This window comes from Lutra lutra, chromosome 11 (genome assembly GCF_902655055.1).
Source record: "Lutra lutra chromosome 11, mLutLut1.2, whole genome shotgun sequence".
In the NCBI taxonomy this organism is placed as follows: Eukaryota; Metazoa; Chordata; class Mammalia; order Carnivora; family Mustelidae; genus Lutra; species Lutra lutra.
This window is the reverse complement of record NC_062288.1, coordinates 57,563,535-57,707,713: the sequence shown is the minus strand read 5'-3', so window position 1 is coordinate 57,707,713 and position 144,179 is coordinate 57,563,535. Positions and strand designations below refer to the sequence as shown.

At 39.7% G+C, this 144,179-nt stretch overlaps 3 protein-coding genes and 1 long non-coding RNA gene across 8 annotated transcripts; 3 read left to right on the top strand and 1 right to left on the bottom strand.

The window, feature by feature from the left end:
- Positions 1-54,820: 54,820 nt before the first annotated feature.
- On the top strand, positions 54,821-57,074 carry NPVF (neuropeptide VF precursor). The gene is made up of 2 exons (XM_047695069.1): positions 54,821-54,958; positions 56,691-57,074. Exons 1-2 carry the CDS (start codon positions 54,821-54,823, stop codon positions 57,072-57,074), a joined length of 522 nt encoding a protein of 173 aa, XP_047551025.1.
- A 20,949-nt stretch (positions 57,075-78,023) lies between these two features.
- Positions 78,024-129,658, bottom strand: LOC125080892 (uncharacterized). Of its 3 annotated transcripts, none has more exons than XR_007121528.1 (4): positions 129,454-129,658; positions 100,397-100,548; positions 79,683-80,118; positions 78,024-78,173 (listed from the first exon to the last, which is right to left on the bottom strand). It is a non-coding gene; the product is annotated as an uncharacterized LOC125080892 (long non-coding RNA). The 3 variants fall into 3 exon arrangements; XR_007121529.1 differs by having other exon boundaries at positions 79,683-80,113; XR_007121530.1 differs by lacking the exons at positions 100,397-100,548; positions 129,454-129,658 and adding exons at positions 83,445-83,734; positions 83,822-83,982.
- C11H7orf31 (chromosome 11 C7orf31 homolog) lies at positions 84,024-120,968 on the top strand. The gene is made up of 10 exons (XM_047695067.1): positions 84,024-84,183; positions 84,851-85,008; positions 94,671-94,844; positions 103,840-103,911; positions 106,202-106,231; positions 109,446-109,627; positions 112,071-112,159; positions 116,381-116,555; positions 116,877-116,968; positions 119,907-120,968. The coding sequence occupies exons 2-10, from the start codon at positions 84,875-84,877 to the stop codon at positions 120,726-120,728; spliced, it is 1,770 nt and encodes a 589-aa protein (XP_047551023.1). The 5' UTR covers positions 84,024-84,183; positions 84,851-84,874; the 3' UTR covers positions 120,729-120,968.
- A 65-nt stretch (positions 129,659-129,723) lies between the features above and the next one.
- Positions 129,724-132,307, top strand: LOC125080891 (cytochrome c). 3 transcript variants are annotated; one of them, XM_047695071.1, is made up of 3 exons: positions 129,724-129,877; positions 130,982-131,158; positions 131,282-132,307. In XM_047695071.1, the coding sequence occupies exons 2-3, from the start codon at positions 130,990-130,992 to the stop codon at positions 131,428-131,430; spliced, it is 318 nt and encodes a 105-aa protein (XP_047551027.1). In that variant the 5' UTR covers positions 129,724-129,877; positions 130,982-130,989; the 3' UTR covers positions 131,431-132,307. The 3 variants fall into 3 exon arrangements, with proteins under 3 accessions (XP_047551027.1, XP_047551026.1, XP_047551028.1); XM_047695070.1 differs by having other exon boundaries at positions 129,753-129,909; XM_047695072.1 differs by having other exon boundaries at positions 129,852-129,984.
- Positions 132,308-144,179: the final 11,872 nt, after the last annotated feature.

Below are 144,179 nucleotides of genomic sequence, written 5' to 3'. Positions count from 1 at the left end.
GCTGGATAAACTACAATAATTTAACAGGGAAAAAAAAAAAAGCCAAACTCAAAGACAGAAAGGGAAATCTCTAGTTACCAAAAAAACCCACAAAGGAACTCATTGCATATGAGCAAATGTATCAGAATCCCAAGGGATAGCAGACTTGGCTGCAAGTGCTAACAGCAAGGTACTATAGTCATCCAATCCCCATAAAAATCAGAGATGAGGCCTTGGACCCCTAGGAAATGTGATGCTAGAACACAGACTCCTCCATAAACCCTGCCCTCTGCCCTCTTTGTATGAGGGAAATGGGAGGCTTTCCAAGGGGGCTGGAGGAAAAGCAAAGAGGCATCAGGTGTGCGGTGGGTCCTCAAGCTCTCGTCTGTACCACATGTAGATATGGAGTCCAAATGAATACTATCAATGTGGTGTTGGGATCTCAAACTGACCACCTACTATGAAAATTTGTCTTGGACAAGTGAAAATCTTGGGACACCCAGCCACAGTAAATATAAAACTTCTCTGTAACGATATTCCCACCAAACACAGCACAAATGACTCATACAGACCAAAAATAATCCCAGCTGAGAATGAGCCCACAAGCAAAAATTAACACTGTATGAGAACAGAATTCGCTACAAGGGGACATTATCAGGTACCTGGAGCAATAGATTAGCATGCCACAGAAAACAAGATAATAGCACCATTCCAAAAAGATGACAGTTTTATTTAAACCTCAAAGCAATTTACTAGATAGGAAAACTGAGGCTAATGGGTGATTACAGGCAAGGAAACTGAAATTCGGAGTCTCAGGCTAATAAAGACTGAGAGCTTCAGTCCAGTGCCAGGGTTTTCTCTACTGCATCACAGTATCTCTGTTCTTAAAAAATGCCGGCGAGTTGGATCATTTCTTTGATTCATGTAAAACAGAAGAGAAAGAAGCCATTTTCTTAGATTGGGAAGGGAGAACTCTGATTCAGTTCATTTGCTCGTAAGCATTTTTTAATGCAAAAAAAAAAAGTAACGAAGTAGGAAGGGATCATTGTGTACTCAAAAATACTTATTGGAGGGCGCCTGGGTGGCTCAGTGGGTTAAGCCGCTGCCTTCAGCTCAGGTCATGATCTCAGGGTCCTGGGATCGAGTCCCACATCGGGCTCTCTGCTCAGCAAGAAGCCTGCTTCCCTCTCTCTCTCTGCCTGCCTCTCCGTCTACTTGTGATCTCTCTCTGTCAAATAAATAAATAAAATCTTTAAAAAAAAAAAAATACTTATTGGAGACAAAAGGAGGTGACAATGTAAGAATTTTGAGGCAGTTGGACACAATGGGAGGTGACAGGTAAATATCCATTTGAATGTTTAGATAACAAGGATTTATATCTTAGCAGTTTGCTTTATTTTCATGACAGGATGTCAGGTAATCACTAGAACATGCACCAAGATGAGCTTTTACTTTTACTCCAAGAGCATCTTCATGGTGTTCCTTAAAAGCTATTTTAAGTAGCGGCTCTAACCTGCAAACCCTTACACAGGGCGCTGAGGAAGTGGTGGACAGCTCAGGCACTGCAGCAAAGCCATAACTTCTCATCTTTTACCCCTTCACTAAATTACAATTAAATTCCATCATTCAAAACTGCCTGATCTTGGGCCAGATGCATATATCACAAGAAGGCATTAAAACCTGACCTTTTATATCCCCAATAAGAAATGTCATGAGTCCATCACAGAATCATAACTCCCTCTTGAATTAGAGCTAAGAAAGATCTGAACTTCAAAGGGGAACTCTCTGATTACAGGCAAATCTGAGGACTTTTCTAGTAACCTCTCAAAATCCTGAATTTTAAAGAAAAAAAAAATGAGACAGCTTTTGTGTTTCAGAGCAAAAGAAATAATGAATGAGTACACAGTAGGGTGCAGAAGAAATGTTACACACAGAAAGTGAAAAAGGAGCACGCCGACACATCTCTTTGAAGCCAGTTCTAAGGTTAATGGAAACTTGAAAATCAGTAACATTTCAGCAGAGGCCCTAAAACCCAAAACAATTATCCACTGGCTCTTTTGCTGGCTAAGATTTACATCTAGTGGCCTCATCAGTGTAGACACCACAGAGACTGCAAAGAGTACTGTGGGGCTTGGTGACTTCAGAGCTTGCTCTTGGAATATTTATCATTTCTGCTCAGTGAATAGCTAGTCCTTTGCCAGTGGGAAGACAGCCTTATCAGTCTTGGTACTTTCAAAAAGGTTTTCATTCCACAGCACACTGTGGAGCACCTACTGTCCCTCTGATGGTCATCCATGCCGATGAAAGTAGAAAGTAGGTATTTAGACCTTTGTAAAGAAGGATCATTTAAATGAGAAAATAAAAATTTAATTGAATAGAAAGAAATGGAGAAATGGAGACAGGAAGCAACCCACCAGAGACAAAGATTCAAGAGCAACAGTGGCTCAGCCCTGTCACGGTGGTGGTGGGGGTGGGGGGTTGGGGGTTGTGGGCTAGCTATGGGGCAATTCTAATAGAAGAACAAAGATGGAGGCCACATAAAATCACCTCCACGTCCACCACACAGAAGCATTCTTGGTGTCCAAGGATAGGCAATAACAAAGGAGGATGGCTTTCCTGACATTATCTATGCTTTCATTTAATAAATATTTATTGAGCTCTCACTGTGTATACATACATGTCAGAGACATATCATAAGTATAAAGAGGAAGAAAAGAGATGATAAAATATACAAATGTAGAAAACATAGGTAAAATAAAATATAGTAATTCAAAAGAAGAAGAAGAAAATATGCCAATTGTGGGACTATGTAGCTTCATGAAGAAAATAATATTTGAGCTAAGAAAAGGTAAGATTTGGACATACAGATACACTAGTGGGAAGTACAGTATTCTTCTCTCTACCACAAACAAGAGGCCAAGTGAATTATTGGGCTAGATGTGCTTCTCAATCTTCTTTGCCTCTATGAATCACCTGGTGAGAATTTTTTAAATATCAAGCTGGGGCCCTACCCCCAGATATTTTGATTTAATGACTCTAAGTTGAGACACAGACATGTAGTTTTGCTTTTCTGAACACTCCCTAGGTGATTCTAATGTACAGCTATGATTGAGAATCCTGAGTTTGAACAGAGCAGACATGGAGACTAGAATGTGCTTTGGAAGTTTGTACCAAAACTTTATAAGAATCCCAGCCCCCAATGTGCCATGACTCATGGATTGACACAACTCCCCACAGATAAGATAGAAAGAGAGATCAGAATACAATGTTGACTTCAACATAGTCACAGTCCCATGGGAGCTTCTATTTTTCAGATGAAGAGGCAATGGCATAGGAACTTGATGGACACTGGGGTAGTACTCTGGGAGACTCTCTGCCAGAACAGCTCACACTTGGAGGAAATGGGTGAGGAACTGACCACATGGAATCACAAGCAGGCAAGCTCAAAGAGTGTGCATAATGCTACTTTTGGATATGGGTTTGAGAACAGAACCAGGAACACCTGAAGGTCTCAACATTGTGATAGCCTCTCTGACAATTTAATAAAGCAAGCACTGGCTTTTCTCCATGAGAAGGCACCTTTCAAAGTATGCATTTTAGAGGATACGGTGTTGCAAACTTAGGTGAGCCAAGTGTTTGCAATGGGCAGCATGGAGTCTTATAAGGGTGAGGCTTATGATTGTCTGGAGCACTGGGTGTTGTTCATAAACAATGAATCTTGGAGCACTGTATCAAAACCTAATGATGTATTTTATGGTGACTAACATAACACGACAAAAATTTAAAAATGATTGTCTGAAAGGGTAAAAATGGATTCACATAGCTTTAGAGTAGCCTCCTACTATAGGTAATTAGAGTAACTCATCTATTGTCATACAGTAAGCCACTAAAAAAAAAATGCGGTGACTCAAAACAATTTATTGTTCTCAGGACACCTGGGTGGCACAGTTAGGTAACCATCCAACTCTTGATTTCGGCTCAGGTTATGATCTCAGGGTTGTGAGACTGAGCCATGTGTCAGGCTCTGCACTCAGCATAGAGTCTGCTTGATATTCTCTCCCTCTCCCTCTGCCCCTCTAGCTCATGCTCCCTCACTCTGTCTCTCTGTCTCTCTGTCTCTCTCTCCCTCTCTCTCAAATATAAATAAATCTTTAAACCACATTTCTTTTCCACTCCTAGTTTTATGGGTTGCCTAACTCAGCTCCCTGGATTTTCCCTGATTCTCTCATGCAGTTGTGGTTGGACAGTGGCTGGAGTTGTCTAAAAGCACTGGACTGGACATCCAAAGTGGTGCACTCACATCATTGTTTAATACTGGCCACCAGCTGGGAGCTGAGCTAGGGCAATTGACTGGAATGCCTACATGAGCCTCCTTATGTGACGTGGGTTTCTCAAAGTATGATGACTGGTTTCTAAGAGACAGAAAGTAGAAGCTGCCAGTTTTCCAAAGTCTGAGTCCAGAAACTGGCAAATTTCACTTTCACCACATTCTGTTGATCAAAGCAGTCCCAGAGTCTGTGACTTTTTGAGGAGAGGGGACACAGACCCCACGTCTCAAGAGAAGAATGTCAAAAATTTATAGCCACCTTTAATCTTCCACAACTTATGAAAAGATTAGTCCTTCTTATTCTCAACACCCTATATTTGAGCTTTAAATAGATGTTTCATCACAGTTCTTTGATAGCAACTCCCATAGCAAATAAAAAAGAGCTATACTATGTACAGTACAAACATAAAAGAGTAATATTGTGCTATGCTTCACTGCAAGCTTATCACCCATAAGTCTGGATGGGCTTTTTTCCCCAGCAGTCACAGTGAGTTAGTACTATACATCTCTTCTCTCTGCCTGGTACCTTTGCTGACCAAAAGCATACATTTGCAAAGACAGGGTGAGAAGGATAATCTGTGGACCAGGACACAGATCAGGGCCAATACCAGGGTCAAATCCATAGCCTGGGCCTTATGGTAGTTCTAGAATTTTTTTCACAAATTGTGACTGTTGGAATTCTGCCAACGTCAGCCCCACAGTCCATAATGATCCAGAGCTGGAGAGCTTCTGAATCGCTAAATGTTTGCGGGGCTCAGAAATCAATATCTAATCACACTTAGCTGGAGCCCAATATTCTGTACACTCAGCAGTGTACATTTTTGGTTGCTGGGTATATAAAAGTTAACATGGGAAGTGGAACATTTGTTGGAATGAGCTGCATTAAAAATATTGCCACTGTGGTGCAAATCACAGTTAATGACATTTATCGAGTGCTCATTCTGCAAGGGTCACTCTACCGGGAGTTTTAAGATGATACAAAGGAAATAGAAGACACTCTTTTTGACCTCAGAAGCTAATGCTACTTTTTTTCTCAGCCCTTCATTTGGAACATAACAGCTAGATTACTTCTCAAAATCTCTGTCGGCTTTAAAATCCTGTTCACAATAGTGGGAATATTAGCTATACCAGGTTTCCTGGTGGGCCATTCCAAGGAGGCCTGTTATTATTTTTTTAAGATGTATTTATTTATTATTTTAGTTGGGGAGGGGCAAAAAGGAGAGATAGAGAGAATCTCAAGCAGACTCCCCACTGAGCATGGACACCCCTCCGAAAAGCGTGCCGCCCAATGTAGTGCCAGATCCCAGGACCCTGCAATCATGACCTGAGCTAAACTGAAAGTCAGATGCCCAACTCACTGAGCCACCCAGCACCCCTCAACAAGGCCTTTTCGTAAGCTCTTACAGAGCCCCAGGTGTGACCAAGTCCCTACTGTCCTTTCTCTGTCCCTAAGCTGCAAAATTCACACAGAATTCATAGCCTAATCCCTAATGAAATGTCTAGTGGCAGCAGTGACATCGTTTCCCTTTTTCATTGGTGGGCTCTCCTATCACCTAAGAAAGAAATTTGTGTAACACTTCCTAGATCGGGCTTCTCAAACACTAATGTGCATACAAATCCCACCCAGGGATCTTGTTACAATGCAGATTCCAATTCAGTGGGTCTCTGAGATTCTGTATTTCTAATAAGCTCCCAGGAAATATTGGTGCTACCAGACCCTAGACCATACTTTGAGTAGCAAGGATAGAGGTACCACAGCCTTACCTGTTTTAGGCAGTGTTCAAAGGAAGAAAGACAAAACAAAGGTCAAGTCCGCTATCTTTTCCTCTCTTTCTCTCTCTCTCTTTCTCCCCCCTTGCTCAAGCAATAGAGAATACATGCCTATCAGTCCTCAAGAAAAGTCTGGGGAACCTCAAAATTTTCCAACTTGAATACACAACCTAAGCTCCAAATGTGACCTCAGGTTTAAAACATCAGTTCAGTTTTTAGGCAAATAGAAAACACTGAAACCTGAGTTTAAAAGTGTTGAACCTGTCCTTGTAGTATGAATATCACGAATCACTTCAAATTAGTTGTCTTTTTTGACACCAAAAAAAGGAGATACATGTAGGCTTCCTTATCTAGGTCCACAAAATTGTTTCTTGACTGGGACTATTAAGACAGAAAGTTAAGGTTTGGATTTTGTAATTTATTTTAGTTTGAATTATCTAGAGTTGCCCTGAGTAACAACTTATACTATTGTTGCTTTATCTTTTTCCCCAACTCTTTGATACTCTTTGCCCACATATCATGTTCAGTCACCCTGTCTTTCAAGGTCTATAAAATTGGCTCAACCTTCTGTTCTCTGAAGAATGAAGAACTCTCCGGAATGCCTGCCCAAGTCCTTTTTGTGTTCCTGAAGGAACTTATATTCTATGGTCATTTCTAGTTTGAGTTTTCTGCTTCTACTGAAAATTTCTTAAGATTTCACTTATTTGTGAAAGGGAGAGACAGAAAGCTGGGGAAGGAGCAGAGGGAAAGGGACAAGCAGACTCCATGATGAGTGCAGAGCCTGACATGGGGCTCCATCTCAGGACCGCAATATGATGACCTGAGCCGAAACCAAGAGTCAGCTGCTTAACTGACTGAGCCACTCAGTGCCCCTGCTTCTACTGAATTTTTATTCTGTTTTGCACTTTTTAGGTGTTGGCATTTTCTTCCTAGATTGTCCCCAAACCAGCTCCTTCCCGCCTTCATCTTAAGCAAGGTGCATATATTAAAATCTTGTGTTTTGAAAGCCTTTACGGAAGGTCATAAGTGGAGGATGGTATCCTGCACTGCAAATAAGTCTGCAGGTCATATTATCCATCACTATTCCTGAAAGTTCCATCAGCCACACTCCAGTATATCTCTGCACCTCTTGTCTTCTTGCTGATTATGCCTTTTCCCCCTTCCTTCCCGTTTCTCTCTAAATACCACTTCTCTCCCTCCCTGCCCCTCAACAGTCCGATTTTATGTTCACACCCAGCTTATCGAGAGCAATTTGGCTCTCTCATTATCTATTCCCAAACTATTGCCAGACTCACTTTCATATTCCCAAAACTCATCAAAGTGCTCTCCTGTCTGAAAGAACCATTAGCAGATTGCCATATTTTCTTTAAGGGGCTTTAATTCTTTAGAGGCATATGGAATTTAAAACAGCATTTTTTTTTTCATTAATACACATGATCTCACTTCCCCTAGTAACTCTGAGGTAGGAAAGGCAAGCATTAGCATGGTCATTTTAGACCAAAAAATAACAAAAAACAAACAAACCAAAAAACCTCAAAAACCCAGAAAAATGATATAACTTATGCATAGTCCCCTAGTTGGGGCAGAACCAGGGTTGAGACTAGGCCTCCTGGCATCTACTATATTCTCCCTTCTAAGTTGTTTTTCTGCTGGATGAGACCAAATATGACACTTTACAGACTTGAAGGAGCCCTTAACTTTCTGGGGCCCAAACTAGATAAATCCGAATTTTATTACTTGACACAAGCTACTTGATGAGAGCTTCACAAGGCCTTTGGTTTGCAGTGTTCATTGGCAGCCCCACATGCAACCACTTCTACACAGAGGCCACGAATCAGTGTTTTCTCCCCCAAATTTTTAAGGGTGCCTTCAGGACTGTCCTTGAGGCAGGGAACAAGAAAGTTGACTTTGTTTTCAATACCTACTCGTTTCCACCATTTTAAAGTCACTGTTAGCAAGCAGCTTGAAGAGCATTATAGATTATAAATATAAGCTTCAGGTACAACCACAGCAATATGAAACCATTAAATTATTGGAATTATTTATTCACCTTCTCAACATTTAAACCTTCTGAACTGTTAATAAACCACAAAGACCTGAGAATCCCAAGATGGCAGTACAGGATGGGGCTGGGGAGTGTAGTCAGTTTAGGCAACATGTTAATGAGGCAAGTCCAGTCTTTAGGTACTAATTTGTTTATTCTCATTCTACAGCTGCTTTCACACAGAAGTCCCAGAGCAGATCTGTAGTTGAAACAAAAAGGAGGTGAGTCTACATGAGAAAGTAAGTGTGGTTACTACAAGGGCTGTACTACTCTTAGTAAGCTTACAACAAAAACACACCACTCAGTTGCATTGTAATGCTGTAGAGATTACACATCCACACACCCAATTTTGGAAATTACATCCTGAAACTTCACCCATTTTTTTCCTCTAAATAAATTCGTACTGAGAAAGAGAAAAGCAGCCCTTAATGTGCAAGGAGCTGACCTAGTATGATTAGCTGAGCCTTGACATTGTCCTGTTGTACACATGCAATTTCACAGAAAATCAACAAGGGCCACTCTGTGACCACAGTGGAACAAATAAAAAATACAGCCACTTAATAATCATATATAAACAGAAACAAAGCATCAACATTGTCTAAGCCACAAAATACCAAAAGTCCCAGCTAATAAGTAATTGCTGCTTCTTTCCCAATTGCAGCTTCCTTCCCAATTGGTAACATTTACTGAGACAGCCATAAAATTGTCCTTAATTTCAGAGAGCACCCAATCCAAAATGAATTCCTGCTTCCTTGGATCCTCCCCAAATTACTCAACCAAACTCAATTCAGATAGTAAGTCCTTTCTAATGCACTCTTACTGTGACATGCCATGGTTCCCCATAGTGTACATTCTCCTTCACTGGGATGAGTAAGCATTTGTTCAAGTACAGATATGCTCCTGGAGGTATTTGACTGCAGAGCATTGACAGGAAGTATAGATGGATTTGGAATGATAGTGAGAAACATGGGACCATGAATGTCTTACCTTTGGCAAAATGGGGTACAAATAATGGTGTGGCACAGTTAGAAAAGTGGTCACGTGGCCATATTCTTTCAGGCCACCATTTTGTGACTTCATGGAAACTTGACTAATGCCACCGATACCAATCTATATGAATCTATGTAAACATCAGCTGTGTGGTTGAAACCCACTCCCACTTCTTAAAAAGTGGATGTTCTCTCCAGTCCACATTGGATTTCTTCCTATAATTTCCTTACCTTGCATGCTACGATGTGCCTTTATACCCAAGACCTCCACATTTCCTCCAGTTTTCATTTTGAATACAAAATAAGAGGCAGACTCTCATTTGAAGATCCCAGCCTGACTACAGCACCACCTGTCCTTGATTTTTTTTCAACCAATTAAGCATTTAAATTGTTTCTCCTCTAAATTGACTTTGCCTTTATTATTTTTTTCTTACCCTTTTTCTTTTCCATGGCCATCAACCATATCCAGTAAACAACTGTTTAATAAGGCAGGGAAACAAAAGTGAGATTGTAAGGAAGTGGAAATGAGAGGGGATAGGGTGGAGTAGCTAAGGAGAACTGCAACCTGCAAACAGACCTGGGATTTACCTTGCGTAAGGCGATCTTCGGTCACTTCACCTCTCTGGACTTCAGTTTCCTCCTCCATAAAATGCGATGAAGATGAGGTCTAAAACTTCTACAAGGTAAAATTGGAACCATCCTCTCCTTGCCCACCATCACTCCTTCCTCAACCAGAAGACAAAGAAGACCCTTATTCATTCTACAGCTCCCCCTTCACTTGGAGAACCAAATACACTCTTCCTGGCTTCCATCAAGATGTCCTTTCTCTTGAATCTTTAATCCTTTTCCCCCCATTAACTTCTTCTCTTTTTCTACCCAAGGCTCTATTACCAACTGAATCTCAAGAAGCACTAACCACTGATGTCTATGGCTTTTTTCACCACAATCCAATTAGCAGTAGTTTGCCCACTGATCCACATTCCTTCCTTTGGAGCTAATCTTTTTTCAACCACTCCAATTTTCAAGTGATTTGGAAAATAGGTATGAGAGCTCTGGAATCAACACAGACTCAAGATAACATTTTGTTTTTAAATGGGCATGTGTCAGAAAAAATTCTTAACACAACAGCATCATGAGTTACAGTAATCAATAGATAGTTATATTTAATAATTCATTTGAAACAGATCATATCTCTATTTTTCCATGAGATTAGTCAGGAGATTTCATGGAAACCTTTATAGAACACATGAGTGTATGAATATCATTTCTTATTTAATTGGCATTTATGCAAATGGGCTATTTTTTTTCAACCAACTATAGATTTATTTTCCTTGGCTTATGGTTTTATTCATCTATGGCTGATTTTGTTAGACTAGAAAAATATATGAGAAGTTAGTTCTCCTCTTAAAAAGGACTAGACAGAATTTGAAGGTCTGTGCCAGGGGAAGATACCAGAAAGACGGGAAATACAAAGTTTTGACTATCTCTGCCTCAGAATAGAGGCAGGGAAACTAGATTTGTCTCTTCTGTTCCCATACCTATCAGTCTCTGAGTCTTCTTTCGTGTCAAGCCTCAGGACTAAGGAATAGACATTAACAGAACTGGCCAAAAGTGTAGCAGCTTTCAAAGTGCTTTTAGTGAATAATCTGATTTTATCATCATCACCCTGGGAAGTCAGAAGAGGCAGACAAGCAATTCCCTTTTCTCTCTCCACAGTCTCTCATATCATATATATGGTATCTTCCTCACCTTCATTCATGTATGCCAAAAACATTTATTGTGCTCTTATCCCATGCCAACAACAGGAAGGTTGAATTAGGGCTCATTTTCTTTGGGGAAAAATAGTAAGCAATCTCTGACTGGAAAGGAGAAGAGAGGTAGGTGAGCCTCTTCTTTGTTTAATACCAGCTTCCTTATTGCACCAACAAATTCCTATAGGGAAAAATAAAGCAACCATCCCTATATTTCTACGATTAGAGAAAGAGATGTTTGGAAAGTTTTCTTTAGTGTTTTCCATGCAGACTTCTTGATGGGATCCCACACACAAAAAAAGCATTATTTCTTAATAATAGCTACCATCTGAAATGGGCTTTTCCATTTACTAAGTGACTCATTTGTGTTGGCCTATTTCTCCTCCTTTGGTCATAATTCTATAACAAAAATGTCTCTTTTAATTCTTACAAAGACAAAACTAAAGGAGCAGTGTTACAGATTTAATTGGCTCCTCCTAAAATTCATATGTTCAAGTCCTAACCACCAGCATCTCAGAAGATGATCTTATTTGGAAATAAGGTCACTGCAGATGTAACTAGTTAAGTTGAGGTCATCCTGGAGTAGGGTGAGCCCTGATCCAATATGATGAGTGTTCTTGTGAAAAGGAGGGATTTGGACACAGACACACACAAAGGGAAAACATTATGTGAACACAAAGTTAAGGATCAGAGTGATGCTTCTACATGCCAAGAAACACCAAATATTACCAGCAAACTACTAGAAGCTAGGAGAAAGGCATGGAATAGATTCTCCCTCACAGCCCTCAGACCAGAACAATCCTGCCAAATACCTTGATTTCAGATATCCAGCCTTCAGAAATGTGAGACAATAAGTTTTTGTTGTTTAAGCTACCCAGTTTGTGGTACTTGTCACAACAGCCCCAGCAAACTAATACAAACAGCTTTACCACAATCTCTGAGGGGCACTGGGCACTATCAGCATTGGTGTCACGCCAATAGAGAGGACACAAAGAAGAGTCAGTGTCCCCTCACAACTGTGCCACAAACCAAATTAAGCTGTGGCACCTCACAGGCTTCCTGTCATCAGCAGTGGTGCTCAGGGTCATAACCAAAGGAAACCACAGAACTGGCTGGCACAATGGGATGTTTGTGGGATCCTGAAGAATCCCATAAGGAGGACATCAGAGTAGAATGAAAAAGGAAAAGCTGAGGTTTCCATTTGTGTAGGAATGCATGTGAGAGCCCCCTACCCCACACAACCCCCATGAACACATTAGGGGCCATTACTTATCAGGAGGCACAATTCCCCTATGAAAAAGGAGAGCAAAAGTCACTGAAATAACCAGTTTAAACTGATCAACATTTTCATTAAGAAAATGACCCATAACTTTGAGTTCTCTACTGGGATTACTCTGTTCATCTTAGAAAAGCAGCATGCTCTCACTTTCCATATCATTAAGGTAGAGTTGTTAACCAGAATCATTTTGTGTCTGAAGAGCACAGCAGTTTGGCAGGATTACACAGAGAATGAAAGGAAATAGGTTCAGAAGACATTAACAACTTCAGTCAGCTATGTTGACTACCAGTCAAGTACAGCTTATACAACTATTTCAAGAAGAAAAACGTAAAGTAAAATGAGGAAAGAAAGAAAAAAAACGATGAAGCAAGATTATGATGCAAAATTTTCAATCAGTCCTTTCCAATTTTCTATGCACCCTAAATAAAACGTACGTTTAATTGTTTAAAAATGCAAGACCTTGTTCTTTTACGGAATCTATTAGAGCAGGGCCATGCAAAGGGGTGTCAGGAAAGTGCAAAGGGAAGCAATGGATTGGATAACTAACTTGTCAATGAAAATAAACAATATATATAATATTGGGCCCCCCAAACCAGTTTGTGCTCAGATAGTAACACAGAGAACTGAAGAATGTTAGTGACAACAGGCACAAGGAGACTTGGTGGTTTTAAAAGAAAATACTATCTATAAATATTATTAAAAGTATATTTCAGGGTGTAAATTAATTATATCATTTTTAAAGGATATTTAAAATTATGTAATTATGACTATATAATTACTATAACCAACTTAAAAATAAGTATCGTAGATATTTTTAACAATGCAAAATTGACAACTGTTAATAAATTCTAGGTGGTAGAATATCTAGGTTAGTTATGTTATTCTTTGCCCTTTTGGTTTTTTTTTTTAAAGAGTGATTGGTTGATTGCTTGATTGATTGACTGATTTAAAAGAGATCCTGAGATCATGACCTGAGCTGAATCCAAGAGAGAGATGCTTAACTGACTGCACCACGCAGATGCCTCTGCCCTCTTCTGTTTTTGAAAATACCTCAAGAAAAAATTTTTTTTATGGAACTCGTATCCAACAACCTGTTCGTTTGTAGATCTGACATTTACTAGTTATGAATTTAGGCAAATGTTTTACTCTCTCCGAATTGTTTCCTCATCCACAAAGTGAGTTCATGATAATAGAAGAATAGTTTCAAGGATTAGAAGTGATGTGTATAAAGAGGTGATGGCAGACAGTAGGCATCCCCAAAATGAAAACTATACTTATTCCTGAATCTCCTCTCTAATATCCCCGTTATGTAATTATTTAGTCCAGCCATGAGAACTTTGAGTTCTGACAAAGAAACCCTACCTCCCAGGCCACCGTGTTATATTTTTTAATTCCTCATTGTTAGAAAGTCCACCAAATGTCTCCTTGTAACTGTCAACCATGGTTCTAGCTGGGGCTACAAAAGCCTTCCACTCAGCATTATTTCAGATTTTAATTCAGATAAGGAGCTTTCATTCCACTCCATCTCCCTACCATCTTCAAAGTTTCTCTTTTACAGGGTTAAAATATCTCAATCTCTGTATCCTCCCATATGAGACTTAATTTCGAGTTCCTGCACCATGGTGAGGAGTTTCCTCCTATAGTAAGTTTCCATTGACCTTTATCTCTTTAAATTGCAATGCCTGGAGTTGAGATTGGAGCTATACTTTTCTCCCTAGCCCTTATCCTTGCTCTAGATTATGGATGGGCAAATATTTTCTGTAAAGGGCCAGATAGTAAATATTTTCAGCTTTACCAGCCATAGAGCCTCCATGCAATTACTCAACTCTGCCATTGTAGCACAAAAGCAACTGTAGTCCTATGTCAAAGAAAGGACATGGCTATGTACCAATAAGACCTTTTTTTTTTCTTTTTTTCAAAAACAGATGGCAGTCTATATTTGACCAATAGGTCATAATTTGCTGACCTCTGGTTTAGATTATATTCTCCTGTAAAAAAAGACTCCCACTGGATTTTTTTCAATGGCTGCACCACACTATTGTGTCTTTTGTCTTTCCCATTGAGCTATATCTTTTTTTTTTTTAAGATTTTTTTTTTTTTAATTTGACAGAGAGATCACAAGCAGGCAGAGAAGCAGGCAGAGAGAGAGGAGGAAGCAGGCTCCCTGAGAGAGCAGAGAGCCCGATGCGGGGCTCGATCCCAGGACTCCGAGATCATGACCTGAGCCGAAGGCAGCGGCTTAACCCACTGAGCCACCCAGGCGCCCCCCATTGAGCTATATCTTAAATAATAGAGCATTAATTTGAGTGCCTTTCTGAGTGCAAAGAAGGATACAGATACATGACCAGAGTTTAGCCAACCTCCCTCTTGGTACATGCAGCAAAGAGAAACATGTTGGAACAATGAAGAATGGCTCCTTGTTACCAGTTCCTGCAGATACAGCAGCGATCAGCTCACCACATATCTACACAAGTGCCTCCACAACTGAGCTTAGCATGGAAGGAAGTTGCTGTCCCTCATGATGAAAGATTTCTACAGATAATGCAGTGAATTTGGAGGTCCCAAGTGGAGAACTTTTCCTCCATCTATGTTACATTTCATTTTGATAGATTCAGCTCACCTCTCCAACTAGTTGAGTACTTTTCAGATAATCATCTTATTATCTAATGTGTGGAGTCACATCTGTTCTCTCCTTTGTTTATAAATTATTTTCTCCTTTATTCATAAGATGTTTGCATAATTATTTATGTGGCAGCAATGAATTAGCTGCTAATGAGGCACAAAAAGTCATGTAATTCCTTTCAACAGTAGTTCATAATTCAATCCAATATTTTTTTTTATTTACTCAGACTCAAGAATGCCCTTAATTAAGATTTGCTATAATTTCCTGCCTTGACAATTCAGTGTCTATAGTGTCACCAGCCTATCATTGGCATAGAATTGAAAAGAACACTGGATTTTGAGTCAAAACTCAAATATTAGTCCCATTTCTGTTATTTTTTTTTAATTTGAGCACTTGAAAAGGTTTAATTAAGTTCTCTTCATCTTTACTCTTCATGCATAAAATGAAGAAATAGTACTCTCCCTGACTACTTTATAAGTTTATTTAATTGTCAAACATGGACATGGATTTCAAGATTATTTTCTCTAAACATGTAATGTGTTTATTATATACAAAGATGTTCGCAATATACTATTACCTGAAAGAGTGCCTAACAAACCAGTATTGCCTTATCATCCAAATTTTTCTGGAAGGAACCACACCAAAATGTTAATAGTGGTCATCTCTGTGGGGTAGAAATATGAGTAATATTTGTTTTGCTCTTTTTTGTTTACATGTAATTTCTACATTTTCTACAATAAGCAAGTAATACTTGTGTAATAATGAAAGATCAAAATTTAAAATAATTGCTTATTGAATTATAAAATAATACACGTTAATTCTAGAATATTGGGCAAATACAGAAGACAAGAAAAGATGAAATATTTACATGTGCTTACTGCGGTATTACTATAAACCTGTCAAGAGGAGTTGTAATAAACCATCTCTGAGGTTGAGTTCCCACATTCTGTGGTTCTTAGTACTCCTAAAGGTATCCTAGAAAGTAGCTGAATAACTATATGCACCAGGCAACATCTTTGGTATATAAATCACCGTAGCAACTGAAATAAGGAATTAAAATTGCTATGGCCCATGCACTTAGAGGTGCAAAGCTATTTTGGTTGCACTGTGAAAGCCTATGTTGTGATGCTGTTAAAAAAGCAACAAATAAAGAGTTTGCTTGTTTTGAGAACTCAATTTTAAATGATTGGAAACAAATAAATTTTCTCTAAAAGAATATGTTGAAAAAACAGAGTAAACAAGACTTTGAATTCCTTTAAAAAGAAATAAATTTAAGGTGAACTTTGGAAAGGTCAGATCTTACATTCTACACTGGAATTCTTTCAAATGCCTTTCAGTTCTAAAGCACAAAGTCTAGCTATTCCATCAAAGTGACTTTAAATCAGATCCTACACTTTAAATACGAGGAAAAACACTAAGGCTAATTTAGAATATTGGGAGCTTATATATGGTACCAACCAATTTCCTCTTCCTCTTGTATTACCACTAAATGGAAAAGAGAAAATAATGATTGACTTTTTACAAAGCAAGTGCATTTTTTTTCATTCTCCCTAAATCTAAAGCCACAAATAAAAAGCCTGTGGGTAGAACCATATAGTGATTATAAATGCAGATAGTATCCCAGCAATGTTTTTTCATTCTTTTCCAAAGGCTTTTAACAGTGGCTAAACCTGTTAACTAAAATTAACCCAGAAGGAGAAAATATTTACAAATTACATATTCTATTAAAAAAAAAACTTGCATCTAGGATGCATAAGAACTCTTATAACTCAATAATACAAAGATAAATAACCCAATTTTTAACTGGGCAAAGGATCTGAATAGACATTTCTTCAAAGAAGATATATGAATGGCTAATAAGCACATGAAAAGATGCTCAGTATGACTGGCCACCATGGAAATACAAATCAAAACTACAGTGAGATACCACTTTATACACACTAGGATGGTTATAATAAAAAACACAGAAAATAATGTGTTAGCATGGATATGGTGTAATTGGAGCCTGCCTTCACTGCTGGTTGGAATGTAAAATGGTGCTGCCACGTTGAAAAACAACTTGATAGTTCCTCAAAAGTTTAAACATAGAGTTATCATATGACCCAGCAATTCCCCTCCTAGGCATATACCCAAGAAAAAAGAGAACATTTGTCTACACAAAAATTTGTATGCTGTTCATAACACCATTACTCAAAAAAGCCAAAAACTATAAGGAACCCAAATGTCTATCAAGTGATGAATGGATAAATAAAATGTATAGTCATACAATGGAATATTATTTGGCCATAATAAAGGAATGAAGTACTGATAGATGTGACAACATGGATGAACCTTGGAAACATTATGCTAAGTGAAAGAAGCCAGTCACAAAAACCACATAAGATTCTACTTATAGAGAATGTCCAGGATAAGCTAATCTATAGAGACAGAAAGTAGATTAGTGGTTGCCTAGGGTTGAGGGAAAAGGTAACTTGGGGAAAACAGGTGACTGCTTAAAGAACAGATTTTTTTTTGGAGTGAAAATGTTCTAAAATTGATTGTGGTGATGACATACAACTCTGGAAAATACTAAAAACCATTGGCTTGTACATTTTACTTGGGTGAATTATATGATGTGTGAATTATATCTCAATATAGCTAGAATAAAAAATGATTGATCAATAAGTAGATGATAGATATTAGACAGACCCAGGTAATAGCTACTGAAGGCCAGTTTCCAGAGCTGGTTGGGTCTCGGAATTGGCTTAAGGAGGATGGTTAAGCCACTCCCAATACTGGTGTCTTTCTCTTCCTCTACCTCAAGATCACCCAATCAGTGAAAAAAAACTTGTTTAAGACTTCTTCCACAGTTCGGCTATTGTGGACATTGCTGCTATGAACATTGGGGTACATGGGCCCCTTCTTTTCACCACAATTGTATCTTTGGGGTAAATACCCAGTAGTGAAATTGCTGGTCATAGGGTAGCTCAATTTTTAACTTTTTGGGGAATCTCCATACTGTTTTCCAGTGTGGTTGTACCAACTTGCATTCCCACTAACAGTGTAGGAGGATTCTCCTTTCTCCGCATCCACCCCAACATTTGTTGTTTCCTACCTTGTTAATTTCTGCCATTCTAACTGATGTAAGGTGGCATCTCAATGTGGTTTTGATTTGAATTTCCCTGATGGCTAATGATATTGAACATTTTTTCATGTGTCTGTTAGCCATTCATATGTCTTCTTTGGAGAAGTGTCTATTCATGTCTTCTGCACATTTTTTGACTTGTTTATTTGCTTTTCAGGTGTTGAGTTTGCTAAGATGCCCTTCAACAGACTCAAGGTTGTAAAATCGAGCCCTACACTGGACTCTTCACTGGGCATGGAGTCTGCTTGGGATTCTCTCTCCCCCTCTCCCCCTCTCTCTCCCCTCTCCCTCACTCATTCTCTCAAAGAAAAAAATGTGTGTGTGTGTGTGTGTGTGTGTGTGTGTATTGAACACTTACTTAAGAGATAGATGCTGCCTAAAAATTGTCTAATTTCTATTACCTACCTTTATTTGTGCTCTCTATACAAAAGTTTCACCCCAATTACCAACTATGGAGTCTTTAGGACCCATTCACTGAGGAGTTGGCATCTTCTCAATCCCATTCCAGTCTGGGAGATTTAAGATAACCTCACTCCTATCCCCAGGGAAATGCTTGTTTGAGAAAGAAAAACATCATTTGGATCTAAAATTAAGTATTTTGCTTATTCAAACACTGTGCTATAAATCCATCAATGTTAATAAAGAAGCCACAGTTATGATTTAGGAATCTCAAACAAAGACTAAGGCTAAGGTCATAAGTAAGATTAACAAACATTCTGTTCTGTCATACATGGCAGATTTTCTCTGTTGCATCTCCCTGTAAAGAGATTTGGATTCCCCTTATGACAAACTATCTTACTACAGAACTTATCTTTATTCACCTGAAATATAAACCTCTATATTTACATGAACATTCATATCGAAATTTGTGTCTACTGCTATAGTCATAGCTTAGGAATTGCTATGTAGTACCCATTTCATATGTTACTGAACTTCTTGGTTTATTACTAAATTACTATTATTATAGTAGCAGCAGTAATTTCCCACCTAGTCTTAAACCCCTTTTCTTTTCACTACTGTAAAAACTACAACATATCTTACGGTTTTTGAGATGGCTGTTTTAAAACTGTCATCTCCCTGCTAAGTCATTTTATTACAAGCTTGAATCAAAAGTGGTTCTGACATTTCTAAGGCTAAAACAAGACATGGAGCTTTATTTGTTTTCCTACTTCAAGGGCCTTCAGCTCCTCTTCACTGCAGACCCCCATGTCTGTGAACACACCCTATGCTCTTTCCTTCTGTTGCTAGAGATTGGAGGGAGTTGTCCCTGCCCTGATGTCAAAAAGATATTTGCTAAGTCTCTTAGCCCCCTTCCCCAGAGGACTCGCTAACCCTGGAAAGTAAAAACAGTGGGTTGACCCAGAGCATAAGGGGCACCCTTTTCCCATAATCTACAAAGACTTAAATTAGGCAGGATATGAGGCCCAAACCTGCATCTTGGTTCCTTCCACATTCCTTTCTGCAAGCAGGAATAAGCCAAGGGTGTGAGTCCACAGTGCATATCTCTTTAAGCTGCAAGGACAAGGAAGGTAGACAAAGAAAACATGGACACTGGTCCCTGGAATAAGCCCTGGTCAGAAAACCACTGTGGCCACTTGGGTGAAAGACAGAAGAGAGGACGTCACACCCATGAACTGATGTCTTTTCAAAAATTAACTTCACCATCAGTGAATGTGGCCTAATCAATATCCTGGAATCTGACCAAAGAAGTTAGCATGTCTTCTACTTTGGGCAAAGGAAGAAACATAAGACATAAGGGAGCCCACCCTCCCCTAGAGGCCCATGACTTGGAATACTCAACCTCTGAAATCTTCAAATCCAATAAATCACTCCTGAAACCCCTCCATTTTTACTTCAACCGTTCTTGTCTCTTCACCTGATCTACTCCAGAACCCCCAAGTGCTGCGTCCTCACTCCCCAAACAGGTTGCTGAGCCATGCTGGAGGAGATCATAACAATGTAGATACCGCAACTCAGAGACACTCTGCACCTAATTCTCTTACATCTTCTGAATAACACTCTTCCATCCCACACAGATGTTTTTCCAGATCTCCAGCACTCTTCTGATGCTTCTTCCTTCCTTTCCACCCACCCCCTCTTCCCTAGCAGATGTGCTTGACTGTCTCTATACAGAGAAAATGTGTTTGTGAAGGCAGGAAGTTGATGTTCTTGTATCTGAACCAATTCTATTTCCTTCCCTTTAGTCTTATAGAAAAAGATGTTCTTTCTTTCCCAACCATTAAGCAATGTCCATATTGTCCCTGAGTAGAATCTACATGTGTCTTGGGAATACTGCTGGAAATAGAAGTCTTAATCTCAGTGAGTTTGATTCACATTTCTCTTAATATGAGGAAAGTTGTCTTTCAAATATTTTTGTGTACATTGAATCCTCTTTGCCTGTTTTTTCCATGTCTCTTTCTTTCATTCTTTTTTTTAAAAAAGATTTTATTTATTGATTTATTTGACAGAGAGAGATCGAGAGAGAGAGCACAAGCAGAGGGAGTGGCAGGCAGAGGGAGAGAGAGAAACAGGCTCCCCACTAAGCAGGGAGCCTGATGAGAACCCTCGGATCCTGAGCCAAAGGCAGATGCTTAACCCACTGAGCCACCCAGGTACCCTCTTTTACTTTACTTTTAATTTTTCTTCTTAGTTAATCCTCTCTGTCCTTCACTCTGTTTTAGAGTATCTATTCTCACTGCTTTTTTTCCAATTTTGCCATCATTTCTGTGATGATTTTACTACTTTCTTACATTCCTTTCATGAGCTTTTCCCATTTACATTTTATCTTCTCCTATGTTTCACTGTCTCTTCCCTGGACTCTCACACCTCTGTTTGTAGCTCTTGTTTCATAAAATTATTGGTTATTTCTAAAATTCATTCAATATATTTGATTGCAACATTCATCTACTCCAAAGCAACATATTTTTTCATGAGTATCCTTTGCTTAACATTTTTTCCCATTCCTTCTGCCTTTTCTTCCTTTTTTCTACAGTATTTATATATATATATATACACACACATATATACTCACTTCATGGTCCCTCATTACTGGAAGACATACACTTTTCTGGACCAACTATTTGCAGGTATATGTTGGGAAAGGGCTTGTGGCACATTCCAATCCGGCTGAAATTTCCTCATTACAAGGTTCTGCGAGTGGTGGTGTTTGGCAGCAACAGCAGCTTCCTCTTCTCCCCTGATGCCATGAAGATGGTCCATTTCCTCTATACAGACTTCCTGCATGATTTATTTGGCTCTGCCTCTGATTCTTAGGAGCAAACAGAGTCCAGGACCATTCCTGACCCCTATCTATGCATCTGGTTGCGATGAGGATTTGGGGTTTTGCACCTCAGGGGATACCCATTTCACCTTTGCTGGTTCTTTGAGATCTGCAATCTCTATATCCTCTCTCTCCATTCTCATAAATTCCCCTCTCTTCCATTACCATTGCTTTGGGAATTTACAGTTCCTTAGTTACACCAGAACTGGAGTTTGGGAATTTGTGTTTTTGTTTCTCATGCTCATTTTTATTTTAGGATGATTTCTAGAAAAAGCTAGAGAAAATGCCAAATTTATGTTGTAATACAGCAAAAATCTGTCTCTTTGTATTTCTCCAGAACATTGTTTCACATGTATTTTTAAGTTCATCTATTTTTTTTCCCTCAAATGTAGTGGAAGAAAATAAAAAGCCTCCCTTTATGTCCCTTATCTATCACTGAATCTCCCTCTTGTCATTCACCAAAAATTTATTAAATGCCTATCATAGATGGGGCATTGTACTCAGTGCTAGAATTATAATGTTGACCAAGACTTGCATTGCTCCTGCTCTCTCTGAGCTTACAGTCAAGGAAAGAGAACTGAGAATGAAATCAGCAATATAAACACGGTATGTCACTATTCCTACTTTTCCACCTTCCATTGGCTTTTCAGCCTGTGCAGTCAAGCTCTCGCCTCTCCAACATGCTGATCTTTTTTATTCAGGCCAAGGCTCTAGGGAAATTTTCACTGACCAATCCAATGATTATCTATCAGTCTTCATCTTGCCTTTCTTTTTCACAGCACAGTTTCCTATTCCATTCTCATTAAAATATACTCTGCCCCCAAATTTCTGTGACCTCCCCACCTTCCTCATTTGCCTTGGAACTCTGTGTCCACTGACAGTTTTTCCTGCTCCTCATTGAATGTTGGTGTTTTCTGGAGCTTTGTCCTTGGCCCTCTTCCCTTGGCATTGTGTGTCACCATGCTGGTTCAAGCCCTATGTCATCCAACATGATCCTTCTTGGACCACACTTCCTGGGACATTCCTTTTCCTGGAATATACTTATTCCATGTTTCCACCTAGTGAATTCTTGCTCATTCTATTGTGAACCTTGTCTGCCCCCTTGCTTGCCCCCCAGCCCACTCCACAACTTTATCTCCTGAGTCCATGCTTGATGTCATAGATGCACCCAAGAGCATATGTTTGAATTCTGTGTTTATTCATTGGGACTTTGACTGCTGAGAGCAGGGCCCCTAGAAGGCAAGTACATGGTCTTAATCATTTTGCATCCCTAGTACATTTCCAAGAGCCTGGTGTTCAAATGCTTGTGAATCAATGAGGGAATGAATGAATGAAGTGTGAGGAGATCATATTGTATGGAACAATACACACTAGTCAGTGGAGAAAGGCATTTTACATTCATGGTGGTGTTGAAAGATGTGAAATACAGTCCTTCTTGCTGGCTATTAAGTGTTTTACATCAGATCCTTTCTGAAGTGTTAAAAGTTAAATCAATTTCCAGGAAAACATGACTGCTGATGTAAAATATGCCCTGAGGGGAATATTTCCCCTCCTAATACTTTCCATGCATATAAAAGGGAAAAGTGCACCCAACGCATATGTTCAGTGTTGTCATCTAGAAGCTTATGCCCTTACATTTCTCCAGGACCTTATTTGCAAGCTAGTAAATCAGTATGTTGGCCAGGGATCAGTCAGTGCACAAAGTTGGCAGGTTCTTTGCAGTGTAACGAGTTGTCTCCCTGTCAGTACCTGATCAGGTCTGGCTGTGAGACAGGGCAGGCTGAAGGGGCCAAAAGGGACCAGGTCAATCTGGACAAACATGAGGAAAAAATGTTCCATGTAGGCAAGGGTCACCACAGGGGCAAGGATAGAAACCCATGTCCATTCTCAAAGACAGATTCTGGATTCTGGGAATATCCATGATGAAGCCAAAGGAGGAATCAGGTCCCCACTTAAGGAACCCACAAGTGTTAAAGAACATTGGTAAGATGGGCATAATGTTCTGTGACAGAAGTCCCATGTAAGGGCAGAGGTAGAGACCAAAGGCCATGGGCAGAAGTCAAGGCACAGATTCAGACTGGACCCAAGGGAGCACAAAAAGAAGAGAAAGCAGTGACACAGTTTCCTTAAAAGACAAAACCCACACTATAAGACAATGGCAACATAGTATTGATCCTGGACCAGTGGCCTTCTTGGTGTATAGATAAGGACTGCATACTGGACATTTTTGGGTTTTGTGTGCCCAGAATTACTTCTCCATATGCATCTGGTAGTAAAATGGATCTTTCCGGCAGAAAGACCATTCCCTGTGGTTTGAGTGGAGCTAACCTCATCCACACCTGGCTCCAGGGTGGGCACATAACCCAGACCTGACTTCAGTTTCCTTCCCTAGGCTGCACGGATTCCTAAGGTAGCTTATTGTAAGTCTCGGGCACGTGGCAGCCATATTGCTTACCTGGCTCAACAGTGAACAGGCAGAAACAAGTTCAAGTGAGAGATGCAGAGAGGGTCAGAGACTTGGTAACATCATTTGATCCCTGAAGCAAGAGGCTACCCCTGAAATTCCTTTTAACAGAAGTTGGAATTGGGTGTCTGCTGGCAAAGAAGTCCTTTTGTCTTAGAGGCCAACATGCACAGCTCCTAAGAGTACGCAGGGCTTGGCAGGTGCCTGAGGCCAGGTTTGCAGTGTGGGCAGAACACCGGATCTTCTGAGAAATTCTTATAATTCTCAATGTGACTACCAGATTTTTTTTTTAGTTGTAAGAGTTCTTTATTCATATATTTTATGTATTTTCGATACAAACATTTTTCATTTTCTTTTTTTTTCATTTTATTATTTTTATTATTTTTCTGGTGGTTTCAAAGGGGAGGAGGGTGGGGAGTAGGTAAGAGGGTGATGGTATTGAGGAGGACACATGCTGTGTTGAGCACTGGGTGTTATATCTAACTAATGAATCACTGAACACTTCATCAAGGACTAATTATGTACTATACAGTGGCTAACTGAACATAATAAAAAAATGACTACCAGCTTTTATGTTGAGATTTATTTTTCAAAAAAGAAGTGAAGTCTTTATTTTTGGTCACTGCTGTTATCTTTTCTGCTCCTTTTTGTTTCTCATCCTTTTCACACTCACGGTCAACATTCTGGATGAGGGGAGGGAAGGGGCTGGTTATATGATAATACTAGACCACCATAGGATGGCCAGCAGTCCATAGGATGGCCAGTAGTCATCCTCTGGACACTCAGGGTCCTCCTGCTTAGTGCACGGGAAGGACGCCTATACCACAATTACCTGTCATCTGAGAAGACAGCATAGGCCTGACCTCCCTTGGGGTTTAGTTTCTTCCTAAAACTAAAGCAGAGATAGAGCTCTACTTCAGCCTGCTCCCTGTGGGATCCCAAAATGGTCCCCTATAATTAGCCTGAAGACATTCCCTGCTGTTTGTTTGTCATGAAAACAAGTAGAAAACACCAGAAAAAAAGAGTAGTTATTTAGAGGTAAATAGCAAGGCAAGGTTGGAAATGTTTGATCTCGTATATAGATATGGCCTTTGTGTTCCCCCAAGTAATTACTTTGGGTTTACTTTTTTCTAAAAGTGCACTGAGATTTGAAGGTTAGTAAGAATGAACAGTAAAATTAGGTACTAAAAAAAACAAGGCTCTCAAGGGATGGATCCAAATAGAGAAAGCCAAAGTCTTGGCATTTCTCTTAGTTGCAAAAAAAACAGACCTCACAAGTTTTGTCAGCTCTCCTGTATCCAGCAGACTTTCTTTACCTACACGAATTAACCTGGAGAGGGAATCTGAAAGTTTGAGTCAAAACCTTTGGTTTTCAGATAAGAGAGCACATCAGCTTTCAGAGAAAATTCCAGATGTTCCTATGTTTCTTCATTGTAAAATATCCCTCTCCGTGATCTGTATTCCAGAAAATTTTGAATCGTATACCTGCAAGGTACAAATAGCCTTGATGAAGATGTGTCAGGGGTTTCATTTAGAAACACTAATAAACTAAGGAGGTGGTGGCCAAATTGGGAGAGGATGTTTGATCCTCTTCCAATTTCCCACTGCTGTAAAGACAGAAACCAATAATAAATCATTCTTTATAGTCAGTTCTCCTGTTTTTTAAGAACAAGAAATCATTTTAGAAGACCTTTTTTTTCCTTGCAAGGGCTTCATAACATCGGCACACAGCTCACAAAATAGAAGGAGAGAACAGAAACCACATCCAGAAATAATCATCTCCAAGCCACTTGTAATGGATTATAAATGTTAAAGGGGCCATTGACTAAATTAGTGTGCTGCTGTTTCATAAAAAGTTATGTAAATCTTAAAGGGAGGTAACGTTCTTCTCATTATACTTAGGGATGAGGAGATGGTGAGACACAAGATTTTGCTACATAACAGTAGCTTTGCTTCATTTCTTCTTACGCCACCAAATTTAACAGACAATTTGAATAAAACCGTAGCCTCACATACTCACATAAACTGAATCTTATTGCTAGCTGGGGCATACTGAAAAGCATGAGACTAATGGAGCCAAACTTCCCACAATTATTTGATCAATTTGCTATCCCTTTATTTTTTTAATTTTTGTAGAAGAGGAAATTTGCATTTTCCTCAGCCCTTACTCAACTAGTAGATAGCAGAAAGTTCTTATTAGTCTTTTTCAACTTGCAAATGGGATTCTTTATCTCAAAGGCCTAATCACCATTTCAGAGAGAAGATTTTTATTTTTAAGAGATTCCTTTTTTAATTGGTTACTTGGAAAGTCTGTTTTAGAAAATGTACAAACTCACTGGAGTTAATTTGATCTATATGGTTCGGAAAAGGGCAAATTCTACCAGAAGGAAAACAGCATGGACATTGGAATGCAGTTATCTGGGACAATAATACTTAACAGCTTAGGCAGAGGAAGTAGTTCTCCTTTAATATCTCAGCTCACACTTCCCCTCCGCTATCACTATGCCAGTCTCATTATGTTCAGAAGCAATCAGATGCCTGTGAAAATTGATTTTTAAGCACCACAGAACTCGCTGCAGTAATTTGGTTGTCTCCAACCATTCTCCAAACAAAATATTTGTGCTAAATACGTCTTAACACAAAGGCTCTGAGTTTATAAATTATTATTTATTCCTATTATTGGAAACTGACATCTACATTCCCCCGCACTACATCAGCCCACATTGAAAATCTAACAGAAGCAAAGACTGAGAAGCAGCTGGAAGAAACAGCACCTTCCAACCTTTTGAAAAGCCTAGAACAATAATGCACACATATTGTATATGCAGTAACCCGGCAGTAAAGAGAAAGACATACAGAAAAGAGAGTGTTGCATAGAAGCTTGGGTAATTGTACATTTCAAATAGTAAGGTGAGATGTCAAAGCGTTTTGTTCTTTGTAGTGCCTGTTTAACTGTAATTCTATATTTCACATTATGTGAAAATCTGAGACTGAGCAAAGTTGGCTTTTTTTCTCTTTAATTACCTAGGCACTGTGCCCAGAGGTAGGGCTGTGGTTATCAACGGACCCCGGACCCCGAGGGCCACAAGGAGTGTCTGATTACGTCAATACTGATTCCTCTCAGAGCTAGGAGGATGGCTTTCACCTGGCAGCCTTGGAAAGCTGTTCTCCCTTAGGAGTCTCTTTTCTATAAGCAGAGTCTGCCCCCACGTGGTGAAAGCAAAGGCTGATCTCATCTTCCCTGGAGCCTCTTGCTCTAGGTCAGTGGGAGGGTATTTGCAGCAATTCATGCCTTTTGACCACCATCTTAACCTTTGAGCTTCTTTTACTGCTTCTCTCCCTTCCATCCTCCTTCCCCCTTTTATTCTTGTTCTCTTTCCTTTTGTCTTTTTCTTCTCATCTACTTCTTCCTTCCCCCTCGCCTTCTAGAGCCTTTCATAGTATTATTATTTAGCAGCCCAGTCATGAGAGCTGAAACTGACGGAGACCTGTCTGGGGAGAGAACTGGGATTCTGATTTAAGAAATTTAGACAATATGCTTTCAATAAATAATTAAATAATAATCACCTTAAGTGTTAATACCATGACATCTAGAGAGCTTAGCAGATGCTTAATGAGCAATCAGGAAACACAGGTTTCATTGGCCTTGTCCCCGTCCCTGGATTATGATATGAATGTAACATGTTTGTATGCAAACTAAGAAATCTGGACATAAGTGTGGCTTCCTAGAGAAACAGAAGCAGGAAGACAAAGTGGATTCCTCTGCCTTCTTCAAAGAAAAGCAGAAGGGTACCTTACCCATCATGTCTACCAGCAAATCAGCAAGCCACCCAAGCACACACAACATAAGTAATCAAAAACAATGTCATTATGCAAATGTGACCACAAAGATAAAGCTCTTCATTCCTACCATGGCCCTATTCCAACCAGCCTGTCACTCTAGGACCATCCTGAGCATCCAATCCATCCTGGATCTCATTTTCATCATAACACCTCTCTACACAGAAAGCTTCAAAGGTATATTTCTTCAAACATACCTTCAAAGGTATGACTCTTCAAAGGTATATTGTCTTCAAAGTCTAAATACCTTGTACCTTCAGGATCAATCTCTCTCTCTCTCTCTCACGTGCACACACAGACACACACAGACACACACAGACACACACACACACTGTCTCAACCTACTCAAGGTCTCTACTTCTAGCCACTTTTCTCTTCCTGGGTGTCCTCCAATGTCCATCTGTTTCTTGCCTTCATGCTTTGGCATTTGCTGTTTCCCAGCCCAGAATGGTCTGACTCAAGGCCCATAGTCTTGCGGAGCTATTGTCAGTCTGGAAGTCCCTTTTTATTTAACAAAACTGAAAAATGCACTGCCGCACAGAGCAAGACATGTCATCCAAGGAGATGTAAGTTGACGGCACTTTCAGACCCATATGAAAGCCTCATGTTGAGATATAATGTATATATTTTAATAAATGTAATTTACAGAGCTATTAATCTTCCAAGGCAGGAGGTAGGGTGAGCTGGGGAGGCGGTAGGGTTCATAAACTAACAATAAAGAATTCACGGGGCCTATGTTATTGCCAGAATCCTGAGATGGAATTATGGCCCCATAACTCAAAGTGGGCTGGCTCTTTCCATTTTCTAATGGATGTATTGGAGGTTGGGTTCCTGCTCATTTTCCCTGTTTACTCTCTAGCCTCCACTCCCTTCCAGTCACACCAAGAAGCCCCCTAACTACTTCATGATCTGCCTCAGAGGCAGAAAGTGTAACAAGTTAGCTGCAAGTTGCGTCTTTATTGAGGAAATGCAGAAGGAACTCCCCACAGGCCCTCCCAAACCAAGGACTCACCACAGGATTGTGGTGGGAAAACCCCTTTCATAGCAGCCATATAAGTGACACAGAGCATTCGCCCATTGCCTCTAGATTTGGCCGACACTGCTCACCCCAGGAGCAATAACACATAGTGTACAAAACACCCACAGGTAAGGGAACACCTAAATACCACTCAGCTATTACACCACATGTCCGTTTGCATGCAAATCCAGAAGAGTATTTACCTAAGTGTAATCCTTCAATCCACTGAATCAGAATCATCTGGCATGAACATTTGAAAGGCAGGTTCTTAGGCAAGCACCCAAGACCTATACTGTCGGAATCCCAGGGGTAGAGCCTTGCAATGCAGATGTATAAGAGGCACCTGCAGCCATTCTTATGAGTGCTAACATTTAAGAACCTCCCTTCCAAGTATTCTCTCTGTTTTCCTTCATTGTGCTAAATGCTGTATTCCAGGCAGGGCCTACCTTAGACAGAACCATGGAATAACTAAAAGTATCAAAATCCATGCATTACAAACCCACCTCTCACCCTCTACTACCTCCTCAAAGCAGCCCCCTCAAAGCCACAGCACTCCTTATCAGTGCACTCCTACTGCCCCTGATCTCCCTCAAAGCTCCAACCCAGATTACCTTACTCTCATGAGTACTGCATGAACTTCTAGACCTCTCCCTCCACCTCCCATCCCACCAAATGTTAACTCATCTCTGCCTGATTTTCCCAGGATTTTGCCATTCAGTAGATGCCGGCTAACCAACTTGGTCTTATCATTAATCCATGCTGAAAAGGATCAATGAATAGGTACTTCTTGTGCTTTGTCAGTGTTAAAGGACATTTTCTGGGGCAGATGAGGAGAGCCTGGCCTTCTAAATTACATCATGAGGTCTAACCTGTCTACCCTTTGCTAGTAGGTCTCAGAATCTATACAACTTTATCTCTAAAATGAATTCATAATCCCCATTAGTCTCCCAAAGAGTAAGACTTTAAAGTACTTTATAAACTGAAAAGTGGTACATAAGCAAAATAATGTATTATAATTCATCTGTAGACCAGCCCTGATTCAAAGATGTCATGGCAACTGTTCTCTTGGTTTTCACTCTTTGTAGCAAACAAAAAAATTCTGTTAAGGTTTTTCCAGCCAAGTCCGTGTCAAATACATCCTTTGATTAGTGAAAATGGGGTTCTCAGAGTTGACCCTGTCTGCAGCTCATCTTTTTTGTCCTTCTCCATCCTCATGAATTTGGCTTAGACCTGCCACATTATGTGAATGTGGCCCACTAAGGATCAAACACGTAGTCTTACCCCCTCATCTTACAAGAAGGAAACTGCCCCAGAGAGGTGGCAGGAGACAGCAGCAGAAACGGGGCCAGAACCTGAATCTTCTAACTCGCAGCCCAGTATGCCACACTGCCTTGACACCACTATATCCAACACCATAACATGTCTCTGGAACATTTTTTTTTTTAAGATTTTATTTATTTATTTGACAGAGAGAGTGAGATCACAAGCAGGCAGGGCAGCAGGCAGAGAGAGGGGGGGAAGCAGGTTCCCCGCTGAGCAGAGAGCCCGATGAGGGGCTTAATCCCAGGACCCTGAGATCATGACCTGAGCTGAAGGCAGGGGCTTAACCCACTGAGCCACCCAGGCACCCCTCTCTGGAACATTTTTATAGTGCTTAGAGATGTGCCCATCATGCCCAGACCAATACTCTAATTTTACACAGTCTCTCTATCTTCATGCCTATAGCAAAATTGCCCTCTAGACAGTTCTTCCCAGAAGGCTTTTTTTTTTTTTAATCCTAAAAATATCCTGTAGGAGTGACACAACCCAGCCAGATGCTGTATGAGCAGACCCCATACCCTATGGTTATCTGTGTAGACAAGTGCTGCCTTTGGAGTTTGGTACCACATTGACATGTGGCTACCTACTCACTGTCCAAAGCCTTTCATGGGGAGGAGTAGGTACCACAGAGAGGGGGAGATGGACAGGAGGTTAGACTGTTACATGGCCTGCTCTGTAATAAGCCAGGTTCTCACGTGGACTGTGCAAAGAGATCTTAAAAGCCATGACAGATGGACATGAATCCCAACAGGGCACCTTGTAACATGGTCAAGGAAATTTTTCCAAAACCTGTGTTTCAAAAATACTGAGATGAAGCCTTGCTCTTCAGGCTATATTAGAACACTGAAACAGCCATGGATAGCCTTTGCACATGAATTGCTGGCATACCAGGTTTTTTAGCCTCAGAATTCCCTTGAATTTGGGAAAGTGCTCATTGAAATACAAAGCACACGTTCTTTTGTGTGAGCCAGGGAGAGAAATCTAAGCCTGGACAATGCTGTCAAATAAATATGATGCACAATAACGACGGTGGCCGTGTGTAACTAGCCTCGTGAATTTGAAAACCAAATCTGAGAACATTTGGTGGCTTGATTAATTTGCTTTGCCTATCTGCCATCTGTTGTTGTCTCCAGGAGCCCAAGATGGGTAGCCTGCTTGGTTCTGCTGACTTAGTCCAGCTGGAAACCGTCCTTCTGTAAGGAGTGCAGGGTGGGGTCTACCAAAGAATGAAGGTCCCTGGCCCCTGTTCGGATCCCACCCAGTGGCTGGGAAATCAGATTTTGTATATGCGGCTCCTGCTATATGTTTCAAACCTACTTTTACATCCTCTACCTCTGTTTAAAAGTTTTGTAAACTCAGAGCTTCACCTGTTTTATATCTTCCCATGCCAATGACTATGGAGAAAAGTGAGGTCATCTGGTGACAATCGGGCAATTGTTTCCTCTGAGCTGAGCTGCAGAGTGTCACATTTAAATTTTGCCTTTATTTTGCTTTCAGCTGAATTACTTCATTCTTTTCATGGCAAAGCTTTTCATCAAATGCCTTATATACACTTGGTGTGCAGTGCCCTAGGTAGGCTCAGCTTTGCTTTCTGAACTAGGCAATGAAACTATCGCTCATCTCTGCCCTTGCCTTACTCCCCCAAACCCACACTCTTAACTTGCCATATTCATTCTTCAACAAAAATATAATGAGTGCTTCATCTGTGACGGGCGGTGAGCTAGATACTGAGGGTTCAGAACTGAAAGCACAGACCTTGGTCCTCCATGAGCTCACAGGCTAGTGGGGGAAGATAAATAAATAAAACTATGCTACAAATATTATGACAGAGATTTACACAGGGTACTCATGACAAAGATTTATAGCTGTTCACCAAAATCGATTCCATCTTCTTCCATATTAATAGAGCTTTAGCTGAGCAAATAGCCAGACCCCCACCCCCTGAACTCTCTCCTGGGCAACTAAGCATGGTCCAGTGACTCACTTCTCCCCATCAGGAAGATGAGGGGGAAGTGATGGGTGCCCCTTCACTGCTAGGCTTTAAAATGTTACACAGAGCTCTAGCACTTTCTCAAGAACTGGAATATGGACTTGCCTAAAAATGAGCTTCAGTCATGTAGAGGACAGTGCCCTAAGGGGTGGGAAGAGACAAGGCAGAAGGAACACTTCATGACTGCACAGAACAAATAGGTCCACCTACCCATGCTGGGCTGCTTTGGGAATGAGAATAAAGTTCTCTGTTCCTTCAGCCACTGTATTGCAGGGCCTTTATTAAGACAGATCTGCTTTCGCTCTACCCAACACGGCACAGTACTTGACACTTGTGGGACCGAAGCCCTGTCTGAAGTGCGAGTCAATGATTCGTCAATGATTCATCGGAGATTGTATCGCACACCAGGCCAACCCGCCTCCCTGGCACCGACCACGTGCTCACAGCAGCTGCTGCAGGCTGACCATGGGAGCCCTGTTCTGAGAACCACAGAATCGTTGGGCAACTAGGGGCCTGAACCAGAGGGATCATCTAAAATGACCTAAGAAACACTGCGTGGTGGAAGAGGTGTGTGCAGTGGCATCAGAAAAATCTGGGTTTGAATCCCGAATTTGTTCCTTCCTTCCTCTGAAACTTGGTCAAGAATCTTAACATCTTTGCAGAAAGAGTTTTTAAGCTCTACGTGATAATATCTGTCTTGCAACATGGTTGAGAGGGTTGTAATAGATAGAAATGCCAAGCCCAGCCCCTGGAACACAGTAGCCTCCTATAGGTGATTATTAGTAGTAGTATTTTGTGGGCCTGGTGAGAAAAGAAAGAAATGCTCTCTCACTGCTGAGACAACTCTTTCCTTGAGCCACCGAGCCCATGACGGTTCAGCTAAAAAGTCTGCCTACATTGAAGAGATGTAGAGTTTGAGCTCCTCACCTAAAACGCAGGTAGAAGTGTATTTTGCTCTGAATCCTCCTACACACATCTTCAAATCTAGAATAGTGCACACAAACTAACTTACGCCAAGAGGACAAATATTTCTATTAAAAACGGAGAAGAGAGTTGGCTTCCTGTGAAAATTTTGCATCACTTTTTCTGGAGGCCTGTTTCACTGGATTATAAACACAGCAAAAGCAGGAACCATGCATCTTCCGTGCTATCTTCCTCCAACTTAAAACATTTGACACCATGGCAGGCACTCTGCAACTGTTCAATAAATATTACATGAATCATAAAGTTTTAGAGCTATAGAGTCTTTAGAAATATCATATCTTGCCTTCGTTTCAGATCAATTTATTTGTCCACTCATTCAGTCAATATATATTTATCAGGAACTACAATGTACTGACAGATTGGGCTCCACTAGAAATTCAGAAAGTGACACCACAATTGGTAAAATGACTTGCTCAAAGTAGAGCTCTTAGAATCGGGACTAGCATATAGGTTCTCCAGCCTCAGTGGGCTTCTTGCAGAGTCTAGAGCACACCAAGATCTTGACCAAAGGACCCCTTGGCTCTTTTAGTTGGTCATTGCCCCAACATCTATGCAAAGCTGTCTGCTCATTCTTTGCGGCTCAGGTCAAGGAGGCTCTGTTAGACCATCCCAGGTAAAGCTTCTAACATCCTCCTTCCGGCAACTAAGGATCAAATCGGCCCCTCCATAATCAAAACAACTCTTTGTCAAATATTCTAAAAGTTTAAAACTCAAAGAATAAAAATATTCTTAATGTTCCATTTCCTTAAAGTCCTAATCCCTTGAAGAAGACCAGGAATACTGTGACTGCCTTTCTGCTTAAATTATGTCTAAATCTTTCAGTGGATATTTCACCTTGTTAATTATGATTCCTCATTTCTAACTTTTTTTTATTTTGAAGTAGTTTTAGACTTTTAGAAAAACTTCAATCGTAGCACAAGTTATCTCCATATGCTCTTGATTCAGAGTCACCAAATATTAATGTTTTAACACATTTACTTATCATTGTGTGTGTGTATTCCCTCTGATCTGTTTGGGAGAGAGTTACAGACATAAATACTTGAGTGTATTTCTGTCCAAAAAACAAAGACATGTTCTTACATAACAACAGTACAGTTATTAAAACCTAGAAAAGTAATATTGATACCCAGCTATTACAAAATATATAGATCTTATTTAATTGCCATCAATTATCCTAATAATGTCTCTTATAGCAAAAGAGAAAAAAATTTGTACTACTCAATCTAATCTAGAAAAATTAAGTCTGTGCTACTCAGATTTAGTCTAGGATCATGAGTCTCCTTGAATCTTCCTTAATATAGAACAATTCCTCAGGATGTCTTTTTTTTTTTTTTCAGTATGTCTTTATCTTTCATCACTTTGGCATCTGAAAGAATACAGGCCAGTTATTTTGTAGTATGTCTCTCCATTTAGGTTTATCTTATGTTTCTTCAATATTAGATTCAGTTATATATTTTTGACAAGATTCTTATATATGTTGTGTTCCCCCTCACTGCATCTTTTCAGAGAGCACACAATTTCCATTTGTCCAATTCCTGGTGATGTTAACTTTTATTATTTGGTGAAGATGACAGCAGTGGGATGGGGATAAAATTGTGATAAAGTTCTCTGAAAGAGACGACTGCCATTTTTTATTTTTTTTTAAAGAATTTTTTATTCATTTATTTGACAGAGAGAGATCACAAGCAGGCAGAGAGACAGGCAGAGAGAGAGGAGGAAGCAGGCTCCCTGCCGAGCAGAGAGCCCGATGCAGGGCTCTATCCCAGGACCCTGAGATCATGACCTGAGCCGAAGGCAGCGGCTTAACCCACTGAGCCACCCAGGCGCCCCTGCCATTTTTTTTTTATGGAAAACTCAGATGCCATTTTAAAATATACCCTTTCCATTTGACAAGAGAGACTTATGGGACCCTCCCCATCTTGTTTTCTTGAGCCCATTTGACTCATCCCCAAATGGATATACCCAGCCTGAGAGTCACAAGGCCTCCATTGACAAGGCTTTCAGTTTCAACAAGAGCTTAGTGGCGGGTTATCAGCTACATTAAAAGGGGGGGGGGGTGGGAGGGACACCAATTGGTGGCTGTCAGGAAGGTCATCTATTGTACAAAAAAAGTGACCTCTCCAATACTCCAGCAATCATTGCACCCTTAACTAAAGCTGAGATATCCCTTTTTCCATCTGGATTTATACATAGTTTCTGTTGAATCAGCCAGGAGGGGACAGTCCATGTGGTAGTCCCTGAGTAGGAAAATCCTCTGACGTTTATGAGCATTTACAGTACAAGCAAATAAAACACCATTGCCAATTATGCATTCAGCAGCAGAAACCAAAATAATAGTATAGTGAAGTGGCCCAGAAGCCCCATGCTGTAAACCACTTGAGCTTCCCTTCCCCACTTTGAACTGTACCCAAATCCCCTAAGTTGAATTCAGGCACCAAGGAGTCTAACCTGACGCACATCAGAGTCTACACAAGATTCCCAACCATGCTATTTCCCAGATGGGAAGGTGGGAAGTAAAGGGTAGTAGGAGAATCTAGGCTATGGTAGGATGTCATGGGCCACCAAAAGGAAAGTTGACTGAGAGACTTTTTCTCCCATTTCGAGACCTCACCCTAGGATCAGAGCCTAAGCATAGTACTTCCTCCCTAAGATGCTTCAGCTATCCAGCAAGCACCAGGACCCAGGATCCCTTTTCTTTCTGCCCCTGAACATATGCCACAACAGTTCCACCCTGCTGTTCGGGGGGGAATTGGTGACCCCTGTGCCTAGCACCCCATCTTCTCAAGCCGAGCTGTGAAAAGGGCCAGATAGATGAGTGCAGTGTCTCTGTGCTATTAGGCAAGGTGTTGGGTTCACTTTCCTTTCTGAGTGGCCTCCTGCTTATGACTTAATCAATGCTTTCAATTCATCCAAACCAATGTTTTTGGTTCACCCGAAGTTCTATTGAAATAACAAGGTCCTCATTGCTGACAACAGTTGTTTGGTTTGGGGGGACTCCTGGCTCAATAACCACAGACATACTGCTTTTCAGTTAGGGCCATCAAGCTTGCCTACCTGTTTTTATGATAACATCCTTTCCTCTGTCCACAAAGAGGAAAGAATAAGCAACAATATTTAGTCCTCCCTCTTGTTGCTCAGCCTCTAAGCATTAGCTGAGCCTCTAAGCATTCAGTTTGTGTTCATTAACAGGACAACAGGAAACCCTTCTTCTACCTCCATCTCCCAGACACACCCCTCCTCTCCACACCTGGGCAAGAATAATCACTACCAGATCGAAGGAAGTTTTCTCATCTCTCTGAACCAGGCTCATTAGACTTTCCTCTTCCAGAAAGTCACATCTCTGTTAGTATCCCATCCTTGTCCCCAGGACTGTCAAAATTGCAATTTTGATTTTACCCTACTTTTATAAGCTATGAAGTTAGCCTGTTGTTGTTTCATGGATGCTTATAGAAAACACAAGACGCTTATCACAGACCATGGACTTGGTCACTTAGAGCACAGTAAGCATCACGAGCATCAGCATGCTTACATTGGTTCCCCTTGTCCCCAGGTCCCATGGGGACAACATGGATGACCCAGATGGACTCCTGCATATACAGTGTATTGCACTGTAATAAAGAAACACTTATCTTCAAGAATCTACCAATTTTACAGCAAAAAGTAAGCAAGAGAGATAACCTGGGTAAAGAGAGGTCAGGGCCTGACATTCTTGGTATACACAAGATGTATAGAAGCATGAGAAACTTACGGAGTTTTTCCCAGTAACAACCAGGCCTCCGGGGGAAAAGTAGTAGTTTTTAGAGATCTGCATTGTATCATCTGCCAATTTCCTGACTTAAATACTACCTCACAGCTGACTTCAAGCTTCCACTGTGATATCACTCAAGTCAGAGTTGGGAAAAGATGTGCACACACACTACCTGGACCACTGATAATTGTTGCTTGAATCAGTTATTTCTATGATTTTGCCCTTGTCTTTGAAATACATTGAAAGGTATGCATTTCAAAGTTTGTTCACCTGTGAGTACAAGAACCTCCTTCATCTGAGAACCCTAAAATAATTTCTGGAGAAGTCTGGAAGGGAAATCTTGGATTATACTCATGGATGAAAGAGAACCCGCAGAATTGAAATGTTGAGAACCGTGGTATGATAGTCCCAACCTCTGACTGGTAGTCAATCATCCACATTTCCTTCTGCATCTTTAGTAAACCATTAAACCAATGCTTATGAAGTTCTGAGTCTGTAGTCATTTCCTCTGACATTATCTGGCTTTAATTTTCTTCATAATATTTACTACTCCTTAATTTTCCAGGGCCCCCTTTTTACTATTATTATTATTGTTATTATTATTTACTTCATAGATAGTCTCACTGCCTTTATAATGCAAAAACAAGCATTTCACCTATCTTGCTTACCCCTTTGTTCCCAGCACCTATAAGTGTCTAGCATGTGAAAGACAGTCAATAAATATGGGATATATAAATGAATTCTGGGTCCTGCGTTAGGACCCATCCCATCACATTATGCTGCCTCTGTATTTAGTCACTTTCAGGATGGTGGGCATGGCAGACAGCAATCAAGATGACAAATAGAAGCTCCAAATTTTTACTCTTATAATTAAACCTTGATTGGGTTTCAGGACATCTGATATCCCAATTCTGCCTCTCATACACTATGTATAGTCAAAGAAATCATTAAAACTTTCCATACCTCAGTTCTCCATCTATAGTGTTCAAGGATCTCGGAAAGAATGGCTTCAGTTTTCATGGTCATCTGTAGACCATTCAGTGCTGCTGGGCATGTATCTATGACAGTTTTGTCTCATTCTGATGATGTTCTTGCCACTGGAGGGTGATAGAAGAATAAGGATGAACAGCCGTACTCTTGCATTTCTGTCTCCTATCACAGTGATTCAGAAAATCTGAAGATTCTTTGAAGGCAATATCTCAGCTTCTCTTTAACCAGGATTCAAACTATTATTCTGACAAGTTTCCCAAACTCACCACTCATCTGCTTTCTCATCTATAAAATGGAGCTAATAATGTGTATACACCACAGTGTTGCAGTAACAAGTTATCTCATTTAAGATAACCTAAATCAGGGATTCTCAAGTGAGGGCCTTTGATCCGCAGCATTGACATCTCCTGCCAGGTGGTTAGAAACACAAAATCGTGGGACCCACCCTAGACCTACAGAAGCAGAAACTCCAGATGGTTTTCCAGATGGAAGGTTGTCCCCTTCCATCTGTGCTTTAATAAACCTTCCTAGGTCTAGATTTAGATCTAGACTAGAGTTTGAGAACCACTGACAAATGAAATCACCGGACACTCATTCGGTCCTCAATGTCTGCTTTTCACCTATTCATTCAGGTTTATTAGCCCCCAAACCAATCCCAGCTAAGCTGCAGAATAATTTCTCCTCATCACACTTGGCAGATGGGAACAATGAGTGGGAGACTTGGGAGCAGACCCTGCTCTAAAACCCAACTATAAACACTTATTCTGGCTGTTGTTCTCCTTCTCCACAGTTATCATAATTCAACCAAATGTTACCTCAATGTTTCTCTTTCTCCTATATCTTTTAATTTGTCAAGGAGTTGTTTCAGCAGACCAATTTATGCATACATGAGTAGCCAAATAGTTGCCTGTGTGGGCAGAGACTAAGAAGGCCATAACACTGGGGTGACAGAGGAAAGAGCACGTGCTTCAAAATCAACCAGTACTGGGCTCACTCCATCCAGGGAGCACTGGACAAGTTAGCCTTGGTGGAGTCTGAGTTTTTCAAACGAAAAATGACCTTAACAACAAGAAAAGCCTCTATTTATTGAGTGTCTCTTATGTGTCAGGCACCAAGCTAGGCATCCTACATTTGATTATATATTATCTAATTTAAACCAAAACCACAAGTTATCTTTTTTATCTTTAAACATATCTTATTTAGATACTTCCAAAATTTTCAACGTGATTTTGCAACATTCAGGGCCCATCATTTTCTTTTCCAATATAATCAAAAGATAACAAAGACACTTTGGGGAAACAGGACTTAATTAATAACTAGCTTTTTGGCAAATTCTGTTAGAATGCCTCAAGTCTGTTAAGTAAGTGATATCAGTTGGAAAAATGAGGCTAATTTTGCTGCAGGTTAAAGAAAGTGGAAATAACCTCTAAATAGTGGTTTATCTGTGCTTTGTAGTAAAGGTTTTTAGTTCATACTTAATTGAAAAGGCAAGTTACTGTTGAATTTTGAAAATCCTGAAAGAGTTTTTTAAAGTAATTTAATGTAGCATTTTATGGCTGCTTTTGTAGTTTAGAATTTGCGATGGATATCAAGGGATGTATATGCCTCTGATCCCTTAGATTTAATCAGACTTCTCGCTTGCTTGCATAATGGTTTATGGTACCTTTGATGATTTGCAGCCAACCTAGCTCTTTTAATAATTTACTGTAAAAGCATTTAATTTTTAATGGACAAGAATGGGTTAGAGGTAGCTTTTGCATTGGTAAGTGTTCTCCTGAAGACTGGGAAAAAGGAACAGTGTATTTAAATTCCAAACATTATTGAAAAACATGCGTCTTTTATTACCAAAATCAAATGCATAATTGAAGAACATACCTAACCCAAAATTATTGTTCATGCTTTATTTAACCAGAAGATAGCATTGCTTTCACGATGCTATCATGAGGACACTTTTTCAAATGCCCCCCTTTTTTAATCTTCCATGCTGCTTTCAATATTCTGTCCCACTAGATAAAGGGTATCTGCCACAGGGTGAGAATATACATCATTTTATTACATCTTGCTCATCAAGAAAAGCCCAACAAAAGAATGGTTTGTAACATCTGGTACATAAAAGTAATACCATCTTATACTTATTTTCCTTAAAAGTTTTTCTAAGATCTCCATATAATGTGCATACCTAGGAATGATTTCACAACTAGTCTTAAAAATATCAGAGTTTCCATGTGGAAAGAAAAATGGGAAGATGCCAGGATAAATATTTTTTAAGACTTGATGGAGGACAAAACATATCTTTCTTTCAGAGGCACATAAAACAAAAAATGTTACAATTGCTGAATAACCCCTTTTTCAGATATGCCATATGTAAAAATCAGAATGGCTTCACAGAACTACTTTCTGGGGAATCAACTAACAGCCTACAGTCCTGGAAACTTGTTCTCTATGCTCCTAACATTCCACAGCTGACTGTCCCCAAGCTTACCCTGAAATGGCCCACAGGGAGAACTCTGATGGTCAAGGGTCCAAGTCTGAGATCTGTTTCGAAAGCACCTTTTGAAGTCAGACATGAGAACAGTTTCATGAAAATGTGAAACTCATTCTCTTTGTTTTGGCCTTCAAACAGTCTTAAGACCAACGCCTGCTATGAAGATTGGTTCCCAAGAGCCTTTGGTTCTTAGCCAAGAAGTTTGTGTTCTGTCAAAAATTACCCCTTCTAAATATGAAAGTTTGAGGATCCAGCCACCATTTCCATGCTTGGTTTCCTGGGATAAACCTGCAGGTGCAAGACTTACCTGGTTAACGAGGACTCTATCTACTGCCCACCATCTTTTGGCTTCCTGGAAGGGATTATATATAAAACAGCCTATATAATAGCTTTCTCTATTAGCCAGATTCTCATCCCCACACCAGCTAATGAACAGAAAGTTCGAGATTTAATCAACTCTCCCCCAGATTTGAGGAATCAGGAAACTGATCCTGAGCAGACAAGTTCCGAGCCATCTGACTTGGGTGACCCTTATCAATCACTAACACACACATCTCTGTCTTCTCTCCAGCTCTCTCAAGTTTTTTATCTCATATCATCAACATTGATGTTTTAGAGGTAAAGGGTCTTTAGTGATTATCCGGCAATCCACAAATATTTCCTGGGAAGAAGCTATGAGCCAGGTAATCGCCCAAGGTTACACAGAAACCAGAAACTAGTATTTTCTAAATTGTTTTCTAAATAGAGTGCTTTTTGAAATCTGCATTCCAAATCAAGTGCCTTCCCATTACATCAGAGTCTCACTCCCTCCCCCATCTCTGTCTTCTCCTTTCTCCCCTCTCCTATCCCCCAACTACTCTCATTGCTTTTGCTTTAGTTCTAGGCCTTTCCGTGGTGCCAGGGGAACCCAAGAGTATCAGTTATCTGCTGTGGTAGCCTTCATTGCTAAAAAAAAAAAAAAAAAAAAAAATTAAGGGATGGGCAGGGGGAACAAATAGTGGACATTCCTGACCCCAGTCTAACAACCTTTTTCCTCCTCCTCTTCCAGTCAGGTGTGCTGCCTCTTTTTCCCATTCTGACAACACCACAGAATGAGTTGACTTCACTCTAGCTTATTTGCCTAGAGCCTAGTCTCCATGACAGAAATATAATTAAGTTTCTTGGGCATATTAATTCCTCTTAATGTCCTCACCAGGTTGCAGCTTTGTGAACCATCTTCAAAAGAGAACAAGGAAATGTAGAAAAGAATGTTATAAATGTAGTCTCTAACCTCTATCCTGGCCTGGGTTATCCAACCTCTATCCTTGGCCTCCCCACAAAATTTATGCCAACCAAATACATGAAGTGATATACTGTGGTGTTAACTTGGTCACTCCACTCCAGTATAGAACTGGAGTGGGGTACAGCCAGAGAGGGAGATTATTACCTTGATCCTATTAACATATTTTTAAAAACTGTGGAAAGAACCAAGATGCCCTTCAACAGACAAATGGATAAAGAAGATATGGTCCATATATACAATGGAGTATTATGCCTCCATTAGAAAGGATGAATACCAACTTTTGCATCAATATGGATGGGACTGGAGGAGATTATGCTGAGTGAAATAAGTCAAGCAGAGAGAATCAATTATCATATGGTTTCATTTACTTGTGGAGCATAAGGAGTAATATGGAGGACATTGGGAGATGAAGAGGAGAAGTGAGTTGGGGGAAATCAGAGGGGGAGACAAACCATGAGAGACTGTGGACTCTGAGAAACAAACAGGGTTTTGGAGGGGATGAGGATGGGGGGTTGGGTGAGCATGGTGGTGGGTATTAAGGAGGGCACATATTGCATGGAGCACTAGGTGTGGTGCATAAACAATGAATTTTGGAACTCTGAAAAAATAAAATAAATGATTATTTTTAAAAAGATGAGGGGAAAATGAAGAAAGGAAAAATGGGAGGAAAACATGCCTAAACCACAATAAAAATTGTAAGCCTGAAACCTAGAGTATATCAGGGGAAAAAATGTTTTAAGTATATATTACAAATAAAAATGCTGCAGGCATAATATAGCTCTCTCTATATATAATATATTATATTTATATATGTAATTCTTTATATATATAAATTATATATATAATTTATATAAAATAATTTATATATATAAAGATATATAATTATATAAATAATTTATATATATAAAGATATATAATTTATATATATGTAAAACATATATATAATTCTTATTCTATAACTATATAATTATATATAGTTATATAACTATATATAAATTATATAACTATATATAATTCTTATTCTATATAAAATTATATAATATATATAGTTATATAACTATATAATTCTATAACTATATAGTTCTTTAAATCTATTAGGTTAGGCTTTTAATGAAATGTTAAAAGATCTGTAAATTCCATTTTTCCGTTAGCATTTAAATATAGGGAAATTCTGAGTTACGGACTGATTATGAATAGAGAAGAAAAATGTCTCTGTTATGACTGGGTACTAGAATTTTTCATACATACTGCCCATGTCTATACAAGGGGAAAAACAGAGTAACCGTCAATCTTACATTTTGGGCAGACTAAATGATTAACCATCTCACATCTGAGTCAGTCTCAATCCAATCAACTGTATGGAAATGAGTCACTATAATCGACAAAGTACTTAACTCAAAAGGGTTCATTCATTAATCACATATCAACACACCAGAAAGATAATTTTTCTGCTAAAGTTCCCAAGCTCTATTTGTTCATTCATTCCTTCAGCAGATACTTGTTGAACTCCTACAAGGATCCAGGCACTCTATAGGGCACTGAGAACAACAACAACAACAATAAACAAAACAAAACAAAAAAACAAAAACACTCTTCTTAAAGGATATTGTAGAATGGAAGAGGAAAGTAAAAAATAAATAAGCTAGCTCGTGCTCTAAGCACTACACAGACAAAAAAAAATTGCTGTGGGGATAGGGGGCAAAAGGGAACAATTACATATCTATTCTAGGGCAAGTGGAAAAACCTTCACAGAGGAAGTGACACCTGAGCCAGGACTTAGGGAGAAGTTGGAGTTCATTGCAAAGTTTCCAATGAAAATCAAAACCTGAAAAGAGAAGAGGCCAAGTTTATGAATACCTCCTTTAGGCCAGCATTTCCCGATGTGTTTATAGATCTTATTTGGGAGAGTGGGAAAAAAAAAAAAGGATTCCACAGTCAAAAGAAAGCTTAGGAAATGCTGGATTCTACAACATGTAAGTTTCCCTTACAGCAGGACTTCTCAGAACCTTTACACTCTCAAATTTTATGCAACAAAATACATGAAATGATACACTCAAGTGTGAACATTGGTTACTTCATGGGTATATAACTGGGGTGGAGTGGAATCAGTGAGCATTACAGGAATCTAAAGAGACAAAATATACAGTGATTCCTAGGCTTTAAAAAAGTCCCCTTTTCTTTATAGAACTTGAGAATCTACTTGTCCGTGTCCACACTTTACATCTATATTCATGATCTGTACTCATGGATTTATTTTCATGTGTGTTTTAGACTAAGAAAAGGTGATTGTATACTCCACCAGTAAATGTTTGAATCCCTCTTGGAAAAAGCAGCAGAAAAGTCTTAACATTTATAATTATTGCCATCAACACTACAATCATTCTCATTCCTGAAGGCTGTCATTATCTTAGAGAATTCTAGAGAGGTTATGCCACCGTCTTGTTTGGTGTGAGTGTTCGAAGAAGATGAAAAACTCCGGGGTAAAATGACTGAGCAGTACTATGCATTTGATTGGTAATTATGTCTAAGATAACCAAATAGCAAACCAGAAATCACTTATTTTCTTAGTATAATAACCAACAAATAGATTAACAATCAGATCTTCCATTCACACTCATTGCACGTGTTAGTTGAATTATGCTCTTTCTATTTGTGAAAAAAGTATAATTAGGTATATTTCAAGAAGTACTAAATATTAATAAAAATGGAGGAAATGCAGATGGTCTAGATAACATAGTAAAAGATGAATGATTCATGGGGTCACTATTTCTGTGAACAGAACTTGAGAAACTGCAGATAAAGAAAGACTCCAGGCCTGTGACATGACACTATTTAAAGCACGTACTTACTACCTGTATAATAGGCTGGAAAAGGACTGATCCAATTGATGAAGGTTTAGATCTATGACTTACATTATCATGATGAATCCTATATTAATATTAAAGTTCTATCCATCACATTCGAAATTTTCCTAGAGAGTTTTTAACATTTCCCTGGTGGCTGTCTTAATATGTAAATCACTGCCATCCTGGGACACCAGTGCAGAATCTCCGCTTGTAACTTTTTCTACATTACATTTTTTTCCACTTTATTTCTGTGCAAACTGAGTCCCTTTTGGTTTTAGAAAAAAGAAAGTCACTCTCTCTTGAGATCACTTGAGTGTGTACTCAAAGGCTCTCCTTCAGCTGTTATGCATTGTTTCCTACTTCCCTTTTGTTTGCTGATAGTAAAATTAGCAGCAGCAAGAGGTCTGCTCTGTAGGCTTAGGAAACTTGGCTCGAGCTGCTAGGACAAGCAATAAATGTTGGCCAGCTTATATTTTGTAGCCTGTAAAATGTTGGATACTGAAGCTCAGATTCTTTGGTCGGTGGCCACAGTCTGCAAATGTCACATCACATCAAAATCACTTCAGCAACTGTTCACAGACCTGACCAAAGGGAGTGAGGGTGATGCAATCAGACCGTGTGGGAGAGGAGCTGGAGTCTCGTGGTACTAATTTACTGTTTCTTAAGAACAGTGCTGCCCCAGGTTTTCAGGTGTAACAAAGATCTGGGGGTCTCCTTGACTCTAATTACAGTGAGCTCCAAATTCAACTACTTTTGAGATTTGGGATGGGGGTAAAGGAAAAGAATAAGAGTGATTCTGGGCCCAGAATCACTCGCTAGGCCTCATTCTCTCTTCCATGACCAAAAGAAAACCTTGAAGCTACAAGTTCATCTTCTACCAGACTTCCAATGATGCTCTCCTCCCTCCCAGCCTATATCCCTCTTCCTCCTCCTTCCACACCACAATTAACTCTAGAGGATAGTCAGAATAAAAGCAGAGGAGTAGCAGTGATCAGTAACTGACATTTTGGAGGAACTTGCGGGCTAATGACTTAGCTGAGCATTTGCTCGACTTTTTCCCCAAATAGGCTGTTTAGAAACTGCAGGCAGCTGAACAATGAGCACGTGGACACTGACTAGCTGCCCTTCACCCCACAGCTGTCATTTGTTCCAGAATGTGGCCAATCCACGTCATCCTCCCCAACTCCCACTTTTTTTCACAATTTACCCCTCAGAAGGATTTAAGGAGGGGGCCTGAAGGAGAAGGATTGGCATAACCCAGGGCATCCTGAACTTCCTTGACTAGTGTAGTTAAGGAGAGGGATGTAGAACTAAATGGTCCAGCCTCTTAGATGGACAGCACCTACTGTAAGCAGTGGAAGGGAGAAATTACCTGGCAGATTTTTCATTCGAAAAACTTTATAAATTTTTTAATCTTACTCTTTCAAAATGAGCCATAAATGGGTCAAATGATACTGAATAGTAAAATGGATGTGGTATGAATTCTTTATAATTATGGAAATGGCAGCTTCCTTATTGGTTGCATGAGTCACATAACATGTAATTCCCTGTCTTGGGTTATTAATAATGGATACACAGTTATCAAATTGTTTTAATGAACACTTCTAAAATACTTTCTGTCACTGAAAGCAAATATTTTATTGTAGACAGATATATTTGTAGGACTGAACTAGGATGTCCCATTATTACTACTTCTAATTTAGTGTAAATAATGTCCAAAAATTGACAGAAAACAATGAAGCTAATTATCAAAAAAATATATGCTTATATTTGGAATTATACACAAAGAATTTTATTTTTACTATCTCCAAAATAAACATTTACTAATCTATTATTTAAGGAAAGTTCATTGTCTAAGGAACGAGAATTTTGGAGTGTTTCCAAAGGCTACCCAAGGGCCAGGCAGAGAATGGCAAGTCAACCAACTTAATAGAAAAATAAACTTGCTTGCTCAAAAAGCAGTGAACCACTCTACTCTGGGTCATAGAACTCACTCAACCTTAGTAAGCACAGTGGGAAGAAATGAAGCAAGCCAGTATCACCACAGAAAAACAAAGGGTGTGAAACAGTTAGGAAAGAGGTCCAAGTTAAAAAGAGTTTAGGACCATTTAGAGACCAAACCACCTGGTCTTGAAATTCTCAGGACAGTGCTTCATATCTGGTGTTGAGCATAATGGTGGAAATAGGAGCACCTCCAAATGCCAAGGAGAAACACCTGAGCCAGGCCTCCCACCTGCCAGGGGAGAAAGGGAATCTTACAGGCTCTCAAAGTTGGCACTGCTTTTGATGGATATATGGAGAAATAGCTGGGAATTGTGCCCTCGGCTGCCCCTGGGGAAGGAAGATCTCGAATTTGTTTTGTTTTGTTTTGTTTTTACCATCAAAGCCCCATATGAGCCACAAAAATATCTCACAAGAACACCTGCTTGCAAAAACAAAGACCCAGATGGCAGAGATGAAAGCACGGTCTACCAGTATCACTAAGCTAGGACAGAGACCTCCTCAGAAACTTTAAAGAAAAACAGAGACATGCCCTGTCAAGTGGCCCTCTATCTGCAACTCAGAACTTCAGTATTTCACCAGCTTGGGAAGCAGTTTTCCTCTGCCTGGGGAATTCTCTTCCTCAGGAAGAGAAGTGTCCAGATTCTTCCTCATGCTCTATCTAACCAGCTGTTTTAGACGCTTTTGTATTGTCTTCCCAGTAACAACACTTACCCCCAACGCTTTCACAGGTTTGCAATAGTATCTTCAATGTTAAAGCAATGTGACCCACCTCTGGCTATAAATGATTGGTTCAGGATGGGGCTCCTTATCTAGAATGGGCCAATCAGAATCCTTCCCTGGTGATTTTGAATCTGGAACTGATATAAAGCAGTTTTCTCATGAGGTTGCTGAAATTGAGGATATATAAACTCAGAATGCATTAATAAATGGGCTGAGAGGTGGGAAAATCAAGACAGCGGTAAGAAGGAATAATGAAACTGATGCATTGAGAGAAGAAATGAGAATCAAGGAGAAAGTCCCAATGGTGATTTGAGTCCTAGGCGCCAGATGTTCTAGAGGCCCCAACCCTATTCATAAGATATCCCCATATCCTCATAATAAATTCTCCATTTTGCTTAAACACATTAGAAATTCCAGTAACATGCAACCAAGGAGCTCTGAGTAATATACCAGGTAAAGGAAAGCTAGTTTTGCAGCTGTGCCTATGAAAAGCCTCAACTGCGAAACATTTACAAGACTAGAAAACTGCTCAAGAGGCAGGGAGGTCCAAAGTAAGCCCACAGTGATTTCTCTCCTTTTTCATCTCTCACCATAGCCAAGATTCTCGGACTCCTCCTCCTTGGTTATGTTTATCTAAGTTAGATCAGGTTAAGAGAGTCATTAAGGGAAGTTTTGAAGTGATAAATTTAAAGAAACAAATCAACCCAAAGAATATGGAAACATAGGAAGGGCAGTTCCGCTGTTCTTGGCTTAGGTATTGGGGAACAGGGCATGGACAGAGGTGGTATTCACCAGTCTCCTAGCGGGATGTTTCTAGATCATGGATCATCAGCTACTCCTTTTTGATGAATCAGAGAGGGCTCCAACAGAGCCCATCAGCCAAAGCCCACCGTCATAAAACTGCTCTGGGTCATTTAAACTGTCATATAAACTGTGTTTACAATAGGCTATCGTCCCTAGAAATGGTAACACTGCTTGTACATCTAAATATGTTCTGAAGACCTAAAAATATGTTCTAGATACCATTGTCTGTTTTCTTTATTATTGTTTCTCAAAGTGTAAATACCTGATTTCTTAAACTCTTCTGGTACAGAACCCAGTATAAAATGATATCCATTAGGTATTAACATTTATTTAGCTCATTTAACCTCAAGTCAGTACAGAATTTTCTGTCTAGATTTCACCTTTTAGAATCAGGAGATGACCAGAAAATCTTCTCCTCTAAATAATTTTATACTCCATGTCACTACAGATTTAAAAGTATGCTTTTGAGTGCTCCTCCAACAACTATTTAACTGAGGGTTTTCCGTTTGGTTGCTTGGAATTGGTTGCATTTTATTTGTCATGGAATTGGCTGAGTTTAACCAGCAGAACTGCCATGCTGTCATTTCTGGGTACGTCATGGACACAACCTTTTGAGGGTCCCATAAACCCGGTGTTGAAGGAAAGTGTAAACCCCTCCTCAGTAATGAGATCCAGGCACTATGATCTAAGGGATACAGGTGCCCATTGGTATGAGGTACCCACATGAGCTCAGACCTAGAACAGAGGAGCAGGCAGTATGGCCAAAGCCAAAGGACTGGTAACAGAGAAGAATAAAGTCCAAGCGCCAGTGTGTTAACACAAGGGTCAGCTTCTGCTCAGAACAGCAACTGCATGGCTGCTATGGGCCTTCAAGGAACTCCTACGAGTAGTACTCAGGAGCACAGGAGACAGATGACCCTTAATTAAAAAGAGAAAACAAACCACAGCCCATTCATGTATACATCTCAAGTAGCCCCCTTATCATCTGTTTTCATCAGCGATGAAAAAGCATCTAGAAAAGTCCACATTTGTGATGATGCTCATTATTAGTTAGCCATCTGCCCTTACTCCTATTTGAAATGGGAAAACAGTTGTACTTAAAAACATTCTCCAAAACCCACATCAGTGTAAGCTTAAGAAACAAATTTCCTCCCCAGTGAAGATGTGTTCAGACAAGTGGAAAAATCAGGCTAGTGGATTAGGCTAGGTCTTTCCTAAACTATAGAAGTCTCAAATTTTCTTTTCACTAAAGCAAATTATTATTTGAAGAGCACATTCCACATTTTAGAGCAGAATCCTTCAAAACAAAAACAAGATATTGAAAAGTCACCCTCTTCACAAAAAACTAAATTATTCAACCCAGGTTAGAATAACAAGATGGCTGCTTGCTTATTTTAAAAATATCAAAGGCAAAACTGGCTCAAGAAAGAGGGGGGAAAAAATCCCAGGAACGGGCTTGGTTTCCATTACCTTTATTTGTATAATAGCTATGTGTTGTTTTAACTAAACATCTGGTCTTTGTCCCTCATGTAAAGAATTCTGAGTTTTCTTGACACTTTGGCAAGAGGTACCATAACCCCCTGCCAGGCTAGTAAAAATCACACATTTTTCCTGCAAGTAAAAAAATGTCAATAAAAATGAAACATTAAAAAACGTAAAAGCTCGAATTGGAAAGTTGTGCTGTAGAGAGGAGGCTTCCTAATCAGCCTTGCACAATTGCTGTAAAAATTCTTTAAAACATTACCACTCCATATCACTTGAAAGATTTAATACTGAAGAGTTTGTTCAGTATATTGTTCTAAAATACATCCTTTAGTCATAGGGACCTTGTCATTTCACCAACCTTCTAGAATAAATCTTATGAATTGATTTTTATAATTATTTAATATGTATTCCTATACAAACAAATTCTTTAAGTGACTCCAAGTAGAACTGAATTTCAACTGCTTTTACTACACAGAGGAATCATCTTTGTCTCTTGTCCACATCAGCATCTCCAAGGCCGTGGCACTATACTGTGTCACAATAAAAAGCAGAAGAAGTAAATACAATCCTGCTATCAAAATATGACAAGCTCATTATAACAAGCCACTCATAAATCTTGAAACAAAGGCACCACCACACATTTTTTAAATAGTAATGTTATACAATTTGCATAGGATGATTTCATTTGGAACCAAGGCAGGTATTTCTTTGTCTCTGCACACAATATACTGAAATGTCTTTCTACAGTAATGCCACCACCCACCTCTAAAGGCGGCCTGAAATTAGTTAACAAATGTTTACAAAATACTTTGCAAACATGCAATGCAAAGTAAGACTACAATGCCCGTAAATTCTTCTGCAGAGTACAACAACTGGACTATGCTTGGATGGAGAGGAAGAAAAAAACTGTCAAGAGGCCAATGGCCTGGGAGTCCACTGCTGGGCTGAGGGCGAGAGACAGGGCTCGCCTGTCCCTTCTTCTGCATATTAACACTCACCACCTCTTCGGCAGACCTCACCAGGGCCCTAGGGTGCACGGATCAATTTGTGGGGGAAGCTAGCTCTGCTGCATAAAATTTTAAGTAAAAACTTGCAGCCCATGGCACAAAAACACTTATTTTAAATATTGTCCTAGAGGTCCAGATAAACCAGAACCTTACAAAGTCCTAGACCCAACTCAGTCAGCTCAGTTCCTGATGGGTAAGAAGGATTTGTCCCCTACTCTAACTGCCTGCCAGAGGTTGGGGGCATCTAGTGGGCGTGGGAAAATAACGAGCAATAAGAGAACCCTTTTCTGTCTTCAGCCAGGGGAGCCTATGAAGTCCGCCTACTGGACAACCCTGAAGCATCGTCAGGAAGCCCTTTTTAGGCCTGTATCATCCCTTTTCACACCCTTCCTGGTGTCTGTCCCCAGAAGTTGCCTTCCCAGCCTTGATCAACACAGCAAGATACATCAGAACATACTGAACTTATCAAGCTGCATGTAGCACCGTTAACAGGATAAACCTACAATCACATTCAACCTACGCATACCTGACTGTCCACATGTTGGTCTCAGTCTGGGAAAGCTTTAGGTGCGAATCCTCACTGGGAAAATGTTAAGATGTTAAGATTTCAGGATAAGCCAACAAACTTAAGCTTTAATAATGTGTAAGTCACAGTAAAGAGGAAACTCTGGTCAGCAGCCAAAACCGGGAAAAACTGAACAAGCACCTTCAGTTTTAACCCTTATTCCTTATACCAGAGAAAAAAATGTGTTCACTTGTTTAGAAATAAAGTGTCCTGGGTGCCTGGGTGGCTCAGATGGTTAGGCATCTGCCTTTGGCTGTCATGATCTCTGGGTCCTGGGATAGAGCCCCACATAAGGCTCAGCAGGGAGCCCGCTTCTCCCTCACCCTCTGCCTGTCCCCCTGCTTGTGGGCTCTCTCTGTCTCTGTCTCTCTCTCTCTCTCAAATGAATAAATAAAATCTTTTTTAAAAGATAGAAATAAAGTGTCTATAGCATCTGTGAGATAAACAATGGAAATGCCACTGTGAATCTATGCAAGCAAGGCTCTGCCCTCACATGGTTCCCCTGAGCAGTACAGGGGGACGGGAGGCAAGGTACAGTACAGAACAAGTCTGAGTGAAAAAGCCACAACTGGGCAAGAACAAAGAGCCATTTATTGGAGCTGGATGTCAAAAGTCAGATATTCAAACAGGAACGTTTCTCACAACATGTGATGCCTCAACTGAGACTCAAACAATGAAAAGATGTAAGAAGGAGAGAGGGGAGTGGACGGATATTCCATGCACAGGAAAATCATGAGCAGAAGCAAGAGAAATTGCAGCCATTTGGAAGAATAGAAAGAAGTTTGTCATAAAGCACAGAGGTGGCAGGGAAGAGTGGGAGAGACAACTCAGGAGACGTTAAGACTACGAGTAATGAAAAGTGGCCTAGGTGATTCCACGAAAAATGGGAAACCACTGGAAGGTTTTTAAAAAGAAATCACAAATACGTTCTACTTTGTGAAGACATTTCTGATTGCTCCATAGAGGAAGAACTGGAGAGGACCATGGAAAAAGTGTAAGCAAGAGAACATAGTGAGCTGAATACTGGCACTGGGGATGGAGAGATGTGAACAGATTAATTGGAATTTAGAACAGACCAGCTTTGGTGGGGCAGACTGGCAGAGCGAGAACACGTTCAGAATGCTTGGGTTCAAATCCTGGCCCTGCCATTTGTAGAGAAATTTACTTCATCTTTTTGCACCTTAGTCTTCCTTTCCAGAAAGCAGGAGGAGTAGTAGGAGGAGGAGGAGGAGCAGTAGTAGTTGTAACTGCTAATGAGATTATTATGAAAGCTAAACAAGTTAATTCACAAAGTACTTAGGACAGTTCTTGGTATGTGGTAAGTGCTCAGAAAAATAGTGTCTAGTATTATTGAGTGTAATAGCTCAAAACTAGAAACTAGTTTTTCATTGACTCTAGAATAGGATGAGGGAGAAAAGGGGAGGAAATAGTCATGGATCTCCCAAAGGATTTGGGCTTGGTCAAGTGGGTGGATGGCCATGCCAGTTAATCTATTTACTGCCTCTCAGCTCCAAATCCACTCTTGATTTCATGCTCTGAGATCAGAGAGATGGACTCCCTAAGCATTTATCCTTTGCAGCAGGTATACTTTTATGCTTTGTCAATAAAAGGCACTAGCGGGGTATACTACAGGAGGAAGGGACATCTCTTTCTGGCTCAAATGGGTTTCCATTTGCTTCTTTTTGCCTACACATGGCTGCTGGTGGTACAGGTGAGGGACACCTGGTAGCACTCATCCTTATGGCTGTGGCAGATTCCCAATGAGTCTCACAATTCCCCAGAAGTTGCCTTCCCAGCCTTGACCCATTCGCACCCCAGAAGAGCACCTCCCATCTGTGACGGAGAAACAGGCTCTGGCCTGGAGTAGCACCCTTCTCTGCCATCCATACTTTCTCAGTTGGGACATAGAGCACTTGAGACGCCTGTGAGGCATCCCAACGGCACCATCGGGTAGGAAGCCAAGCACGTGAAGTGTCCAAGCTGGAGAGAGAGTCTTAGACAGGAGTAGCTTCAAGTCTCTAAAGTCTTAGTAAAATGAAGCATATACGGAAATGCCACATGGCCAGGAGAAAGACGTTGTTTTCATTTTTTGTATGCTCCTACGTCTCGTCAGGAATCCCTACCTAGGCTACCTATATAGGAGCACATTTCATCGAAAGACAGAGTGATTTCATACTGTGTATGTCAGGTCATGCTATTTTATATCGATGTTTTCCAAGCTAACTGAAAATACAGTTGAAAAGTGCCAAGCCCTGTATTAATAAGCAAACTCTAAGTACACTCCAAACTTGGAGATTTGAACCTGGTGGAGGCAGAGGAGTGATTAGTCAGATCGGCTACACTAGGTGCTGACTGCAATCCGAAAAACTCATAGATGTGCCAAAACCCCAAGTAGCAGAACTGCAAACTGGTGTAATGCTAACCTCTGAAACAACCAGCCAGCAAGCATACCCTGAAAGAGACCCAGGCTGATCCCTTCCACTCTTTCCAGGGTGTGAACTCGGCCCCACATAACTTGCTCCTCACTTCACCCATTTCTCAAAAGTTTGAATCTACTGACCACAAAAAAAGGAAGTTCCATCAGCACTTTGCAAAGGAACAATTTGAAAGAGAAATGCATTAAATCCTTGGGGAAATTAAACCCAAATAATCCAATAACAGTCTTACAAAATTAACCCTAGGCTATAAATTGAATTAATTGCCTCCTATTGTGGGGATTCTTGGCTGGCAAGGACCAAAACAAATAAGGCCAATGATGTCAATTGCCTGAAGAGAGGCTGTGGGCAGTGGGACCTCAGGGTACCCAAGAGTTTACGCACTGTTTTTTTTTTTCTAATTTATTCTGGAGATCTATAATCCGGAGAAGGATCTTCACTTCCGCCCATCACAAACCTTAAATTATGGCACTTTGTGGGAGTGGCTCGAGGTGGCACAATCCTTGACACAAAAGGTGCAACTTTGTGACTTGCTCTTTTGTGAATTCACCTCTAAGTATCTGTGTCTAGAAGTAGCTAGAGATCAATCACTGTAAGGTCTTTGTCTCCTGAGAGGGTTGAATGGGCAGATGGGAACAAGTAATGATTTCTCTAGAACCTAGGCAGTCTAATGATAAGGCAGGTCTTTAAGAATATCAGTCATGTGCTCCAAAAGAGACTCGCTTTGGCATTTCAGGAAATAAGCATTTATTTCTATAAATTCTTTTCTGATGCCATTATGTCAGTATGCCTGTGGCAATGCAAGATTACCCAAATAATACGGGCCAGGGGAGCAACAAAATTTGCATGTGTGTGACTTACCAAACCTTTGCCAGGGTTCTTAAGGGCTCTGAGGAGGAAGGTAGGATACTGCATCATCACAGAAATACAATCCCAGTGATTTATACAGTTTTGCCAAATAAGGCCCAGGGGGAAGATACAAAAGGCCTAGAACTGCCTCCAGCTTCTCTTGAGACAGCCTGTTTGTCAAAATGCCTAGCTCATGGTCTAATGCCCTCCTTTCACGTCATAGCTGACATTTAATCCTGACACTTTTTAATAACCAAACAGCATTTTACGAAAAGTTAATTAATGTCATTTTATTTGGGTACTATGTGACTTAGAACTCTTTTTACATTCTGAATTTTGTTTGACATTTTGAAAATACTATGCCTAACTCTTTTGTGTGGATTAAAAAAAAAAAACAGCACTTTTTTTAATATAGCTAGTATGAATTGAATACTATTTTTTTTTCCTTCTCAAGAATTGACACAAACACCAAAATATTTTTCATTCGAGCTCAAAGAAATGAAGCATTCTGTTTGTTTGGAATCTTAATTACCATGGTCCCAAACTTACCTAATTAGAAGCTCCTTCATAATGAGGAAAATTATTTTCAAAGTTAATGAATTTGCAAACAGGAACATTGCTGCCTTTCCAGAATGAATTACCCACATTCCTTAAATATATAGTTAAACACTAATTAATATTAGTACTTAAAATATGTGGAATTGGTTTCACTGATAAATCAAACTTTCCTTTGTTTTAGACAGTATAAAAAGACTACGATTCCCCTCCTTGTAGACATCAGGCTGCACATAGAAACTTAATTCTAGATTCTGAACAAAATGAAAGTTATTTCATCAAAATGCTTCATTTTAGTGATTTTAGGCACTTCAAGCTTGTTAACATCAAATGTCTTTTGTTCAGATGAATTAATGATGTCCAATCTTGCCAGCAAAGAAAATTATGACAAATATTCTGAGGTAAGTTTTTTAACTCTAACATGACTAATATTAACTATATATTTGTCCTAAATCTAATGCATTTTTATTTTATAAAGAAAAAGGAATAAGTTTGTTTGTGCTTTGTTGTTTGTCCAATTGCAGCCTTCCATGACAGTGCATTGATGTAACTTGTATTTTTTAATACAACAGCAAACAGTCTGGCATAATGACAATTTATGTACAGGATATGATACTTAGCAAGCACAAGGTATATTAATAATTTTCAATTGACTCAGAAGTACACAGTTGTAATAAATAGTTGCAGAAATAAGACCTGGATATATTTCAGCTGAACATTTGAGTTGTCTTCAACTACAAACAACAACAACAACAAAAATATATAAGGATTATCTCTTCTACTTAGTAATGATGAGCCAGTAAGTTTATGGTACATCTATATCAAAGTAACGTATTTATCCTTAGATGGTGGAATTGCAAGATATTTCTATTTTCTTCTTTATGATTTTATATATTTTCCAAACTTGCTGAAATGAGTATGTATTTCTTTTCACAATCAGAGAAACAATCATTTAAAAATCTTCATAGGGACAAATTTTCATGGTAAAGCTAAATCTAATTAAATATTTGCTGTATTTTAAATGTTTCATTTAAGATTGGTATGTTAGGGGTACAATAGCCCACAAACCAAACAGTGCTTTCCTAAAAATGTACTTGCGTACTAATAAAAATACAATCAGTTTCTTAGAGCAGAGCTCTGAATATGAGCGGGTAAGAAAGACAATGGAGCCTCTTCTAACTCTACCCCAAAACCTGGCCAGCATCTCTGTATTCATGTATCCGCCACTTCAGCATTCAAAAAGAGGAGACACAGGGATATGAAGAGGCAGTGGGAGGTTTCTCTAAAATCAAAATATAAAAATACATGAAATATTTCATAAACAACATGGATCAAAAGCTGAAGGAGAACAACTGCAGTAAGATAAACTTTTGCCTCCTTTCAATACTTTGTGTGCTCCTGCTGCTCAAACACGTTGCTGTATTCACTCTATGGATTTTAGTAATATTTTACCGTTGTCTTACAATAGTCCAGGAATAGAGAAACTGGACTGCTTTAAGAAACCTAATATGAACTATTTATTTAAAAATTCTGCCTATGAAAACACAAACTTTGTTTGTTGCTTTAACAGTTCTGCAAACTGAAGTCTGGATTTAAGTTAATTTGGGGTTTAAACCTATTGCCTATAACAATAACTTATGTTTTTAAGATTCTTTAAAAAAAACTTTTTAATTTTTTTTATTTTTTTATTAACATACAATGTATTATTAGCCCCAAGTGTATGAGTCTGTGAATCGACAGGTTTACACACTTCACAGCACTCACCATAGCACACACCCTCCCCAATGTCCATAAACCAACCACCCTCTCCCTCCCCCCTCCCCCAGCAACCCTCAGTTTGTTTTGTGAGATTAAGAGTCTCTTATGGGGGCGCCTGGGTGGCTCAGTGGGTTAAGCCGCTGCCTTCGGCTCAGGTCATGATCTCAGGGTCCTGGGACCGAGTCCCGCATCGGGCTCTCTGCTCGGCAGGGAGCCTGCTTCCCTCTCTCTCTCTCTCTCTCTCTCTCTCTCTGCCTGCCTCTCTGTCTACTTGTGATCTCTCTCTGTCAAATAAATAAATAAATCTTTAAAAAAAAAAAAAAGAGTCTCTTATGGTTAACAAAAACTTATTTTAATATACATTTCCAATCATAGCCTGAAGGAGAACTTAAGGGGGAAAAGGAAAGAAGTCTGAATTTTGAAGAACTAAAAAACTGGGGTCCAAAAACTGTCATTAAGATGAGTGCACCCGCAGTCAACAAAATGCCACACTCGGCAGCCAACTTGCCATTAAGATTTGGGAGGACCGTGGAAGAAGAAAGAAGCACTGGGGTGATGGCCAACCTGCCTCTGAGATTTGGAAGAAATATAAAGGAAAGCATCTCAAGACATGTTCCTAACCTGCCCCAGAGGTTTGGGAGAACAACAGCCAAAAGTGTCGCCAAGGAACTGAGTGATTTGCTCCAACAATCCATGCATTCGCCATCTGCCAGTGAGCTACTCCATGAACTGCCAGCCTCAAGAAATCCAGAATTCTGATCAAAAACTCCCATGGTAAATACCAGAAAACCAGTCAAAATGCATGGGCTCTTGTATATAGCTGGTCCAGAAACGTGAAAAGGATTACCTCTTTTCAAAAGAAATTTCTCAGAAAGTTAAGTGTCTTAGGAGGAAAAAAGCAAAGAGAAAGGGAAATAAGTACCTAAACTGAGACCTACAGAAGGCCAGATATAAACATGAGTAGCAGTAGGAAGTAATGACGTGGCTTCCCCTAAGCCCCACATGGGCATCAATCTCATTACTCTATAGCCACACACGGAGTAGGAAGATTCGATGACGTGATTGGGAATTAGGCTTGTGACATACAGTCCAACATTTGACCTCTTTAATGTGAAAGGTCCCGCATGAGGGAGCTATCTACAAGGACAAAGGAAGGCATCCCAATACCCCAGGTCTCAAATTCAGAAGGTTTTCTTCCTCAACCTTAAATCAAATTTTTTTTATTTTTTCTGGACCTCATTTTATAAGTGAGTTCTAATTCAATCATTGTTTGCTTTAGTAAGTATTTATTAAGTTATCTACTATGTACAAATCAGAAAGCAAGAGGTCCATAAAATTAGTAGGCAACTTACCTATTATTTTCTAATAGAGTATATATAAAAACAACAAAACCAACAAATTTCTATAAAGTGGAACATGACACTTTTATTAAGGCCTTTAGAAAGGAAGGCAGCAAGCTGTGACACCTTAGAAGGGAGACATTTTCAGAACATTCCTGGTTTTATTTTTTACCATGGCTCTTATCCCTATCTGACATATGTTCAGAGTCCATTCCCCCCTACTAGAATCTTGGGCCCATAAATCCCATGCTTTTTGTCCACTGCATATCCCCAGTGCTCAGAAAAAAAGAGAGAGAGAGGAAAAAAGGAGAGTATTTCTACAGGGGAAATCTGAGAAATTTTTTTGAGTTAGACTTTGAAAGATGGCTCTGTTTTGAATATTCAGAGACTGGTGGGAGGAGAGAAGATACTTTTAGGCAAAGAGAGGAGTATGAACCACAGCTGGGGTTCAGTTTGGTGAAAGCAGCAGGGGTATGAAGAGGAGAGGAAAGAAGGTAAGAAGGCGAGGAGGTTGGGGTAAGAGCAGAAAAGTGCACTCGGGGCTCAGTAAAGGATGAGTAAAGGACATTATTCATCAAGGAAAGGAGAACCACTGACATTTCTGCTCAAGTCCTGAGATGTAACACAGAAGCAGAATTTGGCAGCTCACCAGATGTTGGCAGTGGGACAGTCATGAGGAAGAGGGATGAGTCAAGGGTAAGTTGCTAAACCTGAGTATGCACCCATTACAAATTAAGGTTCTCATCAACATCTCACTCGTTTCAAGTGCAACACAATTCAACTCAAGTATAATTAGGCAATTAGGATCATGGCTATATTTTTGTATGTATTCATGGCATTGTTATGATGGATGAGAACATTTTGTATGGCTTCCATTTTAGGAGACTGGGATTCAAGAAAAGAGATGATGCGGAACTGAAACAAGAAAAATAAGCCTGGAGCTTGTCCCCGAAGACAATTTAAGCTGTGGTCTGTAATCTAAAAGCAACTCTACAGTGAGGACACCAATGGATGAAGAGTCACTGATAACCCAATGATGGGTTATCATTGACAACAATTTTTCTTCGTCACTAGAGCTAGTATCTTAAAAAGTTATTAAAAAAACAATTTAAAGAATATTATAATGTAAATATGAAATAATTTTTGTCTAAATAAAAAGAACATGGCAAATACTTAAGAAGCCTCTGGTAATGAGGAAAGAGGGAAGAGGGGGGCACAGGGGAAGGCTGAAGCCATCTCACCATCTTATATAAAAATCATAGACACAGTCACACTGAAATAAAAAATTAAATAGATGAATAGCCTGACAACTGTTTTTATGAAATTTAAATAATTTAAGAGAGTAACATGGTTGACAAGTGAACAAGAATAACAAATCACTTACAAATGTGTTTTTATACACCCATTTTTTTTTCCATTGCATCAACTGTTAGTGATTCTATGACAGGTTGAAATTTTTCTAAAAAGAGAGATTTTTTTTTAAGGCAGTTATTAGATACCTCTTTAAGTGTCTTCTCTATTTGGAAACTTGCTTTCTGGTGTGTCTCTTTTCTCATTTAATAGTTCAAGTTTTTGATTTGCAGAAAAAATCTGGTCACTCCTAAACTAACAATTTATAAACACAGTACACTACAACACAAATGCACAGTTATTCAACTTTAGTCATAAGAACATGAGGTCCCTAATCAGATATAGCTGGTTTACTGAACAGTCTCAAGTCCATAGGGTGCAAATAAGAAATGGTGTTATTTTCCCTCCTATCCTGCCCCCAGCTGTGCTGTGTTGAATGTCCTTTCCCTGCTGGGTAGTGATTCCTTAATGAGAGACCCTGGACAGAGTCTATAACCTCCTTGGTCACTTCCTGATATTAAAAAACTCAGTCAATGGGGCGCCTGGGTGGCTCAGTGGGTTAAAGCTTCTACCTTTGGCTCAGGTCATGGTCCTGGGGTCCTGGAATCAAGTTCCACATTGGGCTCTCTGCTCAGCAGGGAGCCTGCTTCCTCCTCTCTCTCTGCCTGCCTCTCTGCCTACTTGAGATCTGTGTCTGTCAAATAAATAAATAAATAAAATCTTAAAAAAAAAAAAAAAAACTCAGTCAAGTCCACAAGAAACAGACTCTTAACTACAGAGAACAAACTGATGGTTACCAGAAGGGAGGTGGGGGGGCAGTAAATAGGTGGTGGGGATTAAGGAGGACACTTGCTGTGATGAGCACGAGGTGTTGAACGGAAGTGTTGAATCACTATATTGTACACGTGAAACTAATATTACACTGTATGTTAACTAACTGGAATTTTTTTAAAAAGAAAAAAAAAACTCAAGTCCAGTTAAAGATGCCAATTTCAATCCAAAGCAAAGCTTCCCATCTCCCATTGCTGGCTGGGCTAGTGACTGGAAGGACCTGAAGAGGTGAAAGGGGCATCTCTCTGCTCTTCCCCTCTTCCTCCTCCTCCTCATCTCAGAGGAATGATAGGCTTCTGGAAAACAATATCCTCTCCTATTTTCTCCAGGGTGTCTGAATGGGCAAAGGAGAGATGGGGTAGGGGGTCAAGAGTAGCCTTTGTGTCTTCTCTAAATGATGAGACTGCTTCTACAAGTGAGTTCTTCAGGGAGCCCTATCCAGGGCAGTGACCTGAGAGACCAGGATGCTACTTGATCTCTTCCAACGACCATTACCTCATCTGTACTCCGCCTAGCTTCTTACTGCCAGAAAGGAAGGCTAGAGCCAACCACTTTCTCAGCATCCACTTGATCCATAGAAAACACAGTCATCCCTCTATGCCGAGGGCTGGACTGCACGCTGCCCCTCAGCTGCTCCATGCTGAGCGCATTTGTCTCCAACCCTCTTTTCCCTGTTTAGGAGGGGCAGGGGCAGATCAGTAAGTCTACTGCCTAAGCAAACAGCCAGTCAGAAGTGAAGTGCCAGTGCCCACTTCATGCCCCTGCTCTCAATGAGGGGTTTTCTAGAAACTTCTCTAGCTTGGCTTCAGGGTGAGGAGCCCCTGCAGCAGGGCCTCCTCTGGGCCTGCCTCTCAAACACAGCTGGGAGGGGCTTCTGTGGCTCTACCACCTCTTTGTAAACCCTGAAGGAGTGTTGGTCCCTACCATCCACAGTTTTCATTATAATACTAGGTGTTTTGGCAGCTTTTACATCCAGATTTGGTCCCTAGTCACCAATTCTGAGCAACAGAGAAAGTAACACGCAACATCCTGATACACTAATAAAGAAATAAACAAAAAGCCATGTAATCCCTTCATACTATATGACATGGGGAAATTTCTTGTCATAAAACATGAGTTCTTTACCTAAACCCTTGAAATATATGGGAAGTGTCAGGTAAATAACCGCTGCCAGCTTTCCCTTACCTACTTGGCTTGTTCGCTGGCTTCCCCAAGAAACCATTCACACAAGGGAGTTCACAATTTTGCTAAGCATTTGTGGGATCTTCAGAAGGCGATCTCACTCAGAGCGTTTCACTGAAAAAGTTTCAATTGGACAAGCCTGTTCTGCCGAGTATCTCTTTAACTGGACAACTAGTAGGTTTCCCTCCTTCTTCACCCCAGGGTAACATCGTGGATGTGCAGCCCATGCAGTCACACAGGGCCCTTGCTTGGTTAAATGCTCTGTTGTTGCCTTCTGAAATTCATAATAAATTTGAAGAAGGGGCCAGTATTTTTATGTTGCAGTGGTTCCCTCAAATTATGTAATTTGTCCTGTTCCCCCAGACTTGTCCTTCTGGCTCTTCCCACACTTCCAGTATTCCATTTCTCCCCATGTTTATTAATCAGAGCAGCTCCCATTTTCCACATGAAACCCAAGGGTCAGCTGGTCACATGGGCCTGGGAGGTCTGCTTATATCATACAGCGGATATCAGTATAACTGCACAACTTGTAAGATGTGGTCAAATGCAAATTTATTTTTGTATCCCACTACCTGCTTTAAGATGTAAGGGACAGGAAAGAAGGTATACAGCAATTTTCCCCTGGTCCTGGATGGACGCTTAGACAGATGCCCTGAACCTCACAGGTGTTGAGTGACGTCAGACTCTTGGGTCTAAGTCAAAAATGTGGAGTCTCAATTTCACTGCTATCAACATTTCAGTCTGTGTTCAGTCATCCATTAATTCATTCTCTACTGTTGTCACACCAGGCCTGAGTTCGGGGTCAGGACTGTACTCAACTTCCGCCTCCATTCTAGGCTCACCTGATTTCCTCACTCTGGCTGCTTTGTTGAACTCTACTGGGATGGAAGACAGTCTGAGATCAAAGTCAAAGGGATAGGATAGTTCTTACCAGGGTGGATGGATTCACCTTTGGGCCCCATTGCTGGGCCGCTCTCCCTCCACCTTCTGTTGCCCATAACACCTTTCAACCCCCAAGCAGGCCTCAGCTCCGACCTTAGGACTCAACCATCCACTGCACACATGCCCATTTGTCTTCTGAAGGGCCTCTTCAGTAGGATTCCAGATGGTTCTCACAAACCTCTCTTTACCAAAGTCTGGTCACACACGGTTCGCCTTCCACACTCCCAACACTCCTCTTTTATCCTGCTGCTGCCAGAGCTTTAGCTTTTTTGGCCTGAAGTTGGGCACCAGTCTTTTGTTTCTCTCAACCACACGGAACACATTTCTTCATCATACAGAAGCCCCTCCTTGGTAAAGAGTAAGAAGCGTAGTAATCTCTGACACCTGGGCATGGGAAGGGGGCATTCAGAGTGAGGGAACAAAGCTCCTCAAAGAAATCTCTTCATAAACCCAAATCCTACCCTTTTATAGTCTCCACATAGGTAAAGGGATTGAGGACTAATGGAACCTCTTGCAAATGGTGATCTCGCTTTGGAATTTTAGTCTGTTAGATTTTGATGTTTGGTTAAAACTTCTTTTTTACATCCTTTGCAACAGTGTTGGAGCTATCCTTACAAGGAATGCTTATACCTGCTAAAAATGTCATTTTCTCTGAATCATTGCACATATATATGAATCTTTGTGAAAAAGAGTCCAGAGTTCTTGGGTAAATTCTCAGTGGTGTTTCTATAAAGCTTAAGAATCACTTCAATAGAAGATTTTTATTTCTAGATTAACTTTAAATTAACACCTAATTCAATTTATAAGTAAATATTGTTATCTAATTAGACAATTAAGTGCAGAGAACGTAATGCCAAAACAATCAGAACTCCTCAAGTGGCTTAACCTGATCTTCCTCCAAATTCTGACTTTTTACAGTAGCATAAAATGGAAGTGACATGGTAATTATGCCCTTCTCCTTAATGTGCTTTCCTGGGCACACCCCCAAAATATCCCATTCTATACCCTTCCTCCTCTCTTCCAACACTTCCTTTCTTTCCCACATTCCCATATTCCATTTGAATTGGTCCTGACCTAAACCTCAGTCAGCCTGTAAAGTGAGCAAAGTGTAGGGGCTTCGGGAAAGCTGGGATGGGCAACATCAATGATTTTCATGGGAAGTGACTTCCATGTGATCTCAGGTCCACATTTCATACATCACACTATGACAATGACCTTGAGAAATACAAAAAGGAAAAAAAATATACTGACTCTGGGACCAATTTCTCAGTGAGAAAAATGAAAGATCAGTGTTCACCTAACTGTGACCAACAAAATGAAATAGGCGTGAAAGGTGAGAGCACCGGCCTCAGCTTACCTCATGTGTGTTTTCTATTTGTCCTCAAGCTCTTTCTGCAGACATTATGTGACACTCTTCCTTTGGAACTTGCCCTTTTATTTAATGAACACTCCAAACTATGCTTTATTCCTAGAAACAAAAACTTTCATGTTTCTGTACCTCTCCCCCGCTTAGTAATAGTGATGATTTATTGATATGATAACTACGTCTGGTTTAACATCTAATGCTGTTCTATTTTTGTGGTGCTCATTTTATACGTGAGAAGTAAGCTGAGAAAGAACTTTCTGAAGAAATGTGAGCTAAGAAGAGGGGAAAACTGAGACCTGACTTCCACATTGGTGTTCTTACTCCTCTGTCCACCATCCCCAACCATCTCCCCTCTGGCCCTCAAACATTTGAAACATTCAGGAAACATTTGTCAAATTAAGCTTTAAAAAAGGAAAACACAAGTGCACTGAAGCCCAGGAATAAATCCTCAGTGTTTTAGAACACTATATACAGATTTTACAAAGATGGACAGCCTACTTTTGTCTTTCATCTATTATGAAGTTTTCCTCTCATATTATAACACCAAAATAAAATGTCTAATCCTATGTCTAGGAAATGGAAGGAATTATCACTCATTGGTTTCTTCCTTTATATAGGAACTATGAAAGGAGTCAAACAGGAAAATCACTATTAGAATCAGGAGTAGAATTAAATTATAATGATATCAATGTCAAATTAATACTCTCTTCATAGAGGTAGAGAAGTATTATTTTAATCCTGAAAAACAATTCTCTCAAAATTTATTTCTGACCAGATTTCTAGGAATTGGCATATTGTGGTTAATAAAACATAAAATTGTTTCTTTCTTAAAATATACAACGATAGTAACTACTTACAGAAAGGCACCCACGTAATTTTCAAACCACTTTTAAAATATCATGAATTATCATGTAGCTTTTCCCATGTAATTTAAAGCGCCGAAATAGAATAGATATTGCAAAATTACTTTTAACCACTAGAGGGCAGAAAACGCTCCGCCTTTGTAATTAACCAATTTTTTTTTTTTTAAGATTTTATTTATTTGAGAGAGAGAGAGAGCACGAGACAGCACACGAGAGCAGGGTGAAGGCAGAGGGAGAAGCAGAGCAGCCTCCCACTGAGCAGGGAGCCCAATGCCGGGCTCGATCCTGGGACTCTGCGATCCTGACTTGAGCAGAAGGCAAACATTTAACAGACTAAGCCACCCAGGCACCCCTGTACTTAACCAATTTTAAATTCTTACACCCAAAACATCAATAACCACCCCCACCCCCATCGCCAAAAAAGTCTTTAAGATCCTCTTGTTTTATACTGTACAGTATACTGTAAACTTAAGGCTTAGTTAACAACTTAAATTTTTTTTTAAAGATTTTATTTATTTATTTGACAGAGAGAGAGATCACAAGTAGACAGAGAGGCAGGCAGAGAGAGGGGAAGGGAAGCAGGCTCCCTGCTGAGCAGAGAACCCAATGGGGGACTCGATCCCAGGACCCTGAGATCATGACCTGAGCCGAAGGCAGCGGCTTAACCCACTGAGCCACCCAGGCGCCCAACAACTTAAAATTTTTAAACCTAATGTACAATCTCCTCAATTCAACAGTTTTTAGGAGGCAAAAGTAAACATTTTTGCAGCCTCAGTCTAGCTATGAGTTAAGGAGTCTTAACTCTGACTGGCTTCAGAGAATTAGTACGTCCTTAAGGAAAAGCAGAGTACTTTATCTTTTTTTAAAATTTTATTTATTTAAGTAATCTCTACACCCACATGGGGCTGGAGCTCATGACCCTGAGATCTAGAGTCACAAACCTCTCAAACTGAACCACCCAGGCACCCAGAAAAGCAGAGTACTTTAAAAAAAAAAAAAAAGCAGCACCCACTGAGAATCAGCAAAGTTCTATGTTAAAATATCTGTAATGAAATCCAAGGGTTGAATTTATTATAAAATTGAAACAGAATCAGAGGGGGAGACAAATCATGATAGACTGTGGACTCTAAGAAATAAACTGAGGGTTTTGGAGGGAGGGGGTGGGGGGATGGGTGAGCCTGGTGGTGGGTATTAAGGAGGGCACATATTGCATGGCGCACTGGGTGTGCTGCATAAACAATGAATCTTGGAACACTGAAAAAAATAAATTAAGATGTTTTTTAAAAAGAATAAATAAATAAATATGAAAAATAAAATAAAAGTGAAATAGTCATTCAAGTCACAAAGTGATCAAAATTAAAATATTTACATTAGAGTCTTCTTTTTTAAGATTTTACTTACTTATTTTTAGAGAGAGAGAAAGAGAGCAAGCAGGGGGAGGAGCAGAGGAAGCGGTACAAGCAGAGTCTGTGCTAAGACCAGAGCCTGAAGCAGGGGCTCGACCCCCTGACCCTCAGATCATGACCTGAGCTGAAATCAAGAGTCTGATATTCAACTGACTGAGGCACCCAGGTGCCCCAGACCCTTTAATCCCTGTATGTACCTTCTTTTACCACAAACCAGCTATAGATCTACTTCTGGCAAAGATGTCTTTAGTCTCCTTTAATATATCTTTTTGATCTAATTAACTTTTATTTCCCTCTCAATTAAGTCATTTGCATTTCAGTAATTAAAGCATTACTCTGTTTGATTAGAAACCACAACCTCTTCACTTTTTCACTCTTATTAATTAAAATGCATCATGCTAAATAAAGCCATTTGGATTTCAGTCTGGGTGGCTGACATTTTAACAACCGCCCCTTCAACCTTCTCTCTCTGTCAATCTTGGCCATGTCCTACATCATAGGACGGCGAGAGGGCAATGGCCCTCTCCTGATAGAGGAATGGGCAGGCATGGAGCCAGGGATTATCCATCACTGAAGTCAGCGATTTCTCTGATGCATGAGCCTTTCACTTGCCAGTCAAACTGGATAAGGCTTTTACCTTGTAGGGTTATGCATGACCTTACTCAAAATACTAAATCATTTCTGAAGTCTTGTTTCTTACCCTAAGTAAACCTGTTCTCCCCACTTTTCAGGTCTATGAGCCCTGTTGCTCTCATACTAATAAACACAGAAAGTAGTAGAGAAAAGCTGAACGGTAGGACATAAAAAGTCACTTCTTTTAGACTAATGAAAGCAACCTGCTTCTAAAATCAAGGCTAGTCAGAGAAGACAAAGGCTTCTGCGTTATTACCTATTGGTGGAAGTTATACATTGGCAAGTTTAAAAGGAACTTCTAACAATTATAGCTGCTCAGTAATTGACCTAACAGAAGCTATGGAAGTGTGTGTGAGCAAAGACTGGATGGTTATACATCAGGAATTTCCAAGACATCACTTCTGCATAGACTGTGAAATTGTATTAATTGACTTCCAAACTTTGAGTCTTCTTTTAAGATTAATTTTATGTTTAGAAAGAAATGTGTGTACAAAATTTAAGAAGTCAAAAGAATTCTGTAGGATTTGTATAGGGTGATTGCATTCCAGTTTTCCAGGGATAGTTCTAATCCTAGTGTAATTTTAATAGTGCCACCCTCTCACCCATTAAAAAAATGATCTAACAGGATGAAAATTACTGTCTCAAATCCAACCTCATCCACTCCCAATATCTATTCCCCAGAAGCAACTACTTTCAACTTGTTTAGGATTTTTCCTATATGGTGTCAGGTTTCTAAACAAACAAACAAATGAGCATGATTATACACTTACTTCATTTAAAAATTACCTCTGAATTCAAAGACAGGAATGAGGTGGGAAGGATCATTGACAAACTGTAAGAGATTCCTGGAAGGTACATTGTTCAAAGATTTACTAATCTAAGAATAACTTTTTTTCCTTCACACTGTTGGGATTTTATATCCACCCAAATTCTCAACAAGGTATAGGGGTAGGAAAAACAATGTCAGGCCATTTGTGTTCCAAAGCTCCCCAGAGGGTTAGTCAAGGTTTTTGTCAGGCTGGAGACACAGACAGGCTTCTTCCTCTGCCCAGTCCTGTTTCCTTTCCTCCCTTCCACAGGTGTTGGTCTTTTTTTTTTTTTTTTAAGATTTTATTTATTTATTTGACAGAGAGAGAGAGAGATCACAAATATGGGGCTCGATCCCAGGACCCTGAGATCATGACCTGAGCCAAAGGCAGAAGCTTAACCCACTGAGCCACCAGGCGCCCCCACAGGTGTTGGTCTTTAACAAACATCTTGTACCTGAAACTCCCTCTCAGCATCTGCTTCCAGAAAACCTTACCTACAGCAAATAGGTAATGGTTTGATAACTCAAAAGGTGCAAAAAGGGAATATGGTGAACCACCTCCCTCCCTCCACTGAGTTCCAGTTACTAGTTCTCCTTCCCAAGGTCAATCAATGTAATGTGGCCAGGTTCTTGTGCATATTTCTAGAAATAATTTAAGCATATATAGGAAATGTGTGTATACACAGATATATAGACATATATATAATTATTAGAAAATATGTCAATTTCTTCCTTTACTAACAAATATCAGCGTACCCTACAACTGTTCTATACTTTTTTTTTCCTATATTTTTCTTCCCTTCAGATATATCTCAGAGCTTGTTTGAAGACAATAAGTAAAAAGTATCATCACTGTTTTTAATGACTGTATGGTATTGCATTGTATGGATGTAATAGAACTTAGTTGATGGACATTTAGGTTATATCAAATCTTTTCCTGTTACATACAGTGCTGTACTATTGGAGCCCTTTGGGTATGCATGTGTGCAGGCAAAATTCCTAGAAAAGGAATTCTTAGGTCAAAATGCTATCCAATCACAATTTTGATAGATGTTGGGAAATTTCATTTATATCGTAAATTGCCCTCCAATATATTCCATTTATTGCCTTCCATTTATATTGTACCAATTTAAAAATAAATAAATGAGAGGCTGTTTCCCCATATACTTCCTTTATGTGTATCTCAGAATTAATAAAGTCCAGTATAAAATATAAGTAAAAGTAGAAAATTTAAATGTTTGTATAAAAAATATAGAGGTTCTAATATTTTTTCCATGCCCTATTGGATCACCTTGTGCCATCTTGGTAACACTTCACCCCACTTTGGAATCCAACAGCTTACTAAACTGCAGTTTTCTGAGATCAAGGATCATACTTTTTCAACTTTGCCTCCCCTATGTCGAACATACAGTAGTGGTTCAATTATCATTTATAGAATAAATGAAGTCGTGGAAAAAAATAATAAATTCGGTAAGCAATAAAAATAATCATATAAAATCTCTCATTTCGATATGCATATTTACCACCAATATGTCTTAAAAGTTGTGTGCAAATATATATACACAGTTTGCTACTGAACAACACAGAGGTTAGGGGCACTAAACTCCCAAGCAGTCAAAAATCTGAGTATAATTTTTTACTCCCCCAAACCTTAACTAACATTAGCCTAGTGTTGATCAGAAGCCTTACAAGTAAGCTAAACAATCAGTTAACAGGTACTTCACTATTTTTATTATATACTGTATTCTTAAAGTAAGCTACATAAAAGAAAGTATTAAGAAAATCATAAGAAAGTACTGTACTGTGAAACATCCATGTATAAGTGAACCCACACAGTTCAAATCTGTGGTGTTCAAGGTCAACTGTAGCATATATTGGTAAAGTGTATGTGTATGTGTGTGACATATATGTACCACCAAAATGCTCAAAATTCTTTTTACCAATTCCATTTTATACACACACATACACACGCAAACACATTTTCTTTATCTATTCATCAGTGGACACTTATGTCTTGGTGATTGTAAATACTCCCGCATGAACATAGGGGTCTAGATATCTCTTTGAGATCGTGATTTCATTTCCTTTCAATATATATTCAAAACTGGAAATGCTGGATCACATAGTAGTTCTATTTTTAATTTTCTGAGGAAACTCCATACTGTTTTCCACAGTGGCTGCACCAGTTTACATTCCCATCAAAGTGCACAAGGGTTCCCTTTTCTCCATTCTCACCAACACATGTTATCTCTTGTCTCTGATAATAGCCATTCTAACGGGTATGACATCATTTCTCACTGTGGTTTTTATTTGCATTCCCCTGACGATTAATTACCTTAACCACTTTTTCATGAACCTGTTGTCCATTTGAATGTGTCCTTTGGAAAAAATGTCTATTCAGACCCCTTGCCCATTTTAATCAGATTGTTTAGGGGTTTTTTGTTTCTTTTTTTTTTTTTTTTTTTTTTTTGCTATTGAGCTGTATGAGTTCCTTATATATGTAGACTATTAACCCCATATCAGATATGTGGTTTGCAAATGTTTTCTACCATTCCACTGGTTGCCTTTTCGTTTTCTTGATCATTCCTTTTGCTGTGCAGAAGCTTTTTAGTTTAATGTAGTTCCACTTATTTATTTTTGCTTTTGTTGCTTGTGCTTTTGATGTCATACCCACAAAATTGTTGCCAGGACCAACGTCAGGGAGTTTTTTCCATGTTTTCTTTTAGGAGTTTTATGGTTTTAGGCCTTAAGTCATTAATCTATTTCAAGTTCATTTTTGTGAGTAGTAAAAGGGTCCAGCTTCATTCTTTGTGAATTTTCCCAGCACCATTTATTGAAGAGACTATCTTTTCCCATTTGATTGTTTTTGGCTCTTTTGTCAAATATTAGCTGACATATATGTATGGGTTTAATTCTGAGCTTTCAATTCTGTTCTGTTGGTCAGCGTGTCTGTTTTTATGCCTATACCATACTGTTTTGATCATTAGCTTTGTAATATAGTTAGAAATCAGAACATGTCATGTCTCTAGCTTTCTTTTTCTCAGAATCACTGTGGCTACTCAGGTTCTTTCGAGCTTCCATAAAAATTTTAGGATTGTTTTTTCTATTTCTTTTAAAAATGCCCCTGGAATTTTGATAGAAATTGCATTGACTATGTACATGGCTTTGTAGTATGGACATTTTAACAATATTAGTTCTTCTAATACATGAATATGGAATATCTTTCCATTTACCTGTTTGTGTCTTCTTCGAGTTTTCATCATTGTCTCATAATTTTCATTACAGATCTTTCACCTTGTTGGTTAAATTTATTCCTATGTATTTTATTGTTTTTGATGCTATTGTGAATGTGATGGTTTTATTTCTTTTTAGATAATTTGTTAGTGTATAGAAATTCAAATAATTGTATATGTTGATTTTGCTTCCTGCAACTTTACTAAAGTCATTTATTAGTTCTAACAACTCTTCAGTGGAGTCTTTAACATTTTCTACATATAATATCATGTCACCTACAAACAGAGATCATTTTACTTCTTCCTTTCTGGTTTGGATTTCTCTTACTTCTTTATTGTGCCTGGTTGTTCTGGCTAGGACTTCCAGTACTATGTTGAGTAGAAGTGGTGAGAGTAGGAATCTTGTCTTTTTCCTAATCTCAGAGAAAATGTTTTCAACCTTCCACTACTAAGTACGTTAACTCTGGGATTGTCTTATGTGGCCTTTATTATATTGGGGTATACTTCTCCTAGATCTAAGTTGTTCAATTTTTATTATGGATTAATGTTGAATATAATCAAATGTTTTTTCTGCACCTATTGAGATTATCATATGATTTTTATCTTTTATTCTGTTAATGTGATATATCACATTTGTTGATTAGTATCTGCTGAACCATTCTTACATCCCAAGGAAGAATCTCACTTGATACTTTTTTTTTTAAACATTTTTTTTATTTATTTTCAGCATAACAGTATTCATTGTTTTTGTACCACACCCAGTGCTCCATGCAATCCGTGCCCTCTCTAATACCCACCACCTGGTTCCCCCAACCTCCCATCCCCCCACCTCTTCAAACCCTTCAGATTGTTTTTCAGAGTCCATAGTCTCTCATTGTTCACCTTCCCTTCCAATTTCCCCCAGCTCCCTTCCCCTAACTCCCCATGTCCTCCATGCTATTTGTTATGCTCCACAAATAAGTGAAACCATATGATAATTGACTCTCTCTGCTTGACTTATTTCACTCAGCATACTCAACTTTTGTAGCAACATGGACGGGACTGGAAGAGATTATGATAAGATACTTTTAATATGCTATGGAACTTAGTTTTGTAGTATTTTGTTGAGAATTTTCGCAACTATATCTACCAGGGATATTGGCCTATAATTTTCTTTTCTTGTAATGTCCTTATCAAGCTTTGGTAGCAGGGTAATGCTGGCCTTGTAAAATAAGTTTGAGAGTGTTACCCCTCTTCTATTTTTCTTTTCAAAGAGTTTGAGAAGGACTGTTGCTACTTCTTCTGTAAATTAGCTTCATAGATTTTACCAATGAAACTATCTGGTCCTGGGCTTTCCTGTGTTATGAGGTTTTTGATTACTGATTCAATCTCCTTATTATTGATATGTTCAGATATTCCATTACTTTCTGACTCAGTCTTGGTAGGTTGCATGTTTGTAGGAATTTATCCATTTCTTCTAGGTTATCCACCTTGTTGGTGTACAATTATTCATTGTAGTTTCTTATGTTCCTTTGTATTTCTGTGCTATCAATTATAATGTCTCCTTTTTCATTTATAATTTTATTAACTTGGGTCCTCTCTCTTTTTTCTTGGCTAGTCTAGCTAAAGATTTGTCAATTTTGTTCATCTTTTCAAAGAACCAACTCTTAGTTTTGTTAATCTTTTGTATTGTTCTTCTATTCTCTATTTAGTTTATTTCCAGTCTAATGTTTATTATTTCCATCCTCCTGATTACTTTGGGTCTAGTTTGCTCTTTTTCTAATTCTTGAGGAACTAGTTAGGTTGTTCATTTAAGGTTTTCTTTTTTCTTGATGTATGCATCTATCATTATAAACTCTTAGAACTGCTTTTGCTGCATATCCTACATTTTGGTATGCTGTGTTTTCATTTTCATTTACCTCAAGATATTTTTTCTTTCTTTTTTGTTTCTTTGACCCGTTCATTGCTCATAAGTGTTCTGTTTCATTTTCACTTGTGAATTTTCCAATTTTCTTTCTATTATTTATTTCTAGTTTCATACTATGGTGATCAAAAAAAAAGATAATGATTCAAATCTTTTTAAATACTTCTTTTGTGACCAAACATATGGTCCATTCTAGAAATGTTCTATGTGCATTTAAGAAAAATGTGTATTCTGCTGCTGTTGGATGAATGTTGTTCAAATCACTGTTTCCTTTTTGAGTCTCTGTCTGGATGATCTACTCATTGTTGAGAGAGAGGTATTAAAGTCCCCTGCTGTTATTGCATTGTTGTTTATTTCTCCTTTTAGTTCTGTTTGTATTTGCTCTGTGTATTTAGGGGCCCCAATGTTGGTTGCATAAATATTTACAATTGTTGTATCTTCTTGATGAATTGAAACCTTTATCATTTTTATAATGATCTTGTCTCTTTAGTCCATTTTTAGCTTAAAGTCCTTTTGTCTAAGTAAAGCTATGCCTGCTGTCTTTTGATTATCATTTGCTTGAAGTATCACTTTCCAGCCCTTCACTCTCCGTCCACATGTGCCTTACAGTTAAGTGAATCTCTACTGAGCAGCATATCATTGGGTCTTTTTTTATCCATTCATTCTATGTCTTTAGATTGAAGAATCCAATCCATTTATTTTAAAAGCAATTATTGATAAGCAAGGACTTACTATTGACATTTTGTTCACTTTTTTCTGACTGCTTTGTAGATATTCTTTCCTGCTTCTTCTCTTGCTGTCTTCCTTTGTTATTTGATGACTTTTTGTAGTAGTATATTTGACTCTTTTATCATAATCTTTTGTACATCTAATCCAGATTTTCTTTCGTGGTGCCATGAGATGCACACAAAATACCTTATAATATCCTATTTTAAGCTAATAGCAACTTTGGTAGCATTACAGAAACCTTACACTTTTATTTCTTCCCCAATCTTACATTTTAGGTTATTGATGATATAATGTACATCTTTTCATATCATGTATCCAGTAACATATTATTGTAGATATGGCTATTTTTAATACGGGTTTTTGAACTTTTAAACAAGAGTTGTAAGTAAATTATGCGCCACCATTACAATATTAGAAAATCTGACTTTGACTATATGTTTACCATTACCAGTGACTTTTACAAATCACTTGTTTTATTATGTTAATTAGCATCCTTTTATTTCAGTGCGAAGAATGCCCTTTGGCATTTCTTGTAAGTCATATCTAGTGGTGATAAACTCCCTCAGCTTTTGTTTCTCAGGGTAAGTCTTTCTCTTCCCTTAATAAAGTACAGCTTTGCCAGGTATAGTATTCTTGGTTGACAGTCTTTTTTCTTTCAATATTTTAAACCTATCATACCACTCTCTTCTAGACTGCAAAGTTTCTGTTCAGAAATCTGCTTATAGTCTTATGGGGGTTCCTATGTATGTGACAAGTCATTTTTCCTGCTTTCAATATTCTTTGTTCCAAATTTTGACAATTTAATTATAATATCTTAATGTAGCCCTTTATGGGTTCAACCTATTTGGGATTGTTTAAACCTCATGAATCTGGATGCCAATTTCTCTCCCCAAATTTGGGAAGTTTTCAGCCATTATTGCTTTAAAAAGGACTTTCTGGGGGTGCCTTGGTGCCTCAGTCAGTTAGCCATGTGACTCTTAATTTCAGCTCAAGTCATGATCTCAGGGTTGTCACATCAAGCCCTGCATTGGGCTCCACACTCAGCAGAGTCTGCTTGTCCCTCTCTCTCTTCTCCTCCTCCAACTCACTCTCTTAAATAAAATCTTAAAAAAAAGAGAGAGAGAGAGAGAGAGATTTTCTGTCCCTTTCTCTGTCCATTCTCCTTATGGGATTTCCATTTTACTGTTTCTCTTGATGGTATCTCATAAGTCCCATGGGCTTTCTTCACTCTTTTTCATTCTTTTTTCTTTTTGCTCCTCTGACTGGATAATTTCAAATGCCCACCTTTAGTTCACGGTTTCTTTCTTCTGCTTAGTCTGCATAGTCAAGTGGGCTGTTGAAGCTTTCTATTAAATTCTTCAGTTTAGTCATTGCATTCTAGTTCTAGGACTTCTGTTTGGGGTTTCTATGGTTTCTATTTCTTTGTTGAACTTCTCATTTTGTTCATGCATTGTTCTCCTAATTTTTTTTTTAAAGATTTTATTTATTTATTTGACAGAGCTCACAAGCAGACAGAGAAAGAGAGAGGAGGAAGCAGGCTCCCTGCTGAGCAGAGAGCCCGATGTGGGGCTCGATCCCAGGACCCCGGGATCATGACCTGAGCTGAAGGCAGAGGCTTTAACCCACTGAGCCACCCAGGCGCCCCTGTTCTCCTAATTTTGTTTAACTTTTTGTTTGTGTGTTCTTAGACTTCACTGAATTTCTTCAAAGGATTATTCTGAATTCTTTATCAGTTCATAGATCTCCATTTTTTAAGGGTCAGTTATGGAACCTTTATTAGTTTCCCTTGGTCATGTTTCCATGATTCTTCATGATCCTTGATTCCCTACATTAGTATCTATGCATTTGAATAGCAGTCTCTTCTTCAATACTTTACAGGTTCACTTCAGCAGAGAAAGACCTTCACTAGTCAGCTCAGGTAGACTTGATGGGCCAGCTGCCACAATCTTTGAGCAAGTGGGCTTGCTATCAGGGTCTCTAGTTGAACGAGGCCACTGCTTATGCTCTGAGGATAGCAGGGGGGAGGGTAGCACTGGCTGAGCTCCAGGGTAGACCTCCTGGCTGAGCTACATGTCAAGCAGGGTTGTTGGCTGGGCTCTCTCATGGAGTGGGGCTGTTGGCTGTGCTTCATAGTCAGATGTGGCCCCTAGCTGGGCTCTGCAATCATCTCTGGTCAGGCAAGGTCACAGTCAATGTTCCATGGTGGGTGATGCCACTGGTTGAACTCCATAGTTGGACAGGGCTGTGGGCTGAGCTCTGCAATTGTTCCTGGTTAGATTGGCTCTCAGGACTGTACTTTCCAACTGGATGCTGCTGCTGACTGGCCTCTGAGTTCAGGTGGGACTGCAGGCTGAGCTTCAGGGTTGGACAGACCTCAGGTTGGTTCCTATGAATAGGTAAGGCCACAGGCCCTGAAATTGGGCAAGACTAGAAGCTATGCTTCATAATTAGGTAGGCTGCTGGCAATGCTATATGGTCAGAAGGGGCCTCCAGCTCTATTCTGCACTTTGGTGGAGGTAGATAGTGTACACTTAGGTCTGACAGGATCACTGGCTGGGTTCCCTGTTAGGCAATGCCATGGACTGGGTCCAGCAATTGGGTTGGGCTGTAGTCTGGGCTCCACACTGGGCAATAATGTAGGCTTGACTCCCTAAGGTCACTGTTCACACTCCCTGGTTATATGGGGTGGGGCCAGAGCTATACTTAATAGTTGGGCAAAACTGCTGACTTAGTTCCCTGCCTGTGCATGGCTGTAGGAGGAACTCTGTGGTTGCCTGAACATCCTGATCAGATGGGATTGGAAGCTATATTCAAGAATTGGGTGGGGATGGAAATTTGCTTCCCCGCCTGGGGTGAGGAGGCATAGAACAGACTCAACAGCTGGTAAAGCCTGTTAGCTAGGGACCCACATGAAGCAAAACGGCCAACCAAGTTCCCTTCCAGACAGGGCCACTGGCTAGGATCTCTGCTCAAGCACCACTGCAAGCAGGAATGTGGTTTGCCAAGTTCAGAGCTTTGGTTCCTATAAGCCTTACCCTCTTCATCTCTATCCTATCCCCAATGGTTGAGCCCCACAGATTCTCCCAGCCATCTCTGTGAGGCAAGACCCAAGTGAAGCAGGGGAAGCATCCCACAATGCTCAGAGGCTGGATGTTCACCTGGGACTCTGTATTTTCCCCCACTGGTGAAACCATAGGCCCTGGTGGGACCTCAATGCCTCCAGGCATGGAGGGGTAATACAATCAGAGTGCAGTCGCTCCTTCTACTCTCCTAATGATGTTCTTCTCAATCTCTTTGTGACATGGATGTGCTTCAGCCTCATCCCAGGATTCTGTGATTTTCACAATGTCTTGTCTATGGATAGTTGCTAGTTGGTCTTCTTATATAAGGGGACTGAAGTGAAGAGTGGCCTATTGTCACTGTATTGATTATGTCACTTTTTCAGTTGTGTTTAATTTAAATAAATGCTATGGTGCTTTAGATCTCATTGTTTCTTTTCTATTCAACAGTTTTTCTTTCCTATGTATGATACAGTATGTATAGTTAGAAAAATAGAAACCAAACCAGGCATTTCAGCAGAGGGAATTTAATATAGAAAAGTGATGAGATGTACTGAAAGAACAAAACAAGAATAGAAAAAAACAAAACAAATAATAATGACAATAGGCTGGGGAAGCAGAGGATAAATTAGGGGTTATCAGGCCCTAGAAGCTCATGAATCTTGGACTCTGACCTGTGAGGGATGCTCTCACACACACAGCAAAATCCAGGCCTAAAATAGCTGCTGGAAGCACAAAAGCTGAACAAAGATTCTGGACACTGAACAGTGCTAGGGACACACTGGAGTTTAGGCCTACAGAGACTGAAGGGAATTTGGTGAACATTCTGGCCATTCAGCTCAGGCCCTTTTATAAAGGGACAAACAGGGGCAAAGTTGAAATAGACCCCTTAATAAACCCTAAAACCAAGTCTCATACATGCTGGTAATTTAACTGCCTGCCAGAACAAAACTCAATACTCTTTCAACACCAATAACATAATCCAAAGGATGATTCCAAAGTACCTCACTTGAAAAAGTGACAGAGGTAAAACCCGGACCTAAAGGAAATTTAATGGAATGACCAACATCAAACCTACCAATGAGTGTGAACTAGAACTGTACCATTATACTATGAGCCAAGTGTTTTCTAGGCATCAAAGGTTTCCTAAGCACAAAAATATATCAAAGAGATTTTTTTTAAGATTTTATTTTTATTTATTTATTTGACACAGAGAGAGAGAGTAAGAGAGAGAGAGAGAGAGCAAGCGAGAGAGAGAACACAAGCAGGGGGAATGGGAGAGGGAGAAGCAGGCTTCCCACCAAGCAGAGAGCCCAATGCAGGGCTCGATCCCAGGACCCTGGGATCATGACCTCATCTGAGGGCAGACACTTAACGACTAAGCCACCTAGGCGCCCCTCAAAGAGATTTTAAATAGTTCCCCACCACAGTGTAGTATTAATAAATAAACCAAGTTATAAAATATAATAATAAAAAAGGCTTTCCCTATTTTCAAGACTCAAAAAGACACAACTAGCTTAATCCAATGGCAAATATTCAACCCAATTCAACAGCTTTACTCAGCACCTACCTAGGTGTTTCCAGAATTATTCAGCCCACTGGCATTGGTTCCAAGGAGGGAACACCCAAACAATATTCTTTTCATGGGTATTTAAGAGCCTATTAGGTACTAAGTACTAAAGGTATGCATTGGGAACCAAAATGAATCAAAATACACTATTCCTGCTTTTTAGGAACTCCTATATTATGGAGAGAGGTAGACATATAAACCAATAGGTACTGCAATGTAAGTGTTGTAATACAAGAGGCAAGCACTAAAGGGGAAGACATGAGGGTGCATTTAATTTTCCACAGAGAAGAAAGGAGTATCAGGATAGCAGAGAAGAGCATAGCTTTGATGTCCAAACAAACATGGATCATTTTTTTGTATATGTCAAATGAGAATAGTATCTACTTCAGAGGCTGCTGTGGGATTTAAATTACATACACCTACACACACACACACAAATTCTATCATAGCACCTGGCACACAGTATATGTTAAATAAATTATCATTGCTAAGATGTGCAAATTATCAACTTATTGGTTCTCCATTCTAAATTCACTCTTCTTTGCCCTGTGTTTTGTGGTAATGGACTTGGATCCTGCAAAAGCTTCTCCTTTGTTAGGTGGCAGAATTTTAAGCTTCATCAATAGATGGCACTGGAATGACCCTGCAAGGCAAAGGTAACAGTATAAGACACTTCTGTTTCAGGTAATGATCCCCTATCATTATTATTATTATTCATCACCAGAGCCTGTAAGCCAAATAGAAGAGTCCCAGCTGTGCCATTAGACCATTCCCTCTCTACCAGCAGCTGTCTCCAGCCCATACCCTCCAGGCCACCTCTAAAGGCCAGTTCTGGCCAATTCACGTCCTCCAACAAGACTAGACCTCTCCTAGAGAACAGTGCCAATCTATACCTTTGGCAAGTTTTTTCTCCATCTGAAGGCTGTGTATAGCTATGACATGCACACTGTCTTCCAAGAAGTTTAAATCTCCCCTTTCAGTAGTGACCCAGCTTCTACTAGTTAATACTCCTTTATATTAAATTTGTCCTGCTAGGGGCACCTGGGTGGCTCAGTGGGTTAAGCCGCTGCCTTCGGCTCAGGTCATGATCTCAGGGTCCTGGGATCGAGTCCCACGTTGGGCTCTCTGCTCAGCAGGGAGCCTGCTTCCCTTCCTCTCTCTCTGCCTGCCTCTCTGCCTTCTTGTGATCTCTCTCTGTCAAATAAATAAATAAAATCTTTAAAAAAAAAAAAATTTGTCCTGCTCAAATAATGGGTATGGCTTCTGTCCCTCACTGAACCCTGACTCACAGATACGGTTTACCAAAAACAATGAAACTTGGTATGAGGAAATAGCAGGGGGAAAGGTATGGAGACCAGAAAAAGGGCTAAGTCAAGAAACTGCAAAAAGCTCAATATAATCGAAGGGTAGGCTGCCTGTGACTAAGAGTTGAGAATGAAAAGATTATGAAACAATTTCTCAGTTAGCCGTCACTCTGTGAGTAACAGGGACGTGTCATAGATTTCAAGCAAGAAACATGTCAGATTTGCATTTTACAAAAATCTCCCAGGTGGTAGTGTAGAGAATGATAGGATGAAGCTAAAACTTGGAAGGAGGCAAAGTATAGAACCCTGTGACTGATGTCTCTAGAACTCACTAACATTTCCAGTTCCCTCTTTGTCTAGGTACACGGGAATAGGAAATATCTCAGGCCACACCCCATAATTTCCTGGGGCCACTGAAATGTTTAGAAACTGATGCAAATCACTTATGAGTTAGAAACAGTTAAGAGCTGGTGCTTAATTATCTACACTCCCTTCTTTTTTTTTTTCCTAAGAATTTATTTACTTGACAGACAGAGATCACAATTAGGCAGAGAGGCAGGCAGAGGGGGGCAGGGGAAGCAGGCTCAGTCACCTGTCTACCTATCTGAATAATGTTCATTTCTTCTCCTAGTTTAGTTACAATGCCATCAAAATATTCTGCATCTTAAATACTACATTGTAAAGTGAACCACTAACAAACACCCTAATTAACATTAAAATATTAAAACATTCTAACATTTTAAAAGATAAGAAAGAAAAAATCATGTAATATATACAAACATTACATAACAAGTGCTTGGTTATCTATTACTGGACTTGGTGGTTTTAAAGAACAACTGTTTTATTACCTTGTGCTTCTGTTGGTTGACTGAGATCATATGGGCAGTTCTTCCCCTGGTCTCACCTAGGGCCTCTCACGTGGTTACAGTCAGATGACAGGTGGGATTGGAGTCATCTCTTCAGATAACAGGAACATCGTAACAACAGGGTCTCTCTCCCTCTTCATGCAATCTTTCCATAGTGTCTCTCCAGTAAGGTAGTCACACTTATTTCATGGTCGTTCAGAGCTCCCAAAAGCAAATGCTCCAAGAAGGAGAAAGTGGAAGTGGCCAGTCCTCTTAAAGACCAGGTCTAGAATTGGTACAACCCCACTTCTAGTGCATTCAAGTGGTTAACACGAGTCACAGACCAGCCCGTACAAATGAAGGTGGGAAGTACACATGAGCATTAATAGCAGGAGCTGTGGTTCACTGGGAGCCATCTTTGGAGCCTAGCCCACCTAGACTAGGAAGAAAATATACAGCATGACTAAAGTCCTCATTTCCATAATTCTTGAGGCTAGAAGTGCAAGAGTGTTTGCCTCCCAATGCTACACCTACACATTGGATTATAACTGGTCCCTGGCTCCATATCCCCAGAGACTGCAGGCACTGGGACAATCCCTGACACATTCTACACAATTAGGGATTATTTACTAAATAAGGATATTTTATAAATATTTGCATTTATGTCGTTTCAATGACTATGTAGTTCCTTAGCTACTCAAGGCAAAAAACTCAATTTACTATTAATTAAAGTGTCATTAAACTCATTTGTAATCAGTTTAATTTTAAAGCCAGCAGAATATGTACTTTTAAATTGTCATCCTAGTAAAAAGGATATATACATTGGAATCAATGAGATTTTAAGTTTTGCAATTTTTTAAAATGTATATTTTAAAGTCACTGAAAGAGACTTCCCAACCCATCTTCTAGGCAAGGAATAAGGCTCAAACTTTTTCCATTTAAAAAAATACTCATGAGGGTGCCTGGGTGGCTCAGCCACTTAAGCATCTGCCTTCAGCTCAGGTCCAAGATCCCAGGGTTCTGGGATGGAGCCCACTTCAGGCTCCCAGGGAGCCTGCTTATCCCTCTCCCTCTGCCACTCCCCTTGCTTCTGCTCTCTCCCTGTCCCTGTCTTAAACAAGCAAACAAACAAACAAATAAACAAATAAATAAATCTTTATAAAATACTCATGAAATCACGATATCAAAAAGATAACTGTATACCCCATGTCTGCTACAGCATTATTTATAATAACCAAGACATGGAAACAACCCAAGCATCCATCAACAGATGAATGGATAAAGAAAATGTGGCACGCGCGCGCGCGCGCGCACACACACACACACACACACACACACACACAAGCTATTCAGCCATTAAAAGAAAGAAATCCTGCATTCACAACAAGGCATATGGCTCTTGAGGGCATTATGCTAAGTAAAATAAGACAGAGAAAGATAAATACTATATGTTCTCACTTATATGTGGAATCAAAACAAACAAACAAACAAACAAACTCATAGAAAAGGAGATCAGATTTGTAGTTGCCAGAGGCAGGGGCTGAGAGGTGAGGGAATCAAGGGAAGGTAGTGAAAAAGTACAAATTTCCAGGTATGAGATAGATAAGTACTGGGATGTAATGCACAACAGATGACTAGAGTTAATGCTATATGGTATATTTGAAGTTGCTAAGAGAGCAAATCCTAAGAGATTTCATCATAAGGAAAAAAAAGTCCTTTTTATAACTAAACATGGTGATAGATGCTAACAACTAAAATTATTGTGATAATTATTTCATAATATACACATGTAGAAGTCATTATGCTGTACACCTTAAATTTATACAACGTTATATGTCAATTATATCAAAACTGGGGGGTGGGGGGCGCCTGAGTGTCTCAATTGGTTAAGTGTCTGCCTTTGGCTCATGTCATGATCCCAGCGTCCCGGGATGGAGTCCCATATCAGGCTCCCTACTCAGCAGGAAGCCTGCTTCTCCCTCTCCAGCTCCCTTGTGCTTATGTTCCTTCTCTCTCTCTCTCTTTCTCTCTCTCATAAATAAAATCTATTGGGGGGGATAAAAAAAGCGAGGGATGGGAATTTTTTTAAATACTGCTGCCAAGAAGTACCAGATATCTCAAAACCTTATTTGGTTCATTATCAAATACCACTTATTTAAAAGTCTCTATAACAGATTTAAAATAAATGTTATAGAGTATAACTAGTAATTTACTTTATTTATACTTCCTAAATATTATTTCCTTGAAGTTTAAAGGTCTAACTTTAGTGGTTTGGAATTTTTGTCAACCCAGCCACAGTATTCTATGCATATATTTTTTTCAATACCAAATTTTATTTTCCTACTGGAAGGATTACTGGTGACTCAAAGAATATATTAAGATAAATGAGGTGATGAAGGAGATCAACCTGTCGGGAGAAGCAGAAAAGTGATCTGAGGCTACTGACTCCACTGGTGGTGGTGATACAGCTAAGAAGTCAGTTATTTTGAGCACCCCTCCGTTAAGTGGCTACTTTTCGTTGTTGGGGTCACATATATAACACCTGATGGCTGAGGCTGTATGAGTGCAGTCAAAAAAAGCCTAGAATAAGGAGCATGATCAAGTAGACCCAGTCTTAAAATCTTCAAGAACCTTTCAGATAGGGAAGGATTTCCAAAGAGAATACTTGTTTTATAAAGATCTGACAATGAATTTTTTTCTTGCCTATAAATTTTACTTGGAAATAGCAAAGTTAAAAATAAGTAAATATATTTTCCTACCCTTTACTCCTATTTGACAGAAAATAAAATTTCAAACCCAGTAGAACCTATAGACTATCACCACATATCCTGGTCAATCAACCCATTGTTGCCCTAACTTCCCTGGTATCACAACCATTCACATACACACGAACATGTGGCTAGTGATGCAGCTTCAGGAGATATGCCTGATTAAATCTATTATGCTCAATTATTACCTCCCAGGAAAAATCAAGCCATAAGAAAACAGGACAAAGGTCAAGCACAACAGAAAGGTGGAATATGGAAATTACTGGAAGGATGGGCACAGAAAAGAAGCTGAGCGGACAGGGAATTTAATGGGAAGGAATTTAAAGGGAAACCCTGAAAACCCCAGAGCAGCAAAAAAGACAATATAAAATTTTTAAAAAGGTTAAGATGGACTTCCACAAGAAGGTTTTTTTGGGGGGAGGGTGTGTTTAAAGGGGGTAAAGATATAAGCAAACCACCTAATTCACAACTCTATCTCCAGCAGTATTTACTCTTGCAAGCTTAGTGGAGTTGTGGGAGAGGTGTGGGAACTAAGAAGTTGACCAAGAATACAAAATGACTACTTTGCCTATTCCAATGCACCTTTCTTTCCCTCACATCAGCTAACATTCACCTAGAAGGCACAGCATAAAAATGAATACCACTGGTCGGCTGATCTGATCAAAACATTTTGAAAGGGGGGGGCGACGAGAACACTGTCACACCTCCCTTCTCAGAGGTGGTGATCACTCTTAGCCCCCACATCCTTCTGTATTCCTGCAGGCTGGGTTCTAGCCTCTCCCCAAACCTAAGCTTTCCACACCCCCATCCTTCTGGGGAGCCCAGTTATCAATCATCAGAGAAACTCGCGCCTCTTTAAGTACAGAAACGTGGTCACATTTGTTGGGGGGTTGGGGGCTGCCAAAGGCAGGGTCGCTGTTGTCAGGTCATCGAGGTGGGGCTAGATCTTTAGGAACTGCATAGGGCATGCACGCCAGTTCACCACGTCCGCACCCACCCAGGGGAGGAAGAGCTGAGGTTCTCACAGGGCGCAATCCCTCGAGCAGCGTGCGGAGTCCTGCGAAGCCACCTTGGATGTGGTGGCGTCACTCTTCCCCCATTCCAGCAAGGGGAGGTGGAAGGGGAACATGGATTAGACCCTCTCGCCTCATCAGGGTGTCCTCTGGCCCTCTCTCCTGGCCCTGTGCTCGTCTCTGCCCGGTCCACACAAGCGAACGCCTCGGCCAGGGGAAAAGCCTAGAACACGTAGCCCACGAAGTAGAACATGAAGCCGCCACCCGAGGACGCCTGGGGACAGAGCAGAGCGAAGCGTTGGCGCGGAGCCGGCGCGGGGGGAGGGGGCGGTGCCTGGGGCTCCGGAAGAGTTCCTTTCACCTCTACCCCGAGCCTCCAGCCCTTCCTCCACGCTTCCAGTCCCACTTCCGATTCCTACAAGTCGCAAGTCGCGGAGCTCCTGGGCTCGCTTCCCGCGAACCCTCTGAGCCGCCCCCTGCCCCGCAAGAATGCATTACCTAGTGCCACGGTCACGGCTGCCGTCACAGGCACCCTCAACCCCACCCCTGGCCTGTCCGCGGTCCCGCTCTCTCTCTCTCCCACCCGCACCTGCCCCCAGCCTGCAAGCTCCCCGGGCCCGCAGGTGCGGACAACAGCGGGATTACACGCCCCGCAGAGGCCCACCAGCTTTGGGGAAGATAAGGGGAGACCAGTCCAGGGCCGCTCCCAGGCCGATGTCCCAGGTGCGTCCGAACCCTCGAGTCACACCGCTTGGCGGGACGCTGAAGGCCCGGGAGACACGTGGCCCCAGCCAGGGTGCCTCCTTGGCTCCCCTGTCTAAGTCTGAGGGAGAGGGTGGGATTCTAAACCCTTTCGGATCCTGCCTGCGCTGCGCCCCTGCCTCTCCACCTCTCTGCAAAGAGCTTCTCTCATTCTGGATCCCTGAAACCTTTAGAAGCACACTGCTGAATCTGTTGGATGATTCTGCCTGCTTTTTGGAAATATTATACTGTGGGGGGTGGGCGTGGGGGTCAACTGAGCTTTCTTGAATAGTTATGGTAAATTTTGAGGCAAAAAATATAATTTCAGTCGATGTCCCTACAGTAGTGGCCTTTTATGGATATGAGCCTACATGTCATCCACAAAGTGTTTAGACTGTACTTAGGAACATCTTCCACTTGTGGATTTGTTTCCATTGAAAATCATTTCCATAGAATTTAAGCTGCTATTAATCACTGATGTGACAATCTGAGGGTCCACAGACAGCCTCTTAGTGAAGAAGGAAGTGATTTTTATGCAGTGTTGAACATGAGCAGTATAAAGTATGTTCCCTGCCTTCCCTGAGGGAGTCTTTGTGATAGTGACCAAGTCAAGCTGACTGCCAAAGTGTGCCCTCCTTTTCTCTTCCAGTCTGTGCCATCTTAATCAAGAAACATGGAGGTAATTCATGGCAGGCCCTATTGTTGCAGAGAGCTTGAAGGAGCTGACATACTGTCCAATACCTTCTACTCTAATGAATTGCACACTCCGCTACAAACAACTGTTCGTCCAACTGCCTCAGAGGACAGGTAAAACAAAAACTAGAGAACATAAATAAGTAAAAAGGGCTTTAATACATTAGTTTATTTTTGCATGTGATATATGTGAGAAAAAAACATTCAGTTAGGGGGCTTTCTGTTTTCACATCATAGGGATGGCATAACATGACAATTAACTCTAAGGTATCCATATCTGTTAGGAAATTGATCAAAAGTAAGTTGGCATATTTTTGCAAGACAGACATCAATTTTATCCACTACATTCTAGAACTCCAGAATGATCAGATGCAGAATGATCCTTCATTTGAAAATTAATCTGTTTTTTTTTTAAGATTTTATTTATTTGACAGAGATCACAAGTAGGCAGAGAGGCAGGCAGAGAGAGAGGGGAAGCAGGCTCCCTGCTGAGCAGAGAGCCCAATGTGGGGCTCCATCCCAGGACCCTGAGATCATGACCTGAGCTGAAGGCAGAGGCTTAACCCACTGAGCCACCAAGCACCCCCAAAATTGATCTGTTTTAATCAAACTTTTTATTTTATAAGGAGTAGTGTAGTGGTTCCCTAACATCCCCTAATACCATCTGTTCAAAAACAGTACCAGAATCTGTTATTCACAGTTGCTACCTAAATATTTGCTTTATTGAATTTCCTGTAACACATTAACTACAAATTATTATTAAAATTGCCCCTAATGTATATTGAGTAATTACTGTGAGTGGGCACTGAACCAAATGCTTTGAATGTAGCAGTCCTTTTAATCCTCACAGCAACCCTGTAAATACTGTCCATTATCCTCATTTTACATATGAAGTAACAGGTACAAACAAGTAATTTTCCAAGATCTTAGGGCCAGCTTTCTGTATTTACTTGAATCATTTTGAGGCTCTCCCCCTCCAAAAAAAATCTCAAAACACTTGGACAGTGAAAAAATAGCCTGTGTGGTTGTTTTATTTTGTTTATAATTTCAGTTGGTCAAATATCTCATTTAAGAATTCCTTCTTTAAGAAATCACTCAGAAATCCACCCAGCCTCAGTTTACACTTCCAACATGGAATGTCACTACCACACAGGCAATCCATCCCAATTCTGAATGCTACTGATTATTAGGTAATTTTCTTTCTACTGAGAACATTTTTTCCTCCCCCTAATTTCTATCCGCTGATCCTAGTTCTTCTTTCCAAAGCCACGCAAAATAATAATCATCTCCATGACAGCAGCCCTTCAAGAATTCGAAGATCCTTTGGCGCTGTAAGAATTCTCTTCGCCAGACTAAACACTGGTTCTCTATAGACTTTACTCTTTCTTCCATTGAGACTTTTACTATCTTGATCAGATTTCCATGGATCTAGTCCAGTTTGTAAATATGCTCTTTATATGAAAAAAGAAGAAAGCTTTTCTTTTCTAATGATAAAACTAACACATGTTCCTTATAAATAATTTAGAAATCATGTATATCCATAAAGAAAACAAACTTCCCATTTTCGAACAGAAGGAAAAGCTATGAAATTAGAGCACAAGAGAGAAAACCCCCATACTTCCTTTATCCAGAATAACCACCGTTAACATCTCAGTATTTGTCTTCTCCATTTTTTAAATTTAAAGATTGTATTTAACATATTTTTTGTAAACTGAATTTTTCACTTAATGAAAAGGAATATTTTCCTATTTGTGAGAAAGAGGACCCAGCTCATGTCTACTGAGTCAGTCCTTGCTGCAACTTACTGTCTTTAGTTGGATGCCCACCCAAATGATTAAAATTTTCTCCTGGCTTGTCTTCCTAGGACAATATAACATATGGAGGTCAGATGTTGGGAAATAGACTCATCTAATTTAAATATAACTTTTTAATACAAATGTAGTAATCTGAAGGGTGACGTGCACCTGAATGTTTATAGCAGCAATGTCCATAATAGCCAAACGATGGAAAGAATCTAGATGTCCATCAACAGATGAATGGATAAAGAAGATGTAATACACGCACACACACACACACACACACACACACACACACACACACACACACACAGGAATACTATGCAGCCATCAAAAAAACCCCAAAATCTTGGCATTTGCAATGACATGGATGGAGCTAGAGGATATATGCGAAGCGAAATGAGTCAGAGAAAGACAATTATATATGATCTCTCTGATATGAAGAATTGAGAGGCAGGGCAGGGGGTCATGGTGGGTAGGGAGGGAAAAAGTGAAACAAAATGGGACCAGAGAGGGAGAAAAACCATAAGAGACTCTTAATCTCAGGAAACAAACTAAGGGTTGCTGTGGGGTCAGGTAGGGATAGGGTATCTGGGTTATGGACACTGGGGAGGGCATGTGCTATGTTGAGTGCTGTGAAATGTGTAAGACTGATGATTCACAGACCTGTACCCCTGAAGCAAATAATACATTATATGTTAATAAAAATAAATAAAATAAAATAAATAAATATAACTTTTAAAAAACTTAGATATTAAAGCTTTGGTTGCCATTAATCAAATGTGTTTAAATATTTTTCACTTGTCAAGCCCTTCATACCATGTCTACTTATCACAGCCATAAAGCTGGTGAAGGCCTGAGAGGTCTGTAAGCTGAATACCGCCATGCTTTCTACCACACCCTAAATCAATGGTCACCCAGGTTCTCCTTGACTAGCAAGTACAGAGGCTGGCAAACTTCTGTAAAGGGTCAGACAGTAAATGAAATTGACCACTGAACAACATAGGTTTGAACTGCGTGGGTTCGTGTATATGCAGATTTTTTTTCCCATAAATACAATATAGTGATATAAATGTATTTTCTTTTCCTTGTGATTTTCTTAACATTTTCTTTTCTCTAGTTCACTTTCTTGTAAGAATACAGTATGTAAGACATATACAAATATGTGTGTTCACATGTGTGTATAATATTACAAAATAGTGTAATCAACTATTTATGTTATCTGTAAGTCTTCTGGTCAACAGTAGGCTATTAATAGTGAAGCTCTTGGGGAGTCAGAAGTTACATGCTGACTTTCAACGGCCTGAGGGGTCGGCACCCTTAACTCCCACATCATTCAAGAGTCAACTGTATTTTAGGCCTTATGGTCTCTGTCAAACTACTCAACTCTGCTATTGCAGGGCAAAAAGCAGCCACAGATAATAGACAATACATAATGAATGTATTGAATACATATTGAATGTACTGGCTGCATTCCAATAGAATTTTACTAACAAAAACAGGCAGCAGGTTGGAGTTGGCCTGTAAGCCATAGTTTGCCAACCCCTATCCAGTAACTTCACAAGATAAAGTATTCCACTTATAAGACAGTGCTAATTCTTCATTCCATTCAGCGGATATTTACAGAGGGCTTACATTAAGCCGAGTGCTATACTGGTACAAAGAAGTTCCACATAGCCCTCTCTCTGAACTCCTCTCCTGTGTTTCTGATTGCCTCCCCACTACACAGTTACAGTCCAAAGGGCTTATAAGACCCACAGGCTATTGTTCTTGTCCTCTCTTGCTTCACCTCTTACCATACCTCTTCTCCAATGTGCTCTAAATACCTGAATTCTATATCATCTCTACTGATTTGGCCCAAAATTCAACTCCACTTCTCAGCCCTTAAAATCAAGATAAATTCCAATCAAATCTTTATTCCATACGTTCTGGAAGTCCAAAGCCTTCCTCAAAACATTCCACATTCCCAGGACAGGGGTGGGAGTGGTCACCAATGGGCTTTCTGACTTTGTTTTCCTTTGGTTCTACTTCTGCTGCTTTTGTTCAGTAACACTTTGACCCAGATGTGAAACACAGTCATTCTCTAGTTTCCTCCAAAGACCTCATCCACACAGAGCATTTGTGAGCCTGGTAAACTTCCCTGATCAGTTAGGGAATCAAAAGGAAGAATCACATTTGATTCCTATGAAAGGTAACTGTAGAATGGGGCAACGCTTTTGAAACTTTTGCATATATAACAATCATCAAGAGGGCTTTATTAAAACAGATTATGCCCCCCCCCCCGAAATTCTGATTCCTAGCCCTGAGGGAAAGCCTGAGAATTTATATTTCTAGTAAGCTTTTAAGAGATGCTGATGTTGGGTCTGGGTAGCTCAGTCGGGTAAGCAGCCAATTCTTGGTTTTGGATCAGGTCCTGATCTCAGGGTTTTAGGATCAAGTCACGTGTCAGGCTCCATGCTCAGCACAGAATCTGCTTGAGGATTCTCTCTGTCTCTCTCTCCCTCCACCTCTGCCCCTCACTCCACCTGTGAGCTCAAATTCTCTCAAATAAATAAATAAATAAATAAATCTCTTTAAAAAAGAGAAATGCTGCTGCTACTGTTAGTCCACGGTCCACACTTTGAGAACCACTATTAAAGGAACTCTAGATAAAGATTAGGAGCAAGGGCTTCTGCTCCCTTACATGACTTTCCATTTTTTAAAAAATATTTTATTTATTTATTTGACAGACAGAGATCACAACTAGGCAGAGAAGCCCGCAGAGAGAGAGGTGGGGGGAAGAAGGCTCCCTATTGAGCAGAGAGCCCGATGCGGGGCTTGATCCCAGGACCCTGAGATCATGACCTGAGCTGAAGACAGAGGCTTTAACCCACTGAGCCACCCAGGCACCCCATGACTTTCCATTTTTAAAAATCAAAAGACAATCTCATGTCCATCGATAGATAAATGTGTAAAGAAGATGTGGGGGGGGGTGCGCGCACGCGCGCACACGTGCGCATGTAATGGAATATTACTCAGCCATCAAAAAGAATGAACTCTTGGGGCACCTGGGTGGCTCAGTGGGTTAAGCCTCTGCCTTCGGCTCAGGTCATGATCCCAGGGTCCTGGGATCGAGCCCCACATCTGCTCTCTGCTCAGCAGGGAGCCTGCTTCCTCCTCTCTCTCTGCCTGCCTCTCTGCCTGCTTGTGATCTCTCTCTGTCAACTAAATAAATAAAATCTTTAAAAAAAAAAATGAGGGGCGCCTGGGTGGCTCAGTGGGTTAAGCCGCTGCCTTCGGCTCAGGTCATGATCCCAGGTCCTGGGTTCGAGCCCCACATCGGGCTTTCTGCTCAGCAGGGAGCCTGCTTCCTCCTCTCTCTCTGCCTGCCTCTCTGCTTACTTGTGATTTCTCTCTGTCAAATAAATAAATAAAATCTTTAAAAAAAAAAAATGAACTCTTGCCATTTGCAACAATGTGGGTGGAACTAGAGAGTATTATGCCAAGCAAAATAAGTCAGTCAGAGAAAGACAAATATCATATGATTTCACTTAAATGTGGAATTAAGGAAACAAAACAGAGGGTATATGGGTGGCTCAGTTGGTTAAGTGACTGCCTTCAGCTCAAGTCTTGATCCTGGAGTCCCCGGCTCCCTGCTCGGCAGGGAATCTCCTCCCTCTGACCCTACCCCTCTCATGCTCTCTCTCAAATAAATAAATAAAACCTTAAAAAAAGAAGGAAACAAAACAAATGAACACAGGAAGGGAGGAAGGGAAGGAAAAATAAGATGAAAGCAGAGAGGGAGACAAATTATATAAGACTCTTAATTATAGGAAAGAAACAGGGTTGCTGGAGGGGAGGACGATGGAGGGATGGGGAAACTGGGTGATGGGCATTAAGGAGGGCACTTGACAGAAGGAGCACAGGATGTTACATGCAACTGATGAATCACTAAATTCTACCTCTGAAACTAATAATATGCTCAAATGTTAATTAAACTGAATTTAAATTAAAAAAAAAAATCTCTAGCCAAGACCATTCAATGGGGAAAGACTATTCTTTTCAACACAAGGTGCTGGGACAACTGGATATCCACACGCACAAAAATGAAGCTGTATCCTTATCTCACACCATGAATAGAAATTAACAACATATCAAAATGGATCAAAGACCTAAATGTGTAACAGCTAAAACTATAAAAACTATTAAAAGAAAACATACAGGTAGATCTTCATGATCTTGGATTCAGCACTATATTCTTGACACTAAAAGCACAAGAAACAAGAGAAAACAGATAAACTGGACTTCATCAAAATTAAAATAAAAAACTTTGTGCTTCAAAGGATACTACCAAGAAAATGAAAAGACAACACAGAGACAAAGTAGGAGAAAATATTTGCAAATCATGTATCTGAGAAGGGACTCCTCCTATCTAGTAATTTACACCTCAGTAATAAAAAGAGAGACCAATTTAAAAATGACAAAGGATCTGAATAACAGACATTTCTCCAAAGAACATATACAAATGGTCAATAAGCATGTGAAAAGATGCTCAACATCATTAGTCATTAGGAAAATGCAAATCAGAACCACAAAGAGCTACTCTTTCAAGGCAGGGTATATAAAAAAAGAGAGAAAGGAGATTAATGGTTGCTTTGGCCTGGGTGGGGAAGGCCAAGTGGGGAAATGATGGCTAAAGGGTACAAGGTTTCTTTTTGAGGTGATAAAATGTTCTAAAATTATTGTGATGGTTATACATATTTGTGAATATACTAAAAACCATTTAATTGTACACTTTAAATGGATGACTTATATGGAATGTAAACTGTATCTCAATAAAGATGTTTAAAAGAAATTAGCACATGAATAACTGTAAAAAAATAATAATAGTAATCATCTGTAGGCCCTCAAGAATTTAACCTTGTTCCTTCAGCAATCTGATGATGTCTTTCATAGCTGTGTATTGACTTCCTTATCTAATTTTAAATACTTTGATGGCAAAAATGAGGCTTTTGGCATAAGGATACCACTCTAAACAGTTCAGCATTGTCCCAAAGGTACTGATTCTGCTGAGGATTCAGTGCAGTTACAATGCGACAGTGCAGTGATTCTCAGTATTTTTCGAAGATGAGGATCTCTTTGTTTTTCTGTTCACTGTCAACAGTTTTTATCTCCCACACACGTGTCATGATTCATTGACTGACACTGAAAAAAACATAATGACCAGAAGCTTTTATGTATTTGACAATGCTTTACAATGAAGTTTCATTTAAGTATGCAATGCCCACATGTATTTGAAAATTGGTGGTGTGGTATTTGTAAGATGTTTATTTATTTGTTCTACAGATCATTCTTAGTGAGCTTGTGATTTTGCTGACCCCTGAAATAATGCTGAGTCCCCCTGTGTCCTACTGCCCCATTATTTAGGCATATCATTATTACTTTCATATCATAGAGCTCTCGTGAGCGAAATACCATATATTAGGTACATATAGTGCTTGGCATTTAAGTGATCTCCATCTTGCTTTCCCTTTCCTGTGTTACCATCAGCCAGTTTTGAACATAGGGACATTATGGGGTCTTCTGGGTAGTTTGATTCCAATGGAACAGAGTTTCAGGCAGTGAATGGGGGGTGGGGGCATGCCACTTCTCTGAGAGGGTGGGTGAGAAGGCATGGAAGAATCTCCTAGAGCAACAGTGTATCTCATAATTTACTCAGCACAGAGAAGTCCGTGTTTGTAAAATGCAATCCAAAAGTAATTTTGAGGGGCACCTGGGTGGCTCAGCAGGTTAAAGCCTCTGCCTTTGGCTCAGGTCATGATCCCGGGGTCCTGGGATCGAGCCCCACATTGGGCTCTCTGCTCAGCAGGGAGCCTGTTTACCCCTCTCTCTCTCTCTCTCTCTCTGCCTGCCTCTCTGTACTTGTGATCTCTGTCAAATAAATAAAATCTTTAAAAAAAAAAAAGTGTCGGCTCAGGTCATGATCTCAGGGTCCTGGTATCAAGGCCCACATCAGGCTCTCTGCTCAGAGAGCCTGCTCTCCGCGCCCCCGCCTCTAGGCCTACTTGTGATCTCTCTCTCTCTCTCTGTCAAATAAATAAATAAAATTTAAAAAAAAAGTAATTTTGAAGCTATAGGAACTTTGTCTTAGTCTGTTCAGGCTGCTGTAACAAAATAGCATAGACTGGGTTGCTTCTTATAAACAGCATTTCCTTCTCACAGTTCTGGAGGCTTCAAGTCCAGGATCATAATGCCAGCATAGTCACATTCTGGTGAAAGCCTTCCTCCTGGTTGAGACCTGCCACCTTCTTTTTTTCTTTTTTTCTTTTTTAATTTTTAATTTTTTATTAACATATAATGTATTATTAGCCCCAGGGGTACAGGTCTGTGAATCATCAGGCTTACACAATTCACAGCACTCACCATAGCACACACCCTCCCCAATGTCCATAACCCAACCACCATTTCCCTACACACCTCCACCCAGCAACCCTCAAGTTTGTTTTGTGAGATTAAAAGTTTCTTATGGTTTGTTTCCTTCCCGATCCTATCTTGTTTCATTTTTTCCTTCACTATCCCCCAAACTCCCCACGTTGCCTCTCGCATTCTTCCTATCAGGGAGATTGTATGATAATTATCTTTCTCTGACTGACTTATTTCACTCAGCATAATACCCTCTAGTTCCATCAACGTCATTGCAAATGGCAAGATTTCTTTTGATGGCTGCATAGTATTCCATTGTGTATATATACCACATCTTCTTTATCCATTCATCTGTTGATGGACATCTAGGTTCTTTCCATAGTTTGGCTATTGTAGACATTGCTGCTATAAACATTCAGCTGCATGTGCCCCTTCCGATCACTACATTTGTATCTTTAGGGTAAATACCCAGTAGTGCGATTGCTGGGTCATAGGGTAGCTCTATTCTCAACTTTTTGAGGAACCTCCATTCTGTTTTCCAGAGTGGTTGCACCAGCTTGCATTCCCACCAGCAGTGTAGGAGGGTTCCCCTTTCTCCACATCCTCGCCAGCATTTGTCATTTCCTGACTTGTTAATTTTAGCCATTCTGACTGGTGTGAGGTGGTATCTCATTGTGGTTTTGATTTGTATTTCCTGATGCTGAGTGATGTGGAGCACTTCTTCATGTGTCTGTTGGCCATCTGGAGATCTTCTTTGCAGAAATGTCTGTTCATGTCCTCTGCCCATTTCTTGATTGGATTATTTGTTCTTTGGGTGTTGAGTTTGATAAGTTCTTTATAGATTTCGGATACTAGCCCTTTATCTGATATGCCGTTTGCAAATATCTTCTCCCATTCTGTTAGTTGTCTTTTGGTTTTGTTGACTGTTTCCTTTGCTGTGCAAAAGCATTTGATCTTGATGACGTCCCAATAGTTCATTTTAGCCCTTGTTTCCCTTGCCATTAGTGATGTTTCTAGGAAGAAGCTGCTGCAGCTGAGGTTGAAGAGGTTGCTGCCTGTGTTCTCCTCAAGGATTTTGATGGATTCCTTTCTCACATTGAGGTCCTTCAAACATTTGGAGTTTATTCTTGTGTGTGGTGTAAGGAAATGGTCCAGTGTCATTTTTCTGCATGTGGCTGTCCAATTTTCCCAACACCATTTGTTGAAGAGACTGTCTTTTTTCCATTGGGCATTCTTTCCTGCTTTGTCAAAGATTAGTTGACCATAGAGTTGAGGGTCTATTTCTGGGCTCTCTATTCTGTTCCATTGATCTATGTGTCTGTTTTTGGAGACCTGGCACCATCTTGCTGTGTCCTCACATGGTGGAAGGGGCTAGTAAGCTCTCAGGGGTCTCTTTTATAAGAGCATTAGTCCCACTCATGATGACTCTCTTCCGACCTAGTCACTGAATAAAGGCCCCACTTTCTTCTACCATCACATCGGGCATTAGGATTTCAACCTATGGACTTTGGGGACAAAAACATTCTGACCACCGCATTCCATGTTGAAATTATTTCAGAAGTCTCTCTTTTCTCATAGGTATCAGGAATTAAGGGAGTCACTCCAACAATGTAGACATCGATGGGGTGCTGATAGGGAATATGGTGGGATAATGCCCATTTCACTCCCTGAGGAACACAGGCGAAAATGTGAATCTCCTGTCATGAGCAAAGGACATCAGCATTATGGATTTGGTGGAGAAACCTGGCCGAGGTAAGTAAACTTTCTACCCTTTACACAGAGGTCTTTATTTTTCATTTTTCTTTATTTCTACTATGAGTTAAATCTACCTCCAAACTTACTTCTTTTACTGTTCATGAAAATACACAGATGGAAAAACTAATTATATAATTTCTAATTCTGAAATCAGTAAAAAAAAAAAAAATCTGTGTTTATGGATGTTTCTGCCATCCTTAAAGATGTTTAAGTATTGTGGTCAGAAATTTTGATTAATTCCCTTGCTAATCGCATTTTAAAACTAGATGGGAATATTCCTGAAAGACATTAAATTAAAAATGTTTTTGCTTGAGCAAATAGCTGGCCTAATTTGTGCAGATGTTGTTGATTTGGGGAACTTTTGATTTCTAATTTGTTCATCAGTCTGTACTCATCAGAATCTACTGGGCACCATTTTCAAGTATTAAAATGTTGCAATAATCATTTATAACTTTTACAGTCACTTTCAACAATTTTATTCAGAACACATTAAAACTGAAGAGAAAGCAAAAAAATCTGAGCAAATTAAATGTCACCATTAACTATTTGTGAAAAATATGAAACTTTAAAAAAAAACTATGAAATTTACTCAAAGCACAATCAAACTAACATGGTACCTACCTACTTGGTTTTTTTGTTTGTTTGTTTGTTTGTTTTGACATGAGCTCATGCCAGTATGTAGGATTTTATTTTAAGATTTTATTTATTTATTTGACAGACAGAGATCACAAGTAGGCAGAGAGGCAGGCAGAGAGAGAGGGGGAAGCAGGCTCCCTGCTGAGCAGAGAGCCCGATGTGGGGCTCCATCCCAGGACCCTGAGATCATGACCTGAGCTGAAGGCAGAGGCTAAAACCACTAAGCCACCCAGGTGCCCCTACCTACCTGTTTTTTTTGTTTTGTTTAAAGATTTTATTTATTTATTTGTCAGAGAGAGAGAGGGAGAGCGAGCGAGCACAGGCAGACAGAATGGCAGGCAGAGGCAGAGGGAGAAGCAGGTTCCCTGACGAGCAAGGAGCCCGATGTGGGACTCGATCCCAGGATGCCGGGATCATGACCTGAGCCGAAGGCAGCTGCTTAACCAACTGAGCCACCCAGGCGTCCCTACCTACCTGTTTTTATCTAATAATCCTGCTTACCTAGTTTACAACAATCCAGCTAAAGCCATTAAAAAAAAATAAATTAAGGAAGACAAGCTGCAAGTAGAGAAAGAGCCACATTAATGACATGTGGCAGCCAACAACCTTAATGAAGCCTCAATGAAGCAATAAAAAAGCATGCAAATGAAAAGGCCTGTCAGTCCTATTAGAAAGATGCAAATATCAACACATTATTAGATAGCAAGGACCTCAAGATCATTCATTCATCCAACACATTTTTTTAAGTCCCCACTCTCATGGAACTTACTTTATAATATAATACAGATCTATAATATCTTTCCAAGGAGACTATTGTTCTCCTGGTTTTATAATACACAGCAGGACCTTTCCCTGGATCAGACAACTATGAAGTTGTGGAAAGGGACTGGAGTCCATGTTTCTTTGAGTCCAAAGCCCAAACAAATTCTTTCACCCGTTCATTCCATTCATGATTTACTCCAGCTATTCATTTATGCAGCAATTTGAGTATAGTAAGTATTGTGCTGGATACTAGAGGTACAGCTCCTTACGGAGTTTATGTGGACTACCCTCAAAATTTATGTATTAAAAAAATGCACAACCTTCTAAAAGGATCAGAATTGTCCTCACAGAATCCTAGAGCAAAGAGAGACCCAAAGATAAGTGTCTTAAGGGAAATACAGTTTGAAATGAGAGGTTTGTGTTTGCTGTCTCACTGAAGGCAGCCTTGGGTGGGCCACTGGGAGATGAAGTACTTGTTCCAATTAGAACGCCCACCATACCCGACTCAGAAATGCAGGTTCCTGTGTTCTGTTCTCTTCACATCCTTTTAGGTCAAATGTAACCACTTTGGTGTATTTATCTCTTAAAAATATATTTAGGACACAGTCCTATTTTCAGATATAACGCACATCCCTTGACAAACAACTACAACATAGTTTTTACTTGTTTCTTAATAGGGAATAACTTGTGTCACAGTATTTTTCTTTCTCCACAAAAAAGGGCCTTTTATACAAAATAACAGAGTATTCTCTAGCTCTCTGAGGTGTGAAGCCTCATGTGGTCCACATAAGAGCTCGTGCTACCAATCATACTCTACCTCTACCACCTTCCCTGCAGGGGATTTGCAGGGGGGTGCTGTGGTGACACACAGGCGTCACTTACTGGGAACAGGATCACTCCTTTGCCTCACCAGCCCTCCTGTCATCTGACTTGGTAAACTGAAAGCACCTACTGCTTAGAAAAGTATCTAGTGAAATGTCCTAAGGTATGTCATCTGAGGTTAAGAAAGTAAAAGAACACGGCTTACTAATGCAATTATGATCACATGCATTTATATATGCATTTTCCAGTGCAAAGTCCCCCTTCCTAATGTCACTCTTCCTCCCAGCGCTTCATGACATAACTATATCTAAGTAAAACTCTTGTAAAGGAACTTTCACAGTATCTACTTAACCGGAGGGGCAAGTTTCAGAAATTCCAAGCAGAGCTGTCATCACCTAATTTGGCACATGTTCACTTAGAAGAATGACGTTACAAAGTAATAAAAATTTGTAACTTCATTTTCACTTCCATAAACACTTCTCTTTTTTTAAGATTTTATGTATTTATTGAGAAAGTGCACATGTGTGTGTGAAAGCAGAGACAGGGCAAAAGGGGAGAGAGAGAGAATCTCAGGCCAACTCTGCACTGAGTGTGGAGCCCATGTGGGGCTCGATCTCACCCCCCTGAGATCATGACCTGAGCTGAAACCAAGAGTCAGACGCTTAACCAACTGAGCCACCCAGGTGCCCCCATAAGCACTTCTTTTTATAAGTTAGTAAAGTAGCAACATTTTTACTTTATTTCAGAAAAAGGAAATGGATCTTCCTCTAAGGTACTGGCAAATGTTAAGAAGCTGTTAAATAGACATCCAGAGCTCTGTGAACTAAAGACTACTCTGAAATTCCTGCTAACTATAACTAGCACTCTATAATAATGATAAGTAATAGGGGCAGTGGCAGTGGTAGTCATGGTAGTGATGCTTGAAGGTTAATGTTTATGAAGCAAAATCATAGAATATCCCTCTCCTGTTACCTAAATAAGTAAATAAATAGGAAATTTACCAGTAGGCCCCTAAACAATACAAAAAGAACACCTTATGCCATTAATTTGAATGTGCTAAGGAAAGAAAATTCTATGTAGTTTATTGCAGTTCTAACTAAATGTTTCTCAAGAGGGCATTTAGAGCAGGACAATTCTTTGTCCCATATACTGTTAGATATTTAACATCTCTGGCCCTTAACCTAATCCCATTTTCATTCATTGTGACAACCAAAATAATACCAGCAGCATGTATTTCCAGACTCTCCCTGGAAGTGCTGGAGGCGTAGTGGAAAGCCACATTATTGGTTGAGAGGTATTATACCCAATCCTATCCCTGCATTCCAAATGCACATGGAGACTAGATGACTCAACAAAATCCTGATAATTCTCCAAGTTGAAGAGAAGATTGAAAGACTGAGTAGGTAATCCTGTTAGAGTAGAAAGAATGCCTCAAGAATAGAAGCCTCAAAAATTAAAAAAAAATTAAAAAATAAAAAATATAAAAATAAATAAATAAAAATAAATAAAATAAAAAATAAATAAATAAATAAATTTTTTTTAAATTTAAAAAAAAATTTTAATTCATACAAAAAAAAAAAAAAAAGAATAGAAGCCTCTATCTAAAAACAGCAAGATTTCAAGAGAGATGAAGTTGTGCAGAATGTGTATTCTTCCAGAATACTATGATGACTCATGGGAAGGTATGGCTACTTCCCTAACTGAAAGGAATTAGCCTTATAGAGGACATTTAACAGGATCTTAGACTGTCGTACCCCAGATGCTTGTATTCTATCTGACACAACCTCAGCACTTACTCTCTGCCACCTCCCATCACCTCCCATCAGGCTAAAGAAATACGGAGACAATAATATTCCATTGTCAAGCCTGTAGCACAGACAGAAAGGCAAACTGATTTCAGACGACAGAATCAAGACTTTACTCACACTGTATCACAACAAATAGCTGGGTTTAGACAGAGCTGTTCAATTAAATACATGCAACATGAGAACATATGGTGAGGCAATTTTGTAAAACAGGAAAAGATATGATATATATGTATAATACATATATTACATATTTTTAAATATATAAAACACATGAAGAAACTAGTCTGAGAAAAAACAGCCCAGGAAACAAAAGTAGATTCTCTAAAGGAAAAAATAAGTATATGAATCTAATAAAAAAAAAAAAAACAAGATGATTAAACGATAGAACATTATAAAAGGAGAGATCACAGGGCTAAGGGAAAACTGAGAAAAACAGCTACACAAAAGCACGCACAAATCTAGTACAAAAAGCAGCAACAAGAAACAGAATAGGGACGCCTGGGTGGCTCAGTTGGTTAAGCCGCTGCCTTCGGCTCAGGTCATGATCCCAGCGTCCTGGGATAGAGTCCCACATTGGGCTCCTTGTTCTGTGGGGAGCCTGCTTCTCCCTCTGCCTCTGCCTGCCACTCTGTCTGCCTGTGCTCGCTCTCTCTCTCTCTCTCTGACAAATAAATAAATACAATCTTTAAAAAAAAAACAATCTTTAAAAAAAAAAAAGAAAGAAAGAAACAGAATAGATGTGATTGAACATCGGTAAGGCAGAGGGGAAAGATGAGGATATTAAAGCAATAAAAATAAAGATATGCTAAATTAAAAAGATAAGAATAATTACTTATCATAAGGAAAACTAAAGTCCCAAATGTAGATCATCTAACAAGTAAAAGAACAAATAATAAGTAAATCTAACAGAAATAACTACTCAGAAATACACAAGAAAGTTCCCTTGAAATTAAGAACTGAATCTGAAAATCAAAAAGACTTTCCATACAGTGGAAAAAAACTGAAGTGGAACTACTGACACTGAGATACAACCTGGTTATATTATTTTATTCACAAAGAAGCCTGTGTTCTCAGGCCACTCACATTCAAATCAAAGTCTAGGGCAGATCAGATATGGACGACTGGCAGAACGGAGGGTACACATTTGCACCCTGGTTGCTCAAGAGGCTGGAAGTAGATTTTCTGGATTCTTCCTGGGCAAATGGGATATTCAAAATGTGGAAAACTAACAAAATGTAGAGAGGGTGTTCTAGATGCTAGCCATCCGTGCCGGCCAGCTGGCTGCCGTGCTAAACAGCGGCAACGACAATAATATACTTTTCTATTCAACGTGGGGTCCAGGGGCCAGCAGCATCAAGGAAATGGTGAATGCAAAATCTTGGACCCCACCCCAGATTGACCGAGACAGAATCCACATTTTAAGAAAACCCCTCAGGTAATTCTAACATGTAACAAAGTTGGAGAACTGCTGCCAGAGTAAGAAAATGCAAGACTTTTTCACACAAATGAAAATGCACTCACCTCCCCAAAAGGGGAAATTCAGATTCTTATCAGTTCCTGCATCCAGCTCCAAGTCCAAGAGCTCTGGGTGATGTTCTCCTCTCTAGTTCAGTCATAACCTTGTCCTGATATCCACAGCTATGCACTTAATGAAGTAAATCATCGTCAACACCCTATAAAGAGTAATAAATAAGGGAAAAAGGTGAATGAAAAAAATAAAACTAGTTAATACTTAGAAATATAATAAATACGTTATAATATTTCCCTGTTATATATTACTGTCTATAAAAACATACTTGTATAATATCATTATCTATATATTAATATAAGTACATACCTAGTTCCCTTTCCCTCAGCCAGCACCTGAGCTGGTAGGAGTTCATTACCTGGTGCAGTGCCTGCAGTTTTCTTCCTGAGAGATCTAGCAATTAGTGGTTCTGCCTGTGTGAAGCTATTCCAGTATTCCATTAACTTTATGCCACTAGAAACAATACCAGGAGGTGTCCAAAATATTCTTTAGATTCTAGAGACACTCCTTTTCCCCATCATGGCGTAATAGCAGTCCTCTTACTCTTGACATTCAGGATCAATCATCCCAATCTACTTGGTATAATCCCTTCTTGCCTGTTTTCCCCAATCATAAGGAACCCCAATTACAACATCATCAGTTCAGCTTCCATTTCAGTGGGGCCATTGTGTTTCCTGATGAAGCATTTCTCCCTTGACCTCAAAACCAGCAAAACTCAACGTGGCTGGGAAGGAAGTAAAATTTTTCTCAAGTGTAATAATAAGTATAACAGTGAGAGGTACCACTCCCACTTCCACCCTTCATTTTTTTACACCATCCATTCTGGCTAGAGAAACCTTTTATTGGTCACTAGTTCAGAGCATGTGCCACACTCTTAAGGACAAGCTTCAACCACAAATGAATCTTCATTAGGCTCATCTACGTTCTGTAAATATGATAAGTGTGTGTGTTCTCTAAATTCAATCAGTGCTTTATTTCTTTGGTGGTAAATTGAGTTCCTTAGTCAAAAGTAGTATTTTGTAAGATGGCATGCAGCAAAGAAGGTATTCAGTAAGTCCACTGGTGATGTAACTGGCAGGAGTTTAGTGAGAAGGAAAGGCAAATCCATCTTTGTAAGTATATACTCATGCCGGAATAAATCACCTCTTTCCTGGTGGAAGGGGTCCAATGTAATCAACCTGCCCCCAGAGGGCTGACTAGCACACCTAAGGAGGTTTTTCTCTATGAGATACTTAGGGTTAGTAACTTCTGCTGGCAAACTCAGATGTGGCCAGGTGAGTTTGAAGAGAAGTTCATGTTGCTGAATCTACCCATGACTTCTGTCCTGCCTCCATGATAACTCAGTGTATGAAGCCACGGAGCAAGCCCTGGGGTGACTGGAGAGGGCCTGACTGATACTCACAGAGTTGGTCACTTTATCTACCTAATTATGAAGCACCCTCAACTGTAGTGCTTTCTTGGTTAGCATTCTTGTGTGGTAAAAATAACCCTCACGCTCTAGGACCATTCTCAGAGGCCGAGAAAGCAAGTTTTTTAGAACCTGTCTTGGGTAGATGAGATAAAAGATGAGTATTTAAAAGATACTGGGAGCCACAAGTGACAGCTGAGCACCACAATACATCCTAAAACATTACAGGCACCAAGAGTGAAGGCTAATGTAAGCTATGAACTTTAGGTGGTAACGATGTAGGTTCACCAGCTTAACAAATGTACCACTCCGGTGGGACGTGTTAATCGTGAGGGAGGCTTAGTATGTGTGAGGACGAAGGGTGTATAGGATATTTATCTTCTCTCAACTTTGCTGTGAACCTAAAACCGCTCTAAAAAAATAAGTCTTTCTAAAAAAAATATCAAAGACAACGTCCAGTTTCCTTTGACCACTGCCCCACTAAACCCAGTTTCCTTCCTAGAGCGAACCACTGTTACCACTTTGGTATGTCTCCTTCACACTTTTTGTTCACAATTATATAATCGTACATGTACCCATTGAAAATATATGTATTATATTGTTTATGTGTGGAATCACTGCATATATAGTAGTAGGCAACTTGGTTCTTTTTTTCTCTTTACAATCTAGAGACTGTAAACACAGATCTATTAAATTATTTTTAATTTCTCTTTGTGTTCCACAATATAGATGCATCATGGACTATTTAGCCATCTTCATATTGTTTCCTCTTTTTTTTGGCATTAACTATACGTAATGAATATTCTTCTTGTACAGGCTTCCTTGAGCTCAGGCACAAATGTTCCTCTAGGGAAAATCCTTAGTGAAAGTTATGGGTCACAATATATGAATATTTTCAATTTTAGTAATATAGCCTAAATGCTTTATATTCTTATGGTAGTATATAAAAAATATCTACGTCCCCATACTCTTGGACAACTGTGTTATATTATCAAACTATAATTTTTGCCCATCTAATAAGTATAAAGGATCTTGGTTATCAGAGTACATTTCTCTGGTTGAGTACTTATGTTTATATTTTCTTTTTTTTTTTAAGATTTTATTTATTTATTTGAGAGAGAGACAGTGAGAGAGAGCATGAGCGAGGAGAAGGTCAGAGGGAGAAGCAGACTCCCCATGGAGCTGGGAGCCCGATGTGGGACTCGATCCCGGGACCCCGGGATCATGACCTGAGCCGAAGGCAGTCGTCCAACCAACTGAGCCACCCAGGCGTCCCTGTTTATATTTTCTTATGTATGGTCATTTACATTCCCTTTTCAGATCTTATTCTTTGCCCATTTTTATTGTCTTTTAGTTACAGATTCTTATGTTCTACATATTAATCCTTTACATATCTTTTTGCAAAAATTTCTTCCAAACTTTTAGCTTTTTTATTCCATCCTGTCTTCAAAAGTTTTTCTGCTGATGTTACCAAATTTCCTTTTAGATTTTGAGTTTAAAAGAAAAATATAATTTAAAATGTTTTCCCCACATGGGGCACCTGGGTGGCTCAGTCACTTAAACACTGGACTCTTGATTTCAGCTCAGGACATGATCTCAGGGTTGTGAGATTGAGCCTGCACTGGGCTCTGCCGGGGGCGCAAGCCTGGCTTAACATTCTCTCTCTCCCCCTCCCCCTCACCTCCCCCCTCTCCCTTTAAAAAAAAAAAAAGTTTTCCCCACCACAAAGAAAAAGACATATTCTTGTATATCTTAATATTTGTATTTTTTCCCAATTCTTTAGATTTTTAATCCATCTGAAATTATCTATATGCACAGTATGAAATACAAATCTATTCTTTTTCAAATGGCTAGTGAATTTTTCCTGCATTGTTTACTGAAAAGTAAATCCTTTTCCACTGACTTAAAATGCCACTTTTCATATACTGAATTTCCATATAAACATGGTTATATTAGTCTATTTGTCTTTTATATCTGACATCACTGCTTTAATTTGAAAAGGGGTTCAACTTAATCTTTTCTTTTCAGAAAACTTCCTATTGAACAATTCTATTATTTGACACAGAATAAAAAAAGTGACATCTATGGAAATGATTCTTTGTAAGTTTGGGGTTTCTTTTCCTTATATCGGGACAAATAACTTTTTTAAGTAAAAATGAGTTATATGAGAAATAAAAAGCCCCAAAATGGGAACTTTTAGAAAAAGTGTTCCTTTTTTTCTTTTTTTTCTTTTTTTTTTTTTAAAGATTTTATTTATTTATTTGACAGAGAGAGATCACAAGCAGGCAGAGAGGCAGGCAGAGAGAGAGGAGGAAGCAGGCTCCCCGCTGAGCAGAGAGCCCGATGCGGGGCTCGATCCCAGGACCCTGAGATCAGGGCCTGAGCCGAAGGCAGCGGCCCAACCCGCTGAGCCACCCAGGCGCCCCTGTTCCTTTTTTTCTTAAACAGAGATCATTAATAATAGAAACCAAGACCAAAGAAACAGAAATAAAACAAATAATCCAAAACCCACTAAGAGTTTGTGGCATTTAACAAGAAAAAAACACAAAATATTTAATAGTAATGTTTGAAAGAATTCACACAATTCATCTGGGTCCCTTTCCCTGCCTTTGACCTAGTTAATCTAGTAAGAATCAGTTAAATTTCTTAAAAGGTTCACAGAAAATGCCCCAGCACCTTCAACAATAGTTTTCATCAGGATCTTATGAGGCTGGAGGTTAATTATGACAACTAACAAATAATGTGTAACAAAATTACTCCCTTAGTCTCCTTTTTGGATAAGGAATATTTTTAATTTATCCTTTGCTTAGAGGAATTATTTTCCAGTATATTATGTTTTCCTCTTTGAAATAGTTTGGTGTACATTATTACAAAAGCATACTTTTTAATTTTCAGATAAAAATAAAACACTGACAACCACTTCTTTACCACTTCTTTACCTTTAACTATTAGAACTGTTGGGACTATTTATAGGAAGAAAGTTAATACAGAGTTCAGCCACAAGAGGGAGCCAAAAAGACATGAATTTTGTGGTTGGTAGGCTCTGGTTATCCCTTTGGGATCAGTAAACTTTGAAAAGTAAATGTAGAGTGCAGCAGTAAAATAATGGACTGGTTCAAGTCAAGGAACTGGTGTCTCTGAGCATTTTTAATTTTTATTCAAACTTTCAAACTTGTAATTTTTTGAAAAGCTTTCCTTTATTTTTTCCATTTTAAAGTAAATGCATTTTAGGTATATACTCGTCAATAGCATAGCTAAATTTGTCACTTGAGAAAAATTTTAGATGCTGATTTAATGTTTCATAGCCACCCTAGTAACAAGACCCCTGGGATTCTTCATATTCACTGCCCCCCCATCCCAACTCAACCACAAATATAACTGGAAGATATATTTCAGGTTTTTTTTTTTTTTTTACTAGTTTCAAGCCTACAAACCTGGAGTCCAAATAAAGAAAGATATAAGTCTCTTAAAATTATGTGTTTATAATACACTGTGGACTCAAAAAAGTATATAGCTTATGTACCACTTTCTAAATAAACATACAAAAATTGAATAGTATACTCTATTTTATGGATCTTTGCTATCAACAGATAACATATTCATTTTTCATGCCTGAAATATTTCAGAAATATCTGCATAGGCTGAAACTAAGTGTTGAGTCCAATAAAAGCAGGTAATAGTCCTCCTCTAGTGTGGACTTTGCTCCTGAGGTTCAGTATTCTTTCTTGGCAGGCAGGGCTCAGAGTAATTAGTAAATACACAACTGTGGCTCTTTTTTTGTAATTTAACATGATTTTGGCCTCAAATGAACTGATTCAGAAAAGACATGCCTCCAGGAACTTGTTCAGTTTTGTTCTAGCCCTTCTGTCAACTGGGCAATATTTACTTATATATCTCTTATATATATCTCTCAATGAGAGATCAGCAATCCTGGGCAAAGGGACAAAGCACACACAGTACTTACACATCTTGTCCCACCAGGCCCTACTCAGGTCACTTTAGGTCATGTAATTGCACCACATGCATTATGTCAGGCTGCCTCTGAGCACTTTGGCTATTGCCTGATTATGAGGGTGAATGTCAATAAGAACCAAAACCATATTATCATTAGAAGCAGTAAGTCCTGTACCTGCACTGCAAATAGGAAATGCAAAATGGGTGGTGAGTGGGACTAAAGTTAGATGGATCGACAGAACTGAGATATGAGGACATCGTATCTGTCTGTCCAATATCCAGTGTTCCAGAAAGCCAATCAAGAATATTATCGTAAAGACACTGTAGTTTCAAAGTGGGATATATCGTTATTCTTAAGCAAATTTCTAAAAGGAATGTATGCTTTTAAAAGTCCTTAATATTAAAAATTGGGATTTATTTCCTGTTTTTATTCTAGGATACCCAAACCACCTAATTCAACAGTAGGGTAAGTATATACTTATATTTTCCTTCCCTGTTACAATCAAGAAAGAAATATTGGCAATCCTCAGACAGTGTGAGGATAAATACACCTTTTCATGGAAGATTTTTTTTTTTTTTTAGATTTTATTTATTTGACAGAGAGAGACACAGTGAGAGAGGGATCACTAGCAGGGGGAGTAGGAGAGGGAGAAGCAGGCTCCCCGCTGAGCAGGGAGCCCAATGTGGGGCTCAATCCCAGGACTCTGGGATCATGATCTGAGCTGAAGGCAAACGCTTAACGAATGAGTCACCCAGGCGCCCCTCACGAAAGATTTTTTAACGTGGGAGAAGAGGCTGGTATTATATACTGCTAACCTTTTTTTAATAAACTTTTTAATTTAGTACAGTTTGAACTTACAGAATTACTTGAAAAATAGTATAGAACTCCTATATACCTCATACCCAGTTTCCCTATTAACAACATCCTATATTAGTATGGTATATTTGTCATAATTCATGAGCCATTACTGATGCATTGCTATTAACTAAAATCCATACTTTACTCAGATTTTTTAACAAACAAAAATAACCTTTATAATATATACAAGATATTGAATAAAATCTTGTATTATACATAGACTCAAGACACACAGAGTCCATAGCTTGCAGGTCTTAGAGTAAAATATGTTTTGCTAAATCATTACCAGAAATAACTCAATACTATCAACTAGGAAACAGTTTCTAGAATCTGAGGGGAAAAAATTTCTGCCTTCATCCCAAATGATCATAATTAATCAGGGCCACTCCATGCCTTCCTAACTTCCTAACCTTTTATCCCTTCTTCATAAAGCCAAAATCCTAGCTACAGACAAAACCAAAAGGACCCAATAACTATGTATACACATTTTGCAAGCTTTCTATCAAGGGAACCAATCCCCAGGGGGCAAAAATGGCTTACGAAATTTTTGTGGTTCTTTTTTTGTAATTTAACATGATCTTGGCCTCAATCTCTACTTTCCGTTCATGTCTTTGTGATGAGAACAAGATACAATGAAAACCAATGTAATGGCCTTTGTCAGGAAGTCCTAACCAACATCAGATTAGTTGAAAATGGGGCCACCCTGCCCTGACCTCTGGGAGCATGCTAGCATTTATTAGCTTGTTGAATGATCCTCTGATAAAGGTTAGAGATAAAGCAGTTAGCACAAGGCCTAGCATATAAATGCTTTACTGTTGTTGTTGTTGTTGTTGTAGTTATTGTTGGGATTAACAGTATGTCAAGGCAATGTCCTCTGAGTATAATTCCTATTCATACAGTAGTTACAATGTCTCAGGACCTTCCATATTACCCACTGAGATATCTTTGTACAAATGTGACCATTTTACCAAACAGTCATACCACATTTCCTTAAACTTCATCAAGTCTGTGGGAAATAGCACTGGAAGTTTAAAAAATTTAATCCCTCATTGATTCCCCATTCCCACTAACTCATCCATCTTTGCTCAAACTGACACATACTAGGAAAAAATCCAAGAGAATCAGGACAAATCTTCTTCCCAGATAAGTAAGTTAATTACACATATTGAGACAATCATTACACTCTATCAACTCAGCCATTCTTTCCAATATGTTTTGTGACTAAATGTCTTTGACTGTTGGACAATATTTGAACCCCAGCCTTTCTCATTTCATTCTCCACGGTCCCCGGGGTCTCTTTCTTGCCCAGGTCCCCGCTTCCTGACCACTTCACCTGCAGTCACCCAAGGCTCTGAATATCTAAGAACTTCCCCTAGAACATGGGCTTTTTACTAGACCTCAGTAAACTCCATCCTTTTCCTAACTTAGACTGGACATCCTCTCCATGAGCAAAAATGTGTTCATTCCTGTTTTATTCACACAAATAGTTTGCTCAAACTATAAATGATCACTTATTTTCAAGCCAATTTGTAAGGGGAAGTGAATTCAAGAGGGACAGTGAACTACAGAATCCACCAAATTAGACAATGGAAATATTTATTTAGAATAAATGGAAATTATTGTGTCTTCTAGAAAATGAAGTGCAGCTGGTATTGCTTCACTCAAAGCAGTTACTAGGCTAGTGGTTTTATGATTACGAGGGACATCAGTCAGTTAGAATTGAGGAATGAAAGTCTTGATTCCATGTTCTCATGTCATCACAGAGTTGATGAGCTTGTGCCTCATACCAAGCATGTAATAGTTGATGTGGTGCTTTTTAAGCAAAGTAAATAAGTCAGAAAAGTGCTTAGTGATTCACAATAAAATGATGCTACACCCAAGGCAAAAATGTGTTCACCTGAGAAGAGTTTGTGACAAGGACAAGAAAACCAACCACTTTACACAAAAACAGAAAAAACTAGCTGGCCTTGTGAATGACTTTTGCTTGGAGTCAACTTTTTCTCTTACAAATCAACCTTAACTTCTTGTGGTATCTAGGAGAGACCAGGAACTTGTTAAGAATCTTATATTGCTAGGTATTTCAGAGAGCCCACCAAGATGCCAAGGCTGCTGAATTCAGTACAGATTTGCATCAGTGAGCCGAGGAAGCAGTAAGGGCCCAGATCTGGGCCAGCTCTCACAATTTTTTTAACGCTCTGCTAGTTCTTTTAAGAACTCTGCTAGTTTTTCAAATCATAGGAAAATTATATCCCTGTGGGTTTTTTAACTTGTTTTTTTTTTTTCCATCAGCACACTAGCAATTTTCGGCTTTTTGATTTCTAAACAGTACTGCATGCATAAACAGGCAGGATAGTTTGTTGATTGACTGCTTAAAAGAAACAGATGGCCTAGATTGAAAGTTCAATGCAAAATGATTAGAGATCACTCTGCACACTGAATGCCCAAAATGATCCCATAAAATAAAGTACTGGAATCCTCTTAAAACAAGCGGCAGGAATTGAAAAGCAACTGGAAATACTTCCTATAGCATTCTAAAAACTACAAATTTCATGTATCTTCTGCAATAGTCGTGAGAGTTAAACACCAATAAATAATTCAGTATGATTTACTTTAAAAATTAATTTGTCTAGCAAAATTAAGAAAATCTCATGTTTAGTGGAATATACTCCACCAGAAAGCTAACTCCATGAGTCCAGGGACTTTGGCTCACTGTCATATCCCCAGGGATTAGAACAGTACCTGCCAGAAGAATCCCAATAAATACTTGATGATTAATTTTTTTCAATTGCACTTCTGTTTTGTTTGCTCAACTAAATCTCAGAGAAATCTGTTCCTCATATCCGATTGAACACCCATACCACACACACATCTCCCGCGGTGCCATGTTCCCGACGTTTACATCACCTAAGGATCTCTACACAGGCATTAAGGCCCGAAGCCAACAGCCATTTCCTCCCACTGTGCCAACGAAGGCTTATGGTACAACGATTTTGAAAACAAGAGGTAAATGTGATTTGATATCAGAACAGTATTGAGTCTTCTCATATTTGAATTGTATTCAATAATAAAATTAACTAAGTAGGGCAAAGGACTCAAGTCACAAAAGTGTGACCCACCAGTAGATTATGAAAGTTGTTCTTAACAGTGGCTGCACTTTAGAATTATATGGACCCTACCACAGACCAAGTACATCAGATTCTCTGCAGGTGCTCTTAACTTTTCTTCTTTATACAGAGCTTTCCATGGTAGAATCAGAAACCAAACATTGTAGCATTGTTTTTATTCTACCTCTATTTTCTATTTTCATTTCCTTTCTGCTCTCTCTCATGGTTTACCTTTTCAAGATTTCACCCTAGTTCAGGTGATCAGCACAAGGATGATATCTGGATCAGATCATCAGGGTCTAGACATGAGTATAGCAGTTGTGATGAAACTGAAAGGCTGTCACTGAAATAACACTTGGAAGGAAATGGGAACAGTTTGTTTAGGTCCTTTTAACACCTTGGGGCATCTTCTTCAGATCCAAACCTTGGGTCTTTCCAGATGTGTATTAGGATAGTAAGCCCATATACTAGTCATCAAGATTCCCCTACACTAGACACCTTAACACAAAGGAAAAAAACCTATGGAGAAAGACTGAACATACTAGAGAAGAGGTAATTGAAGGTAACAGAAAAGGTGCATGGTTGGCAGAGAAAGACATTTGTTGAATAAATTTAGGCTTTGAGGAAGGGAAGACCCAAGACCTGTCCTATAATGCAGTTCCTCTGTACATAAATATTGAGGTCCAAATGTTTACCATCATCAATACCGGCGTCAGTACCTCATTAGGACATAGTAACATTTTGAGAGACATAATAGTGGAGTGTTTAAGAGCTATGGAGTCAGACTACATGGATAGAATTCTAGCTCTGCCATGTACCATGGACCATAGCAAAGTTCCTCTTGGAGGACTTTAAAAAGATGAGTATAAAAAAAAATGAGTATATTGTATGACCTTATAAATGACCTTTCCAAAAACTACTATTGCATTAGGTTTCCTACTCTTTTTTTTTACACTTACTTTAACTTTTCTCTAATAGAAATCAATAGTATATGGGTTAAGAGTGCAGACCCTAGTACCACATTGCCTGAGTTTGAATTTTCAACTTACTAGCTGTGTGATCTTGGGCAAGCTGCTTATATTCTTTGTGCCTCAGTTTCATTTGTTAAAGTGGAAATAACAATACATTCCTCATGCTAATGTGATGATAGATATAAAACACTTAGTACAGCACTGGTACATGGTAAATGTTCACTAAATGCCAACCTTCACTCTTACTACCCCTGAGGATGGATGTTAGAGCATTCTTTAATGTGGAACTTATTACAGGATCAGTGGAGGCCATGCTGTGTTTCATAAAGTTTATCAAACCACCACTAATACCTAAGAAGCTAGAGTCTTTAAAATGTTCTCTTGCAATAACTTTTTGGTAAGCAAGTACTAATTCTATGTCTTGATATTTGGTAAAGAGAAAGCCCAAATCATGTGGTATAGAAATGTATTTGCCAAGCCTTCAGAGACCAGAAAGAGGATCCAGGAAAATTTTAACTTACTGGGTATTTACCCTAAAGATTCAAATTTAGTGATCCAAAGGGGCACGTGCCCCCGAACACTTATAGCAACAATGTCCACAATAGCCAAACTATGGAAAGAACCTAGATGTCCATCAACAGATGAATGGATAAAGAAGATGTGGTAGATGTGCACAATGGAATACTATGCAGCCATCACAAGAGATGAAATCTTGCCATTTGCAATGACATGGATGGAGCCAGAGGGTATTATGCTAAGCAAAATAAGTCAATCAGAGAAAGGCAATTACCATATGATCTCCCTGATATGAGGAATTTGAGAGGCAACGTTGGGGGTTTGGGGCGTCGGGAAGGAAAAAATGAAACAAGATGGGATCAAGAGGGAGACAAACCATAAGACTCTTAATCTCAGGAAACAAACTGAGGGTTGCTGGGTGGTGGGGGGTAGGGATAGGGTGGCTGGATTATGGACATTGGGGAGGGTATGTGCTATGGTGAGTGTTGTAAATTGTGTAAGCCTGATGATTCACAGACCTGTACCCCTGGGTCTAATAATACATTATATGTTAATTTTTAAAAAAGTTAACAACTTACCTGGGAATCCCTTTCATTAATCAGAGAGGTGCAGTACAGGGCTCTCTTGTGCTGCTGGCCACACCTCAGGTTAGAGGCTCAGTCTCACTGTGTGTGGCCCGTGTGCTGCTCATTAAGAGGAGGAAGAATTCAAACAAAGCTATAACAGTAGCTAAAACGTGCACCTGCATTGTTCTCTACCCCATCATCTCATTTCTATTTATTGCACCCCAAAACCCCATTCACAGAAAACTTTCTTGTATATTCAGGGTAACTGTGTTCTTCCTGAAAATTTCAGGTAATCCTTACAGATATGAAATGCTTGATCTTCCAATGGATTCAAAGAAGAAAGGCTTGACTTGGCCAGGCCAGGGTGTATACTATGATGTAAGTACCTTTTAAAATGTGTGTTTAAAACAAAGTAAAAAATGTTTTTACTGTATACATTTATAAAAACCCAAAAGATGGATTCTTTTATTTTCTATCTGGTTAAAAAACTTGAGATTTTGACCATGAAACACATTCTTTATTTTCTTAGCTGATTTCATATACTTTGGGCAGTTATGTATTATTTCCATGATTACAAAAAAAGGTTCCCCACTCAAAGAAGGTGGAAGGGCTGCGTTTCACTCACTGTGTACTCCCCAACTCTATTCTTATAATTCACAGTATATTAAGTAACTCCAAATATACAGAGTAAATGAAAATTTTTCAGGAAGATTTACAATTTATTGTTCCAAGCACTATATTTGTGTAGAATCAAAAATAAAACAATGGCCACTGTGCATTGAGAAATTGCTACACACTAAGCACTTTGGATACAGTATATCACTTAGCCCTTACATGAACTCCAAAACTTAGTGTCATCATTCCCATTTCTGTGGCTCAGAGAGTTTGTGGATATCTTATAATCATAGAACTCAAGCTTGTCAGACTCCAGTCTCTGCTCTTAACCTCTGTACCAGGACTCCATGTAGATAGAAAGAAAAAATTTTAAATCATGAAAGAAAAGATCTACACATTTGAAAATTACAAGAGCTGACCAATTAGTTTGTGAGAGGCAGTGCCAAGCATTCTCCATATATCATCCTCTTGCATCTAAGAATCCATGAAGTGGGCAATAATTATACAAGGCTAGAAACATTTGAATTTTATTTGAGGCGATGACTGTGGCAGGCTGGAGTGTCCCTACAGTGTCACACGGTCACCTCTGAAGGAAGCAATTTCGTGTCTGTTCTTTGTAAAGTTGTACATCAAGAAAAATCCTTAAAGAATCATCTATCTCACTGGACCTCTTTCATTCTTCCATGCAAACTGTATATCAAAGCAACCTAGAAATAGAAGTTATTCTTGAGACTATTCTGTCATTACACGTTATAGCCCAAGTCTCCAGCTCTGTGGCTCAGTTCTTTCTCTCAATCTCCCTCCCTTCGTCCTGCTCAGGAAAATGCTGCTGTCCCCATATCTTGCCCACTTGACTAGCTCCACTTTACTTAAGTGTAAATCCCAAGGCTTTAACTGAGCTCCAAAGACCCTTCAGAGTCTGGCCTTCCTTACTTCCTACAGCCTGGCTCAGCTCCCGGTCCCTGAACAGGTGGATGGCCATGACCCACTCCTGGAGTGCTCTCCTTTCAGGGCCCCTTGGCCTATCTCAGACTTGCTCATTCCTCAGGGCTCAGCGCAACTCTAATTGTTTCTGCTGCACATCAAAAAGTGAACCAAATCAGCAGACCTGTGTTCTAGTTATTCCTATTTCTGCCATTTGTTCTCTTGGTGATATAAGAAATACTGTTTCTCTTCTCTGAGCTTTCACTAGTAAAATGTACCTATATGATTTCAGTAAAATCTGTCCCATAAACTTCACAGGATATGAGGATATGAACGATATAAAAGCACTTTGAAAAATAGAAAGTGCTATAATTTATAAGCATTATTACTCCAATAGAAGTGATTTCTCCTTTCTGACTTTCTATAACACTTATTTTTTAATTAAATATTTTATTTATTTATTCGACAGAGATCACAAGTAGGCAGAGAGGCAGGCAGAAGGTGGGTGGGGAGGAAGCAGGCTCCCTGCTGAGCAGAGAGCCTGATGCGGGGCTCGATTCTAGGACCCTGGGATCATGACCTGAGCCCAAGGCAGAGGCTCACCCACCGAGCCACCCAGGCACCCCTCTGTTACAATTATAGTAACCAGTAATTTTTCACATGTATTTTATATTTTAACTAAGTTACAAGCTCTTTAAAAATGGAATATTTTATAGGGCTCTCTGCTCAGCAGAGAGCCTGCTTCCCCTCTCTCTCTCTGCCTGCCTCTCTGCCTATTTGTGATCTCTCTCTCTCTCTCAAATAAATAAAATCTTTTAAAAAATGGAATATTTTATAATATGTATATTTCCCATAGCACTTTGTATGTAAATATTTTTGACTGATTTATCTGACTCTTCTTCCAATGATTAATCTTTTCTTAATCTATTCTAATCTCGTCAACTTCTCAATTATTTTTCTGGTTTATCCCTAATTCTAATCAAGTTTTGCACTTTGCTGGACGAAAAAAATAAAAATAAAATTAATACTGAGCTTGATGGGAGTATCTCATGACTCATTTTTCCCCCTTTAGGATAATACCTATACTTGTCCTCCCCTGCCTTTCACCGCTTCACTGGGGGAAGTGGTCAACTTTATCTGCAATGTTCTATTTTTGTTAAAGGAGAATATTTTTATAGTATTTACCTTTCCTATTGCTCGAGCAGTGGTTCTCAACCTTGGCTGCACATTAGAATCACCTGAGGTGCTTTTAGAAATCCCAATTCTCAGGCTGTACTCTACTCACATCATAACTGATGACATAATTATAATCATCATTCTCTGAGGGTGGGAGGGAGGGGTAAGGACATGAGTAACTTAAGTCGTTCCAAAATATATCTCCTGGCTATAGAACAGAAAACCCCAGAAGCCATATTTTAGTGTTTCTATCCAAGCCAATAAGGCAACATGTGTAACGTTTGGTAAAGAGTATACATTTTAAAGTGGTGCAGCTCCTGGCTCTAAAATTTATCAGTTGTATGGCCTGAATAATACATTTAACCCTTTACTACCTCAGTTTCCTCATAGATAAAATAGCAATTGTAATGCACTCTACCTCGTAGGGTTGTCTTGAGAATCAAATGCATGTAAGAGCACTCAGCACTATTAGTAGACAGAAAGCTTAGGGTTAAATGTTGCCTTCTGCTCCAGACTCAGCTCAGAGCCCAACACAGGGGCTCAAGCTCATGACCCTGAGATCATGACCTGAGCCAAAATTAAGAGTCAGACACTTAACCAACTGAGCCACCCAGTTGCCCCTTGTAATGATCTTTTCAGTAAGATGAGATATAATAACCACAGAGGTCAAGTGCCATAAACCTCTCTAACCAACAAACCGTTTTCAAAGCCTAACTGAGCCTGCTATCCAATTCTCTTTAACTGTAAATATTTGGAAAGACCTTTGGCTTCACTTGGAAAGAGCATCCACTCCTATCACCCCTACAGAAGATTGTGGTTTCCTGCTTGAACCACCTGCTATTTTTCTAATCTGAAGTGCCCATTCCCCTCCTGCTCCCAGCCCTACTTCCCTGTTCAGCTGGAATCAATCTCTTCCTCCTCTGAATTTACAAATAATTCTTACTTTTTTTTTTTTAACAAATACTTCTTTCTTAACCTCTTTTATAACAAAGAGTTACTTTTCATCTTATAGTCATTTATGTCCATGCCTTATCTCCCCTCTAGTCAATATTCCTGGATGACTTGTTTCTGATCCATCCTTGTTCCCTGCAACTATCTTGCCCATATAGGTACTCAGTAAATATTTATTGAGTGTCATCAATCTGAGAAAAAGTGAATTTCTAAAGAGCCAAAAAGACTACGATGAAACTCACTCATTCATTTACTTTTATACCTCTTTTTGAAAATACAAAATAAAATCCATAGTAAACAGTCATGTCAACAGAATAAAAATTTTTATTTGAATTTGAGTGACTTAAACTTCATCAGAAATCAATAAAATGGGGCACTGGATGGCTCAGTTGGTTAAGCATCAGACTCTTGATTTAGGCTCAGGTCGAATGAGCAGTGTCGAGCTCTGCCCTGGGCGTGGAGTCTGCTTAAGATTCTCTCAACTCATCCCTGCCTCCCATTCTCTTAAAAAAAAAAAAAAAATAATAATAATATATCAAATGGTGCCATTTCAGGCAAGGAAAGAGAAGTGGGAGGCACACAACTTTGGCTGTATTTAGCCAAAGGAGTACCTCAGAGCCTTTATATCTCTAACAAAATGCTACTGGAGGTAGAGTATTCCCAGGGACATTTCTCCAATGTACATTATCAGACAGAGTCCCTGCTAAAGCAAAAAAAGTTTCAGAAAAGACCTCACCATTCCTTTGATAAAATATTGTATTTAACTCTAAATATGGTTAAGTTGAAGAATGTTAGTAATTAATGAAGGAAAAAAAAACAGTATCTGATTTCAGCTTGGAATTTCCTTTACCCTCCTTCCTGCTGACATGGTCAATCAGCCCTTATTCTACTAGATAACATTAATGACGATAAACTCTTATGTTCATGTTCTAGTTTCCTAAATGCGTTGAGAAAAACAAGCCTATATTCTACCCAAAACCTCCTAAAACCTTCGCTCCTAACACTTCTTTAAATTCGTGGGACCCTATTAGCTCTCTAAAAGAAGCCAACATACAAAGAAATCTTGAGAGATCCCATTGGATCACTTCGTACACTCATGATTTTACAGGTATGGGTTTACTTTAATCCAAGTAAAAAGAACAAAATTAGAATATTTGAGAAATGCTGTTATATCTTATATAGCTTATATCTTCTTATATCTATATAGCTTATATCTTGTAGTGTTTTTCCCTGTTTCTTAATCTAAGTACTAAAAGAAGTTAGGGTGGGTGGTAAGCTTCTCTTAGTGAGAAACTGGGAGGTAAAATTCATTTTTAATTTATTTAATTATATTACAAAGAGAAATGGGTAAGTTTTTCTATAAAAGGTCATTTAAGTGTCATCCTTCGTTTACTCTAACAATGTAATAAGATGTGATGTTTCCATTAAGGTCTGGGGCCCATGAACCCCCTTGAACTGGATGATTACCATGAAAAGGAGGTAGCAGAGTTAACGGGACAGATAGGATTTGACCCAGAGCCTGTAAGTAATTGCAGTCAACTCTCAGTTATTTAGGGTGAAAGTATCCAGGTATTAGGCTCCTACCACTTTTTCTTTGCTTCATGAGCCGTGGTGACCAAGTTAGTAAAGGGATAATTTAACTCATCTTAGAAGTTAATTCTGAATTGAGTTGAACCAGTTTGAATACCCTTCCTTATCGACTATTTCAAAAACAGGCAAGGTTTCTTTTCCTATTCACAGTGCTGGTGTTTTATGTTTTCTTAAACAGATTTTCTACTATACTATTCTTCTAAATTTTACAAAGGAGTCGGTTTACAAATGCTTACCCATTAATGCGATTCTTAATAAATTCCATGCATCTTTATATATTTGTGTATCTTGTACAGTATCACTGCTTTTGAAGAGACAGGGCCTCTTCCTAATAATCACAATAATTGAGTTTGCTGAATTAAAATTGAAAGCAATAAATTCTCTGCCAATATTAATACAGATTTTTTAATCAGTTATGTGAAATGACCTGAAAGAAATGATCAAGCCCTTAGTAACAGAAATTATCATCTGTTGATTTACTTGTATACATGAAATATAATGATGTAATAGTATACACATATATTGTTTTATTTAGGGCCTAGATTTTATCCTACAAAACTACAAAGTTTTTAAGACAAAATTAGTATTTTCAAAGATATAAACTGTGGAAAGACCCATAAAAGGTAATTATAAGATATTTCAGTATGAACTCTTTTTAGACTGAACTCATTTATTTTACATTAGCTTCAGTTATTTCCCAAGGTGATAAAACCGAAACACCTGAAGTAGTTACACAGACTGTGCTTTATCATTCACTGAAAGGTTTTTTCCTTTATGTTTCACTTGCAGCAAATATTCTCTAATACTAGAAAACACTATACATACACTGACATTGTCAAGCATGTTTAGCAGCTGTCCAGATTTCCACAGATTTGACCCTATAGGAAAGCAGCTTTATCAGGTTTACAAAAAAATACATATATAATTATACAAAGGATCGTTGTCGAGTATATTATATGCAAAATTATTCTGCAATAAATCATCAACTAAATTTTTATTAATAACAAGATAAAATATGCCTAAAATAGTTAGTTTAAAAGTAAGTTTTAGGGGCGCCTGGGTGGCTCAGTGGGTTAAGCCGCTGCCTTTGGCTCAGGTCATGATCTCAGGGTCCTGGGATCGAGTCCCGCATCGGGCTCTCTGCTCAGCAGGGAGCCTGCTTCCCTTCCTCTCTCTCTGCCTGCCTCTCTGCCTACTTGTGATCTCTCTCTGTCAAATAAATAAATAAAATCTTTAAAAAAAAAAAAAAGTAAGTTTTAGTGAGTCTTGCTGGTTTCTAAAAGACAAATAACGGACTGTGGGAAGGCATGTTGTAGTGGTACAAAGTATTGAAATATTTTGTTGTAGTAGAATGAAATACAGATACTTAAAACTGCTTTTTGCATAAAAGGACACTGTAAAGTAGGATATGATACAACTTAGACTTTTTCCTTATCAAAATTTAACACAGTATTTCAAAGAGCTGGGGTTTCTTTTTTTCTTCATAGTATCTACTCAAACCTGATTGCCTAAAGGTTGTAACAGATCTGTTAATAACAGATGGAAATTACTCCAACTCCAAGCAAATTAGGATCCAAGAAGACACTCCTAAATCCATTTTGTTTTCTAAATCCAAAATACAATTTGTTACCATTCTCGTTTGTATTATCTCTGCTATCAATTCCATCCTGACCATCCATCTATTCTTTTTTAATTTTTCTTCAATATACTGTCATTAAAATTTTCAAACATATGGAAAGTTGAAGTAATTTTGCAGTTAACATTGATCTACACACCATCTAGATTCTACCATTAGCATTTTACTATACTTCTTTTATCACATAATCTATCCATCTTTCTATCCCTCCAACCATCCATCAATACACTTTATTATGTTTTACACATTTCAGAGTAAATTGCAGACAACAGGATACTTCAGCCTTAAATATTCAGCATGCATATCATTAAACAGAGCTCAATTTGTTGCAGTTTTTTTTTAAGGCAAATACACATTCAATGAAATTGCACAAATTTTAAGTACACATTCAATGAGTTTTGACAAATGCACATATTTTTGTAACCCAACCACTTAGGATATAATGAACATTACCATCATTCCAGGAAGTTTCCACATGCCCCTTCTTCATCAACTCCTCCCTCTTCCTCCTGTCCCCTCACCACTGACATCTATGAATAACCTTTTAAATACCCACACTACTTTTGCAGTTACCAGACATACTTCACAATATTTGTAAAACATCTCAAAAAGCACAGACATGCCAAGCTCCCCACAGATGAGTGTTTCTCTAAGCACAGCACATCACTGGCCTCAGCATTCACCCAAGATGCTTGTTAAAAAAGCAGATTCCTGAGCCCTACTGCAGAACCTCTGAATCACAATCTCAGAGGATCAAGCTTAGTAATCTCATTTTTCTCCCAGCTCCAAAGCTGGTTCTGATTCAACCAAGGTTTAAGAACGCCTAGGCTGGCCAAATAAAGAAAGCTTTCACTGAGATTTAAATAACTGCACATAACTGTTACCATCATCTGTTCAGGATGGCAGAAGTCTTGCTCCTGAGATCCCTTCAATATCTCTGAAAGTTTGAAAGCAAAGACTTCCTACATAGAGGAGTTTTTCTATAGCCAAGTAAAAATATCTATCCCCTTTCCATATTAGTAGAAGAGAAAAACATGTGTTTATTATGCCATAAATGTCAATGTCTATAAATAAATAAGCAAACAAACATTGCAACATTACAATATGCACTCCTACACCCACCCCGTGTTTACTCAGTGAAAATGGGTACGAATTTGACCTGCCACTTGTAGTGATAAACTTACAATGCCAGATTTATTAACTGATTTCCTCCTTTTTATCCTACCACTACAGCAAGAAAAATTCCATCCTGTTTTAAAACCTCCAAGGCCCTTGGAAGGACGAATTGCTCGACTGATTCAGAACCGACGTCCTCTGGAGGCTACTGTCCAGCAAAAACCACCTTCCTGTCCAGATTGTACCCCTAGAGTTTTGTGTACTTTTCATACCTTTATACCCAGTTCTACAGAAATGATGGCACTTCGTGATAACACACTGGCGGGAGCCACCCATAAAAAACAGGAAATTGAAGACAAGATTAAGCAAGAACAACACCTGCTATCTGCCTATGCATCCCCACCTAGTTACCCAACAAAAGATCTGGCTAACATTTGTGACATAAAAACATTTCCAAAAATCACTGATACTAAAAAGATAGAAGATTTGTACTGGAGACAGCTGACATTAAAACCCCAACATATATCTTATTGTAACCCAAACCATTATATTCCATATGAGCGGTTTAAATCTGTCATACGTGACCAGTGTAGTATGTGTCAAAACTCTGTTAGCCTTAATAAGCCTAGTATTTTAGAAAGTAAACCAGACTTGGAAGCTTTTGATTTAGAACATTTTTTAAGTAAGCGAGAAGAACAGTTGTCCTTAGACATAGAAAATGATGAGGAAACAAGACCTATTCTGGGTTGGATTCCTAGAGCTGGAGTGGCCAAGCCTCAGACCGACCTGCTGGAGCTTAAGAACAATTTTTCAAAAACTGGTGCACAAAAACGTTTCCATAAATCAATTCTACAAGACCATAAAGATCTCAGGGATAAAGAGCATTCAGGGATGAAACACCAATTCTATGGCCATAATTCCTATTATTTCTACAATTGAGATACTCATCCCTTCCTTTGAAACCCAGCTTCTTGCAAGGAAAGTAAAACTGTAACAGTTCTTCATGTTGTTGGATTCTGTTTTCTAGAAGAGCCATAATGATCTTGCTAATGAAGTTTATGTTTTCAGGAACTTAAGTTAGGATCTGGTCAGAGGAACCCAGAAAAGGAGATGTTCTTACTTCTTGAAAAGTTTAACAATTTCAATAAAATATTAGAACCAGAAAAATTTTAAGTCTTTAATCTCATTTTCAAATTATACTCCAAGGAAATTTTCCAAAATCTTGAAAAACAATGTGTATGACAAAGTTTACCTCACTGTTTTACAAAAATGAGTATTTGAAATTTCTATGCCCAGTAACTGACAGATGTCTATACAACTATAGTACTTTAATAAATGTGAACCCTGTACCCTTCTGTAAATATTTGTACAAAATAACACCAAATACAAAAGACAAAACTCAAATGCCCAGTTAATTGTAGACAGCTCTATAAATTACATTAACTTAAGTTAAATATATGGGCCCTGTTTTTTTTTTTAATGTAAACATGTGGACAAAATAAGTTGGTAGAAAAAATGAAACTGAAAACGCTTTGCATGCACACATTCAAAGGTAGATGTTTCTTTTCCTTTAGCTCCCTGACAGAGAAACATAATTATTTCTTTTATGCAGGGAAAAAAATTGATTTTATTATGAAAATCTAACAATGGCTTTAATTAGTAACTGGTAAGTTCTAATTGTGGCAAGAAAGGATGGTGTCTTCGTCTGTTTGGGCTGCTAAAACAAAATTCCATAAACTAGGCGTCTTACCAACAACACTTACTTCTCACAGTTCTAGAGGGTGGGAAGTCCAAGGTCATAGCACTGGCAGATTTGGTGTCTGCTTCCTCACTGATGGCCATCTTCTCCCTGTAACCTCACAAGGTGGAAGGGGCAAGGGATTTCTCCAGGGCCTCTTTTTTAAGGGCACTAACCCTATTCATGAGGGATCCACCTTCATGAAATAATCACCTCCCAAAGGTCCTACCTCCTAATAAACTTTAGGAGTTAGGATTTTAACATATGAATTTTAGGAGGACATAAACATATACATCATAGCAGATGGCTTGATAGCATTACTCTAAAGCCATATATTTTTGGAAGGGGTCTACCAAGAGTTTGGCTAACCCTCAAATGCAAGTCAACTCATTTAATTTGCCAACAGGCATATTTTAGACATAGTTTATCAAGAAAAGTTCATAAGGAATTTCTAAGGAGTGTTTTGTTGAGATTTCATTTATTTTGTATGTTTCCTGACCATATCACTTAATTACACCTCCTTTAAAACTATTCTGGGCCAAAATTATGGAATTTTTTTTTTCAATCTCAGTTTTAGAGCACTTGTTATATTAGGTATTATGAGATGCAAAAAGTTACGAGATAAAAATAATATTGGAGAAAACTGAGGGCAACAAAACTATCACATTACTAATCACAGAATTCTCCACAGACTTTAATATGAAATATATCTGGGAATGTGAAGGGAAGGGAGGGATATACACATTTCTCAAATTAATTTGATCTTTTTATCATACAGGTTATTATCAGACTACAATTCTGAAAAACTCTGGAAGATGGGACTCTGCAGTATAGGAATTGGGGGTTTTAATTGCACATTTTCCCCTGGATTGCAGGCACACAGAACTGCATTAGAACTATGGGCATTTACTCTACCCACCACTATGTGGGTATGTGTGAAGAGAGAAGGCTGTGTCACTCCTGCATAGAGGTGGGTAGAGTGAATGCCCATAGTCCTAACTCCTCAATACTCCTAAGAGGATGTCAGACCTACTCCTAACTCTCTGGTTGTTAAGGCCTCTCTAGGTGACAGCGAATACCTATCCTCCAAGTATGCTCATCATAAGCTCAACTTTGATAAATATTTATGGAGACTTCCAGATTAAGATATATTAAATCCATGCATCTATTCTTACTTACTCTAAAAAGCATACTAAAACTATGGCAAATTATTTTGCTTTTTACTGTATTTTTTTGTTTTATCCTACACAAAAAAGTATAAACCAGCCTGGTCAGTATGGGGAATAGAGCCAAGACATTAGGAACATTCTGGAAAGGAGATAAAGATAGATCCTAACTCGCTGAAGACACTAAGAACTATGAACTGGGATTGGGGAAAACAGCCTGATTTACACAGGCTCAAAAGGTTTAGGAAAGGTTTAGGAAATCAGTACTACTCCCAACCCTTTAGGAGAGGTCAAGTCCAGTGTTACAGTGCCTCCTGCTGATAAACCCAACCAGAAGCCAGAGTAAGGAGGTGCATGTGATGTAGTCCTTAGATTCCAGTGTACTAAGGCAAAAAATGGTGGAAAATGGATGTAGACACATAAGAAGAAAATAACCAGCACAACGTTCTTGTAAATACCAACTCCTCAGTGCTGACAGGTACAGCCTCCTTCCACACCAGGCTACCAGAAAACTGACATACATCAACTCTCCAGGACAGAAAGAATTCACAGCTGAGGTTGAACAAGGCTACACACTGCCCTCTTATTCTCTTATTTTAGTTCTCATATTAAAAATGTCCTTTTCACGCTCTACTTCGTGCCACGTTTTTCACACTTTTGTATTTTTTGTTGGTAATTTTGCTGTTTAAGACGGTCCCCAAGTTTTCAGTGCTGAAGTGCTGTCTAATATCCCTAAGTGCAAGAAGTCTGGGATGGGCCTTACAGAGAAAATGTTTGTTAGATGTGCTCCATTCAGACATAAATTCTTAGACTTGACACCAAAAACGTGATACATAAAAGAAAGAACTGATGAAGGAGACTTCATCAAAACTTAGAAATTTTGCTGTATGAAAGAGCCTGTTAAGAGGATGAAAAGCTATGCTACAAATTGGGAGAAAATATTTTGTACGCCACATATCTAACAAAGGACAAACATCCAGAATACAAGATTAAGAACAAAGCTTGCTATCTACCTATGCATCTCCACCTTGTTACCCAACAAAAGATCAAACATTTATGACATAAAAACATTTCCAAAAATCACAGATACTAAAAAGAAGGTTTGTACTGGAGAGAGCTGACATTAAAACCCCAACATAGAATACCTCACTGAAACCCAAACCATTACATTCCCTACAAGTGGTTTAAATCTGTCATACATGACCAGTGTACTATGTTTTTTTCGGATTTATATGCTATAGTTGTTATGTATACATATATTTTTAAATATTAATGTATACTTTCTACTATATTAAAACGGTCTGACAATAAAAAGGCTGCTTAAGGAATATTGCTATGTTAAACTTTACTTAGAGGATGTTAAATCTTTAGAATTAAGGTTTCCCCCAGGGGAAGCCTCCATAGCTCAGGGGTTAGAGCACTTATCTTATAGAATTAAGGTTTCCCCCAGAAAAAGATTAATGGAAACATCAATTGCTTTTCAGACTTGAAAGCTGCTGTCTCAAAAAGTAGTTTACACAAACACTAAGTTAAAAAAAAAAAAAAAACACTTTAGAACACAATGAATGCTTTTATTTTGGTATGCATCTATATCTCAGCATTTAGTGGTCCTGAACAGAAAAGTGGAAAGATGCAGCAATTTGCCAGGAAGTCAAGCCCACCAATTTCAGGGATCTGCTGTGCAAACTGAGTTCGTTCGTTCGTTCTTTCTTTCTTTCCTTCTTTCTTTTTTAAGATTTCATTTATTTATTTGACAGACAGAGATCACAAGTAGGCAGAGAGACTTGGATTCTCCAGTCCCATTTGACACCTCAGATAGTTGTATCTCTGTTCAACAGTTCGACTGCAAACACAGCCAGAACCAAAACTCAGCTAAGCTGCTTCTACAGGAACTGTAAGATAATGTTTGCTTATCATACTATATGCAGTTTAATTCAATGATCATAATTTTTATTTCTATAAGTTAGCTTTGGCTTTTTTAAAAATCTGCCTGGTTGGGGTGTCTGGGTGACTCAATGGGTGAAGGGTCTGCCTTCTGCTCGGGTCATGATCCCAGGGTTCTGGGATGGAGCCCCGCATCAAGCTCTCTGCTCAGGGGAGCCTACTTCTCCCTCTCCCTACTGCTCCTCCTGCTTGTACTCTTTCTCTGTCAAATAAAATTCTTAAAAAAAAAAAAAAAACCCTGCCTGGTTGTTTTTGATAGTCTCTTGTTCATTGCAAACGCTTCTGTTTTCTACTTTGTCTAAATGTTTTAAATATCATTTCATATTATACATTCAAAAGGTAAATAAAAATTATTTTCTTTGTTTATAAAGGAAAATGACACCATTTCTTTGTTTCCCCCTTCTAAGTTTTTCCTGTGAAAATCAAAATGGCCGAAGTCCTCACTCTAGCCTTTAAGAATGTAAGACTCTGAGAGGTCTGGGCTTGATCCCTTGCGGTATGTAAACACCTAGGAAGAGAGAGCTTCTTCACCTTTAGGACCTTAACGTAGGTAAAACTACTTGTTCTTTCAGAAAATAAATTTTATTATTCTTTTGGATGAGGATAACTAATTAAACAAATGGCCAATTCCTGAGTGAACTTAGGGTGAAAGACTGAAAAAAAAACAAAAACAGGGGCACCTGGGTGGCTCAGTGGGTTAAGCCTCTGCCTTCGGCTCAGGTCATGATCTCAGGTTCCTGAGATCGAGCCCCGCATCGGGCTCTCTGCTTGGCGGAGAGCCTGCTTCCCTCTCTCTCTCTCTGCCTGCCTCTCTGCCTACTTGTGATCTGTCAAATAAATAAATAAAATCTTTAAAAAAAAACAAAACAAAACAAAAAAAAAAACTTAACCAAGAAGGATCTGGCCACAAACTGTGATGACAAGTCCTCCTACAGAAAACTGGTTACCATTAATCCAAGTAACAAGGAGCAATTGTGCTGCCAAAAGCAAATATTCTACGATTGATCCTAAAGCCTCATGTTTGTTACATGCTAGCTAAAAACAGCACAGCATAAAGGCATTATAATTAATTTAGCTGTATAAATTGTGAGATTTTATTCTGATTGGGTAGTTTCTTGTGGGCTACCTATATACAACCACTTCATTGTGCTTACTCAATAATGAACAAGTTTATTTTTGTAATATAGTGAAGTGAGGAAACATCTCTTTCTTGGTTATATTTTTACTTCTGCAATGATATCTAAGAATTCCAACTCCTACCGCCCTTTGTGGGTGTAATTTTGCTCTTTGTTGTTTTTCATAATGATCTTATGCTTGGCATTTCTTAAGCATAAGAACCCAGGCTCTCAGGATTCCCACTGAGAATGGGAATCCTGAGAGCCTGGGTTAAAATACTCCTTTGCAGACTTATGTTTGCTTCTGCCAGACACCAGAACACACTGCTCATCCAGAACTACTCTGTTAATTTTTCAGCTAGAGATTTCCCAGACCATGTGGGTATAGTAAAATCAAACCCTAAAACTGCATGAGGGCTGACCTGCAGTTATGAATTCTCAGGGAATACTTTTTCCTTCCACCCAGTACCTAATGATGTGGAAAACAAAGACAGAAGAAAAATTATTAAATTTCCTTACTACCTACAGCCTATTGACAAGTCCTTGAAACAGGCAGAGTGACAGTCCTCTAGGGACTCAACTGCCTCCATATTAATACTTTGCTAAGGGCAAAAGACATCCTAGTCCGACCCTCCCCATCCTGTAAATCTACTTAACATATAAAAAATCCTTTAGAAATTTCCTTTATCTCTGGGCGCCTGGGTGGCTCAGGTCAAGGTCCCAGGGTCCTGGGATCAAGACTTGCATCACATCATCACATCTGGCTCTCTGCTCAGCAGGAAGCCAGCTTCTTCCTCTCCCTCTCCCACTCCCTGTGCTTGTGTTCCCTCTCATGGGGTCTCTCTCTCTGTCAAAGAAATAAAATCTTAGAAAGAAAGAAAGAAAGAAAGAAAGAAAGAAAGAAAGAAAGAAAGAAAGAAAGAAAGAAAAAAGAAATGAAATGAAATTTACTTATTCTCTAACCCCCCCCCCAAGAGGCATGTTGGCAAGCACCCCTGCCCCAAGCATAGGCCCACTGATATACATCTGAAGGGCCTTATGACTAAGGTTTTATTAACAGTAATAAATGACCTTTCCCAACAATAGCTAGCCCCCTCAAGGTTCTGGAAACCTTGCTTCCAAATTCCTTAGAGACTTATGCTATTCCCTAAACCCCTCCCAACTTTACAGTATATAATAGACCACTCTTCCTGCCCACAGGTTCTGCCCCCGTGCTTTACTAAAACCACCTTTTTGCACCAAAGACGTCTCAAGAATTCTTTGTTGGCCATTGGCTTCGAACCCAAAAAACGTTAGTTCTTTCTTACATCATCTAGGGCCAAGCCAAACAAGACTAACCTGGTTCTTCCCTTTGCTGGTTAACAGACTATTATTTATCCTCTGGATTCAAGTGTTTCAGCATTATGCTGGGGTCTCAGCCAAGCCTACCTCCTCACCCCCTTACTCTTACCTTTTATGAGGTTTACTTTCATTCTGCTGAGCTGCTGTTAAAGCCTAAAGTTCTTTTACTTCAGCAAAAATCCCCAGGATGGCCCTAAAGTCAGCTTAAACTTGCCATGTTCATTTTCAGTTCTTGTTCCCCACATCACCCCTGCCTCCAATCTGATTTCTCTTACTTTCATGTGACTTTGTTAAATGTTTTGATCTGGGGGAAGGGTATCTTATTAGATCTTTTTCATCAGAGGGTCTTTAAAAATATGACATCCAGTATGTTGGTGGAAGGAAATATCAAAGACATCTGTTTTATGATAGCTATACTCCTTACCAACCACTATCAAACGTATCAGATAAGATAGAGGTAGGTGGAAAAGACATGACATAGAATAAAAAATAGAATATTATTGTTCTCAACTAATTCTCTCAGGTATCTTGAGTAAACTGTAAGTACTATCTGTCTCTTCCAACTTGAATACACAGATATTATAAAACATAATTTATGGTATCTGCTTTAGTAAAGGAATGTGCCAATTATTTACTTTTGCTATTTTCTCTTTCCTCATCTTCCCATTACTCTCAATAACAAGACTCTATCCACAATGTTCTTAATTAAAAGTATTAAGAACTTCTGTTTTCTATTCTCCCCTTCATGGGAATAAATTTTAAATGATGTCAATCAATTCACTTGATCAAGTGACTTAATATTACATCTACATGATCTGCAGTATCAGCACAATGATACTCCCCATGAGTCAACTCCTCTATGAAAAAAGACTAGTAACTTCTGATATAACTAACACAACAGATTTTGATAGAACTATACCTATTTAAAGACCACGTATTTCTCAGAGGGAAATGGGTGAGAATACCAGTACTTGGTTTCCAAAGTACAGGCTAAATTTTCAAGGTGTTGCTAAGCTTGGTCTTTTAAATACATGGTTAGTCAAATAAGCCTACTTCAGCAGTACACCTAAATGCTCACTATCTTGGTCGCTTCCAAAAGCCACAGAAGGTCTTGAGTAAGTGTGATTTCTGCTGTTTCACAGCCCGCTTTTGTAGCAGTAGTGTGTGCAATTATAGAGGAGGGAACTGGAAGTCAGGACACAGAAAACAAAAAGAAGAATCCAGTTATATAGAGAGATGGGTGGTCTGGAGCAGATATAATAGTACCCGTAATCTGGAAAGGTTGCAAGGCAATCTAATATCTATTGCTTAAATTGGGCGCAGGAGAAAGACTACTAGAATGTAAGCTCCACCAGAGAAAGAGTCCTCAATGATTTACTCCAGGTACATAATATATATTCAGTAAACATCTGACTGAATGCAGGCAGTGCTAGAATGTAAGAGGAAAAATTCATCACGACTTGGGGTCTGAATCAAAGGGACAAATGAGTCAAGAAGAAACTTGCCAGTGGAACTGACCATGTCTGGAAGGGAAGCTAGTTCTGGAGGAAAAGTGTAACTGGAAGCTGTAGTATCAAACCTGCATTTTTCATATGACACCACCGCACTCTCTTACTTGAACATCATTTAAAGATTTTTTTTTAAAGATTTTTTTTTTTAATTTATTTGAGAGAGAGACAGTGAGAGAGACCATGAGCGAGGAGAAGGTCAGAGAGAGAAGCAGACTCCCCATGGAGCCGGGAGCCCGATGCGGGACTCGATCCCGGGACTCCCAGGATCATGACCTGAGCCGAAGGCAGTCGTCCAACCAACTGAGCCACCCAGGCGTCCCCTTGAACATCATTTAACCTAGGCTGGATGAGAGGCAAATCCTCTCTAGATTTCCAACTATTCTCTAATCACATAAAAATGTTTCTTCCTAATGTTGCCTACACATCCTCCTTGTTCCGTACAGCAACGCGAGGAAGAGACGGGTGTCGGCACAAAAAAAAGCCGGCAGGTGTGGGGCCAGATCAACAGTCCAGTTTCTGCCGCAGCTGCAGAACCTTCCCCATTCCACAATCTTGGGGCGTCCATCAAGGGGAGAATTGCAACATGACTTCAAGTATCAGAATGAAGGCGAAACAAGAACATGTCAGGAGCTCTAGTCCAACTCTTACAATTCTTAGTTCCAGGCTCCCCCTTTTGGGTGCGGTTGGCACCATTCGTGGAAACACGATAGAAAATGGGTAAAGGTCGTCAGCTGATGGCACGGTAGCCGGAAGACCTCTAAGTGCGCCTGAGTTAAGGCGTTCCCCTCGGGGCAGGCAAAACGCCTCCCCTTTAAAGCACATTACGTCAGCGAGCACAAGGGCAGTTACCTTCGCAGGATAACACTCTCGATCCAGCACGCAACTCCGCTCCACCCTCCCCTTGGGTACACGCATGCACACACCGGCAGAACGGTGATGTCAGCCCTTCCGGCACCACCCCGTTGTCGTACATCCAATGGCCTGTCGTAACTGCCGGCAAGAGAGCAGAAGGGCACCCGCGCGGCACACCCTACCTTGCTAGCCGGCATACGCGCGGGTCGTTGACGTAGGCCCTGGAGACTGGAGCCAATGAGGCGCGGTGACGTCACCACGCACCAGGCGGCGCAGCCGCACGTCTTGCCGCGAGGGGACGGAGAGAGCTCGGTTGCACCAACACCGGTACTTAGGTGCAGACCGGCGTGTCCTTGGGTTTAGAGAACGGGACGTCCGACTTGCGAGCGTACTCCTTCGTTTCGCGCGCGGCGAAAGAGTGGTGAGCGCGCGGCGCGGAGGCCGTAGCGGGCGGTAAGCCGAGCGCGGGGGCGCGCGACTGCGTTGAAGGTGCGCGGGCAGGCTGAGGCCAGCGCCCGGGTTTTGCGGGTGAGGCCCACGTGAGGCCGGCAGGCCGGGGAGTGACGACGATCCCCGCCTGTGGTCAGCCAGCACCCGAGGGGTTACGGCTTGAGATGGGGCGGAACCCCAACTACGTGGGTATATGGACTCGATCAGGGTCCTGAAAGCCTGGAGGAGACTTGGGTACAATACGACTCAGACCCAGGCCCTCGTAGTCCGGGCTGAGGGGCTGTGGAAGTGACAAGACTAACCGAGATGAGGGCGGGAATGTGAGGGACGCGTGTAGTGCCTCACATTCTCCTTCACAGGGAGCAAAAACTGTTGCTTCTCCGAAAAGAGGTCATTTTTCTTCTGGGTCACCTGTCGCTTTTCCCCTCAACCTGCCTAGGCATCTCGGGAAGGTAGGTTTCATCAGTCTCCTTGAAACCGGCCTTATTGGGTGACCTCGTGGTTGCCTCCTTGGATCCCAGAGCTGGAGGATGGGGGTCCCCGGGAGACCTCGCAGCCCGCCACTGCCCTCCCACCTACACAGTAAGGCAGTTAATAGTGACCTGAGCAGCCTGAATCAAGCACGACTTACGTTTTTTAAATGTATTCTAACTTAATCAGCGAAGTGGCTTCGATTTGTAGTATGAATAATTAGACTTATTTAAAGGTTGAAATTTTTGAGGTTTTGGCTTAATGTTATCATGGTTTTCAGCTTACTCAGATTTGTGACATTTTGTGACCTTGACCTCAACTTTTGAAACCATTTTGAACTTGGCTCCCACTTTACTTACTTGGTGTTTAATTCCGTCATTAACACTCATGGATGTGTATTTAAGGAAGTTCTCCTTCCAGCTAGTGGTTTCTGTATTACAGAGTCTGTTGCAAGTGTACTGAGTAAAACGAGATTCAGAGATTTCATCCTGGTACTTACATCCTAGATTGGCAGTCAATGGTAATTGTCAGTAGAGAAACCACTGATTGCTTTCTGTTGGATTTTTACGTGGAGGGAAAAGGTAATAAATTGTTTCATTTTTAGATTTAAAAATGGGTGATGTTGAGAAGGGCAAGAAGATTTTTGTTCAGAAGTGTGCCCAGTGCCATACCGTGGAAAAGGGAGGCAAGCACAAGACTGGGCCAAATCTGCATGGTTTATTTGGCCGAAAGACAGGTCAGGCTCCTGGATTTTCTTACACCGATGCCAACAAGAATAAAGGTAAGAAGCTGGGGGCAGGGGACAGTTTGTAAATAACAGAAGCACAAATTGCGTGAATATAATCAATGGTGAGTCCTTTATCAGGAGTGTAAAATATTTAACAATACATCCCTCCTTGTTTAGGCATCACCTGGGGAGAGGAGACACTGATGGAGTATTTGGAGAATCCCAAGAAGTACATCCCTGGGACAAAAATGATCTTCGCTGGCATTAAGAAGACAGGGGAAAGAGCAGACTTGATAGCTTATCTCAAAAAAGCTACTAAGGAGTAATAGTTGGCCATTGCCTTATTTATTGCAAAACAAAAATGTTTCATGACTTTTTTTATGTGTTCAATTGATCTCATACACCAGAATTCAGATCATGAATGGCTGATAGAATATTTCTTTTGGACAGTCCTGATTTAAATAAGGTTGGCTTGTGGTTAAATGAATATGATCAGCTTTTTGAACTTTGATAGTAATTCTGGTTCAGCAAGTGCTGTCAGTTTTCCCCTTTTAAAAATATGATCGGAATTGATTAGTAATGTTCAGCTTTTCACAGAGGTGGTAAATGCCATCTTTAAACTTATAGGAGATTGGTTTTATATTTAGATTTATATAACTGGTTATATTAATATATTTAAATACTGAGGAAATCCCTTCACTGTCTCAGAACCAGCAAGACTGAGCTGTGTTTCAGGTTGTGTTCATTAGCCTATTAAAGGCAAGGGTTGAAGATAAGCTGGCAGTGTCCACTTTTTTTTTTTCTTAACTATCCAATTTAATTAAAATTTCTTGCATCTAAAATGTTGCCTTTTGCTTAATGAAAGGCATTTTAGTGTGGTTTATGTATAATATTAAATAAAGAGTATTTAACACTTCTCATTTGATAGATCTAAGGTCAGCTGCTTTTAAAATTCAGTGTGAGAGGATATAGAAGCATACATGGATTGTGAATTATCCACTAAATCAGACTAAGTTATAATTCAGGATTGTTTTCTAAACAGCTATTCAGAGACACAACTGTGGAAATACCACATATGTATGATTGGTAATGGTCCTTTTGCTAACTTGTTAGAAGAGTTAAAATAGAGGAGATATATCATCAGCACAAATTTGTAAATTATGTGATAAGGCTCAAGATAATTAAAAACAAAATCACAAATCATTTTTCTAATGTGCCTGATTTAATTAATGACTGATGCCAAGATTTTGAGCAAAACAGTTCCAAGTACTTGTGGAGCAGTATTTCTAGTTATAGTACTTGTATTTTCTTAGTCCCCTAGGACACCCTGAACTAGAACAACACTTCAGTAATTCATCTTTATAGAGTTTCCTCAGCCAGAATGAGCACTGGAGTGTTTATACCAAATGTGGATAGACTAACATGCTTCTAGTCGTGGTTTGGGGGCATATAACTATAATTTGTGTACCAAGTTATTGCATACATAGTCCATGCCATAAGATTGAGAATAGGCCCTAGACGTTTTTTTGTTTTTGTTTTTGTTTTTTGTTTGTTTTGACACAGAGAGAGATCACAAGTAGGCAGAAAGGCAGGCAGAGAGAGGAGAAAGCAGGCTCACTGCAGAGCATAGAGCCCGATGCGGGGCTCGATCCCAGGACCCTGAGATCGTGACCTGAGCCCAAGGCAGAGGCTTTAACCCACTGAGCCACCCAGGTGCCCCGGCCCTAGAAGTTTTAATGGAGGTGGTGAAATTCTCAGTGAAGGAAGTCTGGTGGTGATGAAGGCCCTCTCTGGGACAAAGAGACTGGGAAGAGGCTTTGTCAATTGTTTCAGAGGTGATGGAGGTGATATTAAGGCCTGACAAAGCAATCTGTAACTTGTGAATCTTATTTTTAATCATCAGAGAAATGTAAGTAAGCAAAGAAGTCCAGAAACATGCAGAAACAATATGGGAAAGCAAAAGAAAACCTGCTATAATTCAGAGGAAGAACCTTTGTAACAGAGAACTTGTTAACCGTAGAAGTTAGTGGTATTCAGAAACAGTACAGAAATTTAGCTTATAAGAATTCTAGATCATTATGGGACTACATGAAGGCCTGGAGTTGATATACTTCTGTGCCTTCTACATCAACTAAAGCCTGTGTTGGCAGAGATAATTACTAAGTACCTGCTGTGTTCTAGGACAGTTGTACTCATTAAGTGCCCCTGGTGATTTATATATAACATTTGGTGATCCTATAGTTAATTTAGAGGTGAGATTCCCATCTGTGAGGTATATATGTTGTCCTAGAAATAAAGACAGAGATTCCTGGGTGGCTCAGTTGGTTAAGCATCTGCCTTAAGCTCAAGTCATGATCCCAAGGTCTTGGGATCCAGCCACTGCTCGGCTGGGAGCCTGCTTCTTCATCTCCCTTTGTCCCTCCCCTTCTCTGTGTGCTCCTGTGCATGAGCTCTCTGACAAAATCTTAAGAATTTTAAAAAGCACTGTCTAATCCGTGTCTTCATGCCTATTGCTCCATTATAGGTGGCTTGCTGCTACCACAAGTGAGTCGGGTTTTTAAGGAGTGTCTCTCTCCCAAGTGCCACCTACACTGAATTTTGCCTAGAACAGCACTGTCTGATAGAAATTTCTGTGATGATGGATTGTACTTGGGCTGTCCAATACAGTAGCCACTAGTCACATTTGGTGATTAAGCCCTTGAATTATTGCTAAATTTACATAGCCATACATGGCTATATTATAAGATTGCTGTTGAGCATTGACATCTGTGAAAGCACTTAACTGGTGAGCACTGGAATACTTTTCATTTTATAACCATGTCAAATTTCTTGAAAGTCACAGTGAAAAATTAACCTCTTCCAAGGTTAACAGTGATTGAATTGTCATAGCTAATGTTTTGTATTCTAAATTAGCTCTGATGATTTCTAGAACTTTTGATACCCTTGACTGCTTTTTTTTTTTTTTTTTTTTTTTTAGATTTTATTTATTTTCGAGAAAGAGATAGTGGGAGAGGGAGAAGCAGGCTTCCTGCAGAGCCGGGAGCCCCATGTGGGGCTCAATCCCAGGACTCTAGAATCATGACCTGAGCCAAAGGCAGATGCTTAACAACTGAGCCACCCAGGACCCCAGTGACTCCTCTTCTTTTAATCTCCCTTGGTCTAAGTAGCTTCACACTCCATATGGCATAAAACACAGGCATCATAGAATCTTTACATGTAGCTATAATCTGTTGCTAAGCCAAATACATTTTTTCACATTTTGGCCAAATTCTACCCCTATAACTCAGATCACTTTATAAAGTTCATTGATTTCTCAGCTTATCTTCATTACCTCATAAGGTGTATGGACAAGTATCATTCCTATTTTATATCTAAACAGGCTCAGAGAGGTTGTTGCTGTCAAAGGTCACACAGGCATTACCTTGGAGTAGTATTGCATGAACAAACGTTGCCTTTTTACACTATCTTCTAAAACTCCATATCCATATAAACCGGGTCATCTATTAGCCTCTTGACAGAACTCAAACTTCCCTTTTCTTACTGAAGACTGCTTTCTCCAGGGGTGCGTGGGTGGCTCAAGTCCGTTGAGCTGCTGCCCTCAGTTTAGGTCACAATCCCTGAGTCCTGGGATTGAGTCCCACTTGGGGCTCCTTGCTCTGCAGGGAGTTTGCTTCTCCTGACCCACTGCCCTCTCATGCTTAGTCACTCTCACTCTTTCTCTGTCTCAAAATCTTAAAGAAAAAAATAAAAACTGTTCTCCAAGCCTCAACCTCTGCAGCCTCGCAGGTGGGGCCAGCTTGTCCTCTCACACTGTCCGCAGCAGAGGCCATTGTGGTTTTGGCATCTTCCAGATACTACTCCTCCTCTTACGGGCAGAACTACCAGTGTGAGATTCATGGTATCTTTGTGTCGACCCTTTGCTGTTTTCTGTACTTCTGAAACTTCACTACGTTTAACTGAGAATTTACGTACTCTGTTCCTACTCTTTAAAAAAAATTACACTGGTAATAACTGCATAAAAATGAATGAATAACCTGTCCTTAGTGCCACTATAACCTCAACATTTTTTACTTGAATTCAGTACTGCTTTCTCTTGGTTGCAACTTAAACTTGTCATTGCTCCAGAGCTACTCCACTTCTAAAATTTGAAATCCCATTATACAGCCTCATACTACTGCGTGTCTCTTGTAATCTCTATTCCATTTGCTTGAATTCCTCAAAATCCCAGTCCCTGATCATTCCCTTGTGGCTTTCCTTCCTTAGTCAATTTCAGTGTATCTTTTTTTTTTTTTTTTTTTTAAGATTTTATTTATTTGACAGGGAACACAAGCGGAGAGGGAGAAGCAGGCTTCCTGCAGAGCAGAGAGCCTGATCTGGGCTCGATCCCAGAACCCTGGGATCATGACCTGAGCTGAAGGCAGATGCTTAATGACTGAGCCACCCAGGCGCCCCTCAGTGTTTTTTCAATCACTGTGTTGCCTGTAGCCTCTAATTTGTCACCTGTGTTGCTTTTTGTGGCATCTGCTCAACACACACCCGGCCTGGGAGCAGCCCATCTATCTGCCTTGTCCACTTCCACACCCAATCTGAGCATTAATGGAAAAAAACATACATTGGGGTGCCTGGGTGGCTCAGTGCGTTAAAGCCTCTGCCTTCGGCTCAGGTCAGGATCCCAGGATCCTGGGATCAAGCTCCGCATCGGGCTCTCTGCTCAGCAGGGAGCCTGCTTCCTCCTCTCTCTGCCTGCCTCTAGGCCTACTTGTGATCTCTGTCAAATAAATAAATAAAATCTTTAAAAAAAAAAACCATACATCCACCAATTGGCAGCACTGTTGTAAACCCCTGATTCAACTGAACCAGCAGACACCCAACACAAGTGTCCTTATAATCATTCTCCCCCAGTCTTCCTCATGGTTAATTTATAAAATGCTCCTCAAGCTTCTCTCTCCCCTCTCCCCTGTTCTCACAGTAGATGGATGACCTTGCCTCCCATTTCAGATAGGAGTTCTTTACTTCCTGACTAGAAGGAAGGGTTTTGTTGTCTCCTATCCCCCACCATCAACAATTCTTAATTCAGATATGGTTTAGAATGTTCAGTGACATCAACAGGAGCTCCAGATGTTACACTTAGCAGCATGGTCAATGTAACACCCAACTCCAATCCTATGTCTTCTGCCTCTTCTCCCATAAGTTTGAAGTGCTAAATGCTTGCTTTCATTTCAGTGTGGGAACTTCACTTTGGGACCTATACTCCAACAGAACAAATACACTAAGTTCTGGAAATGCAGCTTTTCTTACTCAGTTTAATGAAATTGTAGCTCAGCATGGATAATACATCTGGACCAAGACATAGAAAATCTTTACAGTTTGGATAGGATATGGGAAATCTATAGGTTTTCTAAGTCACCCACCCTGAGTTGGAGCATATCATATTGTGATGAAACTACATTTGGTGAGTATTGGAGGAAGACAGCCCAAGGATCTGAACTCTGTGCTGACGGGACCTATTGGAATCCCGCACAGTAACACTTGTGTGCCTTAAGTTAACTCCTCTGTCAACTGACATTAATTACAATAGCCCTGAGGGTTGTTGTAAGGGTTAAACAAGAGAATGTGCTTAGCACTCTGCACACTCAAATGATAGCTAATTTTTAATTGGGTGGGAAGTACAATTTGTTAAATTGATAGCTGGACAGATTGCACAGAAGGGAGACCAAGAGAATTCCTAACTGAAGTGGTATAATAGAAGAGAAGTGCCTGGAATTAAGGATTTGTATCCATGACTCCAGTCCATAATTCTAGTAGCTCACTCACTGGGGGATACCTCATTCCCTATTACAATGACCAGGAATAAGAATCAATGAAGTGCAACATCCATGAAATTCCATTTACCTTGAGCTATTTGGAGGGAGGTCTAAGATGTGGTCAAAGGGTTAAATGGGTACCTAATTTTCATACACTTGTGTGTCTAATTTTTCCAGCAACCTAACAAAGACAAACTTGGGGTTTTTTTTTGTTTGTTTGTTTTTTTAAGATTTTATTTATTTATTTATTTATTTGACAGACAGATCACAAGTAGGCAGAGAGGCAGGCAGAGAGAGAGGAGGAAGCAGGCTCCCCACTGAGCAGAGAGCCTGATGCGGGGCTCAATCCCAGAATCCCGGGATCATGACCTGAGCTGAAGGCAGAGGCTTTAACCCACTGAGCCACCCAGGCGCCCCGACAAACTTGTTAATACCATTAATACTGCACTTACTGGGATTATGCCAGTCTGCCAATTCTGAATCTTTAAAGGTAAACAGCAAATCAAGATGGGACCATGTGCATTAAAGGCAGCCTAGAGGGCGACTTGGGTGGCTGTCGGTTAAGCATCTAAATTTTGGTTTCAGCTCAAGTCGTGATCTCTCAGACTGGGGATCAAACCCCACATCAGGCACTGCTCAGCACAGTCTCCCTCCCTCCCCCTTCTGCTAACCCTCTCAAATAAATAATAATAATGAAAATAGTAAGAATAAAAGCAGCTGAGGGGGCAGTGTTTAAGAGGATAACTCCAGCCCTCCACTGCTCCACCTTCCAGAAGGATTTACCTGGAGGCTTAATCCAGGTCCCAGTAGGATACCACCTTCAAGGCCCTTGCCTGGGAAGAACTGCCTAGTGCTTGTGTCCTGTCTTGGCACAGCGGTTACAACTTGCCATGAACAATATTCAGTAGTTGTATTTTTTTTTTAAAGATTTTATTTATTTATTTGACAGAGAGATCACAAGCAGGCAGAGAGGCAGGCAGAGAGAGAGGAGGAAGCAGGCTCCCTGCTGAGCAGAGAGCCCGATGTGGGGCTCGATCCCAGGACTCTGAGATCATGACCTGAGCCGAAGGCAGCGGCTTAACCCACTGAGCCACCCAGGCGCCCCCAGTAGTTGTATTTTTAAAGAATGTTGATTCTAGAAACCAGCACCTTGTGTAAGTCTTGGATGGATCATGTGTATTTTAACAAAATACCACTATTCTAGCCAAACAAACAGTACCCAGGTTAGAGACCGTGGGAAGAGATCTGTGGGAAAGATTTTTTTGTGAGTCTCCTGAATCAGAGTAGGGTAAAATACTTGGTTTCTTGGTATGTACATAATGTTAGGGGGAAAAGGGATTTTAAAGAGCCAATGTTTAGTGGAAAAACAGGAAGGGCCTGCTCATTTTGCCCCTTCCCAACATGGTATCTCTCAAGGTGAAATATTGTAAATCAAGGTAAAGACTCCAGTGCTCTTACATAGCATAGCAAAACAAAAAGTGGCTTGCATGTGCCAAATTCTTTTTGTGGATATCCTACCTGAAAATTCTGATAGTTTGCTTTCTGTTCTCCATCCTGAAGTTGATGAAGCAGTTCAAAACCAAGACTTCTATTAGATGATACAAGAGAATTCAGGCAAGGTGTGTGATTTTCTAAGAAACCCTCTTGGCTGGAACAGTTGTCCCCTTTACCTGTGCTGGTTCTCCAGCAAAATATCTTGCAAGTAAACAGCTAACTAAGGACTTTATCCTTGGCCTTCTACATGCAGGTGCAATTTCTGAATCCAACTATTTTTTGACAGGGAGCCACCCTACAGGATACAGCTCCAAACTCCCCACCCTTGGTTCATTTCCTCTTTCACTGATCATTCCTTGTCAGCCTCATTTGTAGAGTTTTTTGGTTTTGTGTGTGTCTGTGTGTTGTCCATTCTCAAAGACACTGCTCTTTGCCTACTTAATACCATTCTCCCCTTCATTTTTAGTAACAAAACATTGATTTTCTTTTTTTTTTTTTTTAGGGTGGTAATATACCTGTAAAAAGACTATACTCTCCAACTTCCCTAGGTGTGGTCAGTGGGTCAAGTCGAAGTCAGTTGGGTGGGACTTAACAAGAAATCTCTAGAGAGAGCTGACTCAGCTGGAGGATTGCCCTTTTACCCCTTCCCTTCTTCCTGCCTAGAAACTAGATAGGATGGCAAAACCCTGGCAGCCATTTTTTACTATGTTGCATCATTGGAGATGGAAGCCAAACACCTTAGAATGGCAGAGCAGAAAGATAGGAGGAACAAGCACATTGATAATGTGGTCAAAGTGCCATACTAACCCAGACTTCTTTAGTAGTTTAATAAAATTCCTTCTTATTTAAGCCATTGTTATTTAAGTTTCTGTTATATGCAGCTGTTTCTAATCCTAATGGATGCCCACCTCTTATAATAAGAGTACTCCCCACAGTTACCTCTTTGATATTTTTCTTTACATTTCCTCCTTTGGCATAGCCACACACATGCCAGTGACTTCATATCTATAACTACAGTCTAAATCCCTCTTGAGCTCAAAAGCCATATGCTCGACTGTCTTTTGGACATCTTTATTTGGATTATCCCCTAGGCACTGCAGTAGGCTGAAAAAGGGCCACCCAAATAGGTCCATGCCCTAATCCCTGGAACTGCTATCTCAGATGGCAAAAGGGACTTTACAAATGTGATCAAGTTAAGGATCTTGAGGTGGAGAATTTATCTTGAATTATTCGGGTGGGCTTGATGAGTCAGAGAAGAAGGCAATATGACAATGGAAGCAGAGATTGGGGTGATGTGGCTACAAACCAAGAAATGCTGGCAGCCTCCAGAAGCTTGAAAAGACAAAAAATGGATTCCTCTTTTGAATCTCCGGAAGAAACCAGCCCTTCCGATGCTTTGATTTTAGGCCACTGAGACCCATTTTGGAATTCTGACCTCCAGAACTATAAGATTTGAAGTTTATGGTAATTTGTTACAATGGCAAAAGGAAACTGATACAGGCACATATAACATATCCCAAAATAAATTCATTAACTTTTCCCCAAAACATGATCCTTTTATATTTACTATCTTGAATATTATAGCATCCAAAATATGAATTATATGGTTAGTCATATATCCTAGATTTGCCCCACTCTATCATTCTTCACTCACCACTTTGTATTTTCATTTCTATGTATGAACTGTCATTCAAATCAGTTCCTAATTTGTTCTGCCTTATCTTCCATCTGTGTTATTGTAGTAGCACAGTGATTCTCAACTGGGGGTAAATGTGCCAGCTTGGGCGAGGGAAGGGGACATTTGGCAAATGTCTGGAGACATCTTTAGTTGTTACCACTGTGGAGGGATGCTGTCAGCTGGCATCTAGTGTGTAGAGGCCAAGGATGCTACTGAACATCCTACAGTTCTCTGAACAGCCCCCACAACAAAGAATTCTCTGGCCTGAAGTGTTAATACAGCCAAGGTTAAGAAAGCCTGCCATACTCTTAAAACTAGTTTCCCTGCCTCCTATATTAAACCATTCCAGTCATGATCATTATAATTTCCAATTCCCTGGTGAAATCTACAGGCATATCATATTTTATTGTACTTTGCAGATACTACATTTTTCTTTTTCACGAACTAAAGGTTTGTGCCAATCCTGCATTAAGCAAGTCTATTGGCACAATTTTTCCAATAGCATTTGTTCACTTTGTGTCTCTATATCACATTTCAATAATTCTTGCAATATTTCAAATTTTACCATATTATTACATTTGTTACAGTGATCTGTGACCAGTAATCACTGATGTTACTATTATAATTGTTTGGGGGTGGGGTGCCAGAAACCACACCCATTTAAGATGGAGAACTTGATTGAGAAGTTCTCAATTGACTGACTGTTCCACTGGTTGTTTCCCTATCTCTCTCCTTCTTCTTGAGCCTCTCTTTCCCCAAGGCAGCAGTACTGAGGTTAGGCCAATTAATAACCCTACAATGAACTCTCAATGTTCAAGTGAAAGGAAGAGTCAGTCTCTCACTTTAATTCAAAAGCTAGCAATGAGATTCGTGAGGAAGGCATGTCATAAAAGCTGAGACAGGCCAAAAGCTAGGCCTCTTGTGCCAAATAGTCAAGCTGTGAATGCAAAGGAAAAGATGAGGACTTGCTTCTTATGGATGAGCAAAGAAAGTAATTGCTTGAGATGGAATCTTACCCACTCCTGGTGAGGATGCCGTGAAGATTGTTGAAATGACAACAAAGAATTTAGAACATAACTTAGTTGATAAAGTTGTGGGAGGGTTTGAGAGGATTCACTCCAATTCTGAAAGTTCTATAGTGGGTAAAAATGTCATCCAACAGCATCACGTGCTACAAGGAAATCATTCATGATAGGAAAAGTCAGTTGATGTAGCAAACCTCCCTATGCTCTTATTTGAAGAAATTGTCATAGCCATCTGACCTTAAGCAACCACTAGCCCATCAGGCAGCAGCCATCAACACAGAGGCAAGACCTTCCCCCAGCAAAAGGATGACAACGCACTGAAAGCATTTTTTAGCAATAAAGTGGTTTTTTTAAGATTTTATTTATAAGTAATCTCTACACCAAATATGGGGCTCAAACCCACAGCCTTGAATGTGTCAAGAGTCACACACTGTGCTTACTGAGCCAGCCAGGTGCCCCAGAAATAAAGTTTGTTTTTGTTTTTTTTTAAGATTTTGTTTATTCATTTCACAGACAGAGATCACAAGTAGGCAGAGAGGCAGGCAGAGAGAGAAAGGGAAGCAGGCTCCCTGCTGAGCAGAGAGCCCGACCTGGGGCTCCATCCTAGGACCCTGAGATCATGACCCCAGCCGAAGGCAGAGGCTTTAACCCACTGAGCCACCCAGGCGCCCCGAAATAAAGTATTTTTAATTAAAGTGTGTACATATTTTTAAGAGGTAAGGCTATTTCACGCCTAATAGACTATGGTATAATATAAACATAACCTTTATATGCACTGGGAAACCAAAAAATTCATTTGCTTTACTGTAAATCTTACTTTATTGCAATCTTTACTTTATATCTTCAAGATATGACTCTTTTTTTGTCCTTAATTGTAAGACTTAGAGTCCTTGGCTGGTAGTGTCAGTATCTGGATCACTTACAGATCTATTGTCTTCTTTTTTTCCCATCAATTTTCAGTCATTTTGACCTTTCTCTTGACATGCCAAGTAATGTGTGTGTGTGTGTGTGTGTGTGTGTGTGTGTGTGTCTGAAGTTTATTATGTGAAGATACAGATAGAGCTCTCAAGAGTGAGAGGGTTCCCAACAGGATTGCCTGTGACCTTTTTCAAGAAAGCTAACCAGGGAACTTAAATCCTTTTCACAACTCTCTTGATAACACCTTGATGGCCTACTTCCTTTTTAGGGGCTGGTTATTCTTTGTTGGTCACAGGTGATTATGGTTTTCCACCTCACACGCCTAGGGACATGCCAAGTAATTTTTCATTGAAGGCTGACATGGAGCATTAAAGATTATGGTGGCTCTGGATGATATCTTCCTCCAGAGGAAGTTCACTCTTTCTTTGCAGGGTAGTTAGAATGGAGGCTGATTATCTCAATCTATTTAGAGACTGAGCTGGCTCAAGGCTGGACTGAAATTTTGGAAAGGCTTTTCCTACATCTGATTCAACCCTGGTGTTAAAGTGTAGCCTTTTAGGGTTCCAGAAGCCTTTTGGATGAGATCGAGTGTGGGGAATTGACTGGGCTCATCCCAAGGTGAGTCTTGAACTCTACCCTTGTCTGCTCAGCACTCCTAGACTGACACAAACTCCATCAGGCTCATTAGAGCCTGTCTGCTTGGCTCCTTAACTTTGGTCAGCTTAAAAATTTGGCAAATGTCTTAAGGGCAGGATGTCGGTATACATTTTGCCCCTTCTTAGAGACATTCAGCCTTCCATTTTCTACTTTTCGTTTCTTCATCCCGGAGAAGTTTCTCTACCTTTTAGTAGAGGCCCTCTGCCCAAGTACTTCCCCTGGATTCTTGGATTTTTTGACCCACGCCCAGAATGAGTCATTGCCCAGAAAGAAAACACGGCTACACACCGTGGGCTCATTTCTCTCTCAAATCCTCCCTTCTCTAAGATTTGATCTTTTCAAGACCTGACTTCTTCTCCATTATCTTCAAACAGTAGCTGCGATCTACTTCGTGGCAGGGCCCATGTGTGAGAGGTGAGCAGCAGGCCCCCTGCACTGCTCTCCTCCCGCTCCATCCTGGGACCTGCCTCTGTAAGGAACTTGCCCGGCATCTGAGTCCTGCTTTAATGACAGAGGGCTGACCTCTCTCCTTCCCTGCAACCTGCCAGCGTTTAGTTCCAGACCCCACAGCAGCGTCCCTCTGCATCCCAGGCCAGAGTGAAACCACGTAGGCTTGCTTTGTTTTGTTTTGTTTTGTTTTCTGAAAAGTAGTATTGCCTGCCTTCTAAATCCTCCTCTCTCCCTGTTGATAATTCTGAAGTGCTTTGTCAGTTCCAAATCAGGCATGAAAGAAGGCTCATTTTGACATTCATAGATATATTTCCTTCTGTCTTTCCAATTATTCCTGAAATAAAAGCCTTCATAGCCCTTTCGTAGGTTGCGTTCTGTAAATTATAAATGACTTAGTTTGTGACTCTGTTGGTAAGCAGGGTCAAAGATCTTTATTAAAAACAGAAATGGCAGCTATTTTATAGTTCTGAGACTTTGTGCTCCAGTTGCATGGGTATCAGGTGTTTTCTATGCCTGGTCTCATTTAACACAACAGCCCTATGCATGGTAGGGCTGGGGGGATTACTGAATACACTTTGTCAGGAAATGAAGCTGAGAAACGTTACATTGCTCATTAATAAGTGGTAGAACTAAGATTCAAAGTCAAGTCTGAGTCCAAAGCCCTTACTCTTTCAAACACAGCTTTGCCCTCGGCCCCTAATTCTCAATGTCTGATGCCACAAACAATTTCTAACCTCAACCCATTGTAGTCATCGGAACCACCCCCAAAGAGACTGTGGACGACACAGAACAGTCCATCACCCTGACTGAACAGTTAAAACGCAGTGACACACAGAACATTTGTAGTCGCTGATATCAAAATTTAGGACTATTACACCTAAGGACCAGTTAGTGGCTGAGAACACACAAAGAAGATTGAGGCTTTTATATACCTTGTTGTCTCTATAAAAAAAAAAACACCCAGATTCTTGGTACAACCGTTAGTGAGTTGCCTCTCCCCTATCCCTTCTGCATGCTGGACATCCCCTTCACACTGCCCATTTCCCACT

What these genes read in the sequence shown, in the direction of transcription:
- NPVF (XM_047695069.1), top strand. Translation starts at nt 54,821, where the DNA reads ATGAAAGTTATTTCATCAAAATGCTTCATTTTAGTGATTTTAGGCACT. An exon ending in ATTATGACAAATATTCTGAG is followed by an intron (nt 54,959 to 56,690) that starts GTAAGTTTTTTA and finishes TTCCAATCATAG; the next exon opens with CCTGAAGGAGAACTTAAGGG.
- C11H7orf31 (XM_047695067.1), top strand. Translation starts at nt 84,875, where the DNA reads ATGGAGGTAATTCATGGCAGGCCCTATTGTTGCAGAGAGCTTGAAGGA. An exon ending in CCAACTGCCTCAGAGGACAG is followed by an intron (nt 85,009 to 94,670) that starts GTAAAACAAAAA and finishes CTTTTCTCATAG; the next exon opens with GTATCAGGAATTAAGGGAGT. An exon ending in GCCAGGGTGTATACTATGAT is followed by an intron (nt 112,160 to 116,380) that starts GTAAGTACCTTT and finishes TTCATGTTCTAG; the next exon opens with TTTCCTAAATGCGTTGAGAA.
- LOC125080891 (XM_047695071.1), top strand. Translation starts at nt 130,990, where the DNA reads ATGGGTGATGTTGAGAAGGGCAAGAAGATTTTTGTTCAGAAGTGTGCC. An exon ending in CGATGCCAACAAGAATAAAG is followed by an intron (nt 131,159 to 131,281) that starts GTAAGAAGCTGG and finishes CTCCTTGTTTAG; the next exon opens with GCATCACCTGGGGAGAGGAG.